This window comes from Microtus oregoni, unplaced genomic scaffold (assembly GCF_018167655.1).
Source record: "Microtus oregoni isolate MIOR12 unplaced genomic scaffold, Mior012 000062F_ref0000492, whole genome shotgun sequence".
In the NCBI taxonomy this organism is placed as follows: Eukaryota; Metazoa; Chordata; class Mammalia; order Rodentia; family Cricetidae; genus Microtus; species Microtus oregoni.
Window position 1 is genome coordinate 5,793,795 of NW_024543872.1, and position 144,179 is coordinate 5,937,973.

Consider the following 144,179-nt stretch of genomic DNA (forward strand, 5'->3'; position numbering starts at 1 on the left):
TGACTGAAAGCATAGAAACTTGCTAAATAGAGCATATTAAAATTATGCAGCATGAGTCTGACTCACCTCATGCTTTTGGATTTCTTCTGTGAATATTTTCCAGATCAAAGTAAGTTTTACTCAGTTGTAAAAATGTAACTAATGTTCTGTGTTCATCACTTCTGTTTTAGTTGTTAACTAGAAAACGAGGAAATGCAAATCAATAGGTTTGGATTTCTAAGGCCCACAAAGTGTTCATTCTGTATACTATATGACTGTAAATGCCTTTATCATCTCTAGAATGCTACATACACGGGTAGATACATGGAGAAGTATATAGAAATGTGGGCTATGATATCTAGACTGGAACATCAAAAGTTAAAGAGACAGGTTAATCAAGAATAAGTAGGAACAATTGAGTGATGATATAGACACATTGAATCACAAGTCTGATGTATACTCTATCATTTTCAGATATATGAAATGTGCTATTAATATGACGTAAGATGAATACACTTTCCACTTATGTCCTCGTTGAAGAATGTCCTCAATTTCCAAGCTGGACTTGGAGCCCTGGCCAATATGTTTCTCCTTTTTTTCTACACTTTCATAATCCTAGGTCATAGGCCTAAGCCCACGGACATGATTTCCTGTCAGTTGGCCTTCATCCACATAGTACTGGTCCTTGCTGGAGCGGATATTTGGCTTTGGGACATATTTGAGTCACTGAACATTGAGAATGACCTAAAATGTAAGACAACGTTTTACATAAACAGAGTGATGAGAGGCCTCTCCATCTGTGTCACCTGCCTCCTGAGTGTGTTCCAGGCTGTCACTATCAGTCCCAGTTCCTCTTGGTTGGCAAAATTTAAATATAAACTAAAAAAATATGTGATTTATGCTTTCTTATTTATTTGGTCTTTCAACTTGTCATTCGTTAGCAACCACGTCTTCTATGCTGGTGCTTTTACCAACATGAGTGAGACTAAGCAGATGAAGGTCACTAAATTCTGCTCACTTTTCCCCATGAACAACATCATCAGGGCACTGATTTTAACAGTGACAATCTCCAGAGATGTATTTCTTGTAGGAGTGATGCTGACCACAAGTGCATACATGGTGATCATCTTGTTCAGACATCAGAGGCGATGCAAGCATCTTCACAGCCTCAGCCACCTGAGAGCATCTCCTGAGAAAAGCGCCGCCCAGACCATCTTGCTGCTGGTGGCTTTATTTGTGGTCATGTACTGGGTGGACTTCATCATTTCATCCTCTGCAGTCATGTTGTGGATGTACGACCCAGTCACCCTGGGTGTTCAGAAGTTTGTGATGAATGTCTATCCCACAATTACTCCTTTGGTACAAATCAGTTCTGATATTAGAATAATCAAAATGCTGAAAAGCTTGAGGTCAAAATGTCACCATAGTTTTTTAAAATGGTAATTTTCTCCTTTTTAATAAAATTATTAGAGGGCTGGCGCCACGCCTCCCACGCACAGCTCTATATGCCCGACCCTTGCAAGCTGTTAGGCCGCTTCCCTTTGCCCTTTGCGCTTCTTGGTGCTGATGCAGATGCGCTTCGATGGGCGCCTAGGCTTCCCCTGCAGCTTCGTGGACGCTCAGAGCAGCAGCCTGGACGGGATGAACCGTGAACTGTGGCCGCCTTCCGCGTGGAGCGCTCCGACTATCGGAGCTCACACCTCGTGGACGGACAGTGCGTGGTGGCCCATTTCTATGCCAAGCGCCTGACACAGGAGCAGCTGCAGGCGGTGGAAGCCAGGGCACCTCAAGCGAAGGACCACGGGCTAGAGGTGCTGGGCCTGGTGACGGTGCCTCTGTACATCCTTCGTGATGGTGTAGGAGGCCTGCCCACCTTCCTGGAGAATTCCTTTATTGGTGCTGCCCGGGAACAGCTACTAGAAGCCCTTCAGGACTTGGAACTTGTGAATCCTGGCACTATTGCAAACTCAAGAACCCAGCTTTTAAGTAGAATCTGCCCGCCATGGACCCATGGAAGCCAAGATGAGGGCTTCGGTATAAGGGAAGGAGGGAGGGAGGGAGAGGCAAATGCGTTCTCTTTGGGGGCTGAGAGGTGAAAGTTGATACAAGATTGAAGGCAGAGGTGTGTTTTCAGCAGAGGACCTTGTCTGATGGCATTAGGGATCAAAGACCTTGGTTGTATCTGAGTCCCTCCTTATACATGGAAGCTCTAGGTACACACACGCGCAGTCTGTGATTACACAGCTGGCACACTCTCATCTGTCCAGTTCAACCGTGATGTGGCATCAGGCACATCCAACTCTTTCCTGGTAAATGATGGGAGGGTTTGGGTTCTTTCTCACCTGCTGCAGTCCAGGATCCAGCCCAGCCCATTCTTGTTAGGGAAGCAGAGGAGGGGGATTCTCCCTGAGAATGGCCATGGGGTGGGGCGGGGAGGTTACCTGAGGCCCAAGCAAAGCTGTGGCTTTCAGAAAGTTGGGTAAGGCCCTAAGCAGCCCTGCACTCTTCTTCCCCAACTGCTGAGGGTTGGCACGCGTCAAGGGATTCTTGGGCTGAACCTAGGCCTGAGACTCCAGACCTGATGCCTCTCTTCCAGTATGTTCATCTTTGAGCTTCCTTTGCTTCTGTCTAGCCTGCCCTGCCAAAAAGAGTCATCCAAAAAGGCAGGGTGGAGCTCTGATCCCTCCAGTTCTTTCAACATATATGGGTTAATTAACCCCTACTTGGTGGGAGGTATGGCAACTGAAATAGAAGCCCAATACTCTTGTCCTCCAGACTTCTGAGTGAGGAGCAGGCACACTGCATCATAAATAAATAGCACTACATGATAAATATTATAAGCTTTGTCTGGCACGTGGTGTTCGGGAACCGTTTAACTCTGTCATGTCAAACTTACCTGCATGATACATGGTTTGTGTTGTTGTGTCCCAATAAAGTGCTGATGAAACGGCAAATAAATAAATAAATAAATAAATAAATAGTAAAATGGTTAATTTACTTTTATATATTTGTATGAGTATTGCATCAACATGTATGTATGTGTGAATTCCTGGTACCCACACAGAGGTCAGAAGAGGCTATTGCCCGCCCCCCTTCAACTGGACTTACAGATGGCTGTAAGGCATCATTCTGGTGCAGTTGCAATTATTTTTTCCAAAACACAGATTTTTCTTAAGTTGTTTAATAGTTCAAGTAATAAATCTAGATTCTTAATGATTTAAAGAAAATTTGTGCTATTACACATGTATAGTCTTTTTTTAATTTATTTATTTATTAAAGATTTCTGTCTCTTCCCCGCCACCGCCTCCCATTTCCCTCCCCCTCCCCCAACCAAGTCCCCCTCCCTCGTCAGCCCAAAGAGCAATCAGGGTTCCCTGCCCTGTGGGAAGTCCAAGGACCACCCACCTCCATCTAGGTCTAGTAAGGTGAGCATCCAAACTGCCTAGGCTCCCACAAAGCCAGTACGTGCAGTAGGATCAAAAACCCATTGCCATTGTTCTTGAGTTCTCAGTAGTCCTCATTGTCCGCTATGTTCAGCGAGTCCGGTTTTATCCCATGCTTTTTCAGACCCAGGCTAGCTGGCCTTGGTGAGTTCCCGATAGAACATCCCCATTGTCTCAGTATGTGGGTGCAACCCTCGTGGTCCTGATAAAACAGAATGATAATACAGACACACTGACGAGTGAATCACAAGTCTGATGTATACTCTATTATTTTTCAGATGTATGAAATGAGTTTCTACTACAATGTTACAATGAATACATGTTCCATGTATGTCCTCATTAAAGAATGTCCTTAATTTCCAAGCTGGACTTGGAGTCCTGGCCAATATGTTTCTCCTTGTTTTCTACACTTTCATAATCCTAGGTCACAGAAGTAAGCCCATGGACATGATCTGTCAACTGGCCTTCATTCACACACTGCTGATCATCACTGGAGGGGATATCTGGCTTACCCACATTTTTAAGTCACTGAACATTAAAAATGACTTCAAATGTAAAACAACTTTTTACATAAACAGAGTGATGAGAGTCCTCTCCATCTGCATCATCTGCCTCCTGAGTGTGTTCCAAGTTGTCACTATCAGTCCCAGTACCTCTTGGTTGGCAAAATTTAAACATAAAATAAAAAAAAATATGACCAACGCTTCCTTCTATATTTGGTCTCTCAATTTATCATTCAGCAGTAGCTGTATCTTCTATGCTGGTGCTTTTACCGACATGAGTGAAACCAAACAGATGAAGGTCACTAAATCCTGCTCACTCTTCCCCATGAACTACGTCATCAGAGGATTGATTTTAACAATGACAATGTCTAGAGATGTATTTCTCGTAGGAGTGATGGTGACCACAAGTGCATACATGGTAATTATCTTATTCATACATCAGAGGCAATGTGAGCATCTTCACAGCCTCCACCACCGGAGAGCATCTCCTGAGCAAAGGGCCAGCGAGACCATCTTGCTGCTGGTGGCTTTATTTATGGTCATGTACTGGGTGGACTTTGTCATCTCATCCACTACAGTCCTGTTATGGATGTACACCCCAGTCATCCTTAGAGTTCAGAAGTTTCGATGAATGTCTGTCCCACAATTACTCCTCTGATACAAATCAATTCTGAAAATAGAATAATCAATATATTGAAACACATGCACTAGATATTTTTAAAAGAAGACCTTTTCTCTTCTTTTTTTAAAAAGTATATTTTATTTATATAAATGAGTGTTTTGCCAACATATATGCATGTGTGCATTCCCATTGCCCACAGGGGCCATAAGTCACTGAATCCTCTGGAACTGGAGTTAGAGATGGTGGCATAGTGCCATTCTGCTTCAGCCCTAATAATTGCTTTTTTTTCCCCTAAAACATTGATTCTTCTTAAATCTTAATTATTCAAGTAGCAAAACAAGATTATTCATATGATTTAAATTAAACTTTTGCTATAACTCATACACAATCTTTTATGTTTCTGTTGCCAAGTACTCCAGAGTCCTTTAATTTCATTGTACACCATAAGCTGCTATTTCCACAGGAATCTCTTACTCTCTGTTTTACTTTCAATCATAAACATTCCTTAATACTGAACAGAAGTATTTGGTTTTTCCCTTGGTCTGAGTTGTTGGGAGCAGTATCAGTTCAAGATACTCCAAGGTGAAGTTCTTAGCACAAAGGAGATTTATTTCACACAGAAGGACAATGGGCAGGAAATAAGAAACCAACACAGGAGAGAGAGGCTGAGGGAGAGGGATAAAGGAACAAGGGATAGGTGGAAGGGGTATTTGTCCCAGGGATACAAAGGACTGCCTCTGACTATAGAGGAGACAGATGTTGGGCATCAAATGGGAGTTTATATAGGAAAAGGAGACTGGAGAGTTGGCTCTATGATTAAGAACACTGGTTGTTCTTCCAGAGGAACAGGGTTAAATTCCTAGCACCCACATGGCAGCTTATAACTGTGTAACTCCAGTTCCAGGATACCTGATATACCGGTGCAGGCAAAACACCAAAGCACATTAAAAAAAAATGGTAAAAGGGAAAACCCTTCATTAGCATGAGGTGTTTAATTTTTTTCTTCACTGACTTTATTCATGATATATATATACATATATACACATATATACATGTGTGTATAATTATATTATAATGTTATAAGTAATAACATGTGTGGCCCATTGTCTGTTGCCAAAATGGCTACAATTTTATATCCCACATGTTTTTGTTTTTATTGATTTTTATTGAGCTCTACATTTTTCTCTGCTCCCCTCCCTGCCTCTCTCCTCCCCACTTCAACCCTCCCCCAAGGTCCTCATGCTCCCAACTTACTCAGGAGATCTTGTCTTTCTCTACTTTCTACTTCCCATGTAGATTAGATCTATGTAAGTCTCTCTTAGTGTCCTCATTGTTGTCTAAGTTCTCTGGGATTGTGGTTTATAGGCTGGTTTTCTTTGCTTTATGTTTAAAAACAATCTATGAGTGAGTACATGTGATAATTGTCTTTCTGTGTCTGGGTTACCTTACTCAAAATAATGTTTTCTAGCTCCATCCATTTTCCTGCAAAATACAAGATGTCATTTTTTTCTGCTGTTTAGTATTCCATTGTGTAAATGTACCACATTTTCCTTATCCATTCTTCGGTCAAGGGGCATTTAGGTTGTTTCCAGGTTCTAGCTATGACAAACAAAGCTGCTATGAGCATAGTTGAGTACATGTCCTTGTGGCATGATTGAGCATCCTTTGGATATATACCCAAAAGTGGTATTACTGGGTCTTGAGGAAGGTTGTTTCCTAATTTTCTGAGAAATCACCACACTGACATCCAGAGGGGTTGTACCAGTTTGCATTCCCACCAGCAATGCAGGAGTGTTCCTTTTTCCCCACAACCTCTTCAGTATAAGTTGTCATCAGTGTTTTTGATCTTGGCCATTCTTACAGGTGTAAGATGGAATCTCAGAGTTGTTTTGATTTGCATTTCTCTGATGATTACGGATGTTTAACATTTACTTAAGTGTCTTTCAGCCATTTTAGATTCCTCTGTTGAGAGTTCTCTGTTTAGGTCTGTACTTCATTTTTTTCTTTTTATAGGATTATGTGTTCTTTTGGTGACCAGTTTCTTGAGTTCTTTGTATAATTTGGAGATCGGACCTCTGTCTGATGTAGGGTTAGTGAAGATCTTTTCCCATTCTGTAGGCTTTCGTTTTGTCTTGTTGACCATGTCCTTTGATTTACAGAAGCTTTTCAGTCTCAGGAGGTCCCATTCCTTAATTGTTTCTCTCAGTGTCTGTGCTGCTGGAGTTATATTAGGAAGTGGTCTCCAGTGCCAATGCGTTTAAGTGTACTTCCCACTTTCTCTTCAATAAGGTTCATTGTAGCTGGCTTTATGTCAAGGTCTTTGAACCACTTGGACTTGAGTTTTATGCATGGTGATAGATACGGGTCTATTTTCATTCTTCTATATGTTGATATCCAGTTATGCCAGCACCACTTGTTAAATATGCTTTCTTTTTTTTCCATAGGATAGTTTTGGCTATATTGTCAAAAATTAGGTGTTCGAAGATGTGTGGATTGATATCTGGGTCTTCTATTCAGTTCCATTGGTCCTCCTGTCTGTTCTTATGCCAATACCAGGCTGTTTTCAGTACTGTAGCTCTGTAGTAGAGTTTGAAGTCAGGAATTATGATGCCTCCAGAAGTTCTGTTATTGTACACGATTGTTTTTGGCTATTCTGGGTTTTTTGTTTTTCCAAATGAAGTTGAGTACTGTTCTTTTGAGGTCTTTGAAGAATTTCCCTGGGATTTTGATGGGCATTGCGTTGAATCTGTAGATTCCTTTTGGTAAGACTGCCATTTTTACTATGTTAATTCTGTCTACCCAAGAGCATGGGAAATCTTTCCACTTTCTGGTGTCTTCTTCAATTTCTTTCTTCAAAGATTTAAAGTTTTTGACATACAAGTCTTCCACTTGTTTGGTTAGACTTACTCAGAGATATTTTTTGCTATTTGGGATTATTGTGAAGGGTGTTGATTCTCTGATTTCTTCCCCAGTCCTTTTATTATCTGTGTACATAAGGGTTACTGATTTTTTTGAGTTAATCTTGTATCCTGCTACATTACTGAAAGTGTTTATGAGTTGTAAAAGTTCCTTGTTAGAATTGTTGGGATCACTTATGTAAACTATCATATTATCAGCAAACTGAGAATTTGACTTCTTCTTTTCCGATTTGTATCCCCTTGATCTCCTCTTTATGTCTTATTGCTCTAGGTAGAACCTCAAGAACTATATTAAATACGTATAGAGAGAGTGGACAACCTGTCTTGTTCCTGATTTCAGTGGAATCGCTGGGAGTTTCTCTCCACTTAGATTGATGTCAACTGTTGGCTTGCTGAATATTGCCTTTGTTATGTTTAGGAGAGGGAAATCAATACAGACAAAGGAGAGAGGAAAGTAAAATAGTAATGATATCTTGAAAAAGTTGTAAGAAATCATATTATTCACTATCTTAAAAAACAACACCCCCAAACTAAAAACAGAAAACACCTATAATTCATATAAATCTATGTATAAATATAGATAAGATTTAAATGAAAATTTCTTACCTGAGCTGGCAATGCTTCCCCCAAGAGCCAAAGACCACTTAACAAAACTCTCAACACCCGGCATGAGAAGTCCTTTTTTCACTTGCTGGTCAGGGTTGTCCAAGAGAATCCCAAAATATTACAGATATAGCTATTGCCCTTGGTTGTCCCCCAAGAGGTGGAAAGTAAGTTCCTATTGCTGCAGACACTATATACTTCAGAAACAGGGCCCAGAGGTCACTGAGCTGGAACTAACTTAAATGTTTCCTCTTTAAGGACTACTTTCACGACACCAGAAGATATCATGAAAGCTTTCAAGAATGGGAATCAACCGACAGTCCTACCCAGATATGATACCCATGAGTCACAACAATGACCAGCATGGCACAATAAACCTAAGGATGAAATAGTGGCACACACAGCTTTATGTAACTAATAGCTCTCTAATCAGACTTAAGACTCATTCTACAAGAAGAAAATCAGGTCTTGTACTAGGAATCTAGCCAACTTCCAAGGGCTAAAGAAATTATGGATTTGGGGGACAAGAGACAACCATCATTTTACTAAACCAGCACAATACCTAACTGCATTCTAAACATTTGTCCTAATACTCATAGGTGAGTTTAGTCCTCAACCTTCATCAAAGAAACTTCTCTCTATAACAGATGGAAACTACTAAAAATCCCCACCAACAATCAAAACGCAGAGTTGCAGAGTCCAGTTCCAATGTGTGTGTGTGTGTGTGTGTGTGTGTATGTATGTATGTATGTATGTAACAACTTCTACATGTAAGGCTCAGGGAACATTGTGGATGAAGGGGTGGAAAGACTGTAAGAGTCAGAAAATAAGGGAGTTTGCTGTGACATTACTAGGAAACACAGTCTCCTAGTAATATCAGGAGATACACCCATAAAGTCTCACCAACCTGACTTACCAAACATTAGCTGAACAAATAATAATAGATATGCCAAAGCAGAAGGCAGAAAGATCATGAGATCTCAACCCTAGATAAAGAACTACAGGCAACTAAGGAATGCTCAGAGCTGGACAGACAGTCTTTCCAAGGGAAGAACGTACGAATTGGTTATCAAATACCAAATGGTCAGCCCTGGAAACAAAAACAAATAACATTAAACAGCAGATTATATTAGTATTATACATATATGCATATAACAACAATTGATGAAAGAGATCTAAGAGAGGTACACAGGAGTGTTTGGATGGAGGAAAGTGAAACGATATAATCTTATTGTAATCTCAAAAATAAAAGAAAAAATAATAAATTTAAAGAAAAAAAGGCTTCATGAATAGAGAAATGCTTCCTGGCTTTCTGCTGCAAAAGAAACTGCCCCCATCAGTGCAAGAAATAAGTACAGACATTGGAGTGAATAAAGATTAGTTTAGCTTTGCCTTCTGTGAGCTGACAGGTTTGTGACATTATTTTTTTAAAATTTAAGCCAACTCAAGTTACTTTTAAGCTCAAAATGACCCTATTATATCCCATTTAAAAATATAAACCATTATAGGAGCATTGCCACCCATTAGTGAGGAGACTGTGGGATGATTCAATGGTTAGTGTTAACTAGCTTAGTGACAGAATCCAGGACCAACGGAGAATTGTTTCTCTGAGCCTGCCTCTGAGGGGTAACCATGATTATGTTAACTGGTATAGAAAAAGTCATACTGTCTGTAGGTAAGGGCATTTCGTGGGCATGGATCATGGACTGTATAAAATGAAGAAAGCAAGTTGGGGCTAAGGGTATTCTGCTCTATTCTGACTGAGAGGGCAATGACCAGCGCTTCAGGCTTTTACTGCATTGACCTCCTCTTCATGACAGGCTGTACCTTGAACTGGGACCTAAAATATTTCTTTCCTGAAGTTGCTTTTCTTAGGGTATCTCATCACACCAACAGAAAAAAAAATAAACTAAAACAGATGACAAAGTATCTTAAAGGTCATTATAGCCAACTGATACATATATGACCAATGAAGGGTGTGGTGTGTGTGTGTGTGTGTGTATGTGTGTGTGTAGAAATGAGATCAACAAGTTGGAATAGTGGTTCTAACTTTACCATATTTAAAGACATTTTAAAGAGTAAGATTATTTACAAAATCATGGGAAGATCATGTGGGTTCTCTGTTATATAACATCATTATGTTAACAAAAGTTCACACAAATGAAAATGAACTATGTGTTGTTAGATACCAAAGCCATGTGTCTGCATGCTACAATGTTCTGTTCTTCTGAGCTATAATCCCTTTCTGTCTTGCCCTAAAAACTATTTTGTCAGCTCAAGAAAACAAATGACAAGGAATGCTGGTGAAGATGCAGGAAAAGGGAAACCTTCACCACTGGTTGGTGGGGCTGCAAACTAGTACAACCGCTCTGGAAATCAGTGTGGAAAACTTTCAAAATCCTAAAACTACATCCACCCTGCTCTACAACCCTTTGCCATATACTGAAAGGACACTATATTCTATTACTTACTTAGTGACATTCATTGCTTTTCGTTCACAATAGCCAGGAAATGGGACCAACCTAAATGTCTTTTAACTGATGAATGGAAAATAAAAATGTACATGCACACAATGGAATACTTCATTTTACTGTAAAGTAAAATGAAATCATGACACTTATTAGGCAAATTAAAATGTATTATATTGAGCTTTGTAGCACAAACTCAGAGAAACAAACACTACATATTCTTTCTTATTTGTAGACCTTTCATCAAATCTTTATAGTTGGATATATAATTAGGAATACCTGCAGAGGACAGAAAAGTAGAAAGGGGACATGGGTGGTGGGGGAGAAAGAGCTCAAGGTGGGGATAAAACACAGATGTTGTGAAGGCACAAAGGCAAGAATGGGGGCAGAGAGGGAGAAAGGAAAGGGAAGATAATACAGGGGGAGAAGGAGAAAAATAACACTAAAGATGTTGGAAAAAGTCATAGGGGAATATTTTATAGATTTACTTAGAATATATATATACATATATATATATATGTATATACAAATAAAATTTTAAAAATAAAGCTATACTTCATGGGGTGACAATGATCCCCTAATAACCATAGGCTAACAAAAACTTCAGTTTCAGGGTGGTGGTTTAAATAGGAATGGCCTCCATAAGCTCATAAATTTGAATTCTTGGTCAACAGAGAATGGCACTATTAGAAGACAAGGTCTTGTTAAAGGATATGTGTCACCAGGGGAAGGCTTTGAAGTTTCAAATGCTCAAGCCAGGCCCAGTGTGCTGGGCTGCCAATCCAGATGTAGAAGTTGCGGCTTTTTCTCCAGAACCACATCTGCCTGCATGCGGCCATGCTTCTTGCCTTGACGATAATGGACTAAACCTCTGAACTTGTAAGTCACCCCCAATTAAATATTTTCTTTTATAAGAGTTGCCATGGCCATGATGTCCCTTCACAACAATAAAAACTCTAACTAAGACAGTTAGGTATGGGAAACACTCTTCAGTTTGTTGGTCATGGGAGTTTAAGGACTCTTCAGACAATTCAGGCTACTTTCAATGTCCTTGACTGCCTCCCAGAACTTGGAAATAAGACCTATTGGTGAAGACTCCACAGCAGACACAGGATCTGGAGGAATTGAGCTGTACCTGACCTAAAACAAGCCTCTTCCCTGAGGATTGGCTGCTGTAGTAACAGAAGGTGTTATGTAAATTGACAGGGAGAAAAGCAATCAAAAGTCCTACGCAGCTGTAAATCCTGCAAACCACAACAATGACTGGCCCAGCAAGATATTCCCAATGGTAGGTGCTTAAATCTTCCAGGTAACCAAAGCTGTCTAATCAGTTCTGTTCAAAAGACAGGAATTCTTGGTACTGAAAGCCTAGTGAGTTACCTGGGGCTGCAGAGGTCATAAACCTTAAAAGAGAACATACTGTTGCCATTTTTTCTGAATGAATACAGTTTTAACTGTACTCTTAAAAATGAACTCTCATATCCACAGATAAGTGTAGTTCTTGTTGCTTGTCTACAGAAGTTTCTTTTTTTGCAGTAGATGGAGGCTACTATAGCGATCCACAACTGGCCAAAATCCAGAGAATAAGTGACCACAGGAACTTCAATGGATACACACACACACACACACACTCACACACACACACACACAACACAACCCCCCTACCTAGGGGTCTGTGAACATCATAGAGCAGGGCACAGAAGATTGTAAGAGCCAGAGGACCAGGACACCAACTGACATAAAATGTTTCCAATAGGATTACTATTGGAAATGACAATAATAATAATAAAGGAAACGTTGCTCAAATAAGACCTGCATAACGTACAAACCATTTGACATGCTAAACCAGATGGGGGAAATTCACAAGGTCCCATTCTTAGATGAAGAGCTATGTGCAGGCAATGAACAGTTGCTAAGAGAGGGGGATGAAGCTTTCTTTAGGAATGAGTCCCCTTTGAGGTTATCCAACCCCAGCGGTCAGTCCTAAATGTGTTCATATGAACAACACTAAGTGCACTCAGTATGGTATATAATATAATGCAATATAATATATGTGTACGTGCATAAATGTAACAGTAATAATTGAAGAGGCCTGTTGTGGGATATTTGTATACTGTGTGAAAATGTGTTGCTGTGATTGGTGTAATAAAAACTGAATGGTAAAGAGCTAGAAAGAGGATAGGCGGGATTTCTGGGAAGAAGAAGGGCAGAGTTTCCATCCAGATGGAAAGGAAATAAGAGCTGCAAGATAAACGAGAGCTACTGCCACATGACAGATTAATATAAATGGGTTAGTTGAAGTTACAAGAGCTAACTGAGAATAAGCCTAAGCTAAAGGCCAAGCTTTCACAATTAATAAGAAGTCTCCATGTCATTATTTGGAGCTGTTGGCAGAAAAGAAAGTCCATCTACACAGATCGTATATTTTGAGGGAAGTGGGAGGGCACAGAAAGAATCGGAGAGGGGAGATACGGTTGTGGGAATGCAAATATATAGCACACACATATGAAATTCTTCAAAAAATGAAAAAGGTTAATTTAAAAAGACTTCTAAAGAAGGCAAAGTTAACCACAGTCCAATAATCCTTCACAGGCTTTGAGTCAGTTTTGTGTACATGTAAAAGTTCCCCAAAAGAAACTACTTCTAGTGACCAGAGAGCTAAGAAAATCATCAGGCCCAAAGTGGCCTTCCCTGCTTCCCTGTAAACTACCTACTTAATGTTTTCATCAAAGGGCTTAATTTTTGCCCCTCTTATTCTGTTACTATAAAACTTCACGAAACTATTACTTTGATGGAACGTGGAACTTGGGGTAAGCATGAAGACATCTTCTTTTCTGCTTCTCTTGCCATTTCTAACAGGTGTAGTTTCATGTACATGTTCTATCTTAACCAAATAAGTGCTTGTATTGAAAGTTGCCTAAGTATTTGAGACTTGCCTCACGAGAGATCTATTTTTGTAAACTTCTTCTTTGCATGCCTGTTGGAGGTACTTCTGTCATTTAACCAACTCTAGCTATTAAGAATATTTAATTCATTATTGTAAGTGCATGTGTGTGTGAGAGAGAGAGGGAGAGAGAGATGTGTTTGTGTGAAGGCATGCATAATCTCCATGCGTCCATGTGGAGGTCAATGAGTTGATTCTTCTTGTCTTAGAATTCCAGGGTGGAATTATCTTACTCCGGCTTTTCTGGCAAGTATTTTTACCGGCTGATGGACAGCTCTGATTCTAAACAACTCTAACTTCCTGATCTCTGTACTCAGCACCCTGTATCACAGTTGTTTAAACTGGATCTATCTTTAGACTCTATGGACTGTTTTCTCATCCGCCTCTGTGTATTTGGCCTCTAGGTTAGGTACGATACATCTTACAAGGTCAACCAATGCTTCAGTAATTTCTTGAATTAGGTGGCATCTGAGCCTTGTGGAAAAACAAAGACGGAGTCTGTGAGCAAGTGAGAGTGGGCGCTACTGTCAACAGCAATTCTCTGTGGTCAAAGCGCCTCCTTCAAAGGTGAGGTACATTAAGGGACTCAAAGGTGAGGTCCTAGCAGAGCCAGACAGAAAGATGTCGGCATAAACCTGCGCCAACCTTTTGCAGTCAGCTGTCCTTTCCTTGCGATTTTATTGTCCTTTCCATCATGCTGGGGCCCCCGGGATGCGCAGCCCACCTCACCTGCAGAAGCCACAGTGAGGTCTCCCGTAGAAACTTCAGGAAGGCCCCAGTAGTGGACTCCTCCGTATCCATCCCCCAGCCTCCCCAAACACGGCGTCCTTTAATAAATCTTCCCAGAACTATCGAGGTGAAACAAGATGGTCTCCTCCAGGAAAGGAGACACCTGGCAGACTTCGCACCCAGCCCGCCGGCTCCGCGTCCCGCAGCGCGCCCCACAGACCTTGCCGGCTCCGAGCCCGCGAGCGCGCGCCCGTGCGGTGGGTCGGGGGCGCGCGGCGAGGGCGGCCCGGCACGTCCTCGAGCTCCGCCGGCTTGCGGCGCGTCCTTGTGCCGGCGTCGGCCGGTTTCCCCGGAGTCTGCACGCCGGTCCCCGGGTGTGGACCGGCTCTGAGCCCGCCGCGCAGCCGGGCTTCGGACGAGCCTCGCGGGAGCCATGAGCCGCCGGCTCGGCAGGGTGGCGGCGCTGCTGCTCGGGCTGCTGCTGGAGGTAGGGCCGCCGGCTCCCCGCGTCTGCCGGAGTGGGGACGCGGGAAGGGCAGTTGCGGGGCTCCCGGGTCTGCGGTGTGGGGTGGCGGAGGGGCCTGGTGCCGAGACCCCCAGCCCTGCCCGCGCGCCGCCGCATCCTGTCTGCGCCCCGGTTTCCCCCGCCGCTTGGTTGGGGTGAGGAGGGACCTTTGTGCGTGTCCACGCGCTCCCCGCTGCACAGGGCCTGGGGCGGCGCCACCCCCAGCTGTTAGGAGGGAGAGGGACATTGCTGCTTTGGGAAATGAAGTGCTGGTTTTAGAGGCGAGGAGAGGATTCCACGGCGAGCTGGGGTGGTGGGTGTACTGAGGTGAAGCCGCGGGAAGTTGATGGTGGGTGGGTGGGAGCACAGCCAGGGTTAGACCGCGGTTGCGGGCGACTGAACCGCGACATCCTGTGACGCCAGACACCCTTCCTGCTCCAGCGGGTTCATTCAAAGTCAAAATAGTGCACTTCTGGTGTGTAAGATCTGAATTGGGGCTTGGGGGGTTTGTTCGCTCTCCCACAGCTTCACTATTTTGAAAGAATTTTGCATTAATAAAGTCAGTGTGAGTGGGTAACGGTAACCCCCTGACTGACACGGTAACCCCCTGACTGACGCGGTCCTACTACCTTCCTTGAGACCTGTAAACTGCCCTTGGTTGGGGTGTCAGCAGTGCTGGGACGACTTACTGGTTTTCTTGGAGACGCTGGAGACAAAGTCTTAGTTCTTTAGAAAGGAAGGTTAGTGGAACAGTTTTCTCCTTGCTCCAAGTTCCAAAACGGAGCAAAGATTGCTTGCTTTTCTTTGAAATATCTCTTATAGGGCGTTTAATGCTTTTTTGAGAAGTGCCACCTCTCGTTTTCTTCCCACTTGCTCAGATTTTAAAAATCTTAGAAACGAAGCCCTCTGAGTGGTGATTCAACATGGACTGCTGTGAAAAAGTGAACCAGAGACCACTGTTTACAAAAATAAACATGCATTTGCCTTAACACTTCTCGGCCAAGTTTTGTAATCCGATAACCTCATTTGTGTGTGTGTGTGTGTGTGTGTGTGTGTGTACAGTGCTTGATAAGATTATCTAGGTTCTCCTGTTTCAGTTTGTGCCACTCCTGTGTCCTTCCTAGCCTTGTGTGTGTCTATGCTAAAAGACTGCACGGGGTGTGTGTGGGGGGCGGGTGTTCTTTCTGTTTGTGCTTATTATTTTCTTTTCTATATTTTTTTATTCCAATGATGTTTATTGAGGATATGAGCAGGAGACTACTGCTAGGCATGCCAACAGTCAAGGGCTGGAATTGGAAAAACCTCCAAACTGTGTTAGCTTCTGGGGGAAAAAAGAAGCAAAAGTAACCTCAAGTATGATAGATAACCTGTGATTGTTGCCTGACATCAGTTTTTATTTTCAACTTTTAAATCTACTGCCTATGGCGGTGTTCTCTAAAGCTGCAGGAATGGGCTCTCCCCCCCCCCCCCCCCCCCCCCCGCTGATTTAAAGAATAAGAAGGCAGTAAAAACAGGGTCTCAGCACTCAGCCAAGTTTTATTGCAAGCAGAAGCACACTAGAGGCAGGGGAAGGAGTGTGGGGAGAAGGGAGAAGGGAGGACAGGGAAAAAGAATAGAGAGACAGAGAGAGAGACAACCCCAGTGGAGAGGGGATCCAGACCTGAAAATCAGAGTTCGTTTGGCAGAACCAAAACTTTTATATTTGGGGATGGGTTGAGCTCCCCCTTTCTCTCTTAATTGGCTGGTTTGGGCTAGTGCAGGAGATTGGATAATCCAGACAAAGAAAGGAAAGCTGATTGGTTCCTACTGTAGGAGCCCCCATCCCCCTCTTGTGGGAGATTTGAAAGCCCACTGAATACTTTCTGACAGGAAAAAGCCCACTAGTGAGGGAGAAGGAGCAGGAAGTTGGTCGCCTCAAATGTTCAAGTGAAAAGTATAGTAATCCACCTAGAAACTCTTTTCTTTTTCTGCCTGTTGGGAATCTGTCTACCACTTAATCTTTTAATGCAGAAGGTTTTGTTTTATCCAATAAGCTATTTTGTTGCATAGGAACTTTTTTCTAGTGCTATGAATGGAACCCAAGATATCAGGGCCTTGAACATAGTAGTCGAACAAGGCACTCTACCTTTGGGTTGCATTCCTGTTCATTTAATTTTATTTTTTCTTGACTGCCGGAGATTGACCCTAGAGCTTCTTATGCATTCTAGACAAATACTCTATCCAGCCATAGTCCCTGTTTCTCTTTCTCTCTTCCTTCCTCCCTCCCTCCCTCTCTCTCTCTTTCTTTCTTTCTTTCTTTCTTTTTTAAGACAGGATCATCCTGTGCAGCCCAGGCCTCGGCCTCCTAAGGGCTGTCATTACAGGGATGGGTCACCATGTCTAGATGGATCTTTTATCTTAACAGGGAATTTAAAACTTGTTTGAAGGGTTGAAAAGACCCCAAAGGCAGAGCTCTTTCACTTTCACAGCGTGCACTATGTGAGTGCTGGAAACATTTGTTTTCTAGGTAGCCCGCTTACACGTGATAAGCCATCCTCAGTGCCTGATTTCTGGTAGAGATGTGTGCCTCTCTACGATTTCTTAACAGTTTCTCACGGGCAAGTTTAATGTGAGGTTTTAGTCTGAACTTTTCCATTTTACACTGTTTTCTTTGAATATTTTATTTGCATATTTTAGATGTTTTTGATATCCTGTATCGCCTGCTTAACTGTGCAGTGAGAGCCCCAGAGTATGTGAGGAGGCCTAGGGTCCCCTCTGAGGACATTAAATCTATGAGGGAAGGCATTTCATGGCTCCAGCGTCTGACTACTGGCTGACACTAGGGATGTTCAATTTTGTTTCTTTAGCTGCTGGATGTGTGCATTTGTTTTGTAGTTGACGCTGAACATGTTTTCTGGCAGCAGATACCCCGTTTCTGGCCTTTACAACCTTCCCTCAGTGAACGCTCGAAGATCTGGCTTGGGAGTTTTATTAGGGGGATATCCTTGAGTAGAGAGAGAGTCGTAACAGTTTGGAGAGGGCTTTCCTGTCTCACCCCGACATCCTTCTATAGACGTTTACCAGGATGGAGAAATTTGTATTTTTGTTTAGTGAGCGTTCAGAGAATAACTTATGCCGTCGCCAAGCCCCACGCTGAGAACTTTACTAATGCTAATTCGTGATTCATCCCAGCAATTATCCTCATGCCCATGGTTATTTCATGTGGGAGATACTGTATAATTTTCCCAGGTTTCACTGTTGTTAAGTGAGGGGGTTGAGATATATATTCAGGCAATTGGTTCTTTTGTTCCGCCACCATGATGTTCTGCTTCTTCCCCAAAGTGTGCTTACACGGGACTATGGAGGGAATCTACGCCTTGCATTAGCCCAGAGAGATTTGCAGAGGTGTGCATTCCAACATGCAGGCAAACTACCAAAACTCCTCCAGGAACCGGAGTCTGCCCTCCTTAGAGGGATAATCTAATCTAGCACTTAAATGTGACATTTCAGACAGTGAACTTGGATGTGTACTGGATAGCAGACACGGGTATGATAGCAGTTCTGAGATCCAAGATCCTAGGAATCTTGGCTGTTCGGCCAGACTCATAGGTCAGGATTTAAACAGGAAAAGGCCACTGACCACATCTTCCTACCCGGTAGAGGCATCTTGTAGCTCATTTCCTGGAACCACCCTTTCCCCCCAATTTAGTTTCCTGTGAATTATATGATCAGCTAAGGGGAATCCTTATACTTCCCACACCTTCCAGTCACTGTCTAACAGCTGGTTAAATACAAGGTTAAATGCAGGTCAGCAATGTACCATACCCTATAGGTTGGTCACAGGCTGGTTCCCAGGAATGGGAGCCTAAAGGCCCCTTGAGTCCTCAGATTCTAAGGTTTGCTGCTTCAGTTTTTGCTGGCTGGCTTAAAAGAGCTCCTGGTAGGAAAAGAGAACAGGGAACCAGCTCCTGTCCGTGCTGCTGGGATAATTCCTCGTAGCCTTTGGTGGGCCACAGGAAACTGCAGGAACAAGCTAAAGCTGATGGCACCTTGTTCAGACAGGAGTAAGACTAGACCCCAAACGTGGAGGCCTTCGAGGACTTTCCTCGTAGCCCATTCTTTCACAGCAGTCTCTTTCTACAAGCTACCTTGGTGACTCTTTTGAAATACATTTAGTCTCTGTTAGAGGGGGCTGTATCCTTCCTGAAATGTATACTTTAAAATCTTATTTACAGATGTATTCATTTTTTACTAATATTTTGCCTGTGTGGTGGATGCTCTTATACATGCCAGGCAAAGGCTGTACCTCTGAGCTATACACCCTCCCACACTTCCCTCGAATATTATTTTTAATATGAGTCACCAGGACAAGTCTGTAAGTTCATCGGTTTGTTCACAGGGGCATGAACTCATGTTGTAGGTGGGGCCACCCTCAGTGTCTTCCTGATAGGTCCCTGGCCCCAAAGCTGTGCACTGAATGAGGCTGTCTTTTCCTTCAAGGCTGGTCTCCAAAGGACTACTGTTCTTGGCTGGGAAGAAAGGGTGGTCATCACTGGGCGAGAGAGTGAGGAAGTGGATGTTGCTCTTTGAAATTAGGAAAATAGAAGATTAGTGAGTGCTTTTCTGTAGTTCAATGTATTTTGATACTCAGGAACCTCAAAATTAGAACTTTATTGTTTCAGAGTAAGGGATTTTTTGTTGTTTGTTGAATGCTTCATGCCCTAAAATGCCAACCTGTTAGTTTTCTAAAATAAACCTTTCAAGTTGTCTTACCTCAAAAAATATTTAAAATCCGAGCAACAGTTCAGTTTGAATGGAAAAGGCTTTGTTCGGGTTTATCTCTGGGAACTCCAGGGAGGGCTGGGTGGCTACAGGTGAGAGGGGAATGGCGAGGACAGATGAGCCAGTGACACACATAGCAGGGGCATTGCTCTGAAATAGGGAATGGCCGTGTTCAGATGTCCAGGGAGTCAGGAACATTGTCCGGAGCTGGGGCTCTATTTGGCCTTCATTTTTCCTTTAGCTTATGCAGATGATGAAGGCTAACTGGGAACAGGGGTGATGGAGACATACACAGCAAGGGTAGGGTCATAGGCATGACTGGCCACTTATTTAGGTCCATTGTGTATTCATTCCTAGTACTTACTTTTATTGTGTTCTCTCTCTGTAGTCTCTCGAATGTCTCCTCAATGTAGCCATCTTGACTGTTGTATTAGGCTGCTTGTTCATTTCCCAGCCGCCCAGACTCCCGAAATAACCACACAGAAACTGTATTAATTAAACCACTGCTTGGCCAATCACTATAGCATTCCTAGCAAGCTCGTACATATTAAATTAACCCATTTGTGCTAGTTTATATTTTACCACAAGGCTCCTGGCCTACCAGCAAGGTTCCAGGTGGCAGCTTGTGTCTTTCCTCTCTGGGGCGTCTCCCTGACTCTGTCTTCTTTTTCCTAGCATTCACTTTAGTTTTCCCCGCCTAGCTCTATATTGCTAAGCCACTGGCCAAAACAGCTTCTTTATTCATTAACCAATAAAAACAACACATATACAGAAGTACTTCCCACAGCACTTGACTGCCTAAAATATGATGAAATTTATCTTCTACTATACAAGTAGTTTAGAGACAAATATTTTAATACCGTTTACTGTTGAAATAGCAGCAGTGGGGCTGTGTCCCTGGCACCCGGCCACCCACATGGCTAACTTATGCCCCGAAATAATTACATGGAAACTGTATTCTTTTAAACACTGCCTGGCCCATTAATTCCAGCCTCTTATTGGCTAGCTCTTACATATTGACCTAACCCATTTCTAATAATCTGTGTAGCCCACGAGCTGGCTTACCAGGAATGATCTTAACCTGCGTCTGCCTGGAGTGGGAGAATCATGGCGACTCTCTGACTCAGCTTCTTTCTCCCAGCATTCTGTTCTGTTTTCTCCGCCTACCTAATGGTTGGCCTATCAAATGGGTCTAGGCAGTTTCTTTATTAATAAGAAATCACTCCCACATCAATTTACTAACTGAAATATCCTAGGAGACTGGGGATATAGGTCAGTGGTAGAGTGTTAGTGTTGTATATGCACAGCCTGGAGGTCTTTTCTTAGTGCCATCAATTATATGTGTGTGTGTGTGTGTGTGTGTGTGTGTGTGTGTGTGTGTGTGTGTATATATATATATATATATATATATATATATATATATATATATATAGTGCTTGGCACATAATGGAAACTTAGTAAATATTTGAATGAGTAAATAGATAAATGGGTAAGTAATCACATTGCAGGAGCTGGGCAGGGCTATGGTATGAGGAAGGAAAATAATAAGGCTCTCAGAGAGGGTGCCTGTGCATTCAAGTTCCTGAAGCACTTGTTGAACTTGTAAGTTATCTCATTTCATACTGAGGGCCACTCATCCTCACCCTAGTTATTTGTTCTAGTCACCAGTCACAGGCCCCTTCCAACTTCCTTAGGGTTTTTTCTTTGTTTGGTTGGTTGGTTGGGGTTTTTATTAGGGGTGGGAGAGTCAGTGTTTCTCTGTGCAGCCCTGGCTGTCCTGGAACTCGCTCTGTAGACCAGGCTGGCCTTGAACTCACAGAGATCCACCTGCCTGTCTCCTTAGTACTGAGATGAAAGATGTACACCACCAACCCCAGCACTAACTAGCCTTTATTTAAATAACATTCTCCTTCTGTATGTGTTAGATCATTGCAGAGCTGAACCGCCAAATTCTTTTGTCTCTTCATTAACTACAATGTCATATTGCACCTTGTGAGATCTGTAAGATTACTTGGCTGTTCATTGCTTTTATGCTCAGCTGGGACCCTGTGGTCAGTTTGGTTTCTGAGCTAAGTGTTAGTGAGAAGTGGGTTGTTTTAGAAGAAAAAGTTCACTGGTGTGTACATTGTGTCCTAAAGCTTTGGTTCTAGTTCTTCCCGTGGACACGTGGGTGAATAGTAAGGACACTGTCCTGTAAGTGTGAAATGACTGGCACTGTCCTAGTACTGTCGCCCCGCCTTGTCCTTAGGCTATTACGATTGTCTTAGGTTGTGCTCTTACTTTTCACCCCGACTTCTGAAACAAAGCAGGCTCACACTGAACTGCGGTGCAGCTGCAGGCTTTCCACCACGTGCTATTGAATATAGTGGTCACGGAGCTGTTTATTACATTAAAAATGTAAGTTGGTTCTATTTCTAAATTATTTGTCTTAGACTTACCACAATCTAGCTGTATAATATAGTTTTTTATCTATTATTATTATTTTGTGTCATCGACAGTTTTGGTTACTGTACCATTAGTTTTATCCAACTGACTAATAAAAACATTGAGCAGAGTCGAGTCTGAGATATTTGCGATTTAACGTGGAGGACAGTATAGCCTAAACTGTAATAAGTCAGACTTGAGGTTTAGTAAAGCTCTCGGCAATTGCTACAACACCTTTCTGCATGCTCCCATGCTCCCCAACACGATGATGGACTAAACCTCTGAAACTGTAAGCAACTCCCCAATGAAATGCTTCCTTTTCTGAGACCATTGCTTTGGTCAAGGAGGAGAACAGTGACTAAGACAGGGACCCAGTATCAGGCTTCTCTATTTACATGAAAGAAGAACCAGGAACCAGAACCATCTAGAAAGACAGTCTCGTCAGAACCCGGTCTCATGTTCTCACTATTGCCTAGTTTGACTCTTTTGTTGACAATGAAAGACATAAAACAGCAAGTGACCAAGATGGTGGCCAGCTCTACTCTCAGGTAATGGACAGCCATCATGTCACATGAACAGCTGATGCTTTGTGCTTGACCCTGCCGTGGCATCCCAGGCAAGGGCTACTTTGTCTTATTGGTTTACCCCGGTTAGAAAGGAAGAGCCAGGATGATGACAGTAGCCACAACCATTCTTTCCATCATCATAGAAGAATGTGACCAGGTCTTAATCTAATCACTGACATGCTAAAACTCCAAGCAAGTGCCTTATTATTTTCATTTATTCGTCAACAACATCATCCTCCATTACCTTTTACACCTTTTTACCCCTTTTACTTGAATCTTGCTTTGGTTTTTTTTTTTCTTTTTTGCTTTTGCTTTTTGGAACCCATTGATTTTAATTAGGGCTACTTGTGTGAACACGGATTCAGGATTATATTTTGGAGCATGGGCAACTTTCCAGAAGCACAACTTTTAAGTAAAAGATTAACTGGGGCTCTCTTGTGGGTGGACAGCTGATCCCGGTAGGGACCAGGGCATAGCACCTTTGCTTGAGAATTGTTGTAATAGTCATAATCTCATTTAAAAATGTATATTTATTTTTAATTATGTGCATATAGGGGGATCACATGAAAACAGTAGATCTTGTGGAATTTGATCCACCCAACTGGGTGCTGGGAGTCAAACTCTGGTACTCCACAAGAACAGTATGCTCCCTTAATTGAGCCATCTCTCTGGTTCCTATTCAGAATCTCTTAATCCAACCTATGGAACCAGTTAAATCCACATGGGGACTTTCCAGAGAGCTCTGTCAATGTCAAGGCAATGCTCTTTTACAGATGAATCAACGAGAGAGGGAGAGCCTAAATCTATAATTTATACAAAGATTCCCAGCTATTACATGAAGAGTCGAGAACATGTATCACATTCTCATGGTGCCATCCAAACATGAACCTTAACTACCCAGATAGCTCTTGTGCTCTAAGCAAGTAACCAATCAATTTCAAATCTTATTTATAAAATAACATCTCTTTGTTGTAGTCTTTAAAAAAAAATTTTAAGGCCAGGCGGTGGTGGTGCACGCCTTTAATTCCAAGTTCTTGGGAGGCAGAGGCAGGCAGATCTCTGAGTTCGAGGCCAGCCTGGTCTACAAGAGCTAGTTTCAGGACATCCTCCAAAGCTACAGAGAAACCCTATCTCAAAAAACCAAAAGAAAAAAAAATCTTTTGAGTGCATAGCTCTGCTTCCATGGATTTTGAGTGTGCAAGTATATGAATCCCCATTACCTGCTTGTCTTCCCAGAGTTCTGATTACTTAACTCCAACAAGCAGTTGCCTTTTCTGATCACCAAGTTTTATGGGAAGTGCCTTTTCAAGATGCTTCATAGTTTCTGAATGCCAAGAACTGCTCAACAGACTGACTGAGAACATGGTGTGGGGGGCAAGAAGAGAGGGTATAAAGAGAGAGAGAGACACAGAGAGACAGAGACCAAGACTGGGCCTGACAAGGGCTTTTGAAAACTCAAAGCCCACCCTCCGGTATCAAACTTTCTCCAACAGGGCCACATCTACTCCACAAGGCCACATCTCCTATTCCTTTCTAACAGTTCTACTCCCTGGTGACCAAACATTCAAAGAGAGCCTTTCTGGGCCATTCTCATTCAAACAACCACAGTCCCTGTGTCCTAGGCATTTTCTAACGCCCCTGTAGACCGCCTCTAAATAGTATCCTGCAGGCTTAGATTTCTGTTCCTCTCAAGATCAATTAAAACACCTTACCTTCCTTCCTTCTTTCATTCTTTTTGTTCCTTTTTATTCTCATTCCTTCCTATTCTCTTTCTCCCAATCTTTTCTTTACTTCTGAAATCCTTTTCCTTGACATAGTGATTGCATTTTATATTTGCCTAAGAATTTTGCAAAATCTGTATTACTTTCATATCATTTTTTAAACTTTTATTCTTTGTGAATTTCATACCACTTATCTCTCTGTCCCCTTGCATCCAATCCACCTTCTGCCCTTGACACCCGCTCCAAAGAAAACCAATTGTAAAAGAAAAGCCAAAACAGAGAGCGAGAGCGAGAGCGAGAGAGAGAGAGAGAGAGAGAGAGAGAGAGAATATCTTATTGTGGAAGCTATAGTGTGGCCTGTTGAGTCACACAGCTAACCCTTAGTCCATTCATCCTTACCAGCAAGTGTTCATTGCCATGAGTCCTTGGTCTGGCTGGAGGTAAATATGTAACGTTTTCTTACTGCTTTTAAAGAATTGTAATGGGTTTGATTTCTCATATATTATAAAAATATGAAGTAAAATTACAGCACAATCTTCAAATGTATTTAGTAGAGTCCAACTACCATTAGTGATTTGATACTGATTATTATTCCTTTGAAATACATAAATACCTTTTATAGCAGTTGGAAATATAATTTTCTTAAATCTTTGAACATCTACTTTTCCTAAAGAATTTTATTATAATAAATATGTATTTAAGCTTGAAAATATTAGCAACTGTGAAATATACACATTATATTTATGACCATTCATTTAGCTCTCTGGATATCTTAGGTAGGGTTTCTGTTGTGCTTAAGACAGCAGTCAAAAGCAACTTGGGGGGAGAGAGGTTTATTTCATTTATACTTCAATCACTTAGGGAAGTCAAGACAGGAACTCAAAGCCAAAACCTGGAGGCAGGAGCTAAAGCAGAAGCTGTGGACTGTGAAAAAACACCATGACCAAGGCGACTCTTAGAGGAAAGTATTTAGTTGGGGACTTGCTTACATTTCAGAGAGTTATTCCATGACCATCATAGTGCTCAGAGTGGCCCCAGACAGGCGTGGTTTTAGAGCAGTATCTAAGAGCAATGTGTTAATCAGAGGGTGATTTCTTCCAGAAGCTCTTGTACTTATTAAGCAGCAAAGGAATGTCTGTGTTCTTCCAGAAACATAGGCATTTTCTGTGTACTTTGTCTTTCTGGGACTTAGCTTCCCAGTCCCCTAACCTGGGTTGTGTAGTAATCCTGCCTTGTGTCCAGGAAGTAACTGTGCTCTGGATGTGAATGGCCCATAGACTGTTTTCTTGGTGATGCAGTCCATCTCTGCAGTGAACATGACCAGATTGGTAGCTGATGAAACTGAAGGCTAATATGTGGGACCTTTCTTATAATGGAGATTTCTTATGGAATATTTCCATTATATATTGACTATAAAGAAGAAGCAGTATCTTCATGATGTGGGTGTATGTATCTACTAAGAATGGCCTGTTGAGGGGGAATGTTATAGATTAAAAAAAAAAAGAATCTCGTTTGCAGACACTTTCTCCTTTTGTTTTTGTGTTCATGGTTGCTATGCAGTGCACCAGGTTCATGGCTGCCCTGCTGGTGTATCCCGGCTCCTGTCAGTCACCTTGGGGTAGATGCCTTTTCTAGATTACCTGGCCTGAAAGAGGGGTGAACGTTGCTCCATGTCTGTGTATAGTAAATAAGTTGACCTTTGATTTCTGAGCTTAGACATCTTTAATGACTGAGAGTCATCACGATGAACTAACTCTATATCTTTTGTCAGAGCTTCGTATTCTTTGGGGCTGACTTGGGATCCCTGGCTTCTGTGTGCCAGGACTGTTTGTTGTTTTGTAACAAACCTCTAGCATATGATTAGCCTTGCTAGGCAGGCTAGGACAGCACCTACACCTCACCCAGAGTCAAAACCCAGAGTTTGACCCAGAGTCAAAACCTCATAGACCACCGGCTCCTAGGGACTCATGTCTCCATGCACCTAGTCCCACTGTAGCCGTCCCAGGTTCCTTCTAGATGGTGTTGAAACAGCATCTCCACTCCCTGACTGAAAGGCTTTATTGGTTATGGGAAATTCTAGGATTTCATTATCCTGAAGTGCCAATTATAGACGTTAGCAATATGTATTGACTGCCTTGTTGTTGTCTTATTTCTAATGTATCATGGCAAAAATGCTGGTAAATTATGGACCTTGTATGGTAATTATGGATTCCATATGTAGAAGGCCAAGCTCACTGTGTCTTCTGAGGAGTGAGTGGTTCTGGGGATAGGGGATGTGGGGTACTTGCCGCCAGTCTGCTCTAGCAGATTTTCAGTAAGTCTTCAGTTTTCCAGAAAGAAATGAATATCTAGATCTTATATTAAGTTTCTATATCTTAAAGTCACTATGGGATAAATAAAACATACACAGGGGGGTAGTTGGAGATCATCACTCCAGCTCAGTTTCTGGTAAGGTCTGCGAGTGTATATGGATTAAATAATGCGTATGTTTAGTTCAGTGTGCGCAGAGGTTTTCTTGCTGTCTTACATTTATGTGCAATTCTGTAATTTGCCGGAAGCTGAGAAGATGTACTTACTGGCTTACCGAAGGTGAATTTAAAGACCATGTACACCATATGCTTTGATGCTAGAGAAGTGTGAGGTTTCATTATAAAATGTGCTAACATGAACCTAAGAAGCCTAAAGGCTAGGAAGTTGTCTCTTCTTAGAAAGCCTCAGAAGTCACTGGAACTGGCTTGCTGCTTCTCACAGTTATCTTGCTTTGAGGGGGATAGGCAGTCTTAGCCTTGCCAAGGTCCTGTGTCTGTGGTATTTCTGGAGTGTCTATCTTAATTCCCCTGACTCCGTGGGGGCCAGGCTGGGTTAAGATTGGATATAAGCAGGTAGGTGGTAGTTGAAAACAGAGGAATCAAACTCAATTCTCTGCACTTCCAAGAACTTATGAGTATTCTGAGATTTTACAGCTCACCTGGGGCTGCTAAAATCCAGGTCAGTGGGATTATGGTATGCCTGGCCCTCTGCCAGCTAGTGTGGTGCAGGTCAAGTGCGATGCTGTTTCACTCATTTGCAAGGCAGATTTCCCTTCTGTGTTCCAGATGCACTCAGGGCAGAGTGGGGGAATCCTGTGTTCCCAGAGGAGCTGCCTGCAGAGCGAAAATCCATCCAGGCTCAGCTCTTAACACACATGGTTCCGTGTGATCGCAGCCCCCATGCTCCAGCCTCTTTGCTCTTAGCCCCGCTAGTCCATTCCCAAGTCAGAGGCCTTCATTCTGGTTCTTGTTAGCTTTTGGGTTTTTGGCTATACAGGGAGATGCACAAAGTTTTGTATGTTCTCTACATTGACTTTTAACTTTAGAATAATTTTTAGATTTGGGAAAGCTGCAAAAGTTATGCAGAGTCCTCTGTAGTGATTATCTAATTCCTCCTTTGTGAAATTTTGCACTGCCACTAATGGCCCATGTTCTTTCTATTTCAGGACTCACTCATAGATCAAACCCTCCCTCCCTCTCCTTCAAATTCATGGCTTCTTGTTCCACTAATTGTTGTTGCATGCACATGTGTATTTGTGTATTATATGTACCTACACACACACGTGTGTGTGTATGTAGTCCTAAATATTATAACCTGTTCGGTCTATGTGCTGCCACTTATATGTGTGTTTTCAGAGCTGAGTGCTCTCCCCAGGGGAAGACTGCATCTCGCACTCACGAGCTTTACTCGGTTGCCTGTAGTCCTTTGTGTACAGTTGAGGCCTTGTGGGCTTTTCCCTACCCATGTTGGTGTCATCCTGTTCAGCTCATGTTTGGACAGTTGTGTTGGTGAGATTTTATGTGTGTGGCTTCTGGTAGTACTAGAAGACACAAACTCAGAGCAGCTTCCCTGGTCCTCTGGCTCTTGCAGTCTTTTCATCACCTCTCCGGGAGAGTTCCCTGGGCCTTAGGTGCTAGTAGTGTTTTGTAGACATATCCATCAGGACTGGGCTCCACAGTTCTGCATTTTGATTGCTTGTGGTTTTTTGTAGTGGTCTTCGTCTGTGGGTCCAAGGACAGATTTTTATATTGTTGCCAGGGATTATGCTGGCTTAGTAAACTGGAGTTGTGGGTTCTCCTTCAATAACCATGAGTTCAGTAGCACTGAGTAGTCAGCTCTGGTGGTTTGCCTGCATGCAGTTCTGTGAATCATATGCATGCCCACAAAGGGCATTGGATCTCCTGGGACTAAAGTCACAGACTGCTGTGAGCCACCATGTGGGTGATAGGAATTTTTGTGCCTTCTGTTGGCATTTACTTCTTAGAGGAAAGTACTTTCAGTTCTTTTAATTGGTTCTGGTGATATATCTACATTTGAAAAATAGTATACATGCCCTTTTCAGTCTTCATTTAACAGTGTTTGCATTATTTTGTCTGTCTAGCCTCTCAGTATATTTTGTTATCTCTGTCAATACAAATACAATAAGATACTGTATACATTCTAGTACATATTGTATTTATATGCCTATATATGAATACTTTATTGGAACGTAGTATGTGTGTGTATCAGTGTTTTTTTAAATCCATGCTAATCCTAATTATGTGTATTTAAAGTTTGTTGACCCTTGAGCTAGGTAGAATGTCAGAATTTCATGCACTTGAGTATTTTTATTCTTTGAGAATTTCATGCAATGTATTTTAGTCATTTTCACTCCCTAGATTTGGTCCATTCAAGGTCTACATTCACCTTGCCACAGTCTCCCCCAACTTTATTGTTCTCTTTCTCTTAGAAAGGAACCCCTCAAGTCCAGTTTCCTGGGTGTGGTGCTATCCATCGGGTGGTGGTGAGCCTACCAGCCTCCATCCTTAAATGAAACTGACTCTCCCTCTCCCTGAAGGCACTGTCCATAGCTCCTAACTTGAGGACTTACAGGTGGGGTTCACGACTCCTTTCCCACTCCTTGTTAGAATACTGACTGGCTCGTGCGGGTGTTATGTAGCCTCCACAGCTGCTGTGAGTTCCGGAGTTTATCATGTCTCATAGAGGAAATACTTTTGGATTTCCACACGTCTGGCTCTTAGCATCCTTTCCTTAGCCATTCTGATTGGGGTGAGATAAATTTCAAAGTTTTGGTTTGCGCTTCCCTAATTGCTAAGGTTGATGATCCTTTTTTGAAGTATTTCCCAGACATTTTTTTCTTTTTTTGTTTTAGAACTCTCTGTTCAAATTCGTAGCCCATTTTAAAACCTCATTGTCTTCTTGACCATTTTTGAGCCCTTTGTATATTTTGTATATTAATCTTCTATCAGATATATAGATGATAGGGATTCTTTTCCGCCCTTCCTCTTTAAAACATTTCCTTTGCCGTGCTCAGCTCTTTAATTTTATGAGGGCTCCCTTGTCAACTAATGGCCATAATTTCTGGGCAGATGGAGTTCCATGCTGAAAGTCATTTTGTATGGTTCTGCCTATGCTTTTCTTTTTTTTTTTTTTTTTCTAGAGGTTTCAACATTTCAGGTTTCCCATTGATCTCTTTGACATCCCTGATACGCTTGGAGTTAATTTTTGTTCAGGGTGCTAGATATGAATCAGTTTCATTCTTCTCCGTGTGAAAACCCAGTTTTCCAAGTTTATCATTTGTTGGCAATGCTGTCTGCTCTCCAGTGTGTGTCTGTAGCCTCCATAATAGACTTTCCTATAGTCTCGTCTGTGTGTACTGTGTTCATGTCGAGCTCTGCTTGTTTCCCTGAGAGAAATGCTTCTGCCTGCCCACGGAATGCCTCGGGCAAGATGTTTCCTTCTCCGTCCTCAACATATGTTTTGGCATCTTTGTCAAATCTCAGATGGTTGTAATTATGTGTACTCATGTTTGGACCTTCAGTTTTGCTATGTGGGTCAGTCTGTGTGTTTCTGAGCCAGAACTGGAGCTCTGTTGTTCTGGTGATTGCTTCAGCGTTGTTCTTTTTGCTTAGGATTATTTTTTCCACCTGAAGTCTTTTGTAGTTCCATGTGAATTTTAGGATGGTCCTCTCTATTTCTATGGAGCATGTTGTGGGAATTTTGATTGGGATTGTATTGAGTCTGTAAATTGCTGTGGGTAGAATGGTCATTTTCACGGCACAGTTCTACAAATGCATGAGTATGGGAGTCTTTCCACAGTTTAGTGCCTTCTTCAATGTCTTTTTTCAAAGATTTAAAGTTTTCGTTGTAGAGGTCTTTCACCTCCTTGTTTAGATTTCTTCCTAGGTACTTTATTTTCTTTGAGACTTTTGTGAATGGGAATGTGTATTTTGTTGTTTAGGGAGGCTACTGGCTTTTCTAAGTTGATTCTGTATCTTGCTTCTTCAGTGAAATTATTGATGATTTCTACAAGCTTTCTGGTTGAAGCTTTGGTATCTCTTGCGTATTATATTATTTACAAGAAGGGATAATTTGGGTTTTTTTCCTATTTGTATCCTTTAATTTTCTTCTCTTGCTTATTGCTCCAGCTAGTGCTTCCAAGACTTTATTGGAAACAATTGGGAATAATAGACAACCCTATCTTGTCACTGATATTAAAGGGATTGCTTGAAGTTTTATTCCATTTGGGGTAATGTTAGCTGTAGGCTTGTCCTTTGTAGCCTTTATTGTGTTGGGGTTTGTTCCCTCCAGGCCTACTCTCTTTAGGATTTTTATAGTGAAGGCATATTGGATTTTTGTGGAAGACTTTTTCTGAATCTATTGCAATGATCATGTGATTATTTTCTTTAAGTCTATTTATATTACTTATTTAATGGCTTATATTGAATCATCCCAGAATCTTTGAGATAAAGCTAATTTGATCATGGTGGATGGTCTTTTGATATATGTCTGTATTTGACTTACAAGTATTTTATGAAGATTTTTGCAACTGTTCATCAGGGATATTGACCTGTAGCTTTTGTTTATTGGTTGTGTCTTTACCTGGATATAGTATCCTAAAGAAGGAGTTTGGGAGTGTTCCTTCTGTTTCTATTTTTTTTAAATAATTTAAAAAGTATTAATTGTAGATCTTTGAAAGTCTTGATAGAATTCTGCTGTGAATCCATCTGGCCCTGGACTTTTTCTTGTCTGGAAGGCTTTTTATTACTCTTCAATCTCCTCATTTGTTAGTGATCAGTTTAGGTTGTTGACCGCTTAGTTATTTCGGTAGCTTGGAGGAATCTAGAAATCCATCCATTTCTTTTAGATTTTTAAACTTGGTGGCACACAGGTTTCTAGAGTATTCCCTTACATTATTATTCTGAATTTCTTTGTTGTTTATTGAAATGTTTCCCTGTTTGTTTCTGATTCTGCTATTTGGACACGTCTCTTTCTTCCTTTGGTTAGTTGGGCCAAGGGTCTGTTGTTGATCTTGTTTATCTCTTCAAAAACAAACAAACAAACAGCTCTTAGAGTCCTTAGCATTGCTTTCTCTGTTTCTATTTTGTTAATTTATGCTCTGATTTCTTTTATTTCTTGCTGACTACTAAATTTAGGTTGATTTGTTCTTGTTTTTCCATATTTTTTAGTTGCATAATTAAGTCATTTATTTGTACCCTTTCTGAGTTTTTAATGGAGGAGCTTAGAGCTGTAACTTTCCCTCCCTGGACTGCTTTTTAACGTGCTCCAGAGGTTTCGTTGCGTGTATTTTCATTCTCACTTAGTTGAAATAATTTTTTTATCTCTTTCATTTCTTCTTTATTATTCATTCATTATTAGTTAGCTCCACTCATTATTCAGTAACTAGTTGTTTAATCTCCGTGAGTTTATGTGCTTACCAAAGATTTGTTTTGTATTGATTTTAGGTTCTATTGCATTATGGTCAGATCAGATATACAGAATTATTTCAGTGTTTGATTTTGTTAAGATATGTTTTGTGACCCAGTATGTGATCTATGGAAGAGCTGTTCCCTTGGGCTGCTGAGCAGATTGTGTGTTCTTTGACTTTTTGGTAGAATACCCTATAGATGTCTTTTAGGTCCATTTGCTCTATGCTGTAATTTAATTCTCATGTTTTTCTGGTCTGTTGTTGTTGTTGTTGTTGTTGTTCATATGTCCTGTCTAGTGGAGACAGTGGGTATTGAAATCTCTTATTGAGTTGGAGGTGTGGATGGAATTTACCAATCTAGATTGGGCCTGTGGTTTTGGGGACTGGGAAGTGTATCACCTGGGTAGGAGAGCCAGATCATAGGAGGTACATGCTGGCCTGGGCTTGAAGGTCGGATGTGCTGTCAGTGGGGTATGTTGAGGAAGACACATAGGGGTTGTACACAGGGTGTATATTCTCGCTCAAGCCTTGGTCTGTTTGGAGCACTCAGGGTCTTTTTTTCCCTGGCCTATACACTGGATATGCAATCTGGGCTAGGTCTGAGGATTGGGGTGGATGTAGACAGGGTGAGATAGCTTCACCAGTCTAGGGTGGAGCACAGAATGTGTGGACCAGTCTAGCCTGAGAAACCTGAGATATGACGGGATAAAGATAAGATCGGGAAAACGTGGGTCCAGCTAGCACACAGGATATAATTCATCACCAAAGCCTGGAGTTGGGCATGACACAGGCAGGGCTCATGAGACGGGGACTTGATGTGGGACCTGGACTAAGTCTGAGAATTGGAACAGCGCAGTTAGGACTCACCTTTCAGGGCTGGAGCATGGAATGTGCAGGCTGAAGTGGCATTGGCAGTGGGATATAGAGCAGGCAGGATTAGGTCCGAACAACACAGTTTTGTTTTCTTTAATTTGTTGTTTTGTTGTGTTTTTGAAATAATGTTTTTATTTATCCTTTGAGAATTTCATACAGTATATTGAAAGACCCCCGGAGTGGGGAGACTCTCACTCAAGTAACATGACCCTCCCCCACCAGGAACTCACGAGAGACCGTCCTTGCTGCAATCACACAAGGTTTACTGACAGGATAGGAACCAGCTGGGGCCGAAACTCATTTCCCACACAGGGGTAGAGGTCAGGTATTTAAGGGAAGAAAAGAAACCACAACCCAAAGGGGGTAGGGAAGGCGTCATTGGAAAATTCTGAAAATACCAGTGATAATCACAAGGGGGTAAGTCCCCGTTTGTCAAGATTGTTCTCAAGATTATAATCTGACTTTATGGTCAGCTAGTTCCTGGAACAGAGTCACTGAACTGGCTAACCTAGATTTTTGGTTGGTTCTTCTCTCCCTGCTATTTTTTTGGCTCTACTCTTTCTGCTAGAGGGGTCTGAATTTATCCGGGTCTTTCAATATTTTGATTATATTCTTTTCCCTTCCCAGTTCCTCTAGCTCCTCCCCTCCCCTCCTACCCACTCTACTACATTTTCTCTCTTTGTCTCTCTTAAAAGAATTAGTAAGATTTAGGAGTCCAACTTGTTTGGCCCCAGCTGGCCAGCTACTCCTGGATGTTGTGCCTGCCCTGGAATGTGTCAATATACTGTTAAGTCTCAAAGAAACCTGGGTCAACTGAGATGCCTATTTAGCATATCAAAGTGGACACTGATCACCAGGCTCTTTGGCCTCACAATTGCCCTCTAACAGGGTCCTGGCTCCTCTCAGCACCCTTCCCCCTATGCTCTAAAACTCTCCAGCCCCTGAACTCTGCTTCCATCTTCCCAGCTTCTCTTTCTATATAACCTCAGCTATTTTGGCTCTGTGCAGTCTTGGTCCCTCTTGGTTCCCATGTACTTTCTTGGCCTCTTGAGTCTTCTCTCTTCTCTTGCCTCCCCTCTCTCCATCCCCCATGGCCCAGTTCATTCTGGACTCTTCCGGATGCTTCTGGCTATGTTTTCTCTTCCACCTCATACCTATAATAAAACCCTGACTGTACCTAGGAGCAGTCCTGCCTTCATTTTCGTTTGTCTTGTGCTGAAATCAGAGGTGAACGAAAATGAAGACATGCCTACCCCTAGGTGGAGTTGAAAAGTTTGTATTGTAGCTATGAGGGAGAGCATAGCCGTAGGCATCTGGAAGGGTCCAGACTGAACCTGGCCAGGAGAATAGACTGAGCCACGAGAGGAAGAGAGCGGGAGCGCTAGAGATGAGAGAGGAGCCAAGAGGGCATGCAGCCGAAATGGCTGTTATATAGGGAAGAGAAGCTGGGGCTGAAGAAGTTTAGGGTATGAGTGGAGTGAGAAGTGCTGAGGAGAGCCAGGACTCCCGGTATTGGGTACTGAGTGATGCTAGGAGAGCCCGGTGGCCAGCATCCTCTTCAGTAGTGTTAAATAGGCACCTCAGTTAGCCATTTGTCCTGGGTTTCTTTGGAACCTAACAAATCCCCTCCTCCAGCAGCAGTCAAATGCCAATAGCTGCTTGGCTAGGGACTGGACTCCAGGCTTTTCTCCCATCCTCCATGTTGGGATTCTTGTCTGGCTCGAGCTTATGCAGGTCTTGTGCATGCTGACACAATCTCTGTGAGTTCATGTGTGCATCTGCCATGTGTGTCTGGAAAACAGTTTACTTCAAGTCATCCACCACCCCTGGCTCTTAGGATGTTACTGCCTCCTCTGCTGCATCGATCCCTGAGCCCTGAGGAGAAAGTTGTGATACAGTCATCCATTTTAGGACTGAGCCTTCAAAGTCTCTGAATCTCTGCACATTTTTCATTTGTTGCTCTCTATGTTAGTTTGCATCTACTGCAAGAAGGAGCTTCTCTGATGAGAGGAGTGATGCATTGATCCGCGGGTACAGCAATGTCATTAGGATCATTTTATTACTGTGTTCATTTAGTCAAATAATGTAGTAGTTTTCCCCCTAGGACTCATGAGCCATGTAGCCTCAGGTTCTTGGACTCGTCAACAGCATCAGATATGAATTCCATTTCATAGAAAGGACCTTAAATCCAAAGAAAAGAGTGGTTGATTACTCCGATGACATTAGCGGCCACATTGGGCCAATGTGTATATCTTGACAGGCAGGTTGTTATTGTATCTCGCAGGTTTATAGCAGGGTGAAGTTGATGATCGCTTTTCTCTTAGAGCAGCACGTATAGCATCTTACAGCACTCTGAATGCTGGTCAGTGGGGATAAAGCTTCTAGCAGAGTACCAGTTAGATTTCTCTGAGTTTTATGACATATGTATGTAGCGTCTTCAGCAACAGGGTCTTGCTATCACGATGCGGAGGGTAACCCATAGCATTGCCAATAGCCTGTAATGTTTGGGGATCTGTGGAACCTCACACACTCAAAGAAGATGTTAACTCCTTTCAGGTACTGGGGGCTTTTTTAAGAAGCACGTGCTGTCTAGTATCCTTCCCAGTCATAGAGTGTCTCCATTTAAACTCTGCTTGTGTAGATACTTTAAGAGGCTCTTACAGTAATATGTTTTCACACGGCGTTTTCAAAGCCTTTAGCGGTAGTTCCCTTTCCCGTCATCTCTCTTCTACCATGCCTTCCAAGCCTCACCACATTTAGTTCTTGCTTTTGTCATTTCCCTTTATGACTCTATATTCTATTTCCCCTTCTTTGGACGATCCCCTTCCCACCCATGATCCCTTAAAAGCCACCTAACGTTTGTGGTTAAGTGGACAGATTACCCAACCTGTATTTTTAATGAAACACACATATTTAAAGCTTAAAACTAAGGTCCCCACGTAAGAGAAAAATCCAATGTTTGTCTTTCAGAGCCTGAGTTATGTCTCACTCGGAATGATTGCTTCTAGTTCTGTCTTTTACCTCAATATTTTATTTTTAACAGCTGAATAATATTGCATTGCATAACTGTCCCACCTTGTTATTACCCGTTCATCAGCTGATGTTTTCATTTCCTGGCTGTTATGGACAGAGGAGTAGTGAACACGCCCAAGCAGGTCTCTCTATAGTTAAGTCCAGACTACTTCGGGTTCTGCTGTTCATGACGCCTTCTTGCCTTCTAAAGCACTGTGAGGCGGAAGACTGTCATGCTGCTTCCCAGTGAATCCTTCAGTGCCGCTGGTCTCTTCTTTATCATAATTGATTCTTTTTCAGCTCCAGTTCACCATCATCAGTTGTCCAAGTACCACAAAGATTTCACGTCATTAGTGCTGGTCTGTTGTTAACCAAAGCTGACTCTGTAGCCCCGGGTGACAACCACAAATTGCATTACTTTCAATCCTTCACTTCTCAGCTTGCACAGAAAGGCCTGTTGATCTTTGCACACTCAAAAGGATTTTCCAGTCCAGACTTCCAAACACTTCCGCAATCATCCCCCACCCCCACCCCAAACATGGCCAGGTCTCAGCAAGAATCCACACACTCAGATACTAACATTTGGATTTATTTTTTTGTTGTGGTAAAAACCCATGACCAAAATCAACTTGAGGGGGAAGGGGTTAATTTGACCTGGATATCCATGTAATCATACTTTGTCATCAAAGGAAACTGAGGCAGGAAACCCATGCATGTGCTGCTCGAAGAGAAAAGCGATCATCAACTTCACCCCGCTATAACCTGCAAGATACAATAACAACCTGCCTGTTGTTGTCATTTCCACCTGCTGTTTTCACCAGTCAGAGTCACTAAGGCGTGTGTCTTAGACCAGTCACCACCTTAAACCATAATACCACTGATGTCCTTCTACCAGGGGGGGTTCTCGCCTTTTGACCAGCTGGAAATGGTTCATAGAAGCTTATGTTTGCAAAAAAGTTTACTATACCTTTTCACACAGCCCTGACTGGGACTTTTCCTTCATGCAAGAGCCAGGACAATTAGCTGCTGTTCTGGGCATGTATCTCAGGGTATTTGTAGGTTGCTCAAGGTGGCTAACGTTGGCATGAGGATAGTCTAGCTGACTCTTAGTTCTTTTACTCAAGGCACCTGGGGCAACAAGACAGAGTCTAACACTGATTAAGGAGCTATATTCTGTCTCCACTGTTTTTTACTTATTTATAGGAAAATAAATACCAAAAAATGCTTACACTGTTAGCATAAGTTCATCCTGACACTAATAATGATTTTTAAGAGGTTTTTAGCGGTGCTTAATACTTGCCCAGTGCCCAGGTAAAGGTGGATTCTCTTTGTTTGTCTCACTACTGCTTATAGAACATTCTTATTCAATTTTACAGTTTTCAGTTTTGAAGGATGGTGTTTTTGGTGGCATTTGGAAAATTTATTACATAAACCTTTCTAGCTGAAGCGCATACATTAGTTTCATATTACCTAGTGGTCTAAAGTTACATCTGTAAGTACAGACTGGAGAGATGGCTCATCAGGTAAGAGCACTTACTGCTCTTACAAAGGACCTGGGTTCATTTCTCATCACCTATATGGTGACTCCCACACTTCTGCCACTCTAGGTCTAGGAGATCCTCTTCTGACTTGTACATGCACACATGCAAGAACACACAAATACACATGAAATAGCTATTTTTTGTATATTAAAATACTAAATCCTTGTAATTTTTTAAGTCTCCATAGTCCCTACCATTCTCAGCACCATTGTTTTCCAAGCTCCTACTAGCATGGCCTGTTAGGCTCTGCTTATAGCATTCTGTCACTTTCCTAGTCAGGAGTCTTCCACATTTTCCCCTAAATCAGCATGGTGAGGGCTGGTACCCACCTCCTGTACAAACTTCTGTGTAGTTACTCTTCTATTGCTGTGATAAAACCCATGACCAAGGCAACTTATAAAAGTTGGGGCTTATGGTTTCAGAGGGCTAGAGTCTAGGACAGTCATGGCAGTGAGGATGACAGCAGTCAGGCAGGCATGGTACTGGACAGTAGCTGAGAAATCTCTTGATTCTCAGGTGTGAGCTAGAGAGAACTAACTGGGCATGACCCGGAATTTTGAAACCTCAAAGGCTGCCCCCAATGACACATTTCCTCCAAAAAGAAGCTGTGCCCCTAATCCTTCCCAAAGAGTTCCATCAACTTGGAACCATGCATTCAAATATATGAACCTGTGGGCACCCTTCTCATTCAAACCACCACAAGGATGCTGAAAGATGATGTCACAAAGGTCATTGGAGTTGAGGCTCTTTCATTTGGGTTCAGATATCAGTTTCATTTTCTCTAAGTGAAATAATTTCTATAGTAAATCTCATGCCAGTTCCTATGTAGGATGTGGTAGATACTCTTAAAAGGTAGGATGTTTGGTTGGTGGTAGTACAAGAAATTGTGACATCCATACAATGTTCAGAGAAAACACACACACATTTGAAACCAACATAACTTGCTCCAATTTTGTATTTGCTTTCCGCATTGCATTTGCAAGTCACTCTTCAGTAGCCTTTGCTTATTCATAAATGGATATCCCACACAACTCTCAGGGTGACCATGATGTTAAGTGGGATTTCATATGAAAATCATCTGTGGTTAATCACACACACATGCACACGCACGCACATGCATGCACCTTGCATACATAATATCAGTTGCTATTTCCCTCCATTTAACATGGCTGGAATAAGAAGTATACATTATTAGGGATTGTGAGAATATCAGCTAAGCCACCATGAGATACTAGCATGGTGCCAGATGGTTAATATCAAATGTACAGATGATAATTGTCAGATGTGGAGAAAGTTGAGCTTTGTGGCATGTTTAGTATGACTGTAAGGTGATGGAACTGGTGTGGAAAACATTGACAATTTCAAAAACGTCTATCAGGAAGCCATGAATAGAGATAAATACCTGTTTTCTCAGATAATCAGGAGACCAGGAAGTAGTGGGGTCTCCTCAACCCAGAAAGTTCAAAACCTTATCACTTTAAAAAAAAAGACACTACAAAATTATATATGCTGAGTCTTGTTGCCTAGGAATTCTATTCCTAGGCATCTACCCAGAATATAAGGACACACATGCAAATGTTTGTCAAGTTACCAGGGAAACTGAGTTTCCTTTTTGGGTTCCTAGTCTTAATAAGAAAATAATTTAAAAATGGACTCAGAAGGAAGCTCGAGGATAATTTTATTTGAATTTGAGAGCAAACGACAGGAAAGGTAAAGGGACTGATGTAGGCTCAAGACAGCCCAAGACCAAGTTCTCAGCACAAAGGAAATTTATTTGCCCCAGAGGGACAGAGAGCAGGGAATAAGAGACAAAGATGGGAGATAGAGGATGAGGGAAAGGGGGAAGGGAACAAGGGGAGAAAGGGAAGGGATATTTGCCCTAGAGGAATAAAGGACTGTCTCTGGATGAAGAGGAAACATACGTGGTCCACAGGCAAATGGCGGTTTATAAAGGTAAAAGGGGAAACCCTGTGTTAGGATGAGGTGTTTAATTTTAAGCGGATATGTTAATTAGGTGAGCCAAGGGAGGCTTTTGGTTGCTGGACTTAATACTTTGATATTTGGACTTTGCTAGTCAGCCTCTGGAGGAGGAAGTAGCCAAATAAGGTAATAGAACTTGGTGGCTAGCTTTAGGGATGTAGTCAGTTTTTAGCAAGGCAGAGAGGGTGGGGGAGAAGGGTAAGACTTGCCAGAGCCATGTTTGGCATGCTTGGGGTGGCTGGAAATCTTGGTAGCCCCTTCCAGTAGGCAGATGGAGCAGAGGGAATGAGAAGGGCTGGAATTTTGCAATGGGGTTAACAAACCATGGTGGAGGATGGTGAGATCTCAAAGGGTCAGAGAATGAGTGGGAAGGCCCAGGGCGTGTCAGGGAAAATGTTCTCAGATATGTGTCAGTATCCAAAAAGAGATTTTGAAAGGGGGTGGGGGAATTAGACTTCTCTAAATTAGGATGCAGGAAAGTGGGCAGGCCAAATGACAGAGGGACCACAGTGCTATCTATATGGTAGAAACTCTACAGACAGCTGCATAAGGAAGATTCCCCTGAGAAGGACAAGCATAATCACACAGAAGCATCTCTCCCTCTCCTGAGCATGTCAGGTGACTCAGAAGTCCTGCAGGACACGGTGCTGGGGGTGGGCCAGGTGATTGGCAGGTCAGTTTGGGTTAAGTTATTTTTTGTTTTGTTTTGTTTGTTTGTTTTCTTTTTGAGGCAGTAACTCTACATAGCATTGCCTGTCCTGGAACTCACTGTGTAGATTAGTTTGGACTCAAACTCACAGAGATCTTCTTGCCCCAATATTAAAGGTGTGTGCCACCATACTCCTGTATGGGTGTTTAGGTCGTATTGTAAGTCTGCCTCACATTGGAGTGGTGCGCAAGGAGGCCAGGAGAGGGAATCGGGTCCCCTGAAACAGGAATTAGCAGTTGTGAGCCAGTCTGTGGGTGCTGTGACCTGGACCCTGCCCTCTGGAAGAGCACCTCTGCTGATGTTCTTAAGCACTGAAACATCCCTTTAACCCTTGGATTGACTCTTAAAAAAAAGATAGCAGTGTATTTTGTTCTACACCCAGGGCAGGAAGCTAAATTCTGTTCTTTTGACTTTGCCTCACTGAAAAAGGTCACCTTTTCACCTGGCAATTTAAGTTCTAAGGAGTAGCAAATCTGATGTTTAGTTTTGCAGTGCCATTAGGGAAATGGGACTTAGGGTCCAAGCTACTTCCTTCTGTAACAGTCTTCCTTCTGAAGTAGTAACCCTAAAACCATTTAGAAATCAGAGCAGGGAGTAGAGCCCCCAAGCACTTTTGGTATTTCTGGGCTACAGCCAGTATTATTCTAAGACATTTCCTGTCTCTGTCCAAGGTCAAGAATTGAGGCTTCTGTCTCTCAGCTGCCTGTCCTGTTGCTACCACCTGTTATCAGTAGCAGCAGCAGCAGATATGTTAGCCTGGCGTAGGAACAACCCAGATGTCTACCAGCTTGTGAGTGGGGCTCCCACACAGCGGGACAAAGGACTAAAAATGAATGAAGTGCAGTAACACAGACAGAATCCAGGAGGAAAATGTAGCTTAAATGGATTCCTTTATTGAATCTTGTAGAAAAGGCAAGACTGTAGAATAGAAAGCCAGAAAGTACCTCTTGGAAATGAGAGAGGAGATGGAGTGGTTGTAGAACTCTGGGGACAGAAAGCTTTGTGAAACTGGCTTGGGGTGAAGAGAGTACCACTGAACCCATTTCCTGGAGTTCACCAAACTACTTGACAGCTAATGCTGATGCCCTTAAGCACTGAACCATCTCTTTAGCCCTTGGTTGACTCTTAAAAAAAGAGACAGCAGTGTATTTGGACAGCGTGGGTGGTACACAAATTAAACCTCAGTAAATTGAGCTGGAACTTGCTTCCCCCAACTGTCTCCTGAATTTTTTTTCTGTGACATTTTTTTTCCTGATAGTTTCTTTTTTTTTTTTTGAATTTTATTTTATGGCTGTGTCTTAAAGATTGCTAGAAAGATTTTCAGTACTCTGTTCACAAGGGCGAGAGTAGCCCTTCCAAGTGCCTGAGTGAGTGTAATTGGGGACTTTCAGTGGCTTCTGCCCTTTGCACTGACTTACATTCTTATGCTCCTCCTGTCTTCTACACAGCAAATTCTGGCTAGCTGAAGAACTTAAAGGACAAGTGTGGGTGCAGAATAGTCACCCACCCCCCTTGAACTTCAGTTCTCAAGAGGTATTTTTGCACTAATCGTAAAGATTATGCCATTCAAAAATGACTCTCTACATATATGAATGTTTATTTTCACTAGTTTCAACTTAGTAATATTTTGACTGGTGAACATTTTCCATGTTAACCCTTTTATAGCCTCAATTCCTGACTATGTGAGTATTGTTTGGCACATCCTTCTTCCTTTACATAGTACTTTTCGTAGTCTTTGCCCATGTTAGTTTTTATTTAATTCCTTGTTGGATAATTTTCTTTATTAAATGGCTCTATTTTTATATCTTAAATATCTCTCCATATGTACTTTCTAGCTCTTTAATACATTCTAAGATATAATTGAAGGCAAAATGTTAAGAGTTTTATAAAAGAACTTGGAGACTGCCAAAATATACATTAGAAAAACATCTCTGCTACCACATAAAAGCTAACTTCTCTTGACTATTTTGGTACATTGATCCAGGCAAGCAGGTTGTTCTTTAGTGACAAAGTCCTGAGAGAGGACTTGAAGGTCAGGAGATAAGAACATAGAAAAGTTTGGATTGGAAGTTCTTATACAAGCTCTGTCTTATACCAATCAGATTTATTAAGAGATACATCATTTTATATACTGTTTCCCAGGGAGACATGGGACAGCCTCTACAGAAACTGGCCTATGATAGGATGAGGTCAGCAGGAGGTTAATCAAGTAACACTGCCCAAGGGGGACATAGCTAACTCAAGAGCATTGCAGACAGCACACAGAGGCCTTAGAACTGATAACTCCAGTCTCTTGAGGTAGAAAAGCTCCAAGCCTTAACTCCTTTGAGGCCAAGTTCCAGCCCAAGACTGAAGCTTGCCAAGTCTGACCCTGGACATGGACACAGACTGGTTTTCTTTTGTCCCTGTATCAGGCCGTCTGAGAAAGCCTTGGATTGGTCTGGCTTCCAACAGCACATGCCTTTATGAACAGATATTTCTGGAAAGAAAGCAGTCCTTGACTGGACCTTCTGAAGGGTGATGGCTGATTGAAGCTAAGTGATTGTAGGATGACTGGGTTATGGCAGGGCCCTCCTCTAATCACAGTTTATCTTAGGTTATCTTTATCCCCTTCATAGCCATTCTTGACTCACTTTTGTGTCTGATCTAACAGCCTCCTGACTGACAGGTAAAACTCTTGAAATGTATCAGTAGACCTGTGGCTCAAGCCAGCCAAAGGGTGAAGGGTTAGTCACATAGTGTCATGTTCAGGAGTTGAGATTACCCACTTTGCTTTACCTAACGTTTCTACAAGTGTTCTTAAAAACGTCTTGGTTTATGACTTTCTTTGCTCTGTGTTTATGAAAAGCTTCATAAACCATTTACTACCTTGAAACTTGGAATTTGGTAATCTGAATCCGTGTTCCTAGGCCATGGTCACTCATATTTGACTCTGGAATAAACTGTTTCTTATCCCCTTTGACTTGTGTTTTCTTGTCCAATCATTCATATTATTTCATTTCTCTTTTAATATATAAGAAAACTATGCGATTTTAGAAGTGCTGCTTTGTTGGCTTTCTTAGCAGAATATTCCTAAATTAGTATGTTTCTCCACAATATGAAGGTGAATGCTGACTGCTGCTTCCTTTGGGTGTATGGTAACTTTGTGTCTTTGTTGGGGTATTTATTACTGCAGTGAAACACTATGACAGAAAGCAAGTTGGGGAGAAAAGGGTTTATTCAGCTTATCCATCCACATTGCTATTCATCACCAAAGTGTAACAGGAACAGGGGCCAGACTTGTTGTTGTTGGTTTTTGTTCCGCCCGGTACCCACAGCTGTTTAGCCCCAAAGAAAATCACACATAGGTCTCCATAAATTATAAGCTGATTGGCCCATTAGCTCTAGTCTCTCACTGGCTAACTCTCACATCTTGATTAACCCATTTTTCTGATCTATGTTAGCCATGTGGATCAGTACCTTTTTTAGTGAGGCAGATCACATCCTGCTGCTTTGGTGGTCTGGGCAAGAGTAGGAGGAATCAAATTTCTCCTTCCCAGAATTCTCCTGTTCTCATTACATCATTTCTACTTCCTGTCTGGTTTTCCCGCCTATATTTCCTGCCTGGCCAATCAGCGTTTATTTTTAACGTGATTGGCAGAATACAGACAATTCTCCCGCACCACCAAAGAAAGGCAGGACACGAGCTTAAGCAAGGTAGGAACTTGGGGTCAGGAGCTGATGCAGAGGCCATGGAGGGGTGCTGCTTACTGGGCTTGCCTCCCATGGCTTGCTCAAACTGCTTTCTTATAGAATCTAGGATCACCATCTGAGGGATGGCCCCACCCACAATGGACTGTGTGCTTCCCCCTGTCAAGAAAATGCTTTATATATGGACCTTATGGAGGCATCTTTTCAACTGAGGTTCCCTTCTTTTAGTAATTCTAGTTTGTGTGTCAAATTGATAGAAGACTAGCCAGCTGTTTTATTAGCTAAATTATATTGAAAGTATAGTATAAAATTTTATGTCTTAAATTAGACATTTCTGATTTTTATTTTGGAAATTTTGGTTAGTTTTTTTAAAATTTTTATTAGTTCTTTGATAATTTTTAACAATGAAGTTTTATTATATCCTAAATAGTCCCAGATTCATCTCGAGATCTCATTTTTTAAGCCCATCAAATACAGCTTGTGTTGCCCATGTATTCTTGGATGTGTACCTTCCTTTCGAGCGGGTTTACCTACCAAGGGCCACACTTCAAGAAGAGTGATTCCCCCTTCCCAGGAGCTATCAGCTGCCAGTAGATTCTTAGCTGTGGGTGGTACTTCCTACCCACTTTGCCTCTTCATGCTGGGATTTTATCCCCACCACTATCTGTAGTCTGTAAGAGAGCAGTGGTCGCTCTCATTTCCAGATCTGGAGCTCTCCCTTCCCTAGATTTTCTCCGAACCAGTTTTCTATTTTATAATTTTCTATTGTAGAAGTTGATCATTTCCTTGTGTCTTTCCTTCTGCCAACCTTTCAGTTGTTTGAAGATATTATTCTTACTGTATAGACGTTTTCTTTTGGTAGAATTTTAATTTTGGTTATTGAATAATTTTATCTGCAGGAGATAAGGATTTTTATCATAACTGACTTCAGGTCCTCGCAGTATCTGCTGTCATGTGTCTCTTTAATTTAAACCCCAAAGTAGGCAGAGAAACTGAAGGCGTAAGTCACAAACAATGCCACACCAATTCGGGGTTATGATTATTAGGGTGGTATTTATTTAAAGGGGAAAAAACTTACAGATCACTGTCCCAGGCAACAGCCCTCTACGCAGCCAGGAAAGGAGTCTAGTCGCTGGCGGAGCAGGAAGTGAAGAGAGAGAGGAGAGGGAAGTGGCCGCTTTTTTAAAGGGAGAGAAACCACGCCCCAATGGGCTGGTACCTCAGCAGTGATAGGCTGGAGGAGTGGGAGGACCTCCCGCAACAAGAAACTGTATTCATAAAGTAAAAGAATTTTTTCCGGGATATGTAGTTGGGACTACCCTGCATCTTACAGTGTGCATGTCCTCATAGTCTTTAAGAGAGTGGTTGACTTGAAGAAATATTGCTTGTGAGAAATCCTCAAGGTCTCTGAAGTGCCATTAGTGATGGGAACAGCGTGCTTAAACTCTTGTGTTTGACTCTCCATCCATTCCCTACGTGCTAACTGCTCAGTCTCGGTTTGGAGGACTCTCTCTTTTCCAGCAGCACTTTGTCAATATTTTTAGAAGTTAGAGGATGAGGCTTCTTACAAGCAGTATTTCTTGAAATGAAAAAAAAAATGGGGGGGGGATAATACTTAGAATCCTTCAGAGTCTAATAGAATAAAAAACACCCAATCAACAATTCACACAATACTGGTGAATAATGATCAGAGGTTTAGCACTGTCTACCACTGTCTTAAGGACGTCAGGAAGCAGGGCACTGACTCTGGAGGTCTTTTAAGTAGGCCCTGTGGTGGGCAGCAGAGGGAGCACTGGGTGTACCCTGGGTCTGGCTGTGGATGGCGGTGAGTCCCAAGGGAATGGGATATGCTGGGAGGATGGGTGTGGTGTGTGGACCGGTCAGATTAGGTGTACCCCAGAAAGACTAGAGTGGAAAAGAAGGCATAAGCAGCAGACCTGGGTCCCAGCCAAGTGTGGTGCTTGTGGAGTCCCTGTAAGGTCACTGGGGACTCTCAAAGGAATGCAGATGGCCTGGGAGGAATGGCTGGGGAGAGCAACTAGGAAGAATGAGGGGGACCTGTGTCAGTGCCTCTTGGTGGCCCAGCCCCAAGGGGATGCAGTTGGGTAGGAAGAGGGGCTGAGGCAGGCAGTAGTGGCAGCCCTCTCCTTTCTAAGGGAACACCTGGGCTATTCTGAAGTGTCATACATTTTTTAAGTGGGGTTGGGGTGTAGCCCAGTGGTTAGAGTGCTTGCCTAGCATACATAGGGCCATAGGTTTGGTTTCTAGCCCTAACCCTCATCCCCAAAGGATTGTCTCTCATTTCCCCTTTTAAGGAAATGTTTGTATCTAGTGTATTTAGAGATATGGGAAGCTAGAAAAATAGTTGCTTCTGTTTCCTTCCCTTTAAAAATGTTTTGAAGAAGTAAAACCACTCTGAGGAAGGGAGGAGATGGAATTCTCCCTGCCATTTATGTTTATCATCTACTGGATTTTTGTGCTTTCTGCCATTGCCGTCCTTTCCTTGTTAACTTCTGAGACCTTCTCAGTAGTGTATAAGTTACTTACCACTGACAAAGATTTTTTTTTCTTTTGCTTTTATTTCTAGTGCACAGAAGCCAAAAAACATTGCTGGTATTTTGAAGGACTCTATCCCACATACTATATGTAAGTATTGTGCCTTCTTGTTGATTTGCCTGTGCTCATTTTTTTCCCTCTGGGAGAAGTTTCTTTAGTAGGTATAGGACTCGATTATTGAGTAGGGAAAGCCCAGGTGTGGCCTGCACACCCCCAACTCCGCCCCCCCTCCACCCTTGCCAGGTCTTATGCCTACTTTTGCTCATGGACAGCAGGTCACCTCACCAGAGCCATTCATCCTAAGATGAGTTACTCTGAGATTCTGAAATGCTACATGCTCTGCTTTGCTAGGCGATTAGTTCCAACAGGATTGGTGATGTTGTGATGTCTGTAGAAGACAGACATGGTGTTGGTTTATATAAGCTTTCCTAGACAAAGAGAACAAAGATATTAGGAGTAGTCTCATGGCCTTATGCTTGAGAAGAAAGGGCCTCAACTTAATTGTTGGTGTGTGTGTGTGCGTGTGTGTGTGTGTGTGTGTGTCTCTGTGTGTGTCTGTGTGTGTGTGTGTGTCTGTGTGTGTGTGTCTGTGTGTGTGTGTGTGTGTCTGTGTGTGTCTGTGGTGGGGGGAGAGAGAGAAAGAGGGTGGGTTTGAAATTTTATAATGATTATCTTCCTCCAAGATAGATACAGTGATGGCCTTGGCTCAAACGGGTTATATTCCATCCTGTATGCCAATCAGGCTCACTGCAATTAAATCATTGTTAGCTCTTTCTCTGTTTTATAGTATTTTTTTTTGCTATTGTCTGGTGTTAGTTACTAACTATATAGAGCCAGCTACCTTTTTAAGGTAGGTGGCTGGTTGTTCCAGGTTATTGGCTACTGTTCTTAATTGTGCTTTGAGATGCCATAGGTTTGAGGTCAAATAATCCAAACAAATGTTAAATTTTGTCAGATATGAGCATTTTCAGAAGTGCACATAAATTATTATAGCAGAAACATTGTATAAATGAGGTTTTGGGGCATGTGAAGTAATTGAACAGGAAATACATAATATAGTCACCTCTTTCTATCATGGGTTTTGTAATCCTCAGCGTATTTTAATAATGCAAAATTATGCCTACGTCAAATGTTCAGACTTTGAAATTTCATCCCTATTTTCTAACCAATGCAAGTATTATCCAAGTACCGCTTATATTGTGTTAGGTATAAGCAATCTAGAGATGATTCTGCATTTACGGCAGATAGGACATGGCTATATGCAAATGCTAGTTTATTTTACAAGAAATTTGAGCATCCTTACATTAAGGCATCCAAGGGGTTCATGCAGATAACTGAGGACATCTGTAATAACAAAGATTATTTCTTAATTGTCCTGGCCACACTTTTCTGACCTTTCCTGCTTGGAGTATAGAGTGGGACAAGGGATGTTGCTGTGGAAACCTAGATAGTTGCCAGGGTCTTTTGCAGATTTCCTACTGAAATAAAGGGGAGGGGGTTCTTAACTGCTTGCTTTTGAGGACAGGTCCTGAAAGAAAGCCTTTGTAGCTAGAAAAAGACAAAACCTGCTGGGAAAATTAAGCAGCAACATCAGGACTTTGAAGAGTTGTTATGTTGAAAACAGTACTTACAGGATAAATGAGGAGATAAAATATTTGGTACTTCTCAGCATAAAGCTTTTCTATTGCTGGACATTGTTTTTTCTTGTTCAGCTTCTTGCATTAATATATATTAACAGCTGCTTCTTTCAACATGATGTTCTTTGAAAACATGCTTTCCCACTTATTTTGTTCCTCAGGTTTTTCAGAAGGTGGTAGTGGCAGCTACTGTTGTATTTACTTGCTGGTTTTTCTTTATCCCTTGACATTCTTGCAGAGCAGTATCCTGCTCTTGTCCTTCCCTCTCCATTCTCTTCCAGTGGTAGAAAAAAGGGCCTGAAACCCTCAGTTGCTCACTTCTCACAGTCGAGACACTCTAATGACTAGGATGTTGAGTTGAGTGCTTAATATAAGGTGGGTGTTTTCCTTTACACATCATGTAATTTGTTTAATTTCACACCCACCCATGAAAACCCGTAGCTGCCAGCCCACTATCTCTGCTCTTCTGTCTTTCTTCTTCTGCCTGGAAACAGTCCCTCTGGTGCTTGTTGGAACCAGTGCCAAGACTCTTTTTTTCAGGCTTTTCTCTAGTTCTCTTCTCTCTTCTGTCTATTTTTTCATGTCCCTTTTCTGCTTAAAAATATCTAAATCAAAGTTCAATATTTTAGCCAGTTTTAAATAGTAGTTTTTTCTTTACTCTGAGTGCCATGAGGGCAATAACTTAAATGCTGGCATGTTCTGTGCCATCCCCCAGCCGTCTCCTGAAGGGTGAGTCAGCCTCTTCCTTCCAGTCCTCAGTACCCACAGGCAACGTTCGATGTTTCACAGACCCCGGCTTGCCACCCTCCTTTTCTGATGACTTCTCTGATGCAGTGTCCTTCCCACCAACTTGGAAATGGCACACCTCCATTCAGCTCTGGTACAGCATCTTGAATAGTCCTTACTGACTACACTACCTACCATACTCTATATCTGCTGGATGCTTCCAGGAAGTGGCCAGAGATTATATATTCCTCAAGCATAGCTAGAGTACAGGAACTAGACCACATAAGCAAAGAAAATAAAAACCTAAAAAACAAAATTAAAAACTACAGGAAATCAAACAAACATGCAGGAATTGTGGTACATTATGGGAAAGCTCAGTCTTCAAATTATAGACAGATATGAAGGAGAAGAATTTCAGGTTAATGGAATAGATCAGATTTTCAACAAGGTCACAAATTGAGGCAAGACAAATCCATATAGATAAAGGGGCACATATGACACCAGATAGATAGGGCCAGAAAAAAATGTCATATAATAGTCAAAACCCTAAATAGAACAAAACAAGAGTGTTGAAAACTACAAGAGAAAAAAAAAAAACAAGTCACATAATAGCAACAGGCTAAAATAATTCATGTCCACTAAACCAGTCCTACAGTGAATACTAGAATCAAGGCTTCAGACGGAAGCTATGAATAAGAATGAATAGCCAAGGGGTAACCAAAAGCAATCACATAAAGCTATAATGACTGACACCAGAAATATAACTAAGAACACAAGCAGCCGCAGCAACAACAACAAAAACTCCAATAAAATCACAGTAATCAATGTAAACAGTTCAATAATTAATGTGGGTTTCTTTCTGGAATAAGCACTTGGACACCAATGAGAGTAGGAGAGAGAAGATGTGCTCACCAGTGGCCTGAAGCCAGGGTGCTCCTGAAATGCCTTGGTCCCAGGCCCAGTTTGCCTTCTCATTTTATTCTCTAAAACCACACAGTGCAGTGAGCAAGCAAGTGAGATTTTACAGGAGCATATATGGCAGGCAGCTTTTCGGGGTTTTTTTGTTTTTGTTTTTTAAGGCATATGTTATAATTGAATGGTGCAAGCTTTTGTGGTCAGGTCTTTAAGGGCAACAGACTATTGGGTTTTAGATATTTCTCCAGGTCATTCTGTTCCAGGTAGCAAGATGAAGTCATGCTTGGAAATGAACGGTACAAACAATGCTTTAATTAAGTCTAATAATTGGTCTTTTGTTTTTTTACCTTATTCTATTTCACAATAACCTTAGATATTAGCAGCTTAAACTCCCAATAAAAAGACAAGGGTTGGTTGAGTGGTTCACAAAACAAACTCTCTCTTTCCATTGCGTACAAGAAACTCAGCTTTAAAGATAAGTACCACTTCAGGTGAAAGGATGGAAAAATTATTCCAAGTAAATGGTCCAGGAAGCAAGGAAGTGTCAAGAACCTAATATCTGATAAAATAAATTTCCAGTTAAAACTAATCAGAAGAGATAAAGAAAGTTGCCTCATTTTAATCAGAGGAACAGTGTGATGTGGGAGTGATTTCTTATTAATAAAGAAACTGCCTAGGCCGATTTGATAGGCCAACCCTTAGGTAGGTGGAGAAAACAGAACAGAATGCTGGGAGAAAGAAGCTGAATTAGAGAGTCGCCATTATACTCCCACTTGACACAGCCGCAGGTTAAGATCTTCCCTGTTAAACCACCTCGTGGGCTACACAGATTATTAGAAATGGGTTAGATCTATATGTAAGAGCTAGTCTATAAGAGGCTGGAACTAATGGGCCAGGCAGTGTTTAAAAGAATACAGTTTCCGTGTAATTATTTTGGGTAAAGCTAGCCAGGTGGCGGGAAGCGGCCCACCGCTCCTATTACTACAACAGTGAATCAAAAGACATTGCTGTTCTAAACATTCTATGAATTAAACTTGGGGACAGCAGTTTCAGAAAGAACATACTGTTGGACTTCAAGACACAGACTAGCTTCAACTCCTTAATAGGAGGTGATTTCAGTACCTCACTGTCTCTAATAAAAGACAGGTGGCCTGGATAGAAAATAGCAGAAACATTAGGATTGATTGGCATCAAACACTTGCACCTAACAGATATCTACAGAGTCCTCCACCTAAACACCAAAGAATCCACATACTCAGCAACCAGCGGGAGCTTTGTTAAAATAGATTACATATAGGGATACAAGACAATCATAAATTTAGAAAAGCTGAAATAACTCTGTGTATTCTATTTGACCAAGTGTTGATAAATCTCTAGTAATTACAGAGACTCATTAAGACTAAACAACACATTACTGAATAATGAATGTGTCAAAGAAGAAATCAAGAAAGAAAAGTTTTCTTGGAAATAAGTGAAAATGAAAATGCAATACTACAAAACCCCTGGGATACACTGGAAAGCAATCCTGTAAGGGAAGGTACAGCTCTAAGCCTCTACACTAGAAAATAGAAAGAGCAAAAACAAATGGCGTAATACAAATCAAAAGTTTGGACAAAAAAAGAACAAACCAATCCCAAATTAAGTATTTGAGAAGAAATAGTAAAAACCATAGGAAATTTTAATGTAATAAAAACAAAGAAAATAATACAGAAAAATCAATGAATCTAGGGCCTGATTCTTTGAGAAGTTAGACAGGATTGACAGACTGTTGGCCTAGCTAATAAAAAAAGAGGAAGGAGAAGAAGAAGAGGAGGAGGAGAAGAAGAAAGGCTCAAATGAACAGAATCAGAAATTAACAGAGAAACATTACAACAAATACCAAATAAATTCAGAATATTACAAAGGAATGCTTTACAACCGTAGAGTCCATTAAGTTACAAAATCTAAAATAAATGGAAAAAAATCTAGATTCATCAAAATCACCAAAGTTAAAACAATTCTAGATTCATCAAAATCACGAAAGTTAAAACAAGAGACCTAAACAGCTCTATAAAAAATACATAGTGATAGAAGACTTTAAAAAAAAAAAACAGGCCCAAATAAATTGGTAGAGATTTCTATCAGACTTTCCTGAATCTCCAGTCAACATTTCTTAAATCATTCAAATATAGAAATGTAAGGGGCATCTCCACATTCCTTCTACAAGTACAAAAACCAGTTACAAACACAATAAAACCTCAGAACTCCTAGCCAGAATTCCTGATGAACATGATAGAAAGTACTTACAACCCAAATACAAGCATGTACTGTCATCAAGTTGGCTTTATTCTGGAGACGCAGGGATGGTTTGGCACATGTAAACTAATAAATGCAATAAATCAGACAAAACCCACATGATTGTATAAGTAGACGCAATAAAAGCTTGAAAGCAAAATTCAACATGCCTTTATGATTAAAGTCCTAGAGATTGTAAGACTGGAGGAAATGCGCCTCAGAATAATCAAGGTAGTCCATGACAGATATACAGCCAATATTTATGCAAAATGGAAAAATAAAATAACCCTATTCAAATCAGGAACAAGACAGGGCTGTTCACTATCCCCATTTCTTTTGAGTAAAATTGCTCTAGCACTAAAGCAGTCAGATGAAAGAAAAATCGAAGGGATAAAAATAAGTAAAATCATCCCTATTTGCAGAGGACGTTATACGTAAGTTGATCCCCAAAATTACAACAGAAAACTTCTGGAAATCATCAGTGATTGCAGCAAAATGGCAGAGTTCATAGCCAGATTGCAAAAACTAGTAGCCTTTCTATATATATATCAACATAACCATGCTGAGAAAGATTATGGAAACACTCCCACCCAAGAAAATCTAGTAATAAATCTAACCAAGGAGATTAAAGACCTACAATTAAAACTGCATCTCTGACGAAATTGAGGAATACATGAGAAAATAGGAAGACCTCCCATGCTCTTTAGAATTATTATACAAAAAAAAAAAATAACCATTCTAACAGAAGCAACTTGCAGATTCAATGCAGTCCCAGCCAAAACCCCCACAACATATTTCAGAGACAGACAAAAATATCCTAAAAGTCATATGGACCCACAAAGTCCTTGGGTAGCCAAAGCAACCCAGAACCAAAAAAAGAACAGTGCTGGAAGGATTTCCACTTGAAATTTGTGGCGTATATTGCTTAGCAACAGTAATAAAAAGCATGGCCCTGGGCACCAAAACTGTCATGGAGATCAATAGAACAGCTAGTGGAACCAAATGCGAATCCACACACTACCACCTTCTGATATTTGACAAAAATACTGAAAACATACACCCTGGAGAAAAGGCAACATTCTCAACAAATGGTGCTGGGAAAAGTGGATGTCCCTATATAGAAGAATGAAATTAGACCCATGTCTTCCAGCCTACACAGAAATTAACTCCAGATGGATCAAAAACCTCGATGTTAATCCTGAAACACTGGAAGTACTAGAAGAACACGTTTTCGGTAAGATTTAGGTATAGGAAAGGGTTTTCTGAATCGGGCTCCATTTGCCAAGGATTTAAGGCTAGCAAATGACAAGTAGAACCTCGTAATGATAAAAAGCTTCTATACAGTGAAGAAAACATCAGTTGAGTGAAGAAGCCCACAGAGTTGGAGAGAATCTTTACTAGCTATATAGGGAGAGGGTTAATAGTCGGCGTATATAGCAAAGAACTCAAAAAACAAAGATTCAGAACAAATGAGGTTGCTGTTAAGAGACATCATGGCCACACCAACTTTTATAAAGGAAAGCATTTTTATTGGAGCTAGCTTATAGTTCAGAGATAAGTCTATTTGCTGAAGAGGAAGCTGAGAGTTCTACATCTGAACCTTTGGGCAGCAGAAATTCGAGAGTGGCACCCTGGGCGTAGCTTGAGCATCTGAAACCTCAAAGCCCACCAGTGACATACTTCCTCTAACAAGGCCTCACCTGCTATAACAAGGTCACACCTCCTAAAAGTGCTACTGCCTATGGGCCTGGGGGGGGGGATTTTTATTTAAACTACCACAGATATAAATATATGTGTAACAACAATTATTAAAGGAAAAAAGTCCATGAATTTAGGGGAGAACACAAGGACCATGGAAGGAGTTGGAGGGAGAAGAGGGGAAATGATGTATCAGTACACATAAATAAAATTTTTAAAAAATTTAAAAAGAACTTTTCCAAAGTGAGAAATTGCATGCATGAATTATATGTGTTAATGACTAGCTGAGTCACCAATAATGCCTTGGTGTCACATTAAGGAAAGAAATCAAAACACTTCCACTTTGGAGTGATTTAGCCAAGAGCAACTCCAGATTTGAATTCTTTACTTCATGTTCCTTGTGTCTTCCATCCTTTGTCTGTGTGTTGTATGAATCTAAATCTTGCTTGCGAATGTGTCTGTCCCTAACAAAAGACTTCACTCTGTGTTTTTTAAACAGCATATAAAGCATCACCTGGGGAAGGAAAGGGATACTTTAGGGAAATCTTTATGTTTTCACAAGGGATTAAGTTTCTGATTCCAATGGACTCCAACTGACCCAGATAACAAACATCATTGTTTACCATCCCATAACCTTAAATGGACGCTTTCAACCTTTACGGCTGATTTTAGGAGGTTGCGTTCAACCTCTGTATTTGCTGCTTTCAGTAAATGATAACACTTGCATTATTTGGGTCATGGGCATGGGAGAGTACATAATTTAAGATTCCAGCCCTGCATTAGCTTAGGTTGTGAAAGTTGGTTACCTGGGGAATCCAAGGCAAGCAGGGTTGGTTGGTACATTGTTCTCTTAAAGGCAAATTAGTTTGAGTACACAGTAGGAGATGGGTCTTCAATCAGAAATGACTTAAAGGTAGATTATTAATTTGGCTGTGAGGTCCAGCAAAAGTTCCCGTCTCTTAGAAAGTGAGAGATATTGTCATAATACTGCATTGTCACACTTGAGGAAAGTGAGAGAAATTTCCGAGAATGAGAGAGGTTTCAAAGGGAGGGAAAAGCCATTGTATTCTATTATCTGAGGAATTTTTTTGGCCATGGGAGAAAGTGGAGAAGGGCTGATGTAATCTCTATTGAAGTTGATTAATTCTCTAGGGTATCATGAGCTAAACTAATGGATCACCCACATTATTTATGCCTGTCCCCCTGGCCCAGGCAGGGAAATGATCACACACTGTGTACTGCCCACCCAAGAAGGCTTTTAAGAGCTCCTGTTCAAGTTTGTCCACTACCTGGCTAGTGATTGAGTCTTTTTGACTGTAAACAAATGATTGAAAACCGGAAGTAACCCCAGAGTCGTATAAGTGTTGGCAGATTTTACCTCAGAGACGATGCCTGACTTGACTCTGTTGGGATGCTGAGGAGACCTTAAGATCAATGCAATAACAGATCACTGTATGCCTGGCCATTACCCTGGACCTGAATATCTTCAGACGCCTTCTGCATGTTTGAGTCACATCTCTGACATGGTGATGGGGCAGAGTGACAGAAGAGCTCTTGGTTCTGGTTCAGATGTTAATGTACTTGAAGGAATGAAGATGCTTCTTTGAAAATGAGTCCTTACTGCTGGAGGGGAAGCCATGCACTGAGTGACCGAGGGAAAGGATGGAAGAGAACCTAGGACAGGCAGTGTTCCCATCAAAGGTGGAGGAGATAGGCTTGTCTACACCCGACAGGGCCCATTCTTCCTAGCACTGCTCTGATTGCCGCTGTCCTTTAAAGGCCCCACGTCAGCTCTTGCACAGAAGCTTCTTTTCAAGAACTTAGTCGGCTTGTGTTATAAGCAGTATCGAATGAGTAAATTGCCATTTCTGGGTTTCATACTGCGTTGAACAGCTTTTCCTGGAGAGACGTGAACTTACCTCAGATAGGATGCTAACAGCCAACCAAAGAAACTGTTTTGTTCAAGTGTAGCTTAGTGAGTCTTTCGGGCTACTGACAAGAGGTGTCGAAGTCACTCTAAGGCAGTGGTGCCATGGAAAAGCCTACCTCAGTATGAGGGATGACTCGTTGCATCTCTGGGGCTCCCTAAGTGAGCTGAAGGGTGGCTTGGCCAGAAGAAGCACCTTGTCCCCTGCAGTTGCTTACTGGTGTATAACCTTGAGAATATTGTAGGCGTTAGCTTTCAGAGAATTGGAAGTTTTGTTTGCTTCCTGAGACTGTTGAGCCTCCCTTCTCTCTGGAAGAGGGAGTGTCTTAGTTAGGAAGCTGCAGTGCAGTTGACCATGAGCCCAGGAAGAAGGTTTGTGAGCCAGTGCCTGTAGTCACTTTACCTGTCTTATGGAGGTACCAGTGTGAAATCCACCTCTCGGGGCTCCAGTGTGGACACTGGGACTGATGCTCGGTGTCTGTGGTCATCTGAATGAGAAATGGCCTTCAGAGGCTCATGAATTTGAACACCTGGTTCCAGTTGGTGGCCTCTGTGTGCATGTTGTGGAGTTTAGGAGGTGTAACCTTGTTGGAGGAAGTCTGTCCTTGGGGCTGGACTTTGAGGGCTTTGAGCCTTGCCCTACTTCCTGTTCGCTCTGCTTCAGCCAGCTCCTGCCTCTGTCTCCATCTTTCTCTGCCTGTCGTCATTCCTTCCTCACCATAATGAGCGCTATCCTTCTGGAACAAGAAACTAAATAAACCCTTTCTTTTTAAGTTACCTTTGGTCATGGCATTTTGTTTTGTTTGTTTGTTTTTTGTCACAGAAAACAGGGTCTGTCCTCACTCTGGAGAGGGGTATGGAGACAAACTCTTGTTCCAGTGTGCTCCCCAGTACCCATTCCCCTTGCTTTCTAAAACCCCATTCTTCTCTGTGGTGAGTGAGACAGCTGAGCACAGCCCTTGATTCCCAGCCTGGGGAGGCATAGGGAGCGCTGGAGATAGAACGCTTATAAATCACCCAACCTGTACTGTTTCTTAAATTGCCTGCATAGACTGAGAGAGCAGTGCAAGGGAGGATTAAGCTGAGAAAATATGTCAGTCATCAACCTAAACTCCAATTCCTAGATCAGGGTAATAGAATTGTCTCCCTTCCGTACCACATTGCCAAATTCATATTTCTTCATTTGCATTTTGTGTGCTGTGTGATTTCAATGGTTATAAATTTGTTAGCAGATTAAAATATTACAAGGTTCTGGGAAGATTTTGACTTTTTCATTTCCCATCTTACCCTGCTGTGCTGACAGGGTGCATATTTCTTAATCTTACCATATCTTAATCTGAATCTTACTGAATCAGAAATTAGAAAGCCTGTTTCCAAAGACAGACCTGAATTGAACTGATTTTAAATGCGCAGCAATTTATAAAATGAAGAAAAAGAAGAAAAATCTAGATCCTAGGAACAGAGGATAGACTTCCCAAAACTCTCTGGAGTTAGTTAAGCTCAGCAGAAGTGTGAAGACCTGCTGTAGCTGAGTTATTCAGCAGTACCAGTTATAAGAAAATGAGCTCTTTCTATTCCCTCTGGACTGCTAATTATAGGGTTTACAATATTTATGATACTTTCCCTCAGAGTGGAAATAAAAGTGTGATTTCTTCCAATAAATGCCACAAGCCACCTTAAATGCAAGTAATTTGTGCTTATTCAAGGTTGAGGAGGTTTCTGCCGGTAATAAATAGATCTCACAAGAAAGGGCTGGCAGCTGGCGTCTCTCCTTGAAGCCACCCCATTGGCTTTGATCTTAGATATATTGATCAGATAGGAGTTTAATGACCATCATAGTCTGTCTCAACAGACAAGCACACCCCTTCTTGTAGGGAAATCGAAACAGACCAGGAAAGAAGGTTCTGACCTAAAGTCAACTGAGGTTTACAGAAAATGAATCAGAAATGTATAATGTATCCTCAATCTGTGACGCTTTTGACCTGATAGCAAGATAGATAAAAGCCCTGATGCTGTAGAGATGGAAATTATTTTTAAAAGATATGTTACATATGCACAGATGTACACTATTAAAATGCTCAGAATGTCTATTCCATGAACTACAGTGAGGATCTCATGCATCCAGACTCACTCCAAACTTATCAGATTATATAAATCAAATCATATAAATGCAGCTCTTTGTATATCAGTTATACAACAACAATTTTTCTGAACTGATTAGAAAAGCAAAACAGCTTTCCCCATCCACCTGGACTCCACACTTCCCACCCCCCCACACATACCTGCTAGGTGTAGGCAATTAAAATAGGTTAAAAAAGTTCTACATGGGCGGGACTTCCTGCCGCCTCATTCAGATCGGGAGAACTTTTCTAGGATAGGAAAACACCCTAAAAGTAAGGCTTGAGAAGTAGTCCTTTAGATTGTGCTGGAAAGAGTCCATAAATGATTAAATTGTATTATACATGAAAAACGAAGACTGAATTGGATGTTAATGGTAGACTTTCCCACCACTGTGTCAGAACTAAAATCCCGTCACTAATAGATAAAACCTAGTTTATTAACTTAGCAGACTATTAGCTTTCACCAACCCAAAAGCTAAGAATGCCATCAGATAGGCATCTAATGCCTACAGAAAAGCTCCCCCTATCTTGTTGTAACAATCTCTCTGATGTACCCACCAATGCATTTTAAAATAGTCAGGATTTATGATTTTCTTTATTCTGTAAAACTATAAGACTTCATGAAACTGCCTCCATGTTGGAGCATGGAAGTTAGGGTAAGGTTAAATCTGTGTGTCCGGGCCATGTCATTTAAAATGGCTCCAGAATAAACTCTTTCACATTCCATGTAAGGTGAGAGCTGTGTTTTTTAAAAGGGTTGAGTTGGTGGGAGGTTCTTTACCATGTGTTATAGTTGGTAAAAATGTTAACTGTGTGTGTGGAAATTGGAACAAATTGGGATTCTTCCTGATAAAGGAAAGTCAAGATTGTACCCAACGTGGGCATGGTCTCCCATTGAGGGAAGAATTGTAATTGGTAGAGTTGTATGAACAGGTTCAGACTTCAAATGAAAATAGTTAATATTGCAAAGAAACAAACAAAGCCAAAAGGAAGCAAAAACAACAATAAAAAACCAACCCTACTCTTGTGACGAACACGGAAAGGAAGAGAATGGTCTGTGGAGACTGAAGGCTGTATTCAGGGAAAGGGTTTCTTTTCCAATAAGTTGGAGAGTCACGGTGTTGCCAAGACTGAACTGGAAATCCTGGACTTAAATAATTCTTCTGCTGCCTTAGGCTCCTGACTTGCTGTCACCACAGACATGCTACTGTCCTTGGCTGACAATTAAATAGTAAGTCAAATAGTATGTAAAGTATAAAAGTATACAGCTTAATTATTAGCCATATCCTGTTGTCCAACACTGCCCCATGATGATAGCAGCTGCCAGTTGTCATGACCTCTTATACTTTGCCCCCCTCCACTCAGGTTACAGCTGCTCTGCCACATTCAGGATTAATTTCCTACATATCATTTTAACTAATAACTATTTAGCATCTGCCTGGGCAGGTTACTGTTACAATTTCAAGGGTTGCTTTAAAACAGCAAACATTTGTATTTCTATTACTCCTGAGGCTAGAAACCTATGATGGTACCAGCTGACCCAGTGTGGTTTGTAGACAGCCATCTTCCCTGTAGAGAAAAAGCAAGCTGTCTCCTGCCTGGTCTTATAAAGGCACTAATTTCATTCCCAAGGGCGTCACCTTAATGACCTGATGACTTGCCAAGACTTACCATAACATGCCGTCCTATTAGTGATTTGCATTTCTGAATATGAATCTTGTGGTAGATGCAGGAGAGGGAGACAAGTCCATCTAGTCCATCACAGTAACCAAAAGGGAAAGGAATGTATTTTCCTGCGATGTCTTACTATATAGTGCTGACTGGTCTAGAACTCACTATGTAGACCAGGCTAAGAAACCACAGGATCTCCCAGCGTCTTCCTCCCAAGTACTGGTGTTAAAGGCTTGGACCACCACACCAAATCCAAAAGGAAATATTTATATGCCAATATTTTACTATTTTCAAACTAGAAATATTTGTATTTTATTGACATTGAACATTCTCTAACTTAATATGTCCACCTATTCCATTTATAGAATAAATGTGTCTAAAGGCCAGATCCTGTTTACTTCTGGACAGTGCTAATAATGACACGTGCTTATTTCTCATCCTTAAAAACTCGGCAGAAGGACCGTCTCACTTTTTATATTATTTAACTGACACTGGCACAGACTGCAAACTCATGGCCCACAAGTACCCAGACTTATTCTTGCACCCTCAGGACTACATTACTTCTCATTCATCCAGAGAGAAACATAGACACCCTAGCGTTATCTTTGGAATATACTGAATTACAGATTAACACCTGCTCAGGGTAATGTGTCCTGTTCTCTGATGCGATCTACATTTGGATCCCAGCGTGCAGCGAGAAGCCTTGGCTAACAGACAGCCATTTCCAAACGGAAACTGCAGGCCCATATAATTAGGAGTGCTGACCAGTGAGTGGGTAAGAATGGTGTTATTTTCTACTGCCAGTCTGGGAATTGGTGTATCTGGTCCACAGTAGAATGAGATGGAAAATCCATTCTGTTATCACCATCTGCTCTGCACCCAGTTTGGTATTAATGACTTCCTTTGGAACACAAATGCTTTTTCAGGCATTGGGCACGTGTGTTAGAGGGTGGCCTTATTCAGTACATTATACCACCCAGTAATACTTTCTACACTGAACTAAGCTCGAGGTTGTAGTTAGCATTTAGTTTATAATTGCTCATATTTGAAATGGCAGCAGGATGTGCCTCATCCTCCAGTTGAAGGAGTTGGGATGAGAGTATTAACCTTGGGTAAGTAAGTGTGTGTTCCTTTCGCTGGGAAACATTTGCGGGCATCTGACACTGAGAGTCAGGCCAGAGATGCAGAGGAGTCCTAAGGATGCTGAAGAGTGAATGGATGTGTAGCTGAAGGAGCCATAATGAATGCCTTGTGTTTTGAGAGGAGAAAACAGTCATTTGTCAGTATGTACTTGCAGTTTCCAAACTGAAAACTTAACTTAGGCTTGGCTGTTGAGTCTTACGGAAAGGAAGAGTCTGAATGAAGACCTCACAACCCACTATGCTCATGATATTCTGGGAGAGATGGGTTTTCAGATGGAGGGCTGCATCTGTTGTTATAGCAACAAATGCAGGTAATCGTTACCTATATATTCAAATACTAAATATACAAGAGCTCCCAGAATTCTAGGCAAGGTGCTCTAAGTATGTTTATAAGCTGGCCTATCTTCCTGCCTCGAAGATCTGTAGGATGTCTAGGCTTGGGTTGAGTAGCTGCTTCCTTAGAAGGGTAACAGTAAAAGTGAAACATTTTAGCAAATGCAGTGTTTGAAAACCATTCTGAGCATTAAAGGTATCAATGTCCACCCATGGCATCTTTTATGCAGAACTGTGGATTGAATAGACCCCATCAGGCAGCTGACAACAGAATGAGATTTCCCTTCTGGTTTACTGTTGCCACATACACAGATTCTCTAGTTGGCAGGGGAGGAGAGCAGCTCCTGTTAGAGCTGAGGTAAAGCCCAGAGAGGGATTCTTGCAGAGCAGGAGAGCAGTAGTTCAGAAGAGCTTCACCTGGCTCCCCAAATCCCCTGTGCCGGCAGGACAGAAAACAGTGCCTATCCGCAGCAGGTGAACAGAGTGTTCCCATTAACAATACCCTTGTGAGAATTACACCTTGTAAAATTGATGATTGCCAGATATCAAGTAGTACAGCTGGAAGCAAAAGTGACCATTTGGCCAATTTTGTATTACCCCAGAAGATGTAAGAGATCAGAAGATCTTATCTTGGGGCTACTGACAGTAGAAAGTCACCTCAGAGCCCAGAGGCTGGGACTTGGGGACACCCAGATGTGCCCAGGGAGGTGACAGAAGCCAATTTTGGATATAATAGCACTTTAATCATATTCAGGTTTTTGTTTTTATTTGTTTGTTTGGACATCCCCAAAAGTTGCTCTGAAAAATACAATTTATGTTACAGCCTATTGCATATGTATTTGTATACGACAGAAGTCTGTTTCAGAAGATATTTTTTATAAAAGGAGACATCTAACCTTTTCTCATCCGTTTTCACCTTCATAACATTAGTTAAGACCACAGAGATTGCAGCAGTTGGAACAGAACTATTGTAAGTACATGTGGGTCCCCCCCAAACCAACACCACACCTGTACCTTGTGTCACTTGTCATATTATGTCAGGCTTCTAATGATTGTTACCTGCTAACCATAGCGAGAGCTTAACATAAATGCAGTCTTCTCTGGGAGTCTCTATAGCCACTACAAAGTTTCCATGCAAAGAACCCCTGAAGTTGAAATCAAAGAGCAGCTTCTGCTTCCTGTTATAGGCTCAGCTCAAGGACTTCCAGCCATTGGCATAAGGGTACTGCTTTCATGTTATCTTTCAGTTCCCAAGCAGCAGGGCCACGAACAAAGAGGTAAATCAGGTGGGAGTAGAGAAGGTACCCCATTGTCAGTGCTGTGTTCAAAGTGACAGTGCTCTAGAAGCTACTGACCTCCTGGCTGGCTGACTTTCCTTGTTGTTAAAAAGTAATAACTCCTGAGAGAAGCACTTGAGTAAGGGAAGGTTTGTTTTGCCTTTCTGCAATCCGTCATGGTGAGAAGTCATAGCGGTGAGCATGGCTGGAGCTGAGGCGTTAGGAACATGAGGCAGCCCATCTCTGTGCATCTGCATCCAGGAAGCAGAGGGCGTGAGTGTCCTTGCTATGCTCACTTTTACTGTCTGTCGACCTGAGACCACAGCTCACGAAGCCTACTCACACTCAGAGCAGTCTCCCTGCTTTAGTTAAACCTCTGGAAGTTTAACACCCATCCTCAGCCACATCCAAATGTTTACGTCCTAGGTAATTCACGTCTCGTCAGGTTAACAATCAAGGTTAGGCGTCACCCCAGCTGAGTTCACTGTTGCTATCAGCAGACAGTAACCAGAGCAAAGAGGGGGTGCAGCAGTCCTGGAGTGTTGTTCTGTGGTTGTTTGCACCTTGCATATGGTTACTAGACTCTAACAAAGCACTTAGATTGGTGCCTGTAAGAAGTAATTTCGTGGGTGGCTCTTCTGGGTTAGGACAGCCCCTGAACATGTCCCATGAGTCAGGGTCCTGCCAGAGGCCTTGGGTAGGTAGAGGATTATGGAAGCACGTAGTCTTTATAAAGACAAGGCCCTGAAATCAGCATTTGAAGGGTCCCCATCATTCTATCTGATTTGCTATTAAAGAAGCTAAGGTTGATAGATTTAATAAGAGAAATCACATAGATAGAAAGTGTCCGACCAGAACAAAGCCCTTTCTCTTAACTTGACTCTGTAACCTTTGCTTTTAGCTTGCGAGGGCATTGGAGGCAGTCCCACCTTCCCCAAGGTCAAAGGTTACCCACAGCATAGGACAAGTCCTTGTTAGTGTTCCTATGTTGCAGAGATTCCTTGGAGCATGGGTCTGGTAGACTCAGCGCCCTTTCTGGTCCTGAAGACTCCCCAGAAGGAATCCATTGTGATTTTTCTAAGTGCTTATGCTTGTAGAGAGTCTGACGGAACCACACAATGAGGAAAACTGAATCTTTTTTTACCCAGAATTCTGCCCTCTCTCCTGCAGATGCCGTTCCTATGAAGACTGCTGTGGCTCCAGGTGCTGTGTGCGGGCCCTCTCCATCCAGAGGCTGTGGTATTTTTGGTAGGTTACAAGTTGTTCTTCTTCTGAGTGCCCTTCCCTAGTTTTGCCTCCAGTCCTCAAGTGCCCACTCTCAGCCTAGTGACAACCTCAGTTCCAATGTCATCATCATGGCCCTGGTCTCTGGGACAGTCTGGCTGAGTAAAAGCATTTGGCTTGCCTTCTTCCTGGGCTGCTGGGGTAGGAGTTTGCAGAGCCTTTTCCGACTCCATTGTTGCTGTCTGGGTAAGAGGAGCTTGGAGAAGTACAAGTTCCGCCATGAGCAACTCCTTAGCCAGCTCCTGAAATAGTTGTTGTAGGAGGCTGCCTGTTTGTTTCCGGCTGCTTAGCCCCAAAAATAGTCATAGAGAAACCATATTATCTGTAATACTGTTTGACCAATAGCCTAAGTGTATTTTTTGCTAACTCATACTTTAAATTAATCCATCTCCATTAATTTGTGTATTGCCACAAGGCTGTGGCTTACCAGATAAAGTTCCAGCGTCTGTCTCTGGTGGGGCTACATGGCTTATTTCTGACTCTGCCCTCTCTCTCTCTCTCTCTCTCTCTCTCTCTCTCTCTCTCTCTCTCTTTAATATATATATCTTCCAGCCTGGCTATACTCTGCTAAGCCATTGGCCAAAAGCAGCTTCTTTGTTCATTAACCAATAAAAACAACACATAGACAAAAGGACCTCCCACATCAAATGGTGTCAGGGCAGATTGTGTTCAGGAGTCAGAATCAGCAGACTGAGACTTGTGACAAAGTTTCTGTTGCCTGAAAACCTCCCCTCATCTGTATCTACAGTGTCTTAGCTTTCAAGACAGGAACCCTACATCCTCACCCTTCCCCAAGCTCCTCACAGAGATTTGGGTAACGTACGAGATCCATCAGTTGCACCTTGAGAGAAGGGTGGGAGGCACACTGTCGTTCAGACAGTAGCCATGGGCAAGTCTTAGCTCTCCGAAAGTCTCTGGAGATACACTCTGCTCTGTAGCCAAGAGGCATTTCACATGTGGGCCGTGGCACAGTGCCACAAAGGGGACTTCTGTAAAAAGCACTGATCATTTCTTGAACTCGTCTGTTTGGTTTGCTTATGATCATGTGGGAGACCAAAACAGGAACAAAATACCTCGTGAGTTAAAGGGAGACTGAAACAGGAACAATATACCTTGATGGTTAAGGGTTCTGTTTGCAGCTAAGACATTAAAAATAAGTTTCTGTTTCTCTTAAGTCCTTGCAAGCTAAGGTTTCTGTTTGTAGTTATTTAAGTTCATGTTTGTCCTGTGTTAAGTCCTTGTGAATTAAGGTTTCTATTTGTAGTCAGGAATAAGCTCCTGCTTCTTAGCTCTGATATAAACTGCTTACAACCCACTCACAAGATGTCATTACCCTTATTCCTTCCTTTTCATTGTATCTTTCTAACAACGTACAACAGGCAATTCTTGCACCTGTGCAAGTCTCCTATAAAAGAGACTTCAAAAGGCCATCAGGGACAGCTCTCTCAAATCCCAACTTAGGGTGAGAAGGCCAGCTCTCCAGTCCCAGGTTCACCCCCAAATACAGCTTGCTTTAATTGGACAATCATGGATTTGATCTTTTCTACAAACAAATGTGGTAGTTTTTAAAATTTTGTGTCAGACCCCATTCCTAGGGAACCTCTGTGGCTAGTCCTATAGGAGACTTTGTGACTAATACAGCCATGAGTCTGAAGGGATGACAGGTCATAGTGATGCCCATCTCCAAATGTCCCCTGTTGAGTTCCTCAAGCTGCTGCCCCATGGTGACCTGGAGAAGCTGTCCCTGTAGTCTCTAGAAGGTGACTCAGGCTGTCAAAGTGGACTGTCACAGTCCAGGTCTTTTCCTCTGGCATGGTACCTGCAACTTAGTGTTTAAATGAGTTCCCATAGTTCAGCCTGGCAGGCCCTGTGGCAGAGGCTCTATCTTACCTTATCTAAAACTTTTTTTTTTGGGGGGGGGGAGGGTCTTCCTATACATCAAGTAATTACCTCTTAGCCCTGGGGATTAGTTTTCGCTAAAACGATCAAAGTCAAGGTAATGGTCATAACCAGCTGAACTAGTATGCAGGTCTCATTGAGTCAGGTGGTAGGTGGGGGTATAAGGTTCCCCCGTTTGCAGCAGCCTCATGTTAATTGAGGAGACATCGTGGACAGACTTAATTTCTATTTGCCTCTCTGTTGCTTGAAATATTTAGGATATGGGTGCAGACACTAAGATCCACTGAGTTAGAGAATTTGTCCCCTGTCATGTAAGGCATGAAAAGGAATTCATCTTCCTTGTAGATAAAGAGGAGGTGTTCCTTGTTCCGGCCTACACACCAAGAGCAGTAAGTTTTGTTTTCCCATGCGTTCTCATCCTATAACAGTGAAATTTACTCTGATGGCATCTGTGTCCATTCAAGGGAAAGGGCACTACTTGAACGTGGGGATGTCTTGTCATGTAAGTGTACTGTAAATTTAACCTACATTACTAAAGCATTCAATTTTCTATAACCAGCTTTTTTAAAAAAATACACCTGGTTTTGAATATTATTTTATATTAAACAAATCTTATTTTAAACTTGTTTTGAGTAACTTAAGTTAGGCTTAACTTTGACAGCATTTACGTAAGACTGTATAGTGGGAGGTACATTGGTTTCTCCCTCTCATTCTGTCTCTGTAAACGAGTTAGATTTGGGCTGAGCATGACAACAAACACATTTTGGACACATTAAAGACATTTGGTCATGGGGAAAGATCGTCACCAATCCCACATCAGACAGATCTTCAAAATAAACAAAGAACTCAAAAAATTGGTCATCAAAAGAACAAATAATCCAATAAAAAGTGGGGTGCAGACCTAAATAGAGAACTCTCAACTGATGAATCTAAAATGATTGAAAGACACTTAAGGAAGTGCTCAACATCTTTAGCCATCAGAGAAATGCAAATTAAAACAATTCTGAGATTTCATCTTATGCCTGTAAGAATGGTCAAGATCAAAAACACTGATGACAACTTATGCTGGAGAGGTTGTGGGGAAAAGGGAACACTTCTGCATTGCTGGTGAGAGTGCCAACTTGTACAGCCACTTTGGAAATCAGTATGGCAATTTCTCAGCAAATTAGGAAAGAACCTACCTCAAGACCCAGCAATACAACTTTTAGATACATACCCAAAGGATGCTCAGTCATTCCACAAGTACATGTGCTCAACTAGGTTCATATCACCATTATTTGTCATAGCTAGAACTTGGAAACAACCTAAATGCCCCTCAACTGAAGAATGGATAAAGAATATATGGTATATTTAGACAATGGAGTACTAGGGAAAAAATAATGACATCTTGAAATTTGTGGGCAAATGGATGGATCTAGAAAACATCATATTGAGTGAGGTAACCCAGACCCAAAAAAACAAACATCATTGGTACTAACTCATAAGTGGCTTTTAGACATAAAGCAAAGAAAAACCAGCCTACAATTCACAACCCCAGAGAACTTAGACAACAAAGAAGACCCTAAGAGAGCCATACATGGATCTAATCTACATGGGAAGTAGAAAAAGAAAAGATCTCCTGAGTAAATTGGGAGCATGGGTACCTCGGGCAAAGGTAGAAGAGGAGTGGGTAAGAAGGGAGAGAAGCAGAAAAGAATATATAGCTCAATAAAAACAATAAAAAATAAAAAGCAGACATTTGATCAGTTATAAGGTGGCTAATAATTAACATTTATGTCTTAGCTATCTTTGTTGTAACAGTTTATAATAGACTGGCAAGATTTCGTAATTTTATCTGTTAAGATTTTAAGCCTTTATATTACAGTTTTGAACTGAAGCCCTTTTAGTACCAAAATACATTTTAAACTGTAAAAAAAGTCAATGGGGAAACTGGGGACCTCATTTGATCCTTCTATAGTGCAATTTTATAAACTCTAAATTAATTTGAAGAATAATTTCTATTAAATAGCTCATTTTATCATATATAATTATATATGTTACAGGAAAGAACAGTAAGATCGACTCTCATAAAGAGACATAAGAATAAAAGGTGTATAATTAATTTTTACTGTAGTTTTTTGATGTGTTCAGTCTCTCTAATAGTTAAACTTAACAAAGTTAGCAAAGATATACATGATTAGGCATTATCTTTATCTAATTTTTTTGCTAACATGAATAGACCATTATAAACTTAAGAATTTGTAAATCTCAGTCATCAAACATACATCATCCTTAAATTCCATCATTTTTTTACAAAATTTATTTTATTGTAGAAAAATCCGTCCTTACCTACAATATTTTAACCTTTTTAACCAAAAAAATAGCTTCATAATTTATAAGACTTTTTGTATCTATTTATTTTTAAATTTTATTTCTCTAAACAGTAGTTGGATTCAGATTATATACATGGAATACTGTAGCAAATTGAGATTACCTGTATACAGACTGCTAAGTAGTAACCTTTTCTGTTGTAAGTTTTGAGCTATTTTTCTGATTGGAATTTTATAGTTTTATTTTTTGTTTTTTGTTTTTTTGGCTTTTTTTTCAGTTTTCCCCCTCCACCCCGCAATGGTCTTACAGATCCTGAGAGGAAGAAAGTTTAAATTTCAGCAAAAGCTTTAAAGATATACATGAGCTTGAATGGGGGAACATTTTTGTAAATCAGAACGAAGAAGGGTGTATGTATTCAAAGGGCATCTGGAATTACAGCTAGCCATTATAACCTTTATATGTAAACCTTTCTGATTTAACAGTTTCAAATACTAGTCATAAATAAACTTACCATTTGTTGTAAGAACTTTTTCCTAAGGGGGCTTACTAGGCAATATCTAATTTCATTGGGGTCTTTAAACAACATATGTAACAGCTTTTTCCTTGCTGCATTGGTGGGCCCTCTTCCCAGTCTTAGTTTTTAGCCTGTATGCCCTAGTTTCTCCAACCTTGATGTCAAATACAGTTAAGCGCTGATTGCATTTAACCAGCTGGCAGGAGCGAGGAGTTGACGGGATACTCAGATGAGGGTCCAGGACTTGCCTGTCGCTCCTTTCTTAAAGGAGTAATAACATAACAAGCCCATTTCTGGGTACTCGGCCACAGCTGGAACTGTTATTGGGAGGTTTCAGACACGGAGTGTTTGTGTTGGTTTGAATGAGAATGGCCCCCATTGGTTCATGTATTTAAATGCTGGATCCCTAGTTGGTGTAACCATTTGGAAAGGACTAGGAGGTGTGGCCTTGTTGGAGGAAGTGTGTCACTGGGGGTGAGATTTCAGAAGCCCTGACCAGACTCAGTGTCTCTCTGCCTGTGGGTCAGGATGGAAAGCTCTCAGCTCCTTGCCTTGCATCTCTGCTCCCTGTGATAATCATGGATTAACCCAGATCTTTAACCAGTTTGTGTGTGTGCGTCTACAGGTGGAGGCAAACAACTTGAAAAGCTTAATAAGTATTTTTTTTCTTATAAAGACATCAGGTTGCAGAATAATGTGTGATAAACTAGAGAGCAGTAAACAGAAAGTGAAAATTAGACAAGGGAACTCAAAACTTCTGACATCAGGCTGTTTCCCCTCCCCCCACACCCCCTCTTGATGTCTGTGTCTTTAAAACTGAAAAGTACAAATAAAAGCAGGAGTACGCAGACTCTAGGGCAGAGGCAAAGGTAGACCACAGGCTTAAGGCAAAGGAGGCCCAAGAACAGGAAGAATATCCTATCTCAGGAGAAGCAGACTTAGAGACACAGTAGAAATGGCAGGCATTAGGACCTAATATAGAGCCGACCTCAAGTCTGTCCTGAGCCACATAGCTAAGAGGCATCCCCACACTGAAACTTGCCTTCTACTTTGTGGTCATTCTGAGATGGAGTCCTGGATTCCCAGGCTGGCAAGGCTACCAGGATGCCAGGGGTCTTGGCTGGGATAAGGAAATGGGAGGGGCTGCTTTGTTCCTGTCTGCATCACAGCCGCAGCCCCTGCTCCCTTGCTCTTGCAGCCACCACTCACCCTGTGCTATTTGCCGTCCTGTTGCAGCTGGGTTGTCTTGCAGGGTTCCATCAGCAAGCCTCTATGGCTCACTCCCTATGGACCAGGGGAGCCCTTTGAGAGAAGGAAGATGGAAGTTGACTAAGTTCCAGGCTCTGAGTGAGATGTTAAGTGGGAGCTGAGTGACAAGGATGAGAAGAGGTGGGGTAGGTCTCTGAGACTGAGAGCGAGGGAGAAGCAGAGGAAGAATCGTTTGGGAGGCACGACCAAGTGAGGAAATGGTCTTCAGACAGAAGGGTAGTTGAGTTAAGCTGTGGACAGGCAGAGGACATTTTAGTGTCCTGGGGAGTAAGAGGAGTGCAGTGCCTAATTTTCAAAGATCTCTGCTTAGAAGAGGAAAGGGGCAATCTGAGACCACCACAAGGAGTTTGTGACCCAGGCGGACCATCCTTAACTGTGGTAGTGGCTCCTGAACTAGCTCTTTTTCATTTGTAAGTGTTTGGACAGGAAGGCTTTCTCAAAGTAACATAGTCTCCCAGCGTCTATACCAGCAGCCAACGCCAAAAACCCTTGGGAGGTTTAATGTTCAGTCTACTTCATAGAAGGCCAGTCGACTTCACAAAAAGTGTGCAGCTTTTCCTTGAAGAGTGAAATACCACAGTCCTCCTCAGATCTCTTCAGTATACATTGAAGGGGTGAAATCTTGGATTGGGTGGTCCCCACATTAGAAGGAAAGTAAGTGGCTTGTTGAAATTTATTAGAAAGATAAACACAAAGGCAATAGCAATAAAAAATAGACATCTCAACTCCATGTAAGACCCATCACATGTCCTGACTTGGGAGTAAGAAAGGTTCCCAGGCAGGTGACTCCAGGAGCTGTTTGGTATGCTTGGAGATTCCCCAACCTGGAGGAAAGGGTATGTAACTGGGAAGACCACAGATAACAAGAGAGGATACACAGAACAAATAACAAATACTGGCAACCATAAGGACAGAGAATGTAAAAAAATGCTCCAGGCACCCAAGCTGCAGTGACCCTGTGACTCAAAAGAGCAAGAGTGAAGTGTGCAGCCAAGAGAAGCCATCATGAAGCCAAAATGAGTGCAGTCCACCTGTCTCTCAGAACCAAGAGAGGGGGCACAAAATAAGACAGAAACACCAATATCAAACCAACAAAATAACTCCCCCCACAGAGCTTGCCCTGTGTGTACTGAGTCATGTATATAGTTGGCTGGTCATTCATGCAGACTGAAACCAAACCAGACCTCTCATGAGAGGTGGAATCAGAAAACCAAGCCCTCTGCAATTGGTGTCCCAGCATAGCACAGGACAACAAGGGGCGGATCCTCAGTACAAGTTTTCTTCAGAAACTTTAAAGCTTCTCAAAGGGGCGTATCTTCCTCAAAATATCAAAAAATGACGCCCTAAGAGGCCTGCCCCATGGGTCGTCAGAGGCCCATCCTTCTCCTCCCTAAGAAGGCTCCTCTAAGAGGCCTATACAAGGCACAATCTTTTTAACTGAATCCAGTACACCAATTTACCTCCTAAGGATGTCAGAAGGACTCATCCATTTTGTCTGGGAAAACAGCAGCCTTTCCAGACCTTTCTGATTTCAGTGACCCTGGAATGTTTGTCAAGGAATCCTCACATGTAGCGCAACCTCTCCTTAGCCAGGAAGGCCCAGTGAGGTTGGGTCCTGTGTTGGCGTGGGAGAGCTCACTGGGGCTTCAAATGAAATAATCCATGTGAGGACGTTACAGATCGCCATGCTTTATTAAGTCTATTGAGAGAGTTCTCTAGAATGCTAGGAGTACACTCAGGCCTTAGACACTTGGTGCAGAGACAAACGAGGGTAGCATTTCTAAAGTTAAAAGGCTGTAGTCACATCTTACCTGGTGTAGGCTAAGGGGTCTTTACATTGTGACCGTTATGTTGTAAAATGTCACACAAGACCTTTCCTCCAGAGGAACCAAGCTGTTTTTATGTACCAGGACCCTTTCTCAGCAGGGAAGGAGGGCCCTTCTAGTGTTGTAAAGCAGTTTATGATGAAGGATGAGAAGACATTTGTTTTCAGGCATATGTGACTTCCAAGGGACCACCTGACATTTCTTAAGCTATTTCAGAACACCCATGCCTGGGCTGCTAAAATCTGTGGAGCATAAAGCGAGGTTTGTTGATGAGCCGTCATCCTGTAAAGTGGATGATGATAAAATCATACTAGTTTCAGAAACAGAGCAAGAAAGGAGACTTAGCAGAACAGAACATGAGAGACTCTAGAGTCCATTCCAAAGGGCTCAGCCTGCGTCAGGGGATGCTTTCCTTGTAGTGTGGGCAGTTTCAGAGGATCGGGAATAGAGCTTAAGACAAAGCATCAGCAAAGCTTTGCTCTGCTTTCAGTAAGAGATCATTGGAGTGGGAGTAGGGGAGCCTGGGGAGGGATAGGGGGAGGCTCCCTGGTGCTGAAGGCCAAACCCTCTGGAATGATTCTCCTGTTTCAGAATGGGGAAGGGAAACAGTCTCATGAAGTCTAATGGTTTTACAGAATAAAGACAGTTGCAAGTCCTGACAATTTTAAAATACATTGGTGGGAATTCAGTCCTGTGCTCCAATGTGGGTCTCTGTCTCTGTCTCCTTTCATCGCTTGCTGAAGGTTAATATTCAGGAGGATGCCTATATGTTTTTCTTTGGGTTCTCCTTATTTAGCTTCTCTAGGATCACTAATTATAGGTTCAATGTCCTTGGTTTATGGCTAGAAACCAAATATGAGTGAGTACATCCCATGTTCCTCTTTTTGTGTCTGGCTTACCTCACTCAGGATAGTGTTTTCTATTTCCATCCATTTGTATGCAAAATTCAAGAAGTCCTTGTTTCTTACTGCTGAATAATACTCTAATATGTATATATTCCATACTTTCTTCATCCATTCTTCCATTGAAGGGCATCTAGGTTGTTTCCAGGTTCTGGCTATGACAAACAATGCTGCTATGAACATAGTAGAGCAGCACGAGCAAGGAACTCAGGACCATGAGGGGTGCACCCACACACTGAGACAATGGGGATGTTCTACTGGGAACTCACCAAGACCAGCTGGCCTGGGTCTGGAAAAGCCTGGGATAAAACCGGACTCTCTGAACATAGCGGACAATGAGGACTATTGAGAACTCAAGAACAATGGCACTGGGTTTCTGATCCTACTGCACGTACTGGCTTTGTGGGAGCCTAGGCAGTTTGGATGCTCAACTTACTAGACCTGGATGGAGGTGGGGGGTTCCTTGGACTTCCCACAGGACAGGGAACCCTGATTGCTTTTCGGGCTGAGGGGGGGGACTTAATTAGGGGAGGGGGAGGGAAATGGGAGGCGGTGGCTGGGAAGAGACAGAAATCTTTAATAAATAAATAAATTTAAAAAAAATACATTGGTGGGTACATCAGAGAGATCGTTACAGCAGGATAGAAAAAGCTTTTCTGCAGGCATTAGATGCCTATTTGATGACATTCTTAACTTTTGGGTTCCTGGAAGCTAGGAGGAGGCTGATAATTTGATAGATTCCAGTTTTCATCTATTATTAGTCACAAGGTTTTCCTCTATTTGTTAGTCCTGACACAGAGGTGGGAAAGGCATGGCTATTTAGGGGCTAAAGCTAGTCCAAGATAAAGTAATTAGCTTCTAGACCTGCATCATTCCAACTGTGTGCATGCACAGGGGGCTTTTGTGTGCATGGGGGAACAGGGGTGGTATATTACATCTTCAGGTCGGTTCCTCTGCAGCCTCCCAGTAGTAGATAGCAGCAGATGCAGGTACATCGATCTCCTTATCAGGAGCTCATTGGATCCCAACAGCCCACAGGTGTTATCAGACAAGTCGGCTTTACTGTCTGGACTTGTTCCATCTACCTGAGGCTTTTAGGTCATTAACCCTTCAGTAACAAGTAGGCCGTTATATGGGAGTACTCTGCAGACAGTGCGCAAATCTTTTTTATTTATTTTTGTTTTATGTGCATTGGCATTTTTCCTATATGTATTGTCTGCATGAGAGTGATGAATCCTGGAGTTATAGACAGTTGTGAGCTGCCATGTGGATGCTGGGAATTGAACCCAGGTCCTCTGGAAGAGCAATCGGTACTCTGAACCGCTGAGCCATCTGTCCAGCCTCCACAAAACTCCTAATGCCAGGAATTCAGGGAAACGTTGCAAAGGTTTTGAGCAGCTCTTTTGGTGAGGTTGTTCCCAGCATGATGAGATAAGTGTTTTGTGGAGAAGAGGTCTCAGGCTGAGAGAGAAAAAGTCAGTGCTATCAGTTAGTTCAATGTCCTCAGCTGACCTCTGTGGCTGCTTTTCCTTCTTTTCTTTCTTTTTTTTTTTGCTTCTTTTTTATTGTTTTTTTGCTCTATACATGTTTCTCTGCTCACCTCCCTTCCTCCCCTCTCCCCTTCTACCTTTCCCTGTGACACCCACGCTCCCAATTTACTCAGGAGAGTTTGTCTCTTTCTCCTTCCTATGTAGAGTCATGTATGTCTCTCTTAGGGTCCTCTTTGTTGTCCAGGTTCTTGGCCCCTGCTTCTTTACTGCAGTTGAGAGGAGAATGCTTTTAAGAGGCCCTGCCAGCTATAGAAACAAAGCTGAGGTTTGAATGAAATTTTCCAGTTTTAGAATGGCGGCTGTTTGTACCCCTCATTAGCATTGTAAACCACATGTTGCAAAATGGGAGAGATGGGCAGGGATAGCTGTGTGGATGAGCCTGCCACTGGAGGTTCCCATACCACTCCTGGAATGGATCCAGGCAACAGGGTCTTGTGTTATTGGTGCCCCTCACCAGGAGATTGCAGGCTGAGAAACTGCCATGTTAAAAGAATTAAAAAGGCAAACTGAATTAATGAAACTGGATTACTTCTGACTTTAGAAAATGAAAGCAACTTCGCCTTCTAACCAACCCTTAGGAAGCTTCCCAACTATGCTGTACGACAGACTACAGTGGGCACCCTGCCTGTGGATATAATCCTTTGAAAACAACTCTTCTCATTAATTGCCACAACTCTCACCCAGCTAACTTGAAGTTCACTTTCCTGGCCTTTGTCAGCCCCCCTCCCCCTACTAGAAGTAAGTCCTCAGGCTAATATTTCAATGAGGAACAGATCAATTACATGTATTACCAAAGACACAGCTGGTCTGTCAAGTGACTCTGTGCTGTCCTTGCTTCTGAAGTGTGAGGTACAGTGTCATTTTTCATTTAGGAGGGAAAAAAGTTCCATTTGGCAGTATAACCAACATCTTGACCTCGTATCATAGTGAAGACCTCAGATGACTTATTTGCAAACCAGAGAGCCAGATCCATTGGAATGGCCAGCAGTGAATCGCTGTGTACATCCCTGTATACTCTAGGCTTTGAGTCACTGTTCTCAGATATGTTTGTAGGACTTCACGTTAAAGGTAAGATGATAAACCTAAAGAGGCAAGTCCAGCTAGGCTTAGTGGTACTGCCCTGTAATCTCAGCTGCCTGGGAGGCTAAGGCAGGAAAATTACATGTTGAAAACCTGCATGGACTGTAGAGTACATTCGAGCCAGTTTAATGAGACCCTATCTGAGAGTGAAAAATGTAGTGAAAAACAAGGGTCTGGGGATGTAGGACTATACTGATAGAGATAGAGCAAGAGTGGAAGAGGAAGAAGAGAGTGGGAGAGGGGGGAGGGAGGAGAGAAAGAGAGTGGGGGAGAGAAAAAGACAGAAAGAGAGAGGGAGAGGGAAGCTGGAGACAGGGAGGGGCAGGGGGACAGAGGAGGCAGAGACAGACAGATGCTGTCCCTTGTGTGATTCCAGCATCTTTGCTGATGAGGTTCTCTACTTTGCCAGACCTCAGAATCTACTTCCCACGTCCCTCCAGGGCCAACTCCTGCGTCTCTCCCCTGAGCTTTCCCTGCTCTAGGCCTCGTCACACATGCCATTCTTCTCACCAGACTTCCTGTTCCTCCTCAAGGCACCGCCTTCTCATTTAGAACATAGCTCAGATATGGCAGGAGGAGAGTATTTGTCCATTCTCATGTGCAATAGTATCTTTGTGTACGCCTCCCAGTGCACCGAATTACACACTCAAACTATAGTGAGGAGTTTTGATAGAAAATATTTCACACAGGTCTGTTCTTCCAGCCTTCATTTTTCTTTCTGATCACTTACTTGTTAGGAATAAATAGTTTGTGCATTTGCCTTTCGGTTTCTCTTCTATTAAAAATTAAGTCCGTCGAGGTGTGGGGAAGGGACTCACTGACTGTCTTTGGTAGGATTTCTACTACTGTGATAAAACACCGTGCCTAAAGCAACCCGAGGAGGAAGGAAGGGATGTATTTCATCTCACAACTCTCGGGTCAAGTTCTGTCACTGAGGGAAGTCAGGGCCAGAACTGAAGCAGAAGCTGCCCAGGGACACTGCTTAAGGGCTTGCTCCTCATGACTTTTTCAGCCTGCTTTCTTCTATATCCCAGGTCCACCTACCCAGGGGTGCTCACAGTGAGTTTGGCCCTCCCACATCAGTCAATCAAGAAAATGCCCCCACAGACTTGCCTATGGGGAGTCTCATGGAGATATTTTCTCATTTACTATTCTATCTTCCCAGATATGTTTGTGTCAAATTGGAAAAAAAAAAAAAAAAACAGCACACCGCACAGATGATTATGTGTAGTTAGTGGACTGGCTTATTTACGTCAACTTGACACGGGCTAGACTCATCAGAGAGAAGAGAACCTCCATTGATAAAATGCAGGGCAAGTATTTCGCTGATACCATCCGTAGGAGGATTGTCCCAAGGTGAAACACTCGGGGAGGACCAAGGCTAGTCGTATGCCTTCATGGCTGGAGGCTTCCCACAGCTTGGTGAATCTCTCTGCTTTGCCACTTTGGAGTAGTATTCCAAAAGCAACTGGGAATCATCCGGCATTTTGGTTACCATTCTAGAGCCTGGCCTCAGCCTGTGTCTTGACCTCTGCAGGTTCCTGTTGATGATGGGTGTGCTCTTCTGTTGCGGAGCTGGTTTCTTCATCCGCCGGCGCATGTACCCACCACCGCTCATCGAGGAGCCCACATTCAATGTGTCCTACACCAGGCAGCCACCAAACCCTGCTCCAGGTCAGCCTGCCTCATCTTTGTCTGTCCTCTTCTGCCATTTATAATGCCCAGAGTGTGCTTAAAGAGATAAATCGGACTGTTTGGTCATTCATTTCTAATGACTGGTTTTATTGGCTATTTCTGCTGGGAGCAATGCAATATATTCTGTGCCTATCAGTTCATGTTTTTATATTATTGTTGATGTACCCTGTGTGAGTGATACACGGTTCATATATACATAGATGCCTTTTCCTTTTTCCTTTAAAAAGCTGTTTAATATATACACTTTTATATTTAAACAATAATGACCCTACCATTCTTAATTCATCTGAAGTAAGTATGCTATTAAATGACAATTTATTTGGTGTTTTTATGAATGCTTATGATTTTGTTGTTTGTTTGTTTGTTTTGCATCTTAAAAAAATTACTCAGTAAGTATGCATTGTGTACCTATTTGAATATTCATAAGTAGTGCAGCAGTAGACATTTTTATAGAAGTCACTACTGGCCTTGTAGAGCATATTACCTCAAGTAATATTTTAAGATCAAAGAGAATTAGCTATTTCTTAGTTCTTACAGGACACTTTTGCCTTAAATGTGTAAATCTTCCTCATCCTATGGTAGTTGGTGTTGCCTCCCCTCAAGGCACCAGCTGGTATGTGAGTTTTGACAATGCCTCTGAGGTCCCCTGCCTTGGATGGAACCTTCTGAAAATGGAGAGTTGCAAGGTCCCAGCAGCTAGAGTGGACAGGCACTGCTCATCCTTTCTCTGAACGAAAGATTTTATGTTTGATGAAGTTGAGGCCACTATCTTGATTGTGTTCACATGGCCCTGCTCCAGTCATGGCTTCTACCTGGAGGCCTTGGGGAGAGTATGTCCATTCATCCCGCCCTGCAGGGAGATGAGTGGGTTGGAGACAAGATTAGTGGAGCACCCTATGTGGAAGTGACATTTCATCAGCCTCTTTAAGATGCCCACAGAGTTTCAAATAGTCGCTGTTAACTGCAGTAAATAAGAACAGTCTGTATCAGGAGGAACACCGAGTTTTTAAAAAAAAGAATAAAGTGCCTGTGAAAGCATAAAAAAAGACCATTGGTTAGTCTGCCAGTGTGCGGATGTCAAGGACTTAGGACTGGTATCATACATCTTAGATCAGAGTTGTTATCGTGGGGCTAAGAGGCATAGTGGGGGTGCTGAGGTTTGCTACCATTCCATCCGTGCTCTAAGTGGTACCTGGAAGCATTCAGAAACACAAGTGCCCTTATTTACCCCATAACCACCAGTGTTGCAGACCCCACTGGTGTTAAAGGATCCCAGCTGCAGAAGACATTGGTTTAGGTCCCTAGGTCTCTACAGTGAGTTGCTAGTTGTCCCAAATTCCTTTTTCAAGAATGTAAACTTAGTCAAGCTGGGTGGCACACAGAAGAGGCCTAATCAATGCTGAGGTGTATGCAAGGACTTTGTGCACTTGCTGGGGGATTCCACTTTTCTCTTATTGGTAGTATGAAGGACAGAAACTGGATTTTAGTGAACCAATGTGTGTGCTCGACCATGGTTGATACAAATACTACTCTCCCTCCGAGCTATAGTCCCAGCCCTTGGCTTTTAGAGACAGTGTCTCACCCTGTAGCCCAGACTGGCCTTTAACAGTGTGTGGTCCAGGCTATCTTGAAACTTCATATCTTCTTGCCCCAGCCTGTCCAGTGCTTTGATTTTAGGAATGCACCAAGACATCTTTTAAACTATGCTTGGTAATGAAGAAGAAACAGCGGAAGATTCATTCCCTGGAAGGCAGGAAAGGGCAGCACTCTATAGGCTGGTGTGAGAGGGAGCTTATAGTACTGGTAGGACCAGCATCCGTGTCCAACACCATTGATGAGGCACACAGTGAAGAAGTGCTGCTGATTGGCGGTGAGAAGGATGGTCTAGCATCATAGTTCTGGGGCTTTTGCATGGGCCGAGTAGGACTCTGAACTAATCAGAATGTATAGGTAAAGTAGTTGTGGAGATGGAAGTTCAGAGGCAAAGCTCCTTTTGAAACTGGGGGAACCAAAATGTTTTTAATTGAAACTCTGGGGTTTATTGAGAATACACAACAGAAGACAAGAGAGGAGAGTTGAGTAGTTGAAGTTCTGAGAGTAAAAAAAAGATGCTGAATGGGATATGGAACCCTGAAGTCCATGCGCCATAGGGTGAGTCACTGATCCTTTAGCTTGTCAGTACCTTGCCTAAAAAATTAAATCGCGTGAAGGAAAGAAGTCCATGTTTTCATCTCTGCATAGAAGAAAGAGAAAGTCTGACCTCATCAAATCCCATGGTCTTTTTTCTATCTGGGTCCACATCCTTTTGGCACCAAGGCAAGAAAGAAAGACCAGCTTCATCCATTCATTTCCTTACTCAGAAAACATTAGCCAACCACTTGCAGCCTTGTGCCCCGACCCTTTAGAAACATAAAGAGCCACTGGAAGAAATTGTAAAAACTTGGGCCACGGTTGAGGATTATGGTTGAAGGACAAAAGGAGTTTGTGTTCAGAAAGACCAGAGTTCCCATAGAGCTTAGTGAACTAGTGACTGACCGTGAGGGAGATAGTCTAGGTCATAAAAATCAAAGATAAACCGTGCCTGTTCCTTGTGGAATTTATATAGCAACACTAAAGTCCATAGTCAGGAACAAGGCTCGCCACACAGTTTATGAGGAGAGGCTAAGCATGTGTCTCAGTTACCTAACTTAACTAATATTCACAAAGCCCTGGACTCTGTCCCCAGCCCCACACAATACCAGATATGGGAGCTTCTGGATCTAATTCTAATACTCAAGAGGTGGAGGCAGAAGGGTCAGAAGTTTTAAGGGCACTATTGACTACTTAGCAAGTTTGAGGTTGACTAGAGAGTTGCATGATGCTGTTGATACTACTACTATTACTACTACTACAAATATAAAATAATAATAATAATAATACAATTGTATGAGAAAACAACCTAAAGAAGCACTTGGTAAAGAAAGAAGTGTGTGAATCTTTTGTAGGATGGCTCTGCCACCAATGGTGAGGAGAATAGCCATTAATATAATCTGTGGTATTACTGTCATTTACATAAAAATTATTTCCTCTAATGTAACCTTTTTAAATGAAGTAGTTAGTTGTGGTACTTAGTCTCTTTGAGAGATGAGATTTCATTCCTTTAAGTCGTACATTTATGGTGATTGCATTCATAGTTTGCTGACAATTTTGATGTCTCAGTTCTGTAAGGTATGTCATCCCACAGTTGTGGTTAGGTGTCTCGCTAACTAATACAAACCACTACAAAATGAACACCAAGAGTGATGCTTTGACAGTTAAATTATCCTCCAAGTCAAAGTGAAAGCACACAAGGCTGCTTTGGAGGAGATAGTTAGGGCTGGAGGAATAATACAGGCATCCTGTGTGTCATGGGAGATTGGTTTAAGGGTGCCCCTGCATTCAGGCATGCTAACGTCTTTTTTATAAAATGGCATGGTGCTCTCCCATCTTCCCCATTTTTTGTTCAGATGGACACTAGCGTTTCCTAACTGACCTTGTCTTTTGGTATTCAATTCCTCTTGCTTCTGTCAATTTCTAACAAAGCAGCCTTATTCTAAACAGAAGTGAGAACTTGTGCTCTCTGTTTTCTAAATATTTCCCACTTTCCTCAGGTGGAAATCCTATCTGTGGTCCCCACAGACCTTCTGTCTCTCACTTTCCCCTATCTCTAGTTGCCTGGTTGACTCTGATCTTTATTACAGCTTCTCTTCTGGTTCATTCCACACCTACACTACACTTGCCTTTTGTTTTCTTCAGATCTGCCAGGATACTATCTTCCTACCTTATGTACATTGGTTAAAAAACATTCCGCTAGAAAAGCTTATGTCCTCCATCTAAAATCTCCATCTACACATGGTACAATCTCCCGGACAAGCCCGTGGAGTGCTCCTCTGTCACCCCATGTGACATGATAATGCTCTTCTCTCAACCTCATGCATGCATAGCATGCTCCTCATCACTGTGGTGGCTGTTTTTGCCTACCTGGGAAGAGCAACCCTCAAATGAAGCATTGTCTCCATCAGATTGGCCTATTGGCACTGTCATAGCTGATGTGGTATCTAGGTAGATGACAGACACTTTCAGTGAAGTGGCGGGATACACAGTTAGCACATAAAAGTCATTGATTTCCTATATACCAATGACAGCATACTGAAAGTGACATTAGGCCAACAACAAAACAACAACAAGAGAGTAAATGTCTCCAAGGAATTGAAAGACTTCAAAGAATTCAATGTCTGTGGTCACAGATAGACCTAGTGAAAATAAGAGGATTGCAAAACAATGGTATGAATGTAGAATGGGGATGTGTAGGCAGAAGGGTAGCAGATGTGACAGGAGGGAGTTAGGAGAGGGCTGAGTGGGAGTAAACAATGCACTGTGTACACGTGGGAGATTGTCATAGAACAAGTTCAGCCAGTTATGTATATGTGTTTATATATGGTAGGGTAGAATATTTGACCAAAGGTACATTAAGGCTTTGAGATTTTTCAATACATTGAAAAGTCAACAAGAATGATGATTAAGTTTATCACAAAATGTTATTAAGAGTAACCCAATTCCTTCTAGAACATTTTATTGCTTTAAACACAGGGGTTAGATCCCAGGTTTATGTCAGAACATTAATTATTTTGAAATAGATGAACCTATTTTATTAGTTCTCAAACTGTGGATTTTTGTAATTGAGGTGATATATTAATTTCTTTTATATTCTTTTTTGGAGTTGATCAAAGTCTGTGCTAAAAGACAGACTAAATTTCCTAAACAGTTCTTCATCTTTATCCTTGGTAAGAAAAAAAAAAAAAAACAACAACAAAAAACCCTGGGAAGAAGCCGTTCACATGGGCTGATAACCGGTTAGAACTGTAAATGATGGTGGAGAGTCCACTGCTGATCATAGCCCAACTACAGTTTCTTTGTGACATCTTTGGCTCCCTTCATAGCCACTCATTGCCCAGCTCTGCATCATACCCAACATCCTGATAAACAGATACAAACCTTTGGAATGTATTAGCAAAACCCCTTTCTCCACCAATGGCAAGGCGAAGAATGGTGTCGCAAATGTCCATCTGCCTTGCTGTAACCTACTTCCCTGATGTACCCACCAATTTATTTTAAAATCTCTTTGATTTATGACTTTCTTTGTTCTGCTCCCATTTAAAAAAAAAAAAAAAAGCCCTCGGAAGTGCTTCCACTCTGGAACACAGAAACTGGGTGACCTAGCTCCGTATTCCTGGGCCGTGGTCACTCGGATTAGGCTCCAGGATAAACCATCTCTTACTCCCTTTGAGATGAGAGCTGTGGTTTTTGTGTTAACACCTTCATTCACCTGAAAGTCTTGTCCAGTTTTGCTCTGGTTCACAGCTTTAATCTGTATTTGTAATCCTGCTTTGCACATTTGTCCATTACAGTTGACTGTATTGGTTTCCTTGGGAACTTTTGTTCTTACTGTATCATTTGTGATGCAGTTGACTGTCGTTCTGAAGTTTTTCATTTCCGTAGAATCATGTGCACATTGGGAACAGGTCTTTGAAACGGTCTCTCTGAGGTCTGAGGATATCTGCCTAACTCGTCAGCCTTGTCTCCATGGGTTTCATGCATGCATCGCTGTCTTTCTGCTTTTACTTCCCTGAGTATGCATCTCTGCTCAGTCAAACATGGATCCGTCTTCTTTCTGTTCCCCTCTGTGTGATATATCTTCCCCACCTTTTGTTTGTTATGCTTTTCTAACATCATAAATGTATTTCTATGTCAAATATTTTGTGAAAATTTAAGGTACATCCAGTTTGCCAATCCCTACAAAATCCATGAGCCAGTGTTAATCTGAGCAGCCCCACTGTGGGGACATTACAAACACAGGCCAAGCAATATCTCTAGCCCAGAGCCTTCCCTGTGCCCGCCTGTCACAGGCAATTGGGTCCCCCATCCTTTTCCACTGGTCCTCTCAGTGTACATAATAGGCACTTCCTTCTGTCAAAGAAGGAGGAGGCATATATCAGGAAACTGCCAGGTATACCCAGCATGGGCCTGTGGGAGTTCCCTTTGGCCCACCTGGATGACAGACACCCTTTGTCTTCATGAAGTGGTACAGGAATGGAGACCTTACCTTCAGATACAGTGAATTTCTGGTAAATTGTGTTCAAACTGTGTTGGGGGGACGATGATAAATCTGGGCCAACAGATTACTTAGGGGATCTTCTCACAGCCAGGGCACAGTGACGACTCTCTGTGGTCCAGCTTCCACCTGGACTGGGCACACTCCTGCAACCACACTTCCAGCACGTACTTGACCGGCTCCAGCAAAGTGAGCTGCCTTGTTTTCAGCTCCCGGAGTTTGTGATGGACTCCAGTGCCTCCCTAGGACACTCCGTCATTCTTTCATACTCCTCTACTTTATTGCGCTCTGGAGACTGATGATATTTCAGCAGCACACCTCTCCAGAGGAACTGTGCTCCCCGAGGGCAAGACCACGTGTTTCTCTTGCTTGTTACCTGATCTAGCTGTTTACTGTCTCGAGGACTGTTTGGTTCCTAATAGACAGTAGTGTAGTGACTGATGGGGGCACAAGGGGCCGGGTAGTACGGAGATGTGCCAAATGGTGGGGTTTTCTCTTCTGTACTCACATACGGATATCTTGTCTTTCAGGAACCCAGCAGATGGGGCCGCCATATTACACTGACCCTGGAGGACCCGGGATGAATCCTGTTGGCAGTACCATGGCAATGGCTTTCCAGGTCCAACCCAATTCACCTCACGGAGGCACAACCTACCCACCACCTCCTTCCTACTGCAACACACCTCCACCTCCCTATGAACAGGTGGTGAAGGACAAGTAGCAAGATGCTACCCAGAAGGCAAAGAGGCTGGACAGGCCCTTCTGTATGTCCTCCCCATCCTCACTGATACTTGCTGACAGGGTGGTCCAAGGGCAACTGCTCTTTGATATCTTCAAAGCAAGCCAGCTCTCTTTCAAGTTTTTTGTGGAGGACATTTGAATTTCATACTGTGTCTCCTCTGTCGCTTCTGTTTCTGATGTAGTCTGTGCTCTCTGGGAGAGTGTGGCAGCAGTCCCCGAAGGTTGACATTCCTGCGGTGGCTAGGGTAGATCCTCAGGAGAGAGGCTAAGAGGAAAGGAAGGCATAGCCTATGTCGGGGCAGGTGAGGGGTCAGGATGCAATAAGACTCACATCATGTGGTAGTGGGAAGAGAAGCTTGAATGGCCGCTGTCCACTGTCCTAGCCCGTTCTCCTCATAGAAGCAGTGGAAATATGCCGGGGAGGCCTGCTGAAGCTGCTTGGCCTCCACTCACGTTTCGAAAATAGGCTTTCCTCTATAGGGACCGTAAAGACCCAAGTGTATCCTGTTTCCAGTGCAAGATGAGGGTCAGAATCAGGCCCCAGTTGGACATCTGCAGTTAACTAAAGACCATTAAAGAGGAAAGTCTTTTAAGTTAGGAAAGACCACTCCCTGCTCCAAATGAGACGTTGCATTTTATGAATCATGCTGTGGCTTCAGGGAACTTTTCTTTTTCTGCATTTATTGAAGTGAGAGTCCTGTCCTTCAAGATCAGATGGCGAGTGAAAACCCTTCCCCTAGGTAGTTCTGGTGATGGCTTTCTTGGCCAGGTCGGAGCAGGAGACACAGTAGACTGGTTAGTTTACACAGACCCTTGGAGGGGGAGAGAAGAGTTGAAGGAGCTCAGCAAAGCAGGGCCAGCATTGCTGAAGAAGAACGAGGATTGTGTTTGATCCTAGCATGGATGTGCTAGACTCAGAAGACGGGAAGTTTCTGGATACAGTGGAAACCTACTTAGTTGCACAGACCACATAACCAAATTAGAGAAAGAAAGTGTAGTTAGAGATGCTATTTCCCAGGTGAGAATCCGAGCTTACCCATAGATTTACAAGTAGCCGAGGGAGTTCTTAACAGTGAGGAGTGTGTTCCCTTGCATAGTTAGTCACGTTGATATGTATTTAAACCCAGATTGAGACCTTGTGTACTAAGAGCAAGGCAGTATAGCTAAGATGTCTAGATTACTTTATGTGTCGTACTGTGGGGACTGGGGCTGGGAGTAAGGGGACTGACATTTTAAATGAACCAATCAGAGCCTTTTGATAAATTGTTACTCATTGGATTGGGTATCCAAACATATTCCTGGAATGTTCTTGACCACCTACGAGACCAGGAAGCATGGTGTCATGCTCTATTGGGGTATTTATATGGGGCAGGGGTTCAGGAATCAGGACAGTAGCAGCAGAGGCTTCGTTTTAAGGACAGGAAGCATGGGGACTTGGTAGACAGTTTCATAGAAATTCCAGGGAAGGAATGAACACCCTTTAAGGCAGTTCGTGGACACAGTGCTGCTGCCTATACCATTGAGCACCCTTGTGTCTCTGGCATCCCTGCATCCTGTCCTGGATCCAGTACCCCTCCAGGTTTGGGTCCTCGTTTTAAACAAGACAACAAAGCACAATGTCTGCTGTTTACAATCAAGACAACTACACGGTCCAAGCATTTCTGCTCCCTTGTGGTTTTAATTTTAGTTTCCTCTGTTCCTTTTAAAAATAAGCACAGTGAGAGCTGCTCCTGTTGTCTGCACCAGGGGACAGCTGAATCAAGGCATTCAGCATCCATGACTACATTTTATCTTTTTGATAGCAAATCCTTTTGAGAAACTGAGCGACTGATAGGGCCCAGCAATTTTATACTCCAGTATCTGTGTCAGATAAATTTTGTTTGCCATGGAGCTTGCCTTGGAATTCCTTCAGCCGTAAACATGGGCAAAGCCTATGGAAATTGCACTTCTGGGGACAGTCCCCAGCATTCTTGTTTTCTTGTCTTCAGTAACGTTCGCCCTTTCCTGCAGCTCCACTTACGTGTGCTGAGGTCCTACAGAGCGGTGCTCGGGGCCAGACCTGAAGGAGACTTGCGCATGCTCTTTCCTGGCAACACTGGGCTCCTATTTCTTCTTTGTTCTCTTTTGATAGGGTCCTGTTTCCTATGTATACAAAAATAAAAGTGAATTTGGTCATGTGCTGTGGTTGTTTGTTGGGGTGTGGGAAAGGGATGGAGATGAAGTTCCTAATGAGAAATTATACCATGAATTCATATGGGAAGTGGGCTTGCGTAGATGGTGCTCCCTACCTACATAGCTGGAAGCTAAATGTCATCCAGCAATTTGCGTGCCTTTTGGTCCAATGACACACTTTCAAAAATCAAGACAGGAAAAAGTCGCCGGAGGCGAGTGAGAAGCAGAAGTGTTTATCTCACGGGGGATGCTGTTTGGGGACAGGAATGTGGCCTTGCTCTCCTGCAGGAAGTTGGCCCTCTAAAGTACTACTGGATGTGGTGTCCACAGGTGTCATCTCGGCTGCTCAGAGACCCAAGGCCCAAGGACTGCGTGAGTGCAGGAGTCCAAGACAGGCAAGACAACAGCCCCATTCTTACCTCAAGCCTGCAAATGTCTTGGTCCATATAGTCAGGAACTGTACTTCTTGGATATGACTGGGGATTTAGCTGCCAGAGTTAAGCTCCATTTTGGGTGAATTGCTAAATGACAAAGTTTTTAGAGTTTTATATTCCAGCTTCTTTAAATACTTGTCTGAGAAGCCTGATCCCTTCTCTGTTTGTCGACCCACATCTGGGGTATTTGTTTCAGGGCCGTTGCCAGACCATGTTGTTTTCACTGAACATTTTTGAGAAGCATCTTATTTCTGTATTATCTTTTACTATACAGATTTGTAAACTGTATAATCCTCTTGGGGAAGCAGGGAGGGCAGGGTTGGAGGTATCTCAGTCCTTCTGCTCAAGACTATATCTAAGGATAGGTGATTCCAGAGGAAGAATTAAGGAAAACTGTTGTCTTTCCATCTCATTGTTCTGCATGCTATGGCTGGGCCTTTTATCAGTGTGCTCTCTTCACTGCTTATTACAGAATAACTCATCTGACAGGTACTGATGCTGGAAACATGGCAGTACATGGGACTTTCAAAGATCTGTTTATACTGCTTACATATAGTCATCAATAAGGTACAACTCACAGTGACCCATTTCATGTTCAACGTCAACTCAGGATTAAAGGGGCAGCCTCAAAGCGGTGCACAGATGTGAAATAGCCTTAAACTATATGAATGACACTGTGAGGGGGTGTAAGAGACTGTGTGGCCGTACACAGTTGCTCTCTCAGCTCCTCAGGAGGCTGAGGCTCTGAGGAACACTGGAGCCCAGGAGGACAGGATTGGTAAGAGCAATACACTAGCACTCTGTTGCAGATAAACAACTGGGAAAACCAACAAAACAAACAAATTGCCAGTTTCTAAACAGACTGAGCTTAGAAACAACTAACCCTGACTCCAGGACTCCTAGAATGCTGGACCACAGGAAAATGTATTGAGATATTTTGTTATGAATAATTTAAAATACACAAAAGAAAAAAAATAATTGAGAACACTCATAAATCCACCACTTGTTTTCTGTAACTCTTAGGTATTTTAAAATAATTTCATAGTAGCTAGTGTGCATTTTATGACGGTTTCTCTGCTACAGTTGAAAGCACTGACAATCGCTGACAGAATAAGGAAGTAGTCTTTGAGAGAGTTTTTAATGTGTTTATGCTAACTGCCCTGCCCTGCCCTCCCCTTCTTTTACTACTTCTGGGCTCAATTCTAGCCGGATTTCTTCAGAGCACTGCTAATATGCTTTGTGACAAAATGCCTGAGAGAATCATCTTATAAACAGAAAATGGTTTAGACTCAGAGTCCTAGAGATATCAACCCATGGTCACTTGGGCCTATTGCCCATAACACATCATAGAGCATGGAATCAAAGAGGCCTTGTTTACCTCAAGAATGATAAAGAGCGATGGTTACAAATACCCCTTTCATGGGCATCTCTCAGATACCCAAGTTTCTCCCTCTACAGTCGACCTCCCAAAGGTTCCACTACCTTCCAATAGCACATGGGCTGTTACTGAACTTTTACACGTGGCCTTGTGTAGTCATAATGCAAAGTATTATACTACCTGTTACTTACTTCCTCTCAGGCCTCCATGGGTCCCTGGGGAGTCTCAACCCTTAGAGTACCAACATCTGAATTGGTACTATCTTCTTGCTGCTACTCCTGTACATTTGTGGCACCTGCCCATCTGTGGGCTGTTTAGACCTGGTAGCAATGCTTTACCGGATAGTTTGTGGTAGGGCCATCCTCCAACCCATAGGCCAGGTCTGGCCACCTATACTGACAATTACTCCTAAAGCCACTCTGAAGTTATATCTGCAGTACCCCTAGATAGATCATTCAATGTGAAACATGTCGCCTCATCTGAGAAGGGTCTACCTCCGTCCTTCCCTGTCAACAGGAACTTACTTCTTGTCACTCGGCATGTGTGCCTACCTCCTTACTCTGTAGCTTTACTCTCAATACTAGGAGAGAGTTCTAGGCCCCAGTGACCCTTAGACCTTTTATTTAAGTGTTTTAGTTTGCAGTGAGTAACTAGCCATTTTTTAAATGTATAAGTTTTTTAAATGTGTGTGTGTGTGTGTGTGTGTGTGTGTGTGTGTGTCCCATGTAATACCATACATGTGGAGGTCAGCTGACAACCTTGTGGAGTGAGTTCTTTTCTTTCACCTTTACATGGGATCTAATGATCTAATGACTGAGCTTGTCAGGCTTATGTGACAGGTGTCTTAACCACTGAGCCATCTTGTAAGCTCCTTAATTTGTGTGGTGGTTTTAATAAGAATACCCCCCAATAAAAGAATGGCCCCCATAGGCTCATATATTTGAATGCTTGGTCATTAGGGAGTGGTACTCCTTGAGAGGGACTAAGAGGTGTTGCCTTGTTGGAGTAGGTATAGCCTTGTTAGAGGAAATGTGTCCCTGGGGGTGGGCTTTGAGGTTTTAGGAGCTCAAGCCAGGACCAGAGACTTCCTCTTCCTGCTACCTACTGAACTGGATGTAGAACTTGGTGTAAGAGGTTATTCTGTTCATGTGTTGCTCTTATTGGTTAATGAATAAAGAAACTGCTTTGGGCCTGATAGGGCAGAACTTAGGGAGGCGGAGAAGATGGAACTGAGTGCTGGGAAGAAGGGCAGAGTGAGAGATGCCATGGATCTTCTGTCTGAGACAGATGCTGGTTAGAATCTTGCTGGTAAGCCACAGTCACTTGGTGATACACAGATTAATAGAAATGGGTTAAATTAAGATGCAAGAATTGGCCAATAAGAAACTAGAGCTAATGGGCCAAGCAGTGTTTTAATGAATACAGTTTCTGTGGTTATTTCGAGTGTAAGCTAGTCGGGCAGCCGGGACAAACAGGGGACCCTCTCCTTACAAGAACTCTTAGCTACCTCTTCAGCACCATGTCTGCCTGCATACTGCCTTGTTTCCCACCATGACAATAATGAACTAAATCTCTGAAACTGTAAGCCAGCCCCCAGTTAAATGTTTTTCTTTATAATGGTTCTGTGGTCATGATGTCTCTTCACAGCAAGAAAACAGTGACTAAGGCAATGTGTTTTGATGACTGACCAGTTTTATTTGGTTAGGATAGGGGTTTTATAAGGATAGGTTTAGAAAATTCTGATCTCACTCAAACCCCTTTAGGAGAACAGGAAACAAGACAGAAGAGGCTCACCCACTTGCATTGCATCTACCTTAGGCAGGAAAGACACCCCTTCTGGCCAACTTCTCCCAGGAAAAAGGTCATGACTTAAGAGGGAGAATCTAGGGCTCAATTTCATCTGTTCTTTCCAAATTCCAGTGAGCTTCAAAGTAGCCATAATAGCTGTCAAATCAAACAAACAAAGGACAGAAAGGGATAGAGCAAAACATGGCATAATCTCTGTAATATAAAAAAGGCTGGTGAGATTTGTTGATCAGAAAAGAGCCGGGACAGGAAGGGCACACATGGGTGATGAAGGGAGAATACCTTGAGGGAGTTCGTGGGTTCTGCCAGGCAATGCTCCAGGCACACTGGTAGCTAGAAGCTCATCCCTTACCTGAGTGAGGCACACGGAATGGTGAGACTCTTGCATGGTTCTGGGAGGTGAGCTACTCAAATTGTTACCCAGTTTTAATATGTGACTTTGTGTTACTCAGTGCTCCTATTAAACATCTTCGTAGCTCTTGTGGTTTTCCCTCACTAGATCTCTGCTACACTTTGAATCTAAAATACTCAGCCCCCAAGTCCCATGTGTTAAAGGTTGGGTCCACACCTGGCTTGTGGTAGAAACTTGAAGAGGGAGGACCAAGTGGGAGATCTTGTGATTGTTAAGGGCACATCTTTAAAGTGGGTATCGGGACCTCAGTTCCTAAGGCTGAAAAATATGTTCCTCCTTGGCCATGAGATGAATGGCTCTGCTCCCACATGTGCCTTTGCCTGAGTAAGTGCCTCCTCATCAGCCCCCAGCAACAAGACCAACCTATCTGTGTGAGGTGAAACCAGGAAAACAGCCAAAATAAACCTGTGTTTTAGTTTGGTCTTCTTTGCTGTGTTACATTAAGGCAAAGCTGCCTAGACTAATTGCCATCCAAATGAATGGAGAGATGTTGTGCAATGCAAAACCTCGTGGGCCTGGAGAGACCCCAGTTGCTTATCACCGCCCTGCAGATGCTTCTCCTGGCACCAGAGAAGATACAGCTGTGCTGCCTCTTCCTCCCTGACCTCAGTCCATGTGACTGTGACTCTGAATCCAGAGGCTTGTCTGTTCCATTTTTGACCCTGGAGTGTTGTTCTGTACTACACCAGCCCTCCTATTTAATTGTGGAGGCGTTTCTCAGTAAAACCAGTCCTTGGTATTTTGAAATCTTAGTTCTTTCAGCTTATAAACCACAAAAAAAATTCTCTCAGGTTCTATACATTTTCAAGGGAGGCGGGGCTGAAATTAAGGTGTCTGTGGAGATCCAGCCCATTGTACCAGCTATAGAAGCCAGAGAGCGGGAAGGAGCACAGTGTTACAGTGAATACCAGTGTTTAGAGAGCATTAAAACGTGTCAGGGTTAAAGACAGTGAAGTGAGGAGCACTGAGAAAGGCACACAGGAAGCCTCACAGATCTCCAAGTGTTGCCCACCATGTGGACGGAGGAGCCAAAGCGGTGCAGGTAACAGTGGTGAGAACTGCTGAGGGTGGCCCCTGGAGGGTGAGTATAAAGGCCGAGATATGCTCCTAAAGTAGTGCTCTGTGTGTGTGTGTGTGTGTGTGTGTGTGTGTGTGTGTGTGTGTGAGAGAGAGAGAGAGAGAGAGAGAGAGAGAGAGAGAGAGAGAGAGAACACTGCCAAGCACAACAGTACTTAGTAATATGGTAAGTGGGTGAGGTCACTGGACCCCTGGTACCTTCATTTCCTCCCATAGAAGTGGGATGAGGAGGTACATGGGCTTGGAGTGGGTTGAAGATCTCAAATCCAGCATCACCACATGTGATGAAGGTGGTGGAGACTATGGAATGTGTTATGATCTGGTAGAAGAAATTGGGCACTGGTGAGAGGAGCTAGAGGGCAAAGGCTGCCTCGTACACAATCTACCATGGCCCAGAGCCCACACAGGGCTCTCCAAGTGTTGGCTACCATGTGGACAGAGGCCAAAGAAGTGCAGATAAAAATGGTGTTGTTGGGAGGGTTTCTGTCCTGCCTGGTTTCTGTCCTTCCACCAGGAGGGCAGCGATTTAGCCCCAAAGAAATCACACAAAGGTCTATATTAATGATAAACTGATTGACCCATTAGCTCATGCTTCTTATTAACTCTTATAACTTACATTAGCCCATTATTCTTGTCTATGTTAGCCACATGGCTTGGTACCTTTTTCGGTGGGACAGGTCACATCTTGCTTCTTTTGTGGTGAGCTTCCTCCTTCTCAGAATTCTCCTGTTCTCCTTGACCCATCTCTACTTCCTGTCTGGTTGCCCTGCCTATTCTTCCTGCCTGGCTACTGGCCAATCAGTGTTTATTTAAAACATAATTGACAGAATATAGACAATTGTCCCGCATCACAATAGTGAGAGGATGGTCCCTTGAGCATGAGTCTAAAGGTCCAAAAGTCCCAGACAAAGCTGACTTTGTTTTTCTTATTCAGAAAATAGTGTATACTCAATGCATACAATGTAGAGTGAAGAGGCATGAAAGGCACTGGCAAGCCTGATTTGTATAACATTTGGGGTGTTTCTGCTACCTTTCCTCTCTCTAGAACTCAGGATCAAGATAGAAATCTCTGTAGCCCATTTTCCTCCAATACTTTTTGCAGCATTCAAACACCCTGATGCCTGAGCCACAGCCCAGTCACATTGGATGGGGCCTTTAAACACACTTTTCTACTTGAAATTAGTATTTTATACGTGCAAAATTTGAGTGTGATTTGTTGGCGTACTTTTCTGTTCTGCCAGCTGCTCCCCCCAATAACCACATAGAGACTTAACATTATAAATGCTCAACTGATAGCTTACTCTCCTTTTCAGCTAGCTCATTCATATAACTTAAATTAACCCATTTCTATTCATCTGTGTGCTACCCCGAGGCTCATTTATCTCATCTATGTGCTTCTAGTCCTGCTTGCTCTGTGGAGTCTCCTTGATGCCACTTTTCTTCTCCCCAGCATTCTCTCTGCCCTAAAACTCTGCCTAGCCATCGACCAATCCTATTTTTGTTAACAGTAAGAGCAGCACATCTTCACAGTGTACGGGACTGCTCCAAAGCAGTGATTTTTGGATCATGTGTGGCCAATGCTAACTAACCTGCTGTTCTTGCGCTCTGTGCACCTCCTGTCTCAGCCCCAGGAAGAATGCCAGGGCCACACAGCCTGAAGATTTAGGAAACCAGTGAATCAGGCTGGCCCTTCCAGAGTCTCCTACTGGAACCTAAAGGTTCTCCCTCCCTATGGTCTGGAAGCAGAGGGTCCTGCTGAGCATTCCCAGGCCATTAGAGCCCATGTCTATGAAGCAGAAAGCTCTTGCCAACTCACAAGTTTGAGTAAAACATTAACCTTCATCATGCTGTCTCAGTTTCTTTGCATTACTGTGGGTGATGTCAACCAAATAAAATAACATGAACACGCTATTGCCCTGTATCATGAATAAATTGAGTCCTCTTCCTCCTTGTGGCCCACCATTATTTCAAATTTCATGATTATAATTCCTTTAGTTTATGATTTTACTAAGCTTTGTTCTGCCCTATTTTTCATTTTGAACTTTATAATCACAGTACCTTTTTCAATTTGTTTTGCTCACATTGTTACTCTTTTTTTTTATTGTGATTATTGTGCTGTGCAATTCTCATTCCTTTTATGAGCATCTCTATTTTGGAATAAAATAAGAGAAACAAGTTGCTAGATCAAAGTATAAGTACTTATTTTGGGGCTTTTGCCATGTCAGCATAGCATACTGATTTTTCTCATCAGGTTTTGCAGGCACTACTTCTGTGTTAAGCACGATTATACACGGATGGAAACCATTGTAACCATAATAATGTAGCATTGAGGAATAATAATTTTGAATGAATTATAAAATCACTATAATTATGAGATATATTGATTTAGTCCATGTATGATTGCCAATGTGAGAGGTAAAGCCCCCATGTTTGTTCCTTTGTTACATGGGTCTCTCAATATGTGTAGGCACCACCTTCTTGAAAAGGCTTGGTAAACTAAGACTAGCAAAGTGAAGATGTCATAAAAGACGTAGCATGTTCTGTATCTAAAGTGTTCTCTAGAGGCCATATGTTAAAAGCAAAAGAGCAAAGTGGACTTTGGGGAAGTGATTAGATCCTGTGGCCCTCAACTTCATTAGTGGGTTTCCTACCCTACCTACTGATGGGTTTATAATTAATGACTACTAGATGCTGGTTTTAAAACTATAGATGGTAGCACTTAGTGGTAAAAAGTATCTTGTCCTTGGCCTTCCCACTCAACTCCTGGCTGCCATCTTTGCTCTGTCACACACTCCTGATGCCATGATGCTCTTCTTCACCACAGGCCTATAGCAATGGAATTAGACAACCATGCACTGACGCTTCTGAAGTTTTGAGCCAAATAAACTTTGTTTCTCTTAAATTGTGTGAGCTTGAGTATTTTGCCATGGTAATGGAAAACTGACTAACATATAGGGGTTAGAAAAAGAATATTAAACATAGCATTAACTTTATGAAATACATACATATATGAAATATAACATTAAGTATATACATGAGTACACCAAATAGTTCTCCCGAGTATGCACTTCCAAACCTAGCTCCGGGTAACTCTTCTCCTGAATTGCTGTCACTTCATTTCAGGTGAAAACATCAGTGACCAGGGTCAGCCCCATAGCACTCACTACCTGTTTTTGAGGACATGCAGATGCCACAAGTTCTCTAATGATGTGGGAGTGTCATATATCAATCTGTTGATTTCATTGGTTAAGCAATAAAGAAACTGCTTGGCCCTCATAGGTTAAAACATAGGTGGGAGGAGGAGACAGAACAGAAGGCTGGGAGAAAGAAGCTGAGTCGAGGAGTCGCCATGATTCTCCCACTCCAGGCAGACACAGGTTAAGATCATTCCTGGTAATCCAGCCCGTGGGCTACACAGATTATAAGAAATGGGCTAGTCCAGGTGCGAGAGTTAGCCGAGAAAAGGCTAGATATAATGGGCCAAGAATACAGTTTCCGTGTAATTATTTCGGGGCATAAGCTAGCCATGCGGGCGGCCGGGTGCCGGGAATGTAGCCCCACTGCTCTTATTACTACACTCTAAGTGTTTGAACCAACCCCAGATTCAAGCAATATCACAGTCCTAGCTCTCTTCCTGTGTCTGTGGATCAGGGTGCAAGATCTCAGCTACTGCTTGAGCACTTAGATGCCTGCCTGCCTGCTGTCATGCTTGCCATAATGGTCATAGACTCTAACCCCTAAAACCATGCACCCCAAATTAAATGTTTTATTAAACATCCTTGGCCATGGTGATTTGTTGCAGCAATATAAAAGTAACCAAGACACTCATAATTCAGTTAAACCAGCACTGCATCCTGCTATATACTTCCATTCTTAAATGCTTCCTTTCTGAATCATGGAGCAACACTTCAGTCACTTGGTATATCCAGCCCCTCACTCTTCACCCCAGTCTTGCCTTTTAAATAATCAAGTAAGCCATATATAGCAACTGTCCTAGTCCTTATGGTGGGAGAAGATGATGTGACCAGTTCTGGCTATGAAACATTCATGAAACACTCAGGAATTCGGGGAAGGGTTTGTCTTTCTCATGAACAGGACTGAAACCGCTGGCACTGTCCCATGCCTCGCCACACCCCTTGGATCATTATAACTACCAAAGCTGGATTGCGACCAGGAGGAAAAGATCAGTATAGTCATAGCATTTCCCACTTTCACACTGTTGAACTGAGACAGAAAGGAGAAAATAGGAAGGCTCCATAAGTCCTCACCACAAAACTGTCTTTTATTAACAAAACCAAAGAACCCCAAACACTTTTTGTGGACATTACCTTTTTCCCTCCAGAGTTCAAAATGGTATTCTGTGTGTACATATTTTAAATTTTTCAACACATTTAGAATACAGTTGTTGACATAAAACAAGCCTAAGAAACAAAAGTGAGATGTTCTTAAATTAGATTTCATACATTTATAACTATCAAATGGTCATATTTGAGCCCTCAGTCCTGGTTTGCATGCCATCCCTCCTTGGCCTTATGGGACGGGGGCTGCAGCTTTTGTAGGACAGCAGCATAAGGGTGTGAGGAAGGAATCGGTGACAGCGACGGAGATGCACGACTGTAGATACCAGTGGTGAGTGGGAACAAACAAAACCCCCCATTCATCCTGGGGGTATTTGATTTTTCCCTCGGCAGGTTGGCCAGGAAGATACTAGTTATTTGTCAACCAGTTATGAGTAAACATAAAGGGGAGAGTCACCAATGCTACTGTTGCCTTGAGGGCCCTTGGTCAAAGCCAGAGCCCTGTAAACTGCCACCTTGGTTCAGAAAAGGGCTTACTACACAGCCCCAGGGGCTTCCTTCATGAATTACACAATCCGGATCTCAGAGATTAGCTCTGCTGTGTATTATTTGTGTTGAAATGGGTAAGAGGATGAAAACTGTATGGTTCGGATGAGACTAGACAGCACCTGTCTAGTTCTGCAGAACGACTTCCCCTCAGCCTGTCTGGGATGGTTTGCCCTACCTTTAGGTAAGAAGGTGCTGGGCGGCCCTGTGAAGCCCATTATCGGGCTCACAGAGATTAGAGGATAATCATGGGGATTTACATACATGGAACTAATCAACCCAAGGTGAACCAGAATAGTCACGACTTAGAATGAAGAGATTTAGGAGGCATCACCTGGAAACTGAAGGCCAGATGTTTAGGGTACCAGTCCCACAAACAACGTTCAGCACTCAAAATGGTCCACTCATGAAGAGGCCTTTTCTTGAAGACTCACAATTCTTCCTACTTTATAAAAGGAGTAGTAACTAGGGCAAGTATTTAGGAAGTACTGAGGTCCAGACTATTACACAATCCTGCCCACTTGTATCACGAACAACAACCAAACTCTGAAATTTATGTGACAGGATTATTAACCGTATGTGAATCCAACAAGATGTCCTTAAAAATAATTTAAAAATCACCCAGAAGCCAGGCGGTGGTGGCACACGCCTTTAATCCCAGCACTCGGGAGGCAGAGGCAGGTGGATCTCTGTGAGTTGGAGACCAGCCTGGTCTACAAGAGCTAGTTCCGGGACAGGCTCCAAAACCACAGAGAAACCCTGTCTCAAAAAAAAAAAAAAAACTAAAAAAAAAATTACCCAGGTAATAATTGTCTTGGTTAGAATGTTTGTTCCTTGTGTGTATAAATTCAGCCTAGAATTTATCCCCTCAATTTGTATGAAAAATAAAGGATGTATTAAATTCATACCTTAATAAGTTACCAACATAAGAAATAAACTTTTGAAGGGCTATAGATGGATCTGGCTGGCATTCTCTACTCTGTTTTTCAGGGATAAGCTGTACTGATAACAGGTGGCGGCTGTTTTGATCTGGGTGACTGTCTGAGGACTGCTAATAATTAGTCACTAATTGTGTTGACCATAAGACACAAAGAGGGAAGTGGTGTCCCCTGCGCCTTCTCGAGCTGTACAGTGCATGCCGAGTTGCCCACTTTCCTTCTGCCTTTCTCTCCCGCTCTTCTGAAAGCTGCCCATGGAAAAGGCTAATACACTTTCCTCACAAGGTATCTAGATCTGCTAGCTGATGTTTCAGACACGTCACACAACTGTTTCTTTGTTGATAGAGATGACACCCTACTTTAGATACTATGTACAAAAAGGTGTGGCTGTCGCCTTAGACACTCCCACATGCTCAGCTAAGAGGTCAGGTGATGAGTGTGACTCTTCTATCTAGTCAATTTACACCTATAGACAAGCACCAAGAAACATGCACACTACAGGGAGCCTAGAGAGGGAGAATTCGTATTTCACCATGAAGGGGAACGCTGTCACAAAGTGCTGACGTGTGGTTTCCATCACTCATGCTCTAGTTTGGGGGTTTCCACAACAAAAGGGGCTGTGAGGGTTTTGCCCCCCCCCTTTTTTCTTTACATTAGGTTCTGTGTCAGGCACTAATCAGTCCGGTGGATTTTGGTCCAATGGTATGTTAGTTGTCTTTTTGCACCATTTTAATCCTTCTGCAAAAAGCCAAGTTCAAATGCTGGAAACCGTGACGTCTCTGGTACCAAGATGTCAGAGAGAAAGTGAACAGCACCAGCCATACCTGCAAAGCAAAATGTGCATCTCTTAAGAACTGCATGGGCTAGTGAATAAAATAAAGTGACATTAATCCCTTCCTTCATCTACAGGGGCTATAAGGACATAAGGGAAAGTCCCATCATCAGTTAAAAGTAGCATCAATAGGAACAGCACCCATCAGGCAATTAATTATACCATTCCTTATTTGTGTGTGTGTGTGTGTGTGAATTCAGGCATATGCAGTGTGAGTATGGACATCAGCAGACAACTTGAAGTGTCAGTCCTTGCCTTCCACCTTGTTTGAAACAGGGTTTCCATTTTCTATTGCACACACACCAATGTAGCTGATTGGCAAGATTCTGAGGTTCCTCCTGCCTCACGTCCCAATTACTCTTCAAAGTAATGGAATTATACACTTGAGCTATATACATGTACACATCTGGGTTCTGGGGATTCAAACTCAGATTCTCACACTTGTGTGACAAGCAAATTTACTTACTGCGCTATTTTCTCAACTCCATTATATTATGTTTATATTATAAATTTACCTACTGCGCTATTTTCTCAACTCCATTATATTATGTTTATATTATAAATTTACCTACTGCGCTATTTTCTCAACTCCATTATATTATGTTTATATTATAAATTTACCTACTGCGCTATTTTCTCAACTCCATTATATTATGTTTATATTATAAATTTACCTACTGCTCTATTTTCTCAACTCCATTATATTATGTTTTAAGGAGCAGCTTTTGGATCTTCATCGTGCATTAGAAATGTTAAGATGATATTGCAGCATCTACCAAAGAGATACAGATGTAGATCTAGGATGCAGCTATAGTGCTTATCTAACAAGCATGAGGGTTGAGTACTATAATCCAATGATAAAACAAACAAAAGCCCTTGAAGAATTTAAGGATGTTACCGACTGTATGTCAACAAATGAAATTTTCCTGTCAAAGCTTCTATAGTCTTATATTTTCTTTAGCTTCTAAAAAAGTAATTTTCAAATAAGTGCATGCATATATATATATATATATATATATATATATATATATATATAGAGAGAGAGAGAGAGAGAGAGAAATAATGCAGAAGTTATTATATGAGGCCACTCTATAACATCCCCATGCGAAATAGACAAGATCTCCTGAGTGACTGGGAATGTGGGGGGAGGGTGGAATAGTAGAAGGAGAGTGAGGAGAGGAGAAGGGGAGCGGAAAGAGGGATTGGGAAGGTGGGTTGGGAGAGTAAGGAAAGAGATATCTTGTTAGTGGGAGCCATTATAGGGTTTGTGAGAAACCTGGCACCAGGGAAATTCCCAGGAACCTATAAAGGATGATCCCAGTTAAGAATTGAAGCAATAGTGGAAAGGATACCTTAACTGCCCTTCCCCTGTAAGCAGATTGATGACTACCTTAATTCTCATCATAGAACCTTCAACCAGTACTTGATCAAAGGAGAAGCAGAGATCCACAGCTAAGCATTGGACCAAGCTCCTAGAATCCATTCATAGAGAGGGAAGAGCAATAATATAAGGAAAGGGGTCAAGACCATAATGGGGACATCCACAGAACCATCTGACCTGAGTTAGTGGAAGCTAAATGACTCTGAACTGACAGCTGAAGAACCTGCATAAGACTGAGCTAGGCCCGGCCCTCTGAATGTGGGTGACAGTTGTGTGGCTGGGCAGTTTGTGGGACCACTGATCATGGAACCAGTATTTATCCCTATGCATGAACTGGCTCTTTGGAGCCCATTCCTATGGAGGGATACCTTGTTCAGCCCAGATACAGGGAAGAGGGCCCTGGTCCTGCCTCAAGTGATGTGACAGACTTTGTTGACTCCTCATGGGAGGCTTCACCCTCTCTGAGGAGTGGATAGGGAGTGGGATGGGGGAAAAGTCAGGTAAGTGGGAGAGGGTAGGAGAAGGGAACTGGTGTTAGTATGTAAAATAAAAGACTGTTTTAAAAATAATTTTTAAGGGGCTGGAGAGATGGCTCAGAGGTTAAGAGCATTGCCTACTCTTCCAAAGGTCTGGAGTTCAATTCCCAGCAACCACATGGCGGCTCACAACCATCGGTAATGAGGTCTGGTGCCCTCTTCTGGCCTTCAGGCATACATTCAGATAAAATATTGTATACTTAATAAATAAATAAATATTTAAAAAATAATAATAATAATTTTTAAAATAACAAAAGAAAATTACTTTCTTAGAAGCTAAAGAAAATATAATAAACCAAAAAGAATTTTTGTCTTTCTAGAACTTCAATTATAATTATAATATTTATTAATTATATTACATTCTTGTATACTTATCAACCTGGATAGACTACATAATTATTGTTTTCACTAATGACCTTGTTATAGCCATCAGTAAAAATATTGAATAGTCTTCAATTTTCACTCATTTTTCTAATTATTAATATCCAACTACTATTTTCCATTAATATTAGTTACTAGAAATTGTTTATATAATTTAAAGAATTAAGTGTATTTAAAAAACTAAGAACATATAGAATAATATATAAAATGCAGAAGAGGAAACTTATTATCCCCCTATCCAATAAGCCTTCCAGGCTTTGTCTGCCTATGTATTTCACAGAAGTTCTAAAGTTTTTGGAGATATTCGCAGAACAAATGTAGGCAAGATAAACATGCTTACTATAATTTTGTTTTAGTTCTGAAGCATTACTCAAGCAACATTGAATGTACTAATGCTTGTACTTAGAACAGAAGAACCAAATATCCAAATGTAAGATTTTATTTTTAATACTCTCCTACCTTCAAAGAGGGAATACGGTCTGTCAGGAATGCGACACCCATGTGCTCCATAATCGAGGCACCACTCTGCAAACTAACAAGAAAGACAACCCTTTTTAAGAATAGAATTTCTTTTTTTGTTTGTTTGTTTTTGTTTGTTTGTTTGTTTTTTTGAGACAGGGTTTCTCTGTAGCTTTGGAGCCTGTCCTGGAACTCCCTTTGTAGACCAGGCTGGCCTCGAACTCACAGAGATCCACCTGCCTCTGCCTCCCGAGTGCTGGGATTACAGGCGTGCGCCACCACCGCCCGGCAAGAATAGAATTTCTTAAGAGGCAACAAATGGGACACTTGAATGAGTTTATAGGAACTGAATAGGGGGCTCAAGAGAGGCTCAGTGGTTAAGAGCATATAGTACTCTTCCAGAGGACCCTAGTTCAATTCTAAGCACCCACGCCAGGTGCTCACAAACACCTGAAACTCCAGCGTTAGTGGGAACTGACTCCTCTGCCATCTTCAGACATCTGCACTTACATGCACATTCCTATACATAGACACACACCAACACATAACTAAAATAACAAAAATAAATATTGAAACAAATAATTAAAGAGGCCAGTTTGAACAGTAGTGATTCTAGGGCTCTGAACTGTATTGTTTGAACAAAACCCCCTAGCAGGATGAGAGTTAGGGACCCTTCCTTGCCTGTTTCCTCTTCTGTAGGGTTGGAGAAATGGCTCAGTGGTTAAGAGCACTGCCTGCTCATTCCAAAGGTCCTGAGTTCAATTCCCAGCAACCACATGGTGGCTCACAACCATCTGTAATGAGATCTGGCACTCTCTTGAGTTAGAGACCTGGTCAGTCGACCTCATCAACTTAGACTATGAAACCCAATATGGACAAGAATCACCATATATGGGCACCCATGCATGCTTCAGCATTGCCAGGGCATAAATTTCATTTTCAAACTTTGAGGCCACATCTACCTTAAAACATTGTAGGGACACCTGGAGGAGAAAAGCAAAATTCAGCAGCACCCTGCCTATTACTTCCAAGTGCTTGCTCCATCTGAATAAAAATTCCTGCCCTGAACTTGCCTTCGACTTGGCTGCTGGCTCCCGCTGGCCTTGGTTACTTCTGGAGAACACACTCAGTGTGCAGCTTTTTCCTCCGTGTCTCTTTGCTGTCTTATAAACTGTTGCTGGAACAATTCTCCATTAGGAAAATACTTCGGCCCTTAGCTCTTTACTCTCTGGGCTTTGCATCCTTAATAAGCTAAGGCCTTCGTTCTTCTATCACAGACACTGCCTTGGTGTCTAACTCATCACTTCCCCACCAAGGACTCGACAAACACCAGTGTGGGAACCCAGGTTTCTCCTGATCCTTCCCACCCAGATCCATGGTGATGTTTCTAAAGAAGAGTCTCAACATGAATCCTCCATTTTCCAAACTGGTGTTCAGTGCTGTCTAGTTTTAAAAATCACCTGTGGGTCCCAAAAATCACTAGTAAGAAGGATTCTTTATTTAAATGGTCTAGAGTAGGTCACACTGGTCCTCAGGTATAATCAAGGTTGAGAACTGCTCTGGGCACATGTGACTTCAAGTCATATTTAACACACCGCCCCCACCATGGCATCCCACAGCACTGAGGTGCTCCCTCTCCAAGATACACTAAGATGCCCCCGACTCTGTTGCTTTGTGCTGGGTACTCTAAAGGAAAGTATCCCCCTTCCCTAGGTTACTCCCTTCCTGACTCACTTGCAAAATATTATTGGTGAGGAAATAGGCCTCCCTATATATGTAACCATCTAATATTAAAGTTACCCCTGCCTCTAGCTCCTGTTCTGCCCTAACCCCATGACCTAGCAATCATGAACTTTATATCTTTGGATGCTTCAAGCTCCAAGCCTCTGGGCAGGCAGTTTCCTCTCTCTACAATGTTCCCCATTCCCTTCTGCATAACTTCCAGCTGTCTTCCTGTTTTGGCTTACAAACCACTTTCTGATCTTGCATAACCAGACTGGGTTCTGCCCTCTTACATGCTTCTACAGCATCCCATGATTAATCCGTGAATTGGGCACCCTACAGATATTCAAAAACAGAGAAGCCATTTTATTTGAGTTGACAAAAACAAACTAACAAAAACACCCTAAAACACAGGGGGTCACTGTCCAGATGGTATACAAATATGTTATCCATAATGCCTCTATCTGTCAATGTCCACTGCAAACATTTCTTCTATTGTTCAGTGTCTGCACATAATTGCACTATGTGAAACATGCAAAGTAATAAAAATACAAGCAAGCATTTACCAAGTCTAGCTTCTTGCCACTCATGAAAATATACTGAAGCCATATTTGTTTCTATTTAGGGCCATGTGCTACTGTTGTACATATTCCAGAAGAGTAACCTAGACAAGGACAACCATCAACCATGGAGCTTACATTTCACCAGTTTGAGCCAAGCAATAAGCAATACACTCAATGAATAACTGGAAGATTCTTCCATGTGGCAGTCTTAAAGATCCTGAAGAATGTCACAGTTAAACTAACCCTGGAGTGGCAAAGAGTTGCTCTGTAAATTGCAGAGGGAAGTACATTTTTGGTGAAGGAAACAGGTAATAACAGTTTAGAGTCCGTTACATTGAGAGGGAGGTGCAGTGAGGCAGTACGTCTGAAAGGGGCAGAAGATGGGAAAAGGTAGAGAAACCGGCAAGGGTCAAGGCATGCAGGACTACGGAAACTTGGAGAGGAGTGTAGGTTTGTCACGCAGTCAAATGTGACACTAATGAAGGCTTTAACTAGGAACAATTGTAGATAGTCTACATGTTACCTCATTTAATTCTTTAACTAGGAACAATTGTAGATAGTCTACATGTTATCTCATTTTAATTCTTGAAACATCCTGGGTAGATAGGTAGTTGTTTTCTCTTCATTTTTTTCAAATAAAGAAATAGAGGCTTGAAGAATAAATGTACTTTAGGACAATAAAGCTTATATAAAAGCTGGCTATGACATCAAAGATCTATAACCTAGAACCTGGGAGGGGGAGCAGCAGGAAGATCAGAGTTCGTGGTCATCTTTGGGAACAGCAAAACCAAAGCCCCTCTGCGCTAGCTCAGACTCTTCAAAAACAAACACATAAACGATGCTTATACACAGTACAGTAACTCTGACTAGGCAGTGTGATCCCTGAACTTCTGGTCTTCAGAGTAACCTTTATGTTTGCTGCCCTCATCTCAAAGATGGGGACAGAGGATCAAGGACAATGATGTGACAGAAGAAACAGGTTCAACCACAGATTGGGATGGACAGGCTCAAGGAGCGAAGAGGAGTAGTACTATTGGACTCTGTCCTGGGAAGTTACGGAGCTGCAGGGATAGAGATGTCCTCACCTTGCAGGCTCGATAGAGGTACTTCTTATCCTGCGTAAGGTGGTAAAGGGACAAAAAGGAATAACCATTTCCAGAGGTTCCATGGCAGATTCCATAGCCTTTCCGGAGCAGACCTCGCTGCCAAATCACATCGCTGCACTCCATGGCCTCTTTCAAGTATTTTTCCTCTTTAAAAACCTAGAGAGGGAGAAAACAAAACAGTGTCAGCAAAATGTTTTCAATGAAGAACTACAAAACCATTTCCCCCACTGATTAGAAAAGTATACATTAGGAAGACTGAACAAGCATTATGGTTAAGCAAACAGAAGAAGCTCTCCAGCCAGCCATGTCCTGCTCATCCTTCTCCTCTAGGGTCTATCCCAGTGAGTCCCCCACCCCATCCTCCTTAATCCACCAGATCTAGCTCTGGTCCCACATTCAGTGTTGAGGCCTAGTCTGGCACCCTGTGCCTGGATGGCGACTAAACTCTAAACTGGGCCTCTCCTCTCCACACATCCTGAGCACCTCCTCCAGACTTCTACTGGGCTTAGAAACTTCCCCGAGTCTGAGATGAGCCCCACCTACTTCTGTTACCCCATTTGGGCATCAACACTAAATTGCTCCAAGACTGAACCCTAAACCCCATTCAACTGAAGACAATCTGACAAGTTGAGGTCAATGAAAAGAGAGATCCAAACATCAAGTCAACAAAGTACAGACACGATTTCCATGCCAAGAAACAGTACCAACAAAATAACTTCAGATATCTAGGTCCCATTGCAATAGCACACGCCACCTAAATAGACCATCACTGAAAACGCAGTCCTCTCTTAGTGATGTTCCTGAACAAACACAACTCAGATGACACAGAAAACAAGATGTAAAACAGCAACGATACACATGAACAAGGAACTCAGAGAATATGTGAACAAATACCAGAATAAAGACTGAAAACTGTGAATTGAATAACGAAAACAATACAAGATATGAAAACAGAACTTAATAAAGAGACTCTCAGAAGAGAGACAAAATGAAATAACTCAGGAGAGTCTCATCCATAGATTGGATCAAACTGAACAGAGAATATCAGGCTTTGAAGACAAAGGAGAGGAATTTGATCACTGAATCAAAGAAAATCTCAAGTCCAACAGAAAAAAAAAAAAGAAACCATGAACAGGACATGAAGGAGCCGAACACTAAAAAACAAAACTGAAGCCGGACAGTAGTGACACACGCCTCTAATCCCAGCACTCGGGAGGCAGAGGCAGGCGGATCTCTGGGAGTTCGAGGCCAGCCTGGTCTACAAGAGCTAGTTCTAGAACAGGCTCCAAAGCCACAGAGAAACCCTGTCTCGAAAAGCAAAAATAAACAAACAAAAAACACACACAAAAAAAACCTGAACCTACAAATAATAGGTATAGAAGGAGAAGAAATCCAGGTCAAAAGCAAAGAAAATATTTTCTACAAAATTATACAAAACTTGCCTCATCTAAAGAAAGAGATGCCTATTAAAGTTGAAGAGGCATACAAAATACCAAATAGACAGGACCAGAAAAGAAAGTAAGTCCCCATGTCATGCAACAGTCAAAACACTAAATTCATAGAATATAGGCCATTGAAAACTAAGAAAGATCAAGTTACTTTAAAAGACTCCCCATCAGAATACCAGCTGGTTTTTGAAATGTCAATTTTTAAAATATCTTTGAGAAATTCATGTGTGTACTATATTTACACAATTTCTTCCTTTTCCCTTCCCTCTCAGTCCTTCCATGTCCCCCAAATTCATGGCTTCTAAATTATTAATTATTATTGTTACAGCTGGGTGATGGTAGCACACTCCTTTAATCCCAGCACTTGGGAGGCAGAGGCAGGTGGAGTTCAAGGCCAGCCTAGTCTACAGAGTAAGTTCCAGGACAGCCAGGGCTACAAAGAGAAACCCTGTTTCAAGAAACCAATGTGTGTGTGTGTGTGTGTGTGTGTGTGTGTGTGTGTGTGTGTAATACATATATATGTATATAAAATTATTACACACACACATACACACACATATATACATACATATATATTATTTAGTGTTGCTTGTATGTGTATGTTTAGGGCTGACTGATTGCTTTGGAGATCACCTATCTAGAGGCTCGTCCCTGGAGAAGACTGAATCTCCCTCACTAAGGTTAAGGGTGGGGCCTTGTGAAATTTCTGCATTCACAGTGGCATGTCAATTGGTATTGTCATTTTTCAGGTCTTATTTAGGAATCCATATTGTTGAGGTTTCATGGGTGCAGAATACCTATCACATATACAAGAAATTACCCTGCAGCAGAGCACATGTCCTGGTCCTTTAGCTCTTAAAGTCTTTTCACCACTACTTCATAGTGTTCTTCATAGTGTTCTGAGTGGTACATGAAAGGGTTGTATTGAGGATATATCAGTTGCTGTTGGAAACCCCATAGAGAGTTGGTCTCTGAATTTTGACCAGTTGGGTCTTAATGGTCTTTGGCTACTGAAAAAAGGGTGCTTTGTTTTCATTTCCTTTTTTTTAAAAAAATGAGATGAGAGCTACACTTCCCTGTGACTAGATGGATAAGTATCTAGAATGTGGTTACAAATGACACTGGTTTAGAGGAGTGGCAATAATAGGTTCTCCCTAGGGTCCCTGGGTAATACCAGTCCTGGATAGCAGACTAGTTTTACCATGTCATACATGAATTCCTTCCTGTGGTAATTTGAATAAGAATAATACATTCTCTGGAATTTGAATATTTGGTCTCCAGTTGGTGGTGCTGTCCTGTGAGGCTTGGGAGAAGTGGTGCGGCTGTAGAAAATACATCACTGGGGGTGGCCTTTGAGAGGGTTCTAAATCCATATGCCTTTCCTACTTCACTCTCTGCTTTCTACTTGCAATTTAAGATGTGAGTCTTCAGCTTCTGCTCCAACACTATGACTCCTGATTGCTGCCATGTTCCCTTGCCATGATGAACTGTAAGCCAAATAAACCATCGCTTCTATCAGTTGCCTCGGTTATGGTGTTTTATACAACAGAAAAGTAAACTAACATAGAAGATACTGGTACCAGAATTGTGGGGGAATTGCTGTGAAGGGCCTGACCATATTTGGTTTGTTTGTTTGGTTGGTTTTTTTTTTCAATGAATGATGAAATCTTTGGGACTTTGGATTAGAAAAGTGGTTCAATCTATAAGCAGGGCTTAATGGACCACCCTAGCAGGATCTGAAAGACCATGGAGAGAAAAGCAGACTGTAGCAGTAGGGCTCAGGAGGGAAGCAAGAACTTTAAATGTACTAGTATGTCTAGTATCATCTATCTATCTACCTACCTATCATCCATCCACGTACAACCTATCATCCATCCATCCATCCATAAATTTTCCTAGTATACTGGTTTTGATAGGATGGTTATTTTCACAATATTTAAATATTTACTCTGCCAATCTGTGAGTATAAGAGGTCTTTCCATCTTCTAATGTCTCCTCGATCTCTTTATTTAAAGATTTAAAGAATTCACTAGCGGGGTCTTTTACCTCCTTAGTTTTTTGCTACTTTTTCTTGCCTTTGTTTTCTTTTTCTTTTTTCTTTTTTCTTTTTTTTTTTTGGCTATTGTGAATGGTATCACTTTCATGATCTCTTTCTCAATGTGTCTATAGCAAGTTGATTTTATATCCTGCCATTTTGCTAAAAGTGTTGATCATTTCTGGAAGTTTTCCAGTGGAATCTTTGGGATCTCTTCTGTATAAGATCATGTCGTCTGTAAACAGGGATAGTTTGACTTCTTTTCTGACTTGTGTCCCTTTACTCTCTTTATCTTGCTGCTGTAGCTAGTGATTCAAACACTATATTGAAAATAAGTGGAGACAGTGAACAGCCCTGTCGCAGTCCTGATTTTATTTATTTATATTATTTAAAGACAGATCTCTCTAAGTAGCCCTGGCTATCCTGGAATTTGCTATATAGACCAGACTGTCTTTGAACTCACAAAGATCTGCTGCCCTATGGTTCCCATGTACTGGGATAAAGGGAATATTCCATGCCCAGCCTTGTTCCAGATTTTAAACTAAAGGATGCTGAAAGAAAAAAAAAAAAAACCAGTCTTCTTCAGGAAAGAGCACAGAAGTTGGTTATCCAGTGCAAATGGTCACCCCCAAAACACATTTACAAGTAATGCCATATAGAATGAACATATTGTATTTGTATATTAGGGAATAGATATAATATATACATGTAATGTGTATAATCTGTGTATATACACATATGTGTAATATATTCATATAACATAAAGCAATATATGTATATACAATATGTACGATATACATATGTGTGTTGTGTGTATATATGTATATATTTATATTTAACAACTAAAGAAAAAGAGGCCATGAATTTGAAAGAAAGTTAGGGAATACATGGGAGAGACTGGAGGAAAGAAAGGGAAGTGGGGAAATAATATTATTTTATAATCTCAAAAAAATTATATATATATGTATACACACACACACAGAGAGAGAGAGAGAGAGAGAGAGAGAGATACATACATAACTTAAAAAATAAGTCAGATTTGTTAGCTTGTAATCCTGGTGCTGGGGAGATGGAGAAATGCTGATCCCTGGAGCTCACTGACCAGCCAGTCTAGCCCACTCAGTGTGTTCTAGGGCAGTGAGAAATTCAGAAAAAAATAAAACAAATGGTACCGGAGGAACCATATCCGAGGCTAACCACTGGCCCTTAAATACATGGACACATATATGTACCTAAGCATACATGATCGCACAATGTACACAAATACAAAACTAATTAAATTAAAAGGTAGAAAGTGAGGTGGGAGAGATGGTTCAGAAGTTAAAGCACTTGCATAGCATGCGGCCTTGGGTTCCGCCCCCCAGAATCCGTGGGAAGGTGGCTGTGATAGCACACATTCGTAATCCAGTGCTCCATCAGGAAAAAGGAAGTCCTCAGAAGCGCACAGGCCATCCAGCCTAGCATGCATAGCAGCAAAATGACAACAGTCCCTGCTCAAACATGATGGAAAGCGAAGACCAACACCCCAGGTTCCACCTGACTCGGCACATGTGTGCCCACATGAACATGGAGATGACACCCAAGGCCCTCTGAGCTCTACACACATGGCCCGGCACATGTACACTCACACCAGCACAGAATGCGAAATTTAAATCAGTATTCAGTGTACAAGCTGAACGATGCAGAGGCACTAACCTGATAGGCCTGCAGGAGCATGTGGATGACTCCTGGGGCACCATGGCACCAGTGGACCAATCGGTCTGTCTCATTGCTTAATGAGGACGGGTAATTTCCAGATCGGAATTTTTTGTGGCGCACATAATCAATACTAGGTTTCACCATTTCTGTTAAGGTTTCTTGGTCCACTTTTGCTTCTGGCTTTAAAGGCACAAAAGAAAACAATTTATCTTTCTGTTTTTTAACTACTGTAACATGGCTAATCTAATAAAGCATTAATTAATCATAACACTAAAGAAGATACAAAATTAGATACAATCTTTTGGTTTTTTTTTTTTTTTTCAGACATAGCTTTTTTATTTGTTTCAATTCTTGGAAATCTTGAATGTATTAGTGTTCCAATGTGTTGAACTTTCTATTCTTTGACGAACTGAGGCCACCACTTGAAATCAAGCCATCATCCAGAGGGGTGAGAAGAGCAGGGGACTCTAATGAACCCTGAATTATGAGAGTTTTGTGTGTGTGCTGTCTAATCTCTCATTTCCTTCCATGTGGCTTTTGCCTCCTCCCAAAGGCCAAGTACAACACACCTCTCAAATCTATCAACTGGCTTTTTCATTCTGGTCAAATTATTTCACCTCAATTTCTTTATAAGATAATCAGAATAATTAGCTCCTATTGAAAAGTATATGCCTATCTCCTTCATTCAGTAGTTTGTATAATAATGGTTATTACTCACTGAAAACATTCATTGGAAAATGAATCAAGTTTGCATTATGGAACTCGGACTACAAACAGTTGGAAAATACTATTTTAAGGAACGCTTTCAGTTCGTTCTTTTTAAATAAAAGTAGTGAAATATAAAATATTCAAAGGGTTTCACAATACTATACAGATTCTCATCAAAAAATGGTGGCAACAAATTGCAAGTACGGCTAATTAGATGTCTTTTAGTGTGACATATTACCAAGCCCTCACAAATCTGGGCTATTGATAAAGTCTGGGATAAAGAAGTCTCTGTCGACATACATGGATCTCTGTGGGAAGGGGAAATAGACAAGAACTCCTGAGAAAACTGGGAGTGTGGGGAGAGGAGAAGAGAGGGTAGAAGGGGAGAGGAGGCAGGAGAAGGGAGGTGGGGAGGAGAACATGAGAGAACTAGATGGGGGAAGGACAGAAAGGGGGAGCAAGGAAAGAGATATCTTGATTGAGGGAGCCATGATAGTGCTAGGAAGAAACCTGGCACCAGGGAAATTCCTAGGAATCCACAAGGATGACCCCAGCTAAGACCCTAAGCAATAGTGGAGAGGGTACCTAAACTGGCCTTCCCCTGTAATTAGATTGAATACTTTAACTGTTATCATAGAAACTTCATTCAGCAACTGATGGAAACAGAGACAGAGAGCCAAGCTAGCACTAGGCTGAGCTCCCAGAGTCTAGTCAAAAAGAGGGAGGAGCAACGATATGAGCAAAGGGGTCAAGACCATGATGGGAACACCCACAAAAACACCTGACTTAAGCTAGTGGAAGCTCACAGACTCCAGACTGACAGCAGGGGAACCAGCATAGGCCCAAACTAGGCCCTCTGGATGTGGGTGACAGTTGTGTCGCTGGGGTAGTCTGTGGAGCCACTAGCAGCAGGACCAGGACTTAACCCAAGTGCTTGAACTGGGTTTTTGGAGCCCATTCTCTTTGGAGGGATAGTTTGCTCAGCCTAGATATAGGAGGGAGGGCTTGTCCCTGCCTCAAAGTGATGTGCCAGACTTTGTTGACTCCCCATGGGAAGGCCTCACCCTCCGAGTAGTGGATGGGGGGTGATGGGGTGGGTGGAAGGCGGGGTGAGCTGGAAGAGAGGAGAGAGTAGGAACTGGGGTTGGTATATAAAATAAAAATAAAAAATAAAAAAAGAGAAGTCTCTGTCCATTGACTTAATTTTCATTTGGTTCTTTGAACAAACTTCTAAATGAGGCATATATATTATTCAAGTCTAAAGAGAAATATTGCTGTGAAATTGCTATTATCCTATTACTATTACATAAGATAATCTTATTTCCTTATCAAAAAAACTTTGTTAAGCATGGAGTAAAATGCAACTTAAAGAATACACTTGCTTCTAAAATTTGTTAGGAAAGTTAGTTTAATATTAAAAAATACTTACATATGAGAAAACCTTTTGCTTTCCTGAGATACAGAATGTGTTAGATATTTTTCTAACTATAGTTCATGATGTGTATTTCAGAATACTAAATTATGCCTAGAAAAATTTATATCTAGCTAAAGTCTGAGGTGTGCATGCTTTAATTCTAACACTCAGAGGTGGAGCAGAAAGATCAAGGAAGGGTACAAGGCTATAACAGCTTACACAGGGAGATTGAGGCTAGCCTTGCTACATGAGATCCTGTCTTAAAAAATAAAATAAAATACATAATACAATGTTTAGAAAACTTATTATGAAAAGAAACCACCATTCCTTCTTGAGATACAAATGGCTTTCCTTTTTTAGTGATTTCCTCACTATTGCTAAATAACATGTAGACAGCTACATCCTGGCCTACTGATTTTAGACGATAGTGTTTCCCTTGTTTCTCATCAGCCCCAGAGCATTTTCTCATCACCGTTTTTGGCTATATTCCTACTCATTGTGTTCTTTCTAAACTATGCAACTACTTCTTGATGTTAAGAAATTGGTTGGTAAATTATATTCTACAAGCTTAACGTGTGACTAGGGTAAGCACCAGACTGCAGAAGTGGGGGAGACTTGTAGTTCAAGGCTGAAAGCAGATGGCCCTGTCCTCAGGAAGAGCTAATGCTATCCAAGTCCTCAACCAGTCTGCTGGAGAACACCCTGTGATTGCCCAAAGTCAGCCTTTGTATTAGGAACTTCAGTTGATGAGCTGGGCTCATCTCGTCTCATCTCAAAACAACCTCACAGAAATGTCTAGGATGTCTAACCAAATGTCTAGGTACTGTGGCTTAGGCAGATGTAAACAACAAATCAACCATTCAGATGCCTAGCCAACATTTTTCAACATGCCTGTTGTTTATACATCGTCTACCTGAGATAGGTGTCATATTTTGAGTCTCAAGTACCCCTCCTCTCCAGCTGGTGGCACTGTTTTAGGAAGTCCTGGAACCTTTAGGAGGTGTGCCCTAGCTGAAGGCTCTGGTAGGCTTTGTTTCCAGCCTGAGCTCTGGCTGCTGATGCCTCGTGTTCCCGACACCATGCTCTCCTCAACTGCAGTGAATCGTATTGTCTTGAACCAGGAGTCCCTTAAGCTGTCTGCAGGGATTTTATCACAGCTTCTAGTTAAATATAAGCAAGATCAGGACATCAGGGCTGAACTTCTTCCTCATAATTAACAGCTTGTAAAGCTAAGAACTGGAACCTCAGGACTCTGGCAACTGGCCAAAGGAATGAGATCTGGTATCCTGAACAGTCCTTGAGTTCACGGATCGATAACTACCTAGACCTAGACCCTAAACCTTGTATGTTTACTGTTTAACAGAAAGCCTCTCGATAAATAACAGAACTAAAGCTTTGCTCCCTTCTATGATGGCTAACTACTTGAATAAGACGAAAGCCCCTGGGAAAGTTGCTTGTCTCAGAGATTTTAGAAATAGTACAAAGTCTACCTAAAATGAATACAGTCACAGCAACAACAACAGCAAAATTAAAAAATTAGAGTCTCCAAAAGGAGATTTTAGTCTCTTCCCTGGGGCAGAGGCTGCACTGGCTGCTGTTTGAAAGGAGTCTGAGGCCAGTAATGCAACATGGTGCTCCCATGTGGAATTCAGCTCCCTTTGATCTCTTCTTGGTCTGGCCTTCTCTGATCAAAACAGATAGTTTCTTTTCTTTTCTTTTCTTTTTTTTTTTTTTTTTTTTTTTGGTTTTTGATGTGGGAGTATCATATATCAATCTGTTGATTTCATTGGTTAAGCAATAAAGAAACTGCTAGGCCCATTTGATAGGCCCACCCTTAGGTGGGTGGAGTAAACAGAACGGAAGGCTGGGAGAAAGAAGCTGAGTCAGAGAGTCGCCATGATTCTTCCACTCCAGACAGACGCAGGTTAAGATCATTCCTGGTAAGCCAGCTCGTGGGCTACAGCAGATTATTAGAAATGGGCTAGTCCAGGTACAAGAGCTAGCCTAGAAGAGGCTAGACAGAAATGGGCCAAGCGGTGTTTAAAAGAATACAGTTTCCGTGTAATTATTTCGGGTAAAGCTAGCCGTGCAGAGCTGAGTGGGAACACAGCCCACCGCAGCTCCTTCAACAGAGTGGCACCCAACGTGGGGCTAAATCCACTTAAACCTGAGAGAGCTTAATTTTAAACAGAGAAAAAACAGAGTTTAACACAGATTTTTGCTGTTTGTTGGTGGCATGCTGTAGAGAGATTTCCTGATTCGGCATCAGCAGCAGAAAAAAACGCTACGTCATTTTAAAGTGCAGCTTCTTGGGGCTGTACTGCCAGCGTAAACTCTGGCTTTAAAGCATTTCAATGGATTTTATGGGACTGGATATTTGTGTTCCCGCTTGGGATCGGAAAGAAAATGCTGTGAGACTGTGCTGATGGCTCAGCGCTCCCCAACTGCACCTGGGCAGACGGCCGAATCAGGCTTAGGCAGGCTGAAGGGCATGGTGTGTTTTCAGACTGCACAATGCTCTGCATGTCAGATTTGGCTGTAACTTGGATGAAAAGAATTTCTGTGCTGCATGCTCAGTCTCAGAATTAAAATGCTGAGTGCCGCTCCTACCTGGCAGCCCCAGAGCTAGCACAAAATGATACATCCTCCATTTTGAAATTTTCCTGACTCAGCAGCAGGAAAAAACTGGCTGTTTTAAAATGCCAGCTTTCTGGGCTGTGCCGCCATTGCGATCTGTCTCCTGCAGGAGACAGAGCTTTTGAATGGAGCATTTGGAGTAAAATGCTACAATTTGTTTGAAGGCAACTAGACTGCTGTGTGCCTAAAAGGGGGACATTGCGTGCCGCAACTGAGAGGCACAAGCAGCTCCACCATGCTAATGGTGCAATATACAAGGATCAGAGGCAAGAGCAGCTCTGCCATGTTGGACTGGGCGGGGCCAGCAGGCAGTACCTGTTTTTGACCTAGGAATGTCACAGCTTAGATTCTTAAGCGCCTAATGATTTAAAGGCGCAAATCAAAAGTGCTCCTGGATAATAAAAAATTACAGATTCACAATAAAACAGATTCAAACATAAAAGACCACACTGTTGGATAAATGTACATAGGCTTGAGAGAGAGAAAAAAAAGAATATAGAAAATAAAATTAATAGTTTAAAAAAAAGATAAAATCTTTAAAGAGACAGAGTACAGATAGTTAAGAGATTAAAAGAAAGAAAAAAAATAAGCCACATAAAAATAAAAAATTCACAGAGAGTCTGGATTATGTACATTATGTTTTCTTTAAAATTTTTGACTATGAAGGAGCTAAATACAGAGAGACATTTCATTGTATGGGCTGCCAAATGGAACCAAAACGGATATCATGAGGGTATGACTTCAGAATTTGGGTCTAAGGATATGATGCTTTGAAAAGGGTCTTCTTTTGTTTTCACAGAGGACCAGACCCTATGGATTGCATCTATCCCGATATGATATGATAGACCACGACCTCCCGAAAAGTTCCTATGAACACCCTCAAAAAATTACTTCACTCAACTGCCAACTGAGATAAACCTGGCACACAGGTTACACCCTAAATGATCTGATTAACAGCGCCCCCATTCAGCAGGAAGCAGTTTGGAGAGAAAAACTGCGCCCATGTTCCCAAAATATTGTTTATAAATGTTCTTTTACATTTAAAGGGGGAAATGATATAGGTATGAGTAATTTGCATTGGTATGGACTTTACAGTCAATTTTGTTATATGTATATGTATTTCTGATCTTGATTAAGGTATTGTGATTGTGTAGTTTATTTAAAAATGTAATGTATAATTAAGAAATATAGGTTAATGGATAATCATCAATAATAGTCAAGCTTGTAGTCATGTTAGTTAGATTTTCTAGATATATAGAGATATATTTCAGTTAGATAGACATTCTTCATATCTTTCAAAGACTACAGAATATGGCATTTAATGTTTTAATAACTTAGGACTTTTCATGACAATGAGACACTCTCTCTGCTCCTGGCAGCACCAATCTACTTCAAGAAGAAGATGGGCATCGAAGAGGATCCTTATGGAGTTTGATAGCCATTTGGGCAAGAAACTGTTCTTGCCTGGACTGTTGCATAAACTGGACAAAGAGAACCCGCAGAGAGAGGACTGCTGAACTTGCCTAAAGGTGAGATGGCCTTTCGGGGTTCCTGACTCATGAAAGAGTCTGCGAGACATTCTGCAGGACACAGCAGAAAGTGACTGAACTGTCTTTGGAATTTCCTGCTTGATGAAAATGTCTGCTGGATACTATGGGCCTGAAGGCTGAAGATGGATGCCCCAACCGTACAAAAGAACTTTGGGCGACTGTCCAGGCAGCGAGATGTCTCTGTCATTTCTAGAGTTTTCTTATTTCTTGTTTACTTAGGTAGTATTATATCCTTCTGGAGTCTTTGATGGAGTTAAAGAATAAATAGATAGTTATAGTTTTCCTTAGTTATGATAAAAGATAAAATAGATATAAATATTGTAACTGTAATTCTTGCTTGATAACTGTTTTGCTATATGTAATTTTACTATGTTAAAGTTAAAGCCTTTCTTTTTTGTTTAAACAGAAAAAGGGGAAATGATGTGGGAGTGATTTCTTATTAATAAAGAAACTGCCTAGACCCATTTGATAGGCCAACCCTTAGGTAGGCGGAGTAAACAGAACGGAATGCTGGGAGAAAGAAGCTGAGTCAGGGAGTCACCATGGCTCTCCCACTCCAGACAGACGCAGGTTAAGATCATTCCTGGTAAGCCAGCTTGTGGGCTACACAGATTAATAGAAATGGGTTAGATCAATATGTAAAAGCTAGCCAATAAGAAACTGAAACTAATGGGTCAGGCAGTGTTTAAAAGAATACAGTTTCCGTGTAATTATTTTGGGTAAAGCTAGCCGGGTGGTGGGACACAGCCCGCAGCTCCTTATTTCAACAGGTTTTTTGAGACAGGGTTTCTCTGTGGCTTTGGTAGCTTTGGTGCCTGTCCTAGAACGAGCTCGTGTAGACCAGGCTGGCCTTGAACTCCCAGAGATTCGCCTGCCTCTGCCTCCCGAGTGCTGGGATTAAAGGCGTGCGCCATCACCACCCAGCTAACAGATGGTTTCTTTATCAAGCCCCAACTCATTTTGTTGCTTATAGGAAAGAAGGGTCTAAGAGATCCAAAAGCCCCTTAGAGATGTCTGAAGAAGCCCCTTCCTCCACTACACTGGCTTCATCTCAACACAGACATGGACCAGTGCAGCTTCTGTTGTATTTAAGTTCCCTAGTTCTATGGTTCTACAGGAAAAACCAATTGGTTTTTTGCTGACAGCTTCCTTGGGCATTCCTGTGTGATCCTCTGTCCCCTTAGGTCGTTTGCCATTTTTTAACTTCTTTTCAGTTTATACCTTTTTCTTTTGGGATCCTACATGTTCCTAGTTTCATCAAAGAGTTAGAATTTCTGTGTTCATTGTTCCTTTTATTTAGAAAGGATTTAAAAGAGAACTTTGTCTTTATCCTACCACTGCAAAAGTGGACTTCCATTTTTCAAATGCATTTGGAAAAGTTTTCATATAGACTATACTGCCAGTCTTCAAAATGACAACGAGAGATGGAGTGACCGCAGGACAGGCGGCATGGTGCTGAGGATATGCACGTAACACAGGTAGCCACTTCGGTAGCAGCCAGCTCCATCACACTCCTTAACTGTGTCTGTAGAAGCTGACCCGTGTTTCTAAACAGCAGTTACTAAAGAGTGCTTCTGTGTTCCTCACCTTAAAAGCAAGTAAGTAAAGTTTTCATAATTTGTATTTCTCTTAAAAAAATAACATCAACCCAAGCAAGCATCTGAATCTGAAGCACATACCTGCCTTAAAGAGTCCCTACTTCATGAGGAGGATGAGGGCAGAAGGGAGCAGTGGGTGACAAGCGACTATTCTGGGACAAACTAGACACGGAATGCACTTTTAGGAATTCACTGCTGTAAAGCCAAGTCAATTATCTGTGAGTCAAACCAGAACCCTCAATTCAGTCTATTTGGTCTCTATGAAGAGTTTAATACCCCGTTCATATTGGTCTAATGCATATGGTCACTATGTTTATTATCCCAGGGAACTCTTACATACCTGCATTAGCATGTAGTAGATTCCAGCCATGCCATGGGCTGCTCCAATATACTGCTTTCTATGCCACTGATACAGCAGGGGGCAGCGCTCAGTTTTCCTTTCTTCCCTTGACAACGTCTTTCCTGACTCAATAATAGCAGTGACTACCTGTGGAGACAGGAGACATTAGACATCAAAACAACTTACAAGCATCTTCATCTGCTCTAATTAACATTGGTGTGTGGGAGAAGACAGAGAAGTTATTTAATTAAACAAAATTAAGCATCCATTATCTAACAATTACATTTACTTAATAAATTCAGTCAGAGAGAAATCAGAAAGTAATGCTTGAGGGGAAAACATTAAAAAGTCTACTTAGGGAACTGAAGTTCTTAGTATAAATAGTTGACTAAATTTTATAAAACCTTCCTATTAAAAAAACCACCCCAAACTTCTTACTTGCTTCATAGCTGTTATGTTTTCTCTGAAAGGCAGCAAATAAATCTCTAAGGCGGTACACACACTAGTTTCATTGGTGAAGTTGGTGGGGTGTTAAGGAACGGGGTCTCCTGTGTTATGCTCTAATGCCTGGAATGACTACATGGCAAAGACCCACTTTGTAAAGTGCTGTGAGTTTCAGATGGGCGTCCGTCCAGCCCTCTAGGTTGTGGGAATGTCCGTCCAGCCTTCTAGCCAGCCCTCTAGGTTGTGGGAATGTCCATCCAGCCTTCTAGCCAGCCCTCTAGGTTGTGGGAATGTCCATCCAGCCTTCTAGCCAGCCCTCTAGGTTGTGGGAATGTCCATCCAGCCTTCTAGGTTGTGGGAATGTCCGTCCAGCCTTCTAGCCAGCCCTCTAGGTTGTGGGAATGTCCATCCAGCCTTCTAGGTTGTGGGAATGTCCGTCCAGCCTTCTAGCCAGCCCTCTAGGTTGTGGGAATGCGACGTGAGCAGATGTGAGGTGGGCACGTTGTAAGGGGAACCCTGCCAAAGGAAGCTGTTTCTTTACCTTTCCAAGCAGGCTACGGGTGCCCAGACTACATTTGGCTATGTGGACGGGTATATGCAGAGGACAGCAGAACAGAATGAAAAGAATACAGATACCCATCTGTGATCACCTCCCTCTAACCTCTTGAAGTTGAACTATGTAGTTCCAATGAAACACAACCTACCTAACACAGTTCACTGATTTTTAAAAGATGTTTGAGAAGAAAATTAGCTATTTCTAAAAGATATTTTATGAGATACTTTTTTAAAAAACTAATCCTACCTAGAAACAGAGGCCGGGTATTAATATAACTGTATGCTATCAGTTAGCTTTGAACTTTGGTAGGTTCAGCAGACCCACAATACCTCTTTAATAGCTGTCTCACCAACAGTGCCTGGGCCAATCTCTGTGTTCAGGTACAGTAAGGCATATAGGTAACCTGCCCGTCCATACAGCAGCTCATCAGGAAGCTCTGATTCTTGACAGACAACGGTTCTGTGCATCTGTAGAAGTCTAACCAACAAGACAAAGGGTTAGCCCAGAAAATGCCTAAAAATTCTCTCAATTATGACCAAAAAATAATAAGTTCATAAAACAATCAAAACCTCTCTACTAATTCCTGTTTCAAATAACAAAATTAGGGGCTGGAGAGATGGCTCAGAGGTTAAGAGCACTGACTGTTCTTCCAGAGGTCCTGAGTTCAATTCCCAGCAACTACGTGGTGGCTCATAACCATCTGTAATGAGATGCCTTCTTTTGGCCTGCAGGCATACATGCAGACAGGTCACTATATACATAATAAATAAATATATACTCAAATAACAAAATTAAGATCAAAAGTATCTGGGCTGGAGATGTAGGCCAGTGTTAAAAGTGTATGAGGTACTGGATTCAATCTCCAGCTCTGAGAAAAATTCTTTCAGCCCCAAATGTCCACCTCTCTACTACTCTAAATCATACAGTACAAACAGAGTTCACACTTTAAGAACCAGTATTAGAAGAAAGTGATGTAAAATCCGAGTAAGATAAAGCTGAGATGTAGTTACTGCTTAGGTAAGACTAAGACGCTCCATCTTTCAACATCAGACGTCCTCACGTGCCAGATACTCTACCAGATCCAAAAAAGGGACCTTGCTTTCTGCTTGTTCAGGAAGAATATAAGCTGACCATTGCAAAAACCTTCATACGCCATCATCATTCCCTCATCACCATAACTAAGAACTAAAAACCTTCACACGCCATCATCATTCCCTCATCACCATAACTAAGAACTAAAAACTGACCTCCAACTATTCTCCAACTATTTCATGAATGCGAACTCACTTTCATACATTGAAGGCAATCAAAAATTGTTTAGAATGATTATTAAAGCCCCACAGAAATTAAGAGACACTCCTGCATGTATATAAAAAGAACGCATGATCCCACCAGTAAGACTAACATATTTCGCTTTTCAGAGAGATCTGTTTGCAATTGTCAATTAGAAAATCAGTTAATTGTTGACCATCTTTGCTCAGTAATTCTGCAACAAAACATCTGGAGACATTTCCAATTTTTCAGACTCACTTTGTGATGCATTCCTGGGACTCACATTCACTTTTGAGTCTGTGGTAGATCACAGCTCCCACGGCAAGGGGCCCGGCATCTCCACACAGGAAGGTGAGTCTGCGACCACTCAGATTCCGGAGTGTTCTCTTCACGTAATCCAGGGACTGCAGCAGGTAGGTCTGGTCGCCAGTGACCCGGTACAGCTGCAGGTAGAGAAGTGCTATGCCTGGAATGAGTCCCACCCCCAAAAGAAAAGCATTACTATCTTCCTTTCACCTGCAGGGAGTAATTTTACAGTTCAACAAAACATTTTCTGCAAAGACTGTGTATTTTCAAATAGACAACATAAACAATAACAACAACAAAATATATAATTTATTTCAGAAAATTGAGAACTGCTGAAAACAAAAGACACAAAAATTAGGGTAGAAAAGGCCATGAAACAGTGGAAATGGTGAGGCAGCACTTTACGCTTAGAAAAGACAGAAGGCATGCTACTGCTCCAGCCACTCCCGGTTCTGACTCACGCCCGCTTAGCCTCATCCCCTCTGAATCGCAGGCCGATGAACTCCTTTTCTGTTTTCCCTCACATCATTTCCTTCTACACTGAGCAACACCCAGATTCTTCGCCCAAGTCTTCGCTCACAGAGGACAAGAGCCAGGAGTCCTGCTGAGAGATCTTTGCAGAAGCCCTTAGGAGAATGACTTATCTTGAAAGGTACTCTGACCCCCGAGCTAAGGGACTGTGGGGGAAGGTGCTTAGATTTGATCAGTACATGCAGTGGGTCACAATAGACTCCATTACAATGTTCAATTAATATGTATTAGTAAAAAAAAGAAGTCAGCTAAGTAAAAAAGGAATCAATATAAAGAAAGCACACTGCATGAGAAAGTACAGAAATAAATGTGACAGCGACTAGCTCAAATAAAACATTCGTTTAAGCTAAAATTGATGTTCTTTAATATTCTAGATTTCATCTAATTTACCTAATAATCTGATTTTTATTCTTTTTATTTTAATTTTTAAATTTCTATAGCTATCTAGCTGTTTGTTTCTTTTGTAGCTAATTCAGGGTACTTCACATGTTCAAGTTGATCTGAAACATATTTTAAAATTACAATGAATATATGCCAATTTAAAAACTAGGGGATAACTCTATCAAAATAGAGACAAGGAGGGCAGCTGGGGCCTATATCCCCATTATTCCTAAGAAAGAATTAATTAAAGATGAAGAGACACAGTCTACCTTTGTCTCACAGCTTTCTATAAATTGTAAGATGTCCACAGATAAGGTAAGAGGGAAAAAATGAGAGCACTCACCTTGCCCAAACAGTAAATGATTTCATTTCACTTTACCGTTTTCTGTGACCTAGTTCCTACGGAAAGCATGGCCTCTAAGGTGGTGGTGGCTTTATAACACCTCCCTTATAACACCTCCCTTATAACACCGGCTCCTGCAGATCGACCTCCCTTATAACACCGGCTCCTGCAGCTCGACCTCCCTTATAACACTGGTTCTTGCAGGTCGACCTCCCTTATAACACCGGTTCTTGCAGGTCAACCTCCTCTACTTGGTAACACTGTTTAAGAAGTCTATCTGCACATTTTCTTGCCTTTTCCTCTCTGCCTATCCCAGCAATATTTTGCCAACTTTTCACTTATAAAAGTTCCCTCTCAGGGTATACCATTCTTTCTAGGAATGCCTCCTTACTTCGGAAGGGATTAAGAAACACAATCTATCTTTTCTTGCCTCCATGAAAATATCTCACTGCCAATGGCAGACACCAGCTGGTGGGAAAGGATATCACAAGCGAGTATAACTAGGAAACAGGCAAGCATTGCTATCCTAACATGACAAAACAGGCTTCAAACATAGCCTGAAGGGATGAGAAAGTCTTCAAATTCTCAATAAATAGCCCCAGGTGATATAAAATTTCTAAACACACACAATCAAAACCGGGTGCATACAATATCATAAAACATTTTCTACTAGATGTAAAAGCACGGATTAATAATTATAAACCCAACATAGTGACAGCAGATGATTTCAATACCCCATTCTCACTAATACACAAGCCATCCAGAAGAAACATCAGACAAACACTGGAATTAAACAGAATAACAAATCAAATGAATCTAACAGAAATCTGCAGGACATTTCACCCAAACACTGAAGAATATATATTCTCAGCATCAGGCCATGGAATGTTTTCCCAAAACGGCCCTGTATTTGAAGACAAGCAATTCCCGATAAATACCGTAAAACTGAAATAACATTCTGTACTCAAACAGACTACAAGGAGGTAAAGCTAGACACCAGCAGCAACAGAAACCACTGAGAGTATAGTTTCATACTGAATGATAAATGGATCACTGAAGAAATCAGCTGCCTAAATAAAAATAATTTGAGAGATAGGCCCCCCCAGACACATGCCTCTGCCGGCCTGCTGTGGAACAATCCTTCTGTACACTGTGAGAATGGGTTGCTCTCATTGTTAATAAAAAGCTGATTGGCTGACAGCTAGGGAGAATTTTCAGGTCAGAGAGAATGCTGGGAAGAAGGAGGGTGGAGCTGGAGGAATCTTGAGCCAGAAAGGGAAGAAGCAACCTGGGATGTTCGTGGATGAGGTAAACAAGCCTCGGGGCAGCACACAGATGAATGGAAATGGGTTAATTTAAGTTATAAGACCTGGCTGGAGATAAGACTAAACTATTGGCCAAGCATTTATAATTAATAATAAGTCTCTGTGTGGCTATCTGGGAGCGACTGCCGGGACATAGAAAAACTCCCCCTACAACATTCACCCACCTACCTAGCTCTGGCACCTCCTGGAGTCTGACCTGAAAATCCACGCAACTACCAAAGACCCACTTCTTTACCTGCTTCCTAGACACACATCCACGGCATGACCTGGCACTGGTCTTGTATGAATTCTAACCCAGAATTCCAAACAGGACCCCCAGACACATTCTGCTCAACCACCTACCTATCAGCCACCCTACTCACCATGGTACTAGGAACTGTGTGAATATGACCTGGAACTCCAGGTACAAAATCCCAGAAACAATTTGCAAACCCACCTACCAAGAATCCCTAGGACCACTAAGCATTCCGAGTCTTTGACCCCAATGAGTCACCAAATCTGGCTTGTACCACAGCCACCTCCACTTATGCCTAACCCCTATGGAGCATCTGCACAGTGAGCCTGCTACAAATTTCTGTGAATCACCAGAGAGAATCTGTAAGCTGACAGAAGTTCTGTGTGGTGGGTTTAATGAGAATGGCTTCCATAGGCTAATGTGTTTGAATGCTTGGACCCCAGTTAGTAGAATTGTTTGGGAAGGATTAGAACATGTAGTCTTGTTGAGGTGGTGTGTCACTTGGGGTGTACCTGGAGGTTTCAAAAGTCCATACCAGGCCCAATCTCACTGTCTCTCTCCTACCTGCCTATGGATCAAGATGGAAGTTTTCAACTTCTGCTCTAGTGCCATACCTGGCTGCCTGCCAACATGCTCCCTGTGAGGATGACCATGAACTAAATAACCCTATGAAACTATAAGCAAGCCTCCAATAAGCTGCCTTGATCATGGTGCATCTTGACAAGAGAACAACTAGGACAGAGGTTGGTACTAGGGACTGGAATATTGCTGTGACAATAGTGATCCTGCTATTGTTTAGATCAGCAGTTCTCAACCTATGGGTTGATACCTGTTTGGGGTATCAAAGAAACCTTGCAAAAGGTTCAAATATCAGATATTTACATTATGATTCATAATGGCAAAATTACAGTGATGATGTAGGAACAATAATAAATTTACGGTTGGGGTCACCACAGCATGGGGAATTGTATTAAAGAGTTGCAGCATCAGGAAGCCTGAGAACCAATGGTTGAGAGGAATGTGGAAGACATTGGGACTTTGGATTAGGAAAGCAGTTGAATGCTGTAAGTAGGCCTTAACGCGCAATCCCAGCAGGAGCTGAGAAGGTAATAGTGCTGAGAGCGATGCGGGCTTCGGACGCTCAGCTGAAGAGGTCAGACGGGAATAACTGCAACTTGGATAGAGACCATGCTTCGGATATTTGCCAGAGTTCAAATTGAAGAGTTGTGGTGTAGTATCACTGGCAGAGGGTGGATACGAAGAAAGAGGGAAATGAATGGAATTGAGATGCATGATGTGAAAGACACAAAGAATGAATAAAAAGTTAAAAAAAAGAAAGAAAACTTCAAACTGCTGAGAGAGAAATGTTCATAGATTTGTAGGATTAGTATCCTGAAAATGACCATTTCCAAAAAGCTATTTACAGATTCAATACAGTTCCTAGTTCATTCACCACAGAAATAGAAAAAACAATCCTAAAATTCAACTGAAACCACAGAAGACCACAGACAGCCAAAACAATCCTGGAGAAAAAGAATAATGCTGGAGGGACTACGAAACACGATGATACTGGTCCACAAGCAGACGTGTAGACCACTGAGACAAAATAAAAATAAAAATCGAGAAGATCCGGGTTAACATCAGCACAGACCTGTTTATACAAACAAAAATATATATGGTACTTTGAAAATATTTCCATTTAGTGAAAAAATATAATTCTTCCTAGGGCATGTGACTTCCCATTCATGGTCTTTTGGCCAAGTTTTCAGTGGTGTATTGGTTATGTTTTCTTCTAGCAGTTTCAATGTTTCAGGTCTCACATTAAGGCCTTTGATCCATTCAAAGTTGGTTTTCGTGCAAAATGATAGATATGGGCCTAATTTCGTTTGCACCACAGTGGTTACTGCAGAAACTCCTAGCTGATCAAAGTGCCAAGAATAAGTAATTGCCAGTGTTCAGCTTGAGATAGGCTATCTATAGCAAACTCCTCCCTTCCACGTCTGAGGAAACATCACAGAGGATGAGGCTGGAAGAATGTAAGGCTAAAGAGAGGATGGGAGAAGGGTTGTGAAATGCTGGACGTGGGCTGTTTCATACCGCAACTCCCAACAGCCATGGTTGCCTGCACAAGAACTGTGTATGGTTAAAGCAGCCAAAACTCCAGCATAGATAGGAAGGGTCACCCTGGGTCACCTGGCAGATGTGGTGGCTTCAGGTAAGACTGTCCTTGCCCTAGAGGATGACCCCAAACCCATGCACACATACTCTACATTAATTTGACTCAGGGGGTTATCATTATTATTAATAATATAAAAGAATACACAAAGTTGAGAGGAAGATGGGTTTTGGGTCCTGGAAGGTTGGAGAAAGGTAAGAGGGGTAGATATGATCAAAACACATTGTATAAATGTATTAAATTATCAAAGAGTAAGTAAAAATATTTTTTAAAGCTAAGAAGAAAAGTCTCTAAATTTGTATGCGAATTATGAGCATGTAAATCAGACTTCACTATAATTTCAGAGAACAAGGTCTATCTTCTTTTACAAAACTGACAGAGCTACGAAAATGTTCTGACTACCTGGTAGTGTTAGGTAGCCAGTTAGATACTGTAGGCCAGGGGCACATTGGAGCTGACTACTTCCTAATCTAGAACTTGTACAATCAAGGTCTAAAACGAATATCCGTCAAAAGAATGAGACTTGAGTGATGCCACGAACAGACAGCTATCTAAACCTTGTTCCAGGAGCCCCACACCTAGTAGGATTACTAGCGGACACCCTCATAAAGGACAAAAATAGCTCCACGTCCCTTCTCCAATAGCCTGTCCAAACAGACTGCCAATACCCTGAACAGGAAACGGCCTCAGAAAGAGCTGTCTGTTCTAGAAATAGTACAAATCTGACCTAAAACAGGTCTCACACTGTCCACTTTGCTCACTGTTCCCTCAGACCCTTTACTCACGTTACAGCACAGAGTGACCCCTGTGCCACTACCCACATTCACCCCTTCACAACGCGTTCAACCTTAATCTGTCATAAACATTTGCTATTCCTTAAACTACACTCTGTGGATCTCATCTGAGCTCCCTCATCATAGATCATGAGAACCAGGAAGAAAAAAAATCCCTGTGCTAGAACAGCAAAAACATAAAATTAGTTAAGGCAGTTAATTTTGAGACCATACTTTTTCGGTCCTGAATTATACGACTTTTGTTTAAATGATGTAATAAACAAACAAACAAATAAATAAATTGTTAAAATTATATATACATATATGTGTGTGTGTGTGTGTGTGTGTGTGTGTATATATATATATATATATATATATTTTTTTTTTTTTTTAAATTATTTGGATCAAATTAAACATAACAAACCAGGTAGTCATTTATGAAAGAGACCAGAGACGCTATTTCATCAAAACCTGTCAGAACGGAAAATGTAACAAGCCAAAACCAACAAAGTAAATCATAGGTAGGCCTTTTATTGCCACACATTTGCATAGCTATATATAAGATATGTTGTAAAAATATACTACATGTGCCGGGGGTGGTGGCACACGCCTTTAATCCCAACACTCGGGAGGCAGAGGCAGACGGATCTCTGGGAGTTCAAGGCAAGCCTGGTCTACAAGAGCTAGTTCCAGGACAGGAACCAAAAGCTACGGAGAAACCCTGTCTCGAAAAATAAAATATATATATATGTATATGTATACATATATATATGTATATACTACATGTTAAAGATCAAACCTTCAGACAGTATTTCTTCAGAAAGAAGACTACAAAACAGCTCATAATAAAACTATCTAAGCTTCAAGGGTATAAACGTCACCATTTTAAAAATAGGACAAAATTTCAAAGTTGTGGTGTATATATCACAGTTCCAGAACGGAAAACAGAGGTTCCTACTTCACCTGTCCAACCGGTATATGCAGAGCAATCATGAGGGTCCGCTGTCTTCAGTCCCTCCTCCATTTGCTGTAGAAGATCTTTGATTTTGGTCTGGATACGCTTTATGAAGTTAGAAACAATCTAAAAATCAAAGAAAGAAAGAAATTTAATTGCATAAGAAGAGAAATTCATGAAAGCAGTGGAAAGTTGCACTGGACACAATAGCGAAAATGACCTTATTTGGTTCCCAGGTGGCCAGAGCCTATTCTGGCTTTTCAGAGTTAATGCTTTAATAAAACAATGCCTTATATGGATTAGCACTCATAAATAATATCATAAAGAATAATTCATAGAAATCAAAGACACAGACTAAAAAAAGCAAAAACAGAAGATTATTTGACTACACAAACATTTTTGTTCATATAAAAAACATTGAAAAAATCTGGGTGATAGTTAATTCACACTGCCAAGTTGACTGATTTAGAATCACCTAAGAGAGACAACAATGAGTGTGCCTCTGAGGGCAATTCTAAACAGGTCTAACTGAGAGCAAACCTACCCTATGTGCGGGTGGCACCAACCCAAGAACTAGGTTCCGTGACTAAGTTCAAAAGGGAATCAGCTTAATGCCAGCATTCTTCTCCCTCTGTCTGTGACCGCGTACTCAATGTGACAAGCCATCTCAAACTCTCACTCTCCCAGTGACATGCCTTCCTGCCATGATTCTTAAAGAAATATAGCAGCCAAAGCACTACAGACATGGTAGCACTTGCCTGTAATCCTGGTGTTTGGGAGGTGGAGACAAAAAGACAAAGAGTTCAATGCCAGGTTTAATTGCATAATTTCAAGGCTACTCTGGGCTCTGCCAGGCCCCACCTCACAATGAAAACAAAAAAACAAACAAAAGCTTCCTGCTGTCCCACCCACTCTCAGACTATCCCCTTTTGGTCAGGGACAGCACACCACACACCTTCAAGGTTCTTTCAACCCATATGCCATTGGACAACCTCAGCAAGGTCTAAGATGTATGCTATGAGCTCACGCATGCATTGGGGAATCCCATTGAGACCAGAGATAGTGCACCCACTCACCTACTAATTCCCACTGCCCCCACATACCATCAGATCAAGCCCATGAGACCAGAAATGCTTTCCTGCAGCCTGAGTCTCCCTAGTCCATACACCCTTGAACAGCCCCATGAGAAAAAAACCTGTCCCCTGGCTCACACTGACAGGTGCCCCTTGAACAAAGGTTTCTTTGACGTTTGAGACTATACTACAGCCACCCATCTACAAGTAAACACCCAACAATTTCTCTACAACATAATTTTACATAGTACCTAACCATGCCAAAAGAAGCTAAGTCCATAAAGAACACAAAGCACAAACACACCCTGACTACAGAAGTGCCAGGAACTCATTCAGAAAGGTACAGAAGTGTCTGGAACTCATTCAGGATGGTAAGATGCAGTTCCAAATATAAAAACCTCCCAGAAAAAGGTTGAACCCCAGAGACAGAGCAGAGCCAAAATCAAATCAGGAGAAAAGACCAGAAATGGAGCAACACATGGACAGTGGTCCGGAACAGTCCTTAGAAAAAGAGAATGTAAGTATGAGACCATCCATCACAGAGGAACTCCTGGCAGTGAGTAAAAACTTCTAGGAAGTAGAAAAAGAACGTGCTGGATGTCACGCATTCAGGGGTCCTACTGCTGGAGTCAGTAAGTTACCCTAGGGGAAGGTCTAGTAATACAGTGTGGTACCTTGAACACAGTCTGAACATGGAAAATGACAACTCAAATATGCTGCAGCCTAGTCTTCATCACAAACATACCCACCTAAAAAAGGAAATGAGACCTAACAAATAACAACCAACTAACAAAGTCCTGAGAACAAAAAAGTGCAAACTGAACGCAAAAAGACAGCCACGAAGAAGATACCAGAGGACGGATAGATCCCCTGTGCTCAGGAATAGGTAGAATTAATCTAGTAATTCAATCCAATCTCCATAAAAATTTCAATGTATTTTTTCATAGAAACTTAAAAATAATTTTCAATTTCATATGAAAACATAAAAATGCAGGTCAGCTAAAACAATCCTGAATAATAAAGGAACTGCTGGAAGTATTGCCATCCCTGACCTCAAATGTTACTGTGGAGATATAGTAATAAAACGAGCATGGTATTGGCATAAAAACAGACATGAGGTTTGATAAAGAAGGAAGAAATACACACTGGGGAAAAAGAAGACAGTATCTTCAACAAATGTTGCTTGTCAAACAGGATACCTACAAGCAGAAATATGCAAATGAATTTCCACTGATCACCTGCACAAAACTCAACTTCAGATGGAACAGAGATCTCAAATCAACATAAGGTCAGATACACTGAACCTGGTAGAAGAGAAAGTGGGGGAAAGTCTTGAACTCATTGGCACAGGAAAGGGCTTTCTGAACAGAACACCAACATCATCAGCACTAATAATAACAACTAATAAATGGTACTTCATAAAGTTGAAAAGCTTCTACACAGCATTTGGACAATGCAGCAGCTTACAGAATGGGAAAATAACTTTAGCAATTATTCATTTAATAGGTTAGTATCTAAACTATATAGAGAAAAACTGAATATCAAGAAAACAACTTAATTTTAAAATGAGATACTCAACTAATCAGACTTAGAAACACTTAAATGTTCAACATCCCTAACCACTAGGGAAATGCAAATCAAAATTACATGTTACACCAGTCAGAATGGCCAAAATCAATATGCAAATGATAGCACATGCCAATGAAAATGCATGGAAAACATAACACTTTCAAAACAATCCTGAGCAAGAAGAACAATACTGGAGGGATTATCATTCCAGATACAGAATTACGGAACTATAGTAGTAAAAATACCATGATATTGTAGAAAAACCAACATGTTGGCCAATAGAACAAAATAGTACTTAGGTACACATAATTACAGTCATCTGATAGTTGGCAAACATGCTAAAAGCATACACTGGAGAAAAGATAGCATCTGCCAAAACTGGGTCTGGGAAGACTGTATGTCCACAAGTAGAAAAATGAAATTAGGCCCTATCTATCACCATGCACAAACCAAACTTCAAATGGATCAAAGACTTCACTGTGAAACCTGAAAGGCTTAACCTCTAGGCAAGCCTTACACACAAGCATACACACAAACACCGTAGGCAGCACCTTACAAGACAGAGGTGTAGAAGAGGACTTGTGAATAGGACTCCACATGCCGAGGAATCAAGGCTGACAACTGACAAGAGGAACCTCATATAACTTCTGGGCTCTTTAGGAAACAAGCAAGCAAGCAAAAATTAAGCTTACAAAGTGTGTGAGACCCTTTGCCAGCTATACATCTGACAAACGATTAATAACAGGAATGCACAAAGAACTCTAAATACAAAGAGAAAAATAAACAATTAAAAAATGGGCCATGGATCTGAACAAAGTTCTCAGAAGAATAAGTAAAAACTGCTAAGAAATATCTTTAACATGTTCATTGTTCTTAGCAGTTATGGAAATGTACATCAAAGCAACTTAGAGATTTCATCTTACCCTAGGCAGTATGGTTAACACCATCAAAACCACCTACAACAAATACTGGACAGGGAGCAGGGAAACAGGAACCCTCAGCCACTGTTGGTGGGAGTGCAAACTGATGCAGCCAGTCTGGAAATATGTGGAAAAATCTCAGAAAACTAAAAATAAATCTCCCATATGACCCAGTTATGCCACTTCTTGGCATATGCCCCGAGGACTCAGCACCCTATTCTACAGATACTGTGCTTAGCCATGTTCATTGCCACTATACTTAAAATAGCTAAGGAATGAAAAGAAACCAAATGGCCTTAAATTAATGAATGGACAATAAAAATGGTCTATATACACAATGGAATACTATTCAGCTATAAATAAAAATGGCATTGTGACATTTGCAGATAGGTGGCTAGAACTAGAAAATATTAAAGTTAGTCAGCTAACTCAGACCCACATGGATAAATATTGCATTTCTTTCTCATCTTTGGATCCCAGCTCCAAATATTTAGATGTATTGTCTAAGTTAGGGTTTCTATGACTGTAATATAACAGTGTGATACAGTCAGAAACACTACCACATCAGAGTCCATCACAGGAGAAAATCAGAGCAGGAGCCCAAACAGGGCAGGAAATTATAGGTAGGAATTGAAAACAGAGACTATGGAGGAGTGATGCTTAGTGGCTTGTTCCTCATGGCTTGATCATTCTAATAACTCCATGACCAGCTAGCTACTCGGGGATGGCACCATGCACTTGAGCTGAGTAATCCCATATAAAAATTCACTATAATCTTATGTATAGGTTAAGAAAAGCTGGCTAGAAACAAACCAAGCTAAGGCCAGACACTCATAAGAAAGAATGTGTGTGATTCATTTGGGAGCTTGGTGGCAGGCCCCAAGAGTAAAGAGAAAAGAGTAAAAAGTAAAAAGAATAAAACAACCAACTACATGTGTCCACTTCTCCTTTCATTTCTAGGGCCCTATATGGTGCAGACCCATATGGGGGCTGTGCAGGCTGCCTCAGTTTCCTTGAGTTTATATGTGTGCTACCCATGTTGTATCTAAAAGGCATTGATTTCTTGGTGTCCTCCAACCCCTCTGGCTCTTACACTCTTTCCATTTCCTCGTCCATGAAGTTCCCATAAGTCCCAAAGAGTGGAATTTGATGGGGGAGAGTCCTAAAACATCTCTCACTCTCTGCATGTTGTCTGTCTGTGGGTTTCTGTATTTGGTTCCATCTGCTGCAGGAGGATTCTCTAATGGCTAAGCAATGAACAGATCTATGAGTATGGCAGAATATCATTATTTGTTTTCTTGATGTCCATTTTTAATCTCTTTATACAGTTTTAGATACTTAACTCTCTATTTGACGTGTATTTAGAAAATCTTTTCCCATTCTGTAGCTTGCCGCTTTGTCTAAAAAATATGTCCTTTATTATAAAGTAGCTTTTCTTTTTTTTTCCACTATATGTTTTCTTTTTTTTAATTTATTTATTTATTAAGGATTTCTGCCTCGTCCCCGCAACCGCTTCCCATTTCCCTCCCCCTCCCCCGATCAAGTCCCCCTCCCTCATCTGCTCGAAGAGCAATCAGGGTTCCCTGACCTGTGGGAAGCCCAAGGACTACCCACCTCTATCCAGGTCTCGTAAGGTGAGCATCCAAACTGCCTAGGCTCTATAAAGTAGCTTTTCAATTTCATGAGATGTCTATTAATTGCTATTCTTAGTGTCTGTACTATTGATGTCCTTCTGTTCAGAAAGTCCTTTCCTGTGCCAGTGAGTTCAAGACTGTTCACTACTTCTCTTCTATCAGATTCAGTATAGTTGGCTTTATGCTGAGACCTTTGATCCATCTGGACTTGAGTTCTGCACAGGGTGAGAAGTATGGATCTATTTGCATTCTTCTACATGCAGCCGTCCAGTTTGACCAGCACCATTTGCTGAACAGTCTGTCTTTTCTCTGGTGTGTATTCTGGCTCCTTCATTAGACCTCAGGTGTCCACGAGTATGTGGACTTTAATTCCAGTGATCTACATTGTCTGTTTTTATGGCAATACTGTGCTGTTTTTTACTATAGCTCCACAGTACAATTTGAGATCAGGGATGGCAACACCTCCAGCAGTTTTTTTTTTTTATTATTCGGGATTATTCTAGCTGTCCTATTTGTTTGCTGTTGTTGGTTTTGAGGGGTTTTTGTTTTGCTTCTATATTCACATATGAAGCTGAAAATTATCCTTTCAAGTTCTGTGAAGAATTGTGTTGGAATTTTGTTAGGGACTGCACTGAGTCCATAGTAGTATGACCATTTTTACTATATTAATCCTATCATTCTATATGCATGAGAGATCTTTCCATCTTCTGATATTTTCTTCAATTTCTGTATTCAACGTCTTAAGGTTTATAAATACCAGTTTTTCACTTGTTTTGTTAGAGTTACCCCAAGAAATACATTTTTGAAGCTTTTGTAAAGGTGGCTTCCCTGATTTCTTTATTAGTTCATTTGTCCTTGGAATATAGGAAGGCTACTGATTTTCTGTGTATTAATTTTCTATCCTGCTACTTTGCTGAATGTGTTTATCAGCTGCAGAAGTTCCCTGGTGGAAGATTTAGGATCACTATGTATACTATCGTATCATCTGCAAAACGGATACTCTGACTTTATCCCTGACTATCTGTACCCCCTTTATCTCCTTCAGTTGTTTTATTGCTCTAGCCAAGACATCAAGTACTATACTGAATAGATATGGAGAGAGTGGACAGCCTAGTCTTGTTCCTAGTTTTAATGGAAATGCTTAGAGTTTCTCTCCATTTATTTTGATGTTGGCTATGGATATGTGCTTTCTGCAAATTGCCTTTATTATGTCAGGGTATATCCCTTGTATCCCTAGTCTCTCCAGGACTTTACTAAAAATATTTTTAGAACTTTTTTTTTTATCTTTTTCTTACTTGATGGTTCCTTTTCTTCATTATTTTTCTTTAGAGCAGTTATAAAACATTTTTCTTAATAATTATATTTAATTCTAGGTGCAGTTAGTTTGCCCCCTCCAGCACCAAATACACATTTCTTTTCCTTTTTTTCCCCTTCTGGGAGCTTCAGTTCACACCATGGTGTCAAGTGCAAAGCAGTGGATCTGCATTCAGAGGGCACAGGTTCCCCAACTCAGTGTCTCAGGGCAAAGGACTGTATGAGGGGCATATGGTTAGAAATGAGACAGATGGGGGGGGGCTGAAGATGGCACCTCCAGCATTTAAGAGATGCCTATGCACTTCTACCTGAGGGCTTTCCGCAGGTGCATGGCCCTGGAACCCGGAAACATCAGCCATATTGTGGCTGAATCATTACAGTTGCAACCCTACTCAACAACACCATGATGGTATCAAAAGGACAGAAGTGGGATGGGCATATAGACTCGGGTGGTTCTGAAGCATACAAATCTCCCCAGTCATGTTCTTGAAAAATATTCAAAATAATATTTTTTCCTATGTGCCTCACAAGAATAATAAGGGGAGACCATAGTTTCTTAGGTTTGGGGTGAGAGCTGCATTCCTAACAGGTATCTAGTTAGTGCTGATGCCCTTGACACACAACCCTCACTCTGACACGGATTATAGATGATACCCTTCCATCCACATCCCCGCACCCACACACTACTCTTCTTCACTTTGTACTTCAATTTCTCTGGTTTTAAGATATGGAATCTCATTTAAGTTTCTCATGCTTGGATTCTAACTCCTGAGCTCAAGCCATCTTTCTGCTTCAGCCACTTGGGTAGCTAGAGGCTCACATACCCATCTGTGCATCTGGAATAAATTATATTCTCTTGGCAACTGAGAAGTACCAATTTCCTTATATTTTGTTTTGTTTTGGTTTGGTTTGGTTTTTTTTCGACACAGGGTTTCTCAGTAGCTTTGGAGTCTATCCTGGAACTAGCTCTTGTAGACCAGGTTGGCCTCGAACTCACAGAGATTCGCCTGCCTCTGACTCCCAAGTGTTGGGATTAAAGGCATGCGCCACCACTGCCCAGCTTCCTTATATTTTTATAATATAGATAATAAAGATGTCAAATACATTTTAAAATGGAAGAGAATCCATTAAATTTTTTAAGCTATGGAAAATTAAGTAGCCATAAAATAAACCATTTCCAATAGTTCAAGACGATCAAATTACAAATACAAAGTAAAAGTTTCTCTAATTTCATTCTTTTCTTCAGATTAATCAAGTCTTTCAAAACCGGCCCTCTTTACTCTTCAGTCTCAGATTCTGTGAGAACACGCTTGAGCATTTTGTGTCTTCTTGACCACTCGCTGTCAGGAGAGGCTAGCTGCTCTGTCATGAAGGCAGCTCTTGGCAAGACCTGCATGGTGAGAAACTGAGCCCTTGGGGCTGGTGAGGGGGTAAGTTGGTACAGGCACTTGCGCCAAGCCCAGCAACCTGAATTTAATTCCCAAAAATCACATGGTGGAAGGAGAGAACCACGGCATGTATGTGTGTGCATGTACACACACACACACACAGAGAGAGAGAGAGAGAGAGAGAGAGAGAGAGAGAGAAATATAAAAGGGAAAAAAGGTAGTCAACTGAAGCCATCAGCGAGTAGCTAGTACGTACGGCCTTCCAACAACTGTGTGAAGGAGGGAGATTATCTTTACTTTACTGAGCTCTGGAATGGCTGCATTTTCGTGACAAGCCTGAGTCAGAATCACACAGCTAATTGCAGTATTGTGAGGATCTGGACTCCTTACCTTCAGACACTGTGTGAGATAAGTGTTTTATAAGTTGCTAAATTCAGGGTAATTTATAGTCCAGCATCAGATAACTGCTACCCAGAGCCTTGTCCTTGTGTGCTCTCTCGGTCCTAGCAGTACAGGCTGTTCCTCATGTCTGCTATTCCTATATTCTCCAGAGTTCTCTTTATTCATTATGAAACATTTCTCATTACACCAATCTCATTATAGTTAATAGCAATCCTTTATATTAATTTCCTCTATCAAATTTGGTGCGGGTTTCCTCCCCCAATACCACAAAATACCACATAAAACTGATGCTGCTAGTTAAAAAACCATCTACCCTTCACAGCTACTGGATTACTTGCCATAACCAGTTCCTGGAGCTCAGTAGCTCTGAACCAGATGGACAGAGCAATTTCAGGTAAAGAGCTGTCAAGTACTAAAAGTGTTACAGAGAGAAACTCCTACGCCAGGCTCTGCTTTCACAGTATCTGACCCTTCCCTTTCTAACGTCTCCTTTTCATTTTCAAGGGCAACACAACTTCTGTTTCACTTTTTCTCTAGCTCATAATCAATCACAGCGCTGGTACGACACCATCTTCATCACTGTTCAATTGCTGTGAAAAGACATCATGACTAAGGCTGGTTACAAGAGCATTGGGGTTGGTCACAGTTTCAAAGGTTAGTATGGTTTTCATTACAGCAGAGATCTTGGCAGGCAGGTATGGTGCTGGAGCAGTAGCTGAGACCTCACACCCCATCCACAGGCAGAAGACAGAAAAACAAGGAAACTGGCTCTGGCCTGGGCTTTTGGAATCTCAGAGCTATATACAGCCAACATCAAACTAATGAGAAAAGCCCAAAGCATTCCCACAAAAACCATGAACAAGACAAAGATCCCTGTGCCCTACAGTCCTCTTCAACAGAGTGCTTAAGTTCTTAGCTAGGAGTAATGTGACAGAGAAGGAAATAAAGGGACACTAATAAGAAAAGCCAAAGTTGCCTCTGTTACCAGATGATGAACCCCTATACAAAAGAGACTGATAGAGACTTCACCAAAAAACTCTTGAGAGCTGATAAGCACTTCCGGCAAAATGGCAGTATACAAATCTAACACACAAATCAGTAGCCTCCCTATTTACCAATGACAAACATACTGAAAAGGAAACCAAGTAATTAAACCCAGTCACAACACACACACACACACACACACACACACACACACACATAAACACACAGGCATGCATGTACAAAACACCCAGGAATAAATCTAGACCTCTACAGTGAAAACTTTAATAAGGCCCCAAAGAAAGAAACTAAAGAAGATACTAGAAAATGGGACTACACACCCATGCATATGGATTGGGAAAATAAACATTGTGAAAATGCCCATCCTACCAAAAGCAATCTACAGATTCAATGCAATCTTTATCAAAATGTCAAGCCATACTTTACAGTAACAGAAAATGTAATGCTAAAGCACATATGGAAACAAACAAGACAGGACAGTCATCCCAATCCTAGTGGAGGCAACACCACACCTGATTTCAGTTTTAGCTCAGAGCCATATTAATAGAGATGTCATGGGGTTCAGACAAAACATGTAGATCAGTGGAGTATAACAGAGAACTCAGGGATAAAACCATGTTACTTCCTCTACCTGGGCTTCTTATTGTTGTTTGGGTTTTTAGTTTTAGGCTTTTGGGGGGGTTTTGACAAAAAAAAAAGCCAAAATCTCACTGGAACAAATGATGTCACTTGGGAAGCTGATTAAGTCCACAGGGAGTGTGTATTATTGACATGACCAAGGCCTTATCAAGGACTCCAGTGACTCAGACTATGCAAACTGCATACCCTTCCCCATGTCAGAATCAGGGAACTGGCAAAGGCTTTCCCTGTTCCAAGAATGGATGTTGACAGTATTTGCAAAGATCAACATCTTCCTCCCTGAATGACTGCAACCTCAGATTGTTCCCTTGCAGAGAATCCCAACAAAGACTAGCCAACCACCTCCTCATTCAGCAGCATATGCTAAACCCACCTCCTCACTCAGCTCTATATAACAAACCCACTAAAGAAAGAAAGAAAAAGACATGACTGCTCCTAGGTATGGTGGAGGGAAAATTTTATTACAGATACATGGGAGAGCATAGTTAGAGACAGGGACATCTGGGAGAGTCCCAGAATGGACATGACCCTAAGCTGGACCATATGGGGAGAAGGGGAGGGGGATGGAGAGGGGAGAGGGGGGAACCAGGTGCAGCAGCCAGGAGGTCCAAAAGAGAGTAGCTGAAAAGGGCCAGGTAACCAAAATGGTTGGATTATATAGGAAGGGCAGCCCAGTCCCTGGGCTTGAGAAGTTTGCGGTAGAGGGTGGACTATGCCAGCCAGGATGGCCCTGTAACAGGTAAGGACTGAGCTCTACAGGGAGAATCTGGCGGCCAGTGTCCACTTTGATATGTTAAATAGGCACCCCAGCCTTTGTCCCAGGTCTGAGACCTAACATCACCTCCACACTAAGTTCTACATAACCCATGAACCAAATCTGGACTGATGAGACCAGTTCTCCACACAGCGCCTTTTCTGTAAGAGGTCTGTTGTTTCTCCATTCCCCCCCCCCCCCCAATTGCCCCACAAGGTAGTCCTAAAGCTATGCAGGTCATGGCAGTGCTGGGAATCTTGGGTATCAAGTTTCAAAAGAAAGAAACTAGATCTTCACCTGTCTCCTGCACAAAACCACCTCAACATAAGACTTGACATTCTAAAACTATCAGAGGAAAAAGTAGGGAGTATATTTCAATGTGCAGGCACGGGTAAGGACTTTTCAAACAGGACTCCAGCAGCATAGGCATTATGACCACAGTCAACAAATGGGGTGGATCTCAATGACAGCCCATGGAACAGGAGAAAACCTTTTCCAGCTATACATTCAAGAAGATTATTAGTGTCTAGTGTTTGGAACATACAAAGACCTAAAAAGCAAAACAAACTAAAAAAAAAAAAATCACCCTAAACACCAAGAAAACACACAACATTTTTTTAAAAGGGCTACGTAGGATTGGAAGAGCATTTGCTGCTCTTGCAGAGGATCTAGGTTTGGTCCTAGCACCCACACAGTTGCTCAAAAGGGTCCAAAACTGCATTTGCAGAGGAACCTGCGCCCTCATCTGACCTCCTCAGTACTAGGCATGCGCATGCAGGAAAAACACTTCCACAAACTGACTTTTTTAAAAGGTAGAGGTGCCTGTGCACTTCTAAAAGGAAGTTCTCAAAACAAGTACTACAAATAGCAAACATTTTTTTTAAAAAAGGGTTCAACAGCCTCTGCAATGAATGACACAGAGTGACATGCAGATTAAAATTACCTTAAAATTCCATTTTACCCCAGTCAGAACGCCTATCACCAATACAAATAACAAGGGCTAGCACAGTTGTGGAGAAAGGGGGGGGGTCCTTTTACAATGTTGGGGAGAGTGTAATCTGGTGCAGCAAATTTGGAAATCAACCTAGAGGTTCCTCAAAAGTTAGAGATAAAAACAGCCTAATGTGCTGAGCACGCTGGGGCCTGTGTTTAATCCCAGCACTAGGGAGGCAGAGGCTGTGGGTATCTGGGAGTTCCAGGCCACCCAGGAGCTACACAGAGAGATTCTGTTTCAAAAATAAATAAATAATGCTTTAAGACAGTCATAGCACTTTTGGGTGCTACAAGTAACAGATGAAAGCTTGGCCCTAAATAAGTCATTTGTACTACACCCTCTAAGATGTGGGAACATTGGGGAAGAACGGTTAGAAAAAAATGCAAGAGCCAGAAGATAGGGACGAACGGGAAAATGCTAGCCTCTAAGATAGGACACAGTCAATGTAACAGTGAGCTCTGAATTGCTAATTATTTCACTGGATGTGCACAACAAGGGCCCTCCCAACAGTCATGGATGGGGAGGAGCTCAAGGGACCCTAACCCATAATGACGAATTATCAGGCTGACTCTGGAAGAGGAGTAGCCATTGTCTTCAGTTGTGTACCCTAGAGAATCCATCGGGTTCCAACGGATAATTCACACAGACGGTCAAGCCCAGGAAGACTCAAACAAACAAACGATGTAAATGTGGAGGAAGCGATTAGTAGGGGAGGTAGCTTTAGATGGGGTAAGGAGCCGACAATGGGGTGGGAGCAACCATAACATACATGTATGAAATTGTTAAAAGAACAAAATTAAGGCTGGGCGGTGGTAGTGCACGCCTTTAATCTCAGCACTCGGGAGGTAGAGACAGGAGGATCTCTGTGAGTTTGAGGCCAGCGTGGTCTACAAGTGCTAGTTGCAAGGCAGATTGGGCTGTTACAGAGTAACCCTGTCTCAAAAAAAAAAAAAAAAAAAAAAACGAACAAAATTAATTAGAAAGATTGAATAAGGTGTGACTTTAGCCTTTCTCCAAGTAAGGGCGTGCCCACAGACAGGTGTGGTAAAATCTACTAACCCCAACAATTCACTTTTTAGTCCCAAGAAACAACAAAGTGCTCCATCAGAGTGCTTCAGTGGCCAAAAGATCCAAGTAAAGTCTATCAGATCTCGAACCCACCGCCCGGCCGCCTTTTCCCAGCCTCTTCGGCTGGACAGACACCAGACGGGACGCACGCCGATGACGTCATCGCACCCCAGGGCGTGGCCGCCGGACGCTACCATTGGCGAAGGTGGCCTCACCCTCCCAACCGCTGGTGCGGGCCCTGGCAGCCAACTCACCTTCCCGTTGGGGTGGAAAGGCAGGCCCGGGTCGTCTGTGGTGGGGAGAGGGCAAGCACGGCCCGTTTCCTCCGCAGCTCCAGCGGCGAGCCCCGCGGCGGAGGCGGCGGCCTCATAGTCTGGGAAGGGATTGGGGAACGCCCGCTCCTCCATCTCCGCCTCTCCGAGGTGCAACTTGAGTCTCTTTGACATGGTCTCGCCCATGTCCGCGCGCTTTCCCTGCTTAAGAGCTCAGGGCACGGCGCGCAGGCAGGGACAAACCTCCTGCAAGGCGTTTAGGCCGGGGCTGCTCGGCGAAGCCTCCCTGGCGGCGGCTGGCTTGCACATCTGGATGCGGGCAGCCGGCGCGAACCTCCAGCCTTCGCCCGTCACGCCCTCCCAGCAGCCGCTCGCAACCTGCCCGACCACCCCGCAGACCCGCAAAGTCTCCCAGTTACCGTCGTCTCTCCGGTGGCTATGTCCTTCCGAGAGGGTCTAGAGAAAAAGCGCTCGCCCGCGAAACTCCCGTTCCGGTAGGAAAAGCCTGTAAAGATGGATGGGTTCATTCAAAGTGTGAGCGGATCTCAGACCGGGGAAAAGCGCATCTTCAGACACTCCAGCAACCGGACTGCATTTTCACCAGCCCAGCCTTGCCGACCGTCCCTGTCCTCGGCTCCTTGTTTGTGGTGTGCCACTCACAGGAACAGCAGCTGCTTTGTTTGATTTTAAAAAATATCTCTTCTAAAGAAAGAATTCCAAAACGGCCTAAAGCAGTGAAAGGATAGTCTCCCGAGGGAGGGGGCATACAGTCCCTCCCATTCATCACCACCGGGAGGGGGGTTGCTTGGAGGAGGAGCCACAGGCCTTGGTTTTGTTTTGTTATGTTTTATTTTCATGCTCTTTGTTTTGAGTAAACGCACATCTTTGCTAACAAGGATTAATATGGAAGAATGCTTATTAATCATCTAAATATTTTATAGACCAGAGAATTCCATGGTCACGTAATTAACATAATTGACCTGCAGAATAACACGGATGTCAGAGTTCCCAAGCAAATAGATCTTCGCATTTCTATAATCACAATGTATAATGCAGAACCACAGCCTTTATTGGTTCTGTGTTTTTTGCAGTGTTTACCTAGAACCAAATCTGTGTAATGATTTCTCTTAAAAGGAAATATCTTATTTCAGTTTCTTTCATGTAATAAACGTTGGTACTTGGTGTCAAAATGTTTCTGCCCCCTGGCGAAATCATCATACACACACACACACACACACACACACACACACACACACGAATCATTGAGCATCCTAATCGTGTAATCCCCCGAGTCCAAGCTAGGTACATATTAATATAATGCCAAAGGTAACATGATGGAAAACTACGAAGAGCAAAGATTTCAGTCACTCGCACCTTTGATCTCAGAATGGAGTAAAGTGGAGCGTTTAGATTTTCATGCCGTCCTTTGTCATATACGTAATCTTCCCCTCTCTTGTCGTGAAAGTTTAGATCAGAGTCGTAAGAGTTAGCCCCCGTACCCTGGCAGCCCTAACTAGCTAGGCTCTGTCACCAGCCTCAATATCCAATTAAGAAACAACAGTGAAAAGTGGGAAAGAGGGGCAAAGAGAACCAGTGACAAACTCAAACAGGCGCGTGCGCGCATGCGCGCGCACACCCACCCAGCTATTCAGATCCTGACCCAGGCTTAGGTTTAAGAGGTAGACTGGAAATTTGTATACCTCGGAAGGCAGCCCAGGTCTGGGTGTGGTCCGGCCCATCATAGTGTCTATTTCTCTGTCTTCAGAGGTGGTCTGGCAAGTCCTCGCAACTCTGGAATCACTGGGAGACAGTTCTCCCTGGCACCAGGTTTCGGCCTTCTATTATGTGACTCATGAGGGAAGTCCTCAAACTACATGCAGTTTATGCTGTTATTACATCTGGGATTTGTTTTCCAAATAATATTGAAGTAAAGCATGGGGTTGCTTCAATATTAAAAAGCCCCCATTAGCTTTTGTGGTTGCCCTTTAGATATAAATATCCCTAAGTGTCACTATTTTGTCTACCATTGTTTGGGTATCTGATGATCATGTCAAAGCCCAGAGCTTACAGGTGGTGACTGAGTTCTTTTTCCTCATTATTGTTTACTCCCAGTTTTCATGCTTTACTGTTAATTGTGTTTAATTTTTATCATTACTTATAACATGTATATAGAATATGATTAAAGAATCACAATTTGATTAATTTGGGAGAACAGGATTAAATGTGTCATTTTTAGACTCTCCCCGTGGGAGTCTTACAAATAGATAATTTGTCTTTCAACATGAAGGTAGCATATTCCCCCTTTCTCTCCTCCAGTCCGTCCCCTACAACTTTCCCTCCTTAATTCACGTGGGGTTTTGTTGTTGTTGTTTTATATTTTTCTTATTTATAACATAATTCTTATTGATTTCTTGAGAATTTCACATCATGCATCCCAGTCCCACTCACCTCCCTGTCCATTCATATCCTCCTTTCACCTCCAAAGCATGCCCCCAAAAGAAACCACACTCACAAAAAATCAATTCAAAACAAACAAATACCAAAACAACCTTACTTGTTCATCTTTCCAACACCTATTCATTCATCCTAGAGGCACTGGGAGCTGCAGTGTGTCACACGGTGCCCCCTTTTGTCCAATGAGTTCCACCCGCAAAGTTCTCATTGCAGAGATTCGCTGGTCTGGTTCAAGGCCTCTGGTACACCATCATCACCGGACCCTCACCAAAATCCTCTCAGGTATCCTGCTGTTGCCCCTGTCTAGCCTAGCTCACCCCACTCAAAGACTAGAAGCATAAAGATAAGTCATTGTTTTGTGTTTCAGAACACCAAAGCCTTGCAGGACATACCATTTCCCCGAAGGAATATAATTGTCTATTCTGATGAGGTGATGCAATAATCTTGAGCTAAGCTCGTGGGTGTGGAGATGGCAGCAGGTGAAGTGATAGGTGAAGAAGGGAAGAAACGACTTGCCAGGCAAAGGCAGCTTGTGAACAGAAGCGGTTTGTGGGCTGTGGGCCTGGAGTTCAGCCCGTGGGTGTGGAAATAGCCACATGATAGGGACTATAGGAAAGAGAAGTGACTCACGATCCAAGAGGGCTCACAGGCCTGGGGGCTGGAGCTAGGTTTGTAAGTAAGCTATTGGCTGTGAGCTGGGATAGGAAAGTATGGGGAAAGGAGGAGGTAACTTATCCAGCAATGGTGGCTTGTGGACAAAGAGTTTTCCTTCTGTAATTCTATTATTCACACATTCCATCACTCTGCTAGGACAGGATATTACCGTACTCTTTTGTCTTATAAGGAAAGAGTTCTAAAATTAGTAGGCATAATAAAATCATGTATTCTGTATCAACACCAAAGGATAAAAATACATATGCTTTGACCCACAATACCCCCTCAAATAAATATCAAGCAGTCTAGAGGATGCATAGGAAGAAGGGAGGTCATACCCTCAACTCAAATTGTTAATTAAGACAACCAATATTATCTTTTGATGGATGCAGAGCTATAAATAACATCTAAACAACTCCTTGTCCAAATAAATGATTAAAAGATCAAGAAGAGATCACAAGAAAAGGGAAAGTGGTCCACATAGCAGTCCAAAGCTAAAATGGCTAACCCATACAGTTTATTTAGAAAATGGTTTTCAACTTTTGGGAGATTTAAAATATTCCTGTTATGTTTTTGATTCTGGAAGAATACTTGATTTTACCTTACACTGTTTCCTTAGGCACAGGTTTCTCTCCAGCCTTATAGAGGTCGTGGGGGGGGGGGGGTGGATGGTCACCTATTATGATGCTATTAAAATTCAAACTAAAATGATGTTATTGATACTAAGATTAAGCATCAATAGAGGGGGAATGTGGTAGGGGGAACAGAGGGTGTTTGAGGACTAAGTGGAAAGAAACAGGAAACAGCCTGTAAGCTGGTCAGTGTCCATGCTCAGGTTGGTCAGTTTCCCTAAGTGGACTGGTCACATCGCTCCTGCGGTTCTCTTCCTTTCCCCCGTCACTCTAGCCAAGGACTGTAAAACATTCAGTCAGAATGTATGCAGCCATCTACAGAAGACAGAGAAGCAAAAATGTGTGAAAACCTCATGTCTGTAATTCTCCCAGCTCTGGCATTTGGATAATAATCTGCTAGAAGTCTGACATCATAAACTGCTTTCTGGTAAGAGAAGTCTTGGGGTCCCCATATATTTTTGGCTAGAAGCCTGCAGCAGAGATGCCTGTATTAGATTTAGAATTTTCGTGGAATATTTATGGGGTTCGTAAGGATTGTTGACGACATCTGTTTCCTTCCAAAGAGCCGTATGAGTGTATAGTACCAGATAAGCATAAATATCAGTTTGCTTCCCATTTCTGTGGTAAACACCATGGCCAAAACCAACCGAAGAGGAAATGGTTCATTTGGCTACACATCCTGATCACAGTCCACCATAAAGGGAGATCAGGGCGTAGAAACAGAAACCACAGAGGAAAGCTGCTTATTAGCTTGCTGCCCTGCCATAAGGAACCTTATCCCCCTGGAACTGTAAGCCCCCACAAAATTCCCCTCCCATAAATTATGGTGATTTATCACAGCAATATAAAAGTAACCACTGTAGAAGCTGGTGTTACCATTGCTGTGAGGAACAAGACCATGGTTTTTTGTTTGTTTGTTTGTTTTGAGGAATATGGGCTTTTGAACTCTGAACAGCAAAAGCAGTATTGATATGGAGAGTTTTGGATTCAAGAGTCTAGTATTCTATTCCAACGGTCACTTCCTGCCTTATTAATTCTCTTCTGAATGGATGAACTCCCATCAGCAAACAGTGGGAGGATGGAGTTTTCTATAGATTCGGCTTTAAGGTCATGGTTTATAGCAAGACCTCCTGGCTTACACGCTCAAGATTCTCCCCATCAGGAAGGTAAGTAGCAGGACTGAGGGAGGGACAGACCTTAAACAGCACCTCTGGTCCTTCCGGTAGACAAACTTGATATTTCACAATTCTGCTGTCCTTTTGAGTTAAGTATGTCCCAGTGTTGGGGAGGGTATATGCAATGAGTTGACTTCCCAGGGTTAATTTATGTGCTCCAGGGGCCAGGAACACTGTGACTTTGATTTCCCTTAGGCATTCTGGCTATCCCTTAGCCGCTAGTTCAAGTTCTTGCTAAGGTATCTCACTGCTTGTGGCGTGGGT

General features: G+C 42.1%; 3 protein-coding genes and 2 pseudogenes across 4 annotated transcripts; 4 read left to right on the forward strand and 1 right to left on the reverse strand.

Annotated features, from left to right (window-relative positions):
• The first annotated feature begins 486 nt into the window (after positions 1-486).
• LOC121439615 lies at positions 487-1,437 on the forward strand (annotated as a pseudogene).
• An 8-nt stretch (positions 1,438-1,445) lies between these two features.
• LOC121439616 lies at positions 1,446-2,075 on the forward strand (annotated as a pseudogene).
• Positions 2,076-3,752: 1,677 nt separating this feature from the next.
• Positions 3,753-4,556, forward strand: LOC121439745 (putative vomeronasal receptor-like protein 4). The gene has a single exon (XM_041640361.1). The coding sequence runs from the start codon at positions 3,753-3,755 to the stop codon at positions 4,554-4,556; it is 804 nt and encodes a 267-aa protein (XP_041496295.1).
• A 9,920-nt stretch (positions 4,557-14,476) lies between these two features.
• LOC121439764 (vesicular, overexpressed in cancer, prosurvival protein 1) lies at positions 14,477-85,380 on the forward strand. The gene is made up of 5 exons (XM_041640384.1): positions 14,477-14,696; positions 46,317-46,375; positions 63,176-63,253; positions 76,177-76,313; positions 82,995-85,380. The coding sequence occupies exons 1-5, from the start codon at positions 14,643-14,645 to the stop codon at positions 83,183-83,185; spliced, it is 519 nt and encodes a 172-aa protein (XP_041496318.1). The 5' UTR covers positions 14,477-14,642; the 3' UTR covers positions 83,186-85,380.
• Positions 85,381-94,745: 9,365 nt separating this feature from the next.
• On the reverse strand, positions 94,746-139,785 carry LOC121439718 (lanC-like protein 2). Of its 2 annotated transcripts, XM_041640312.1 has the most exons (9): positions 138,983-139,785; positions 125,980-126,097; positions 119,205-119,412; positions 118,004-118,151; positions 116,675-116,821; positions 108,425-108,607; positions 103,226-103,402; positions 99,856-99,928; positions 94,746-97,090 (listed from the first exon to the last, which is right to left on the reverse strand). In XM_041640312.1, the coding sequence occupies exons 1-9, from the start codon at positions 139,184-139,186 to the stop codon at positions 96,996-96,998; spliced, it is 1,353 nt and encodes a 450-aa protein (XP_041496246.1). In that variant the 5' UTR covers positions 139,187-139,785; the 3' UTR covers positions 94,746-96,995. The 2 variants fall into 2 exon arrangements, with proteins under 2 accessions (XP_041496246.1, XP_041496247.1); XM_041640313.1 differs by lacking the exon at positions 108,425-108,607.
• Positions 139,786-144,179: the final 4,394 nt, after the last annotated feature.

What these genes read in the sequence shown, in the direction of transcription:
- LOC121439745 (XM_041640361.1), top strand. Translation starts at nt 3,753, where the DNA reads ATGTCCTCATTAAAGAATGTCCTTAATTTCCAAGCTGGACTTGGAGTC.
- LOC121439764 (XM_041640384.1), top strand. Translation starts at nt 14,643, where the DNA reads ATGAGCCGCCGGCTCGGCAGGGTGGCGGCGCTGCTGCTCGGGCTGCTG. An exon ending in CTCTATCCCACATACTATAT is followed by an intron (nt 46,376 to 63,175) that starts GTAAGTATTGTG and finishes TCTCTCCTGCAG; the next exon opens with ATGCCGTTCCTATGAAGACT. An exon ending in CAGAGGCTGTGGTATTTTTG is followed by an intron (nt 63,254 to 76,176) that starts GTAGGTTACAAG and finishes TGACCTCTGCAG; the next exon opens with GTTCCTGTTGATGATGGGTG.
- LOC121439718 (XM_041640312.1), bottom strand. Translation starts at nt 139,186, where the DNA reads ATGGGCGAGACCATGTCAAAGAGACTCAAGTTGCACCTCGGAGAGGCG. An exon ending in TGCATATACCGGTTGGACAG is followed by an intron (nt 119,413 to 125,979) that starts GTGAAGTAGGAA and finishes GACTCATTCCAG; the next exon opens with GCATAGCACTTCTCTACCTG. An exon ending in ACCGTATTCCCTCTTTGAAG is followed by an intron (nt 97,091 to 99,855) that starts GTAGGAGAGTAT and finishes TTTGCTTTGCAG; the next exon opens with GTATGGCTGGTGCTGTTCAC.